Raw genomic sequence first — 144,179 nt, 5'->3', positions numbered from 1 at the left:
CAGGTAATTAGCGACATCCACCTTCTTTGTCTAATTGGCAAGAACATGGCAACCAGTGGCCAGCAAGTAGAGACTTATATCACCACTTCCCCATCATACCTTGTAGTAGCAGTCTTTTTTCCCCCTTAAGTCTATTTATCTATTTTTGAGAGAGAGAGAGAGAGAGAGAGAGAGAGGGAGAGAGAGAGAGAGAACAAGCAGAGGAGGGGCAGAGAGAGAGGGGGCAGGGACAGAGGATCTGAAGCGGGCTCTGAGCTGACCACAGAAAGCCTGATGTGGGACTCGAACTCATGAACCATGAGATCATGACCTGAGCTGAAGACAGCCGCTTAACCAACTGTGCCACCCAGGTACCCCTCTTGTAGTAGCAGTCTTAAGGGAACATAATGATGAGAATCCTCATCAAATGAACCTAAAAGCTGGACACATAGGGGCTAATGTTTGCCATCACATTCTACAACCTCAAAGAAACTATCTCCAATACAACTATTCTCACAACTTATTTAAAAGCCTTGGGAAAATCCATTAGGGAGCTTTTGAGCAAGAATTGCCCATCAGCAATGTCACCTTTTGGGCTGAAATTGCTGGGACCTCATATTCCCATCTCATTCAGTCATTGGGCAGTCCCAGAAAAGGCATGACCTTCGGGAGGCATTTCTCAGCAGCTAAGATAAACTCTGAAGGAGATGATAGTTGGAGGCTCTCTGCTAGCTGCATGCCCCACCCCTGGACAGCAAGTCCTTTCTTGAAGGGGGATCTGGACAGCAAATATTCTTGTCTACCATAATAAGTTATTGTTTTTAAATATACTCTAGTGCTATGTTTTCATTACTATGTCTTTAATATAACATTGCAACATGCATTACTTATTGCTGCATAACACTCCAAAATTTTATTAGCTTAAGTGACAGTGATTTAGTATTTTTCAAAGTTTTGTGTTGGTTGGGATCACCTGGGTGATTTTTCTGCTGGTCTTCTCTGAGGTCACTCATGTAGCTGTAGTCATACTCTCTTTCAGTCATAGGTAGAAGGTCTGAGATGGTCTTACTCACACATCTAGGGCCTTGATGTTGGCTGTTGGCAAGCTATGTCTCTTTCTCCATGTAATCAGTCTCTCATTTGGTAGCTTAGTCTATTTTTTTTTTTTTTAATGGAAGTGGATTGTCCCAAAGGTAAATATTGAAGCTGAAGCCCAGACACCAGAATTGGTTAAATCCTATTGATCAAAGCAAGTCATAAGATAACCCATATCTAAAAAGTAAGAGTAGACTCTACTTGATGGTAAGAGCTGTAACATATTGTGACTCCATTTTTCATCTACCACAGTCTATTCGTTAGCCTTCAAATACAGAACGTGCTTACTCCCCTCAAAGTTATTCCCATTACAGCATCATTATCAAGCTTGGAGACCACAGTCTCCATGTAATTTGGAACAAAACTGGATCATTTTGAAAGCCATAGATATGGTTGTGCTAAAAATAGCTGCATCTAAGAATTGCCATTCCTAAAAGAAAAACTCTTGATATCCTTAGTGACACAGATTATTGCCTAATCTTTGCTTTGAGGTTGGCTGGTTTTCCTGGGTGACTTATGGAAAGATCTTTAGATTTGTCATAAAGAATGCAGACATAACTCAAATCCTACATTATTAAACACCAGGGCTTCTCATTGTAGAAAATCAGTCTTGTTAATGTCAAATCAAATTCTGAACTTGATCAGTTTGTATGGTAAATAGGTATTTCAGTTGGTTCATTCCATAAGTAAGTCTTATTTCAGCCAAAAAGTGGAAAAGGATTGTTTCTCAAATATTACCTTGAAAACTGTTGCTCTTCAAGAAAAAGTTGAGGATGAGGGTTTATCTTTTTTTTTATCTCAAAGCATTCTGAGCCATCTAAAACTTAACCACATCTATTGTGGAAAAGTATGCTTGTGAGAGTGGTATCTCAAAATTTTTCTTGGCTCCATCTAGCTTTTGGGAGTCATGAACTCATTAAAAATCTAATGACAACCATTAGAAATTATCATATGCTCAGGATTTGGGGTTAATGGATCCCTTGGTATCTTTCATGATAATGTTACAGTTCTTAAAATTTAAGAGGCCTATGAATCAGCTCAGGTGCTTGTCAACAAAGGTAGAATCCCAGCAGGCTCCAGCATTTGTAATTGGTGTAGCCTGGATAGGACCAGGAATGCCCACCCCCCCCCTTCTTTTTTCTTTTAACAAAAACAGCAAATGAATCTGATGCAGGTTAATTTTGGCTGCATTTGAGAAACTTAGGGTTCATAAACCCTCCAATTAAAACCTTTGATGTTTCTGGATACACACACGCGAGTGCATGCACACATATAAAAGACTAAAAATAGCAGATGAATTACTTTTTTTCCTTTCCTCCAGTCCCAGTTACTGCACGAGAATTTGAGGGGTGCCTGAGTGGCTCAGTCTGTTAAAGTGCCTGACGTTTGATTATGGCTCAGGTCATGATCCCACAGTTTGTGGGATAAAACCCTATGTTGGGCCCTGTGCTGACAGCACGGAGCCTACTTGGGATTTTCTTTCTTCATCTCATCTCTCTCTACGTCACCTCCCACTCCCACCCCATGCTTAGGTACTCTCTCTCAAAATAAATAAATAAACTTAAAAAAGAAAAAAAAAGAATTTCAGTGAATCAGCTATTACATCTGCATCAATCTAATGATTACACTGGAGTGGACTTAAACTGTATAAATTTGTCTCATTGTATATGTAGAAATATATGGACTTCTTGGTTACTTAGTTGCAGTTTTAAAATCTTGACTCCTTGAGGGGCGCCTTGGTGGGTCAGTCGGTTCAGTGTCTGACCTCTCAGGTCATGATCTCATTGTTCTTGGCTTTAGCCCCACTTCAGGCTCTGTGCTGACAGCTCAGAGCCTGGAGCCTGCTTCAGATTCTGTGTCTCCCTCTCTCTCTCTCTGCCCCTCCCCTGCTCATGCTGTCTGTCTATCTGTCTGTCTGTCTCTCTCTCTCAAAAAGAAACATTAAAAAAAAAATCTTGACTCCTTGAAATTGCTATTGAAGACTAAACACCAACTATATATTTTCCAAATGATGTAATTGCTGTTAATTTATATGTATTTATTTTCACAAAGTTGGAATCAGTGTGGTTATCTGCTGCTTATAACATTTTCCCTACGCAGGGATGCAGTTATTTCCATATATCAACATCATCCATATACTTGCTATTTTATAAAGCCATAATACTCCATTGGGAAAATATGCCAGAATTTATTTCTCATTGGCAGGTTTTGTGTGTGTGTGTGTGTGTGTGTGTGTGTGTGCACGCGCGCAGGTTCTATTTAACATCAGCTGTATGCTGTGGCACCTCTTTTTTAAAATGATTATTGTGACCAGAAATTATCAAGTGAAAGCAAGATGGAAACATCCTAAAAGATACTTGGGTCTTAAATTGGTACATAATTAGGCCCCCAAATACGTAATAAATTTAACCCAATATATTGTCAAGAAGTGAAACACAACTTTCGGCATTAAGAAGTTTGATGTTTTTAGATTCTTGAAAGGAATGTAGCAACTAGGAATAGGTAGAGAGAAGCTCCTCCTGTGGGAAATATCAACTGTATGCAAATTTATGAAGTTTAGTTCATAAGCAGGGTAGAGGGCAGTTGGATGATACAGAAAGAGAACTAAATTGAAATGATAATGGGTGTTGTTTCACAGACTTCCTCAACAGACAAAATAAGCTTCTACAATGGCAGATTCTAAAGATAGATATTGGTGTTTCAGGAGACATCAGCTCTCTTGAAATCTGTTGGAAGTCTAATTTGGCTAAACGGAGGGCATCTGAAAAATTTTTGACTATGAGACCATTACTGAGAAAGTAAAAGATTTAATATAGGCGGGGCGCCTGGGTGGCGCAGTCGGTTAAGCGTCCGACTTCAGCCAGGTCACGATCTCGCGGTCCGTGAGTTCGAGCCCCGCGTCGGGCTCTGGGCTGACGGCTCGGAGCCCGGAGCCTGTTTCCGATTCTGTGTCTCCCTCTCTCTCTGCCCCTCCCCCGTTCATGCTCTGTCTCTCTCTGTCCCAAAAATAAAAATTAAAAACATTAAAAAAAAAAAAAAAAAAAAAAAAAAGATTTAATATAGGCAAATATCATCCTAGACTTGAACCGAAGAAGGAAAAACTGATTTATTAATGTAATAGTAAATGCCTCATGCCAAAGAAAAGGAACACTGGGCTTAGTTATTCATGTGCCATAGACTTTAAAAGCCAATTGTTAAAATGCATCCTTGACATTCTGAAAGGGAAAATAGATGATGAAGGGTGGAAAGCTCTCTAAATGTAATTTGGACTGTACAAAAGTTTTGGAAGGTTCAAAGAGAAAGGCAAAAGGAAAGACATCTAAGGAAAATAATGTGGTTGCATAGGTATTCCATTCTACATCCAAGTGAATAAAAGACTTTTGCAAAAGATATAAATAGACATATAATGAAAGATAAATATAAAAGAATGACAGGAATGTAAGAAAAGCACTAAGAAGCCTAAAACACAGGAGAAGTGAATGGGGTTTAGAGAGAGACAAAAAGAGGAACAAACGTTTATTCTAACTATGTAGAATAAGAAGTTATAGGTCCATGGTATCAATGAGGGGTACAAGAAACCTGAGATTTGCACATGCTATTTCACTTTTTTTTTTCTTAAAGTAGGCTCCATGCCTAGCTTGGAGTCCAGTGCAGGGCTTGAATTCATGACCCTGAGGTTAAGACCTGAGCTAAGATCAAGAGTTGGACCCTTAATTGAGCCACCTATGTGCCCCACTATTTCACTTTTTATTTTTATTATTTATTTTTTAAATGTTTTTATTTTTGAGAAAGAGAGCATGAGAGGGGGAGGGGCATGGAGGAGGACAGAGGATCTGAAGAGGGCTTTGTGCTGACAGCAGCGAGCCTGATGTAGGGCTCAAACGCACAAACCTTGAGATCATGACCTTAGACACTCAACCACCTGAGTCACACAGGCACCGTATTTTACTTTTTAAAGGGAGACACGTTAATGCAAGGAAGTATGACCTAAACAACTGAATTTTAATTTTTATCAGCATTTGGAATTAAATTTTAAGTAGAAGGCTTGTGAACTTTTAAAGAAGAATGTGATGATCACCAGGAACCTATAAGCATTCACCAAGTATGAGGGAAGCATATTGATTTCATATCATTTTAAAGTAGTGATTTTGACTGCTAATTCAGGAAAATATCATTGGCTTAGGGTTTGATTTAAGTGTAGAATTTGATCCTTTTTCCTTCTTGTTATTTAGGATAAGATGGTTAAAACGCTTTGTAGATTGTTAAAAGAATTAATAACTTGTCTAATAGCTATTGTTTAATATTTAAGGAGCGTCTTCGTCTTTTTGTCTAGAATATGGCTCTGTCCTGGAAGTTCAAAATTTACACCAGTGACTTGAGAAAAGGAATATATTCAAACATGAGTTTTAGATAAAAAGAAATCTCACTATGACAATTTTATGTGGGATGTTGCTTACTCAGATTTGACTCTTGGACACCACAAGTGAATCCAAGCCAGCCACAATGGACTATAAGGATAACAAGAAGGATTTGTTGACTTTTTCTAACTATCCCCCAGTCTGTGAAAAGAACTGAGAGTTCACTCCACTGTGGTAGGCTGAATAATGGCCCTGAAAGACATCTAAGTCTTAATCCTTGGAGACTGTGAATATGTTACCTTTGTGGTAAAAAGCACTTTGCACATGTGATTAAGGATCTTGAAATTGGAAGTTTCTCCTACTTTGTCTAAGTGAGTCCAATGTGATCATAAGTATTAGGAGAGGGAATAGGAGGGTCAGAATCACACAAGAAGATGTGAAGATAGAAGCAAAGGTTGGAGTATATGGGCAGCTTCTAGAGCTCTCCCCTAGAGTTTCCAGTTGGAATGCAGCTCCTGACTTCTGACTTCCAGAACTGTTAGGTATAATAAATTTATGGTGTTTTGAGCCATCAAGTTTGTGATAATGTGTTACAACAATGAAAACTAACACACCTACCATAAGAAAACTAAGGGTTGTATGAGGAGATCTGATATAAATTTCTAGTTTTTCCTCAGGGAGGAAGAGATGATAACTGTTTATTAGTGGGACTAAAAGACTCATCCTTATCTAGACCCACCTGTATATATCTTATGTTGTTTTTGTTCCATTTTGTTCGACTATAGTATAACTGCTTACTCAATGCCTTTGTTACTTGGCATCTTGCCAAATTTTAGTTGGTGGAAACAGCCTTTTTTTTTTTTCTTTAGACTGTAATTCTAGCCTTTATTAATAATTTTATCTAAGGGATGTTTCAAACATTTTGTGAAAAATTTCAAACCTACCTTTGGACACTGTTAAGGAGTTAGCTAATCACTTATGTTCTTTTCCCCCAGCTTTATTGAGATGTAATTGATATGACATTTTTTAAGTTACAATGTGATGATTCGAGACATATGTATATTATGAATATTTACCACAGCAAGGTTAGTTAACACATCCTTTGCCTTACATAATTACCATTTGTTGTTATGATGGAGAGAACATTAAGGCTCTACTTTCAAGTATACAGTACAATATTGTTAACTATAGAAACCATGCTACACATTAGATGCCTGGAACTTATTCATCTTATAACTCAAAGTTTGTACTCTGACCAGCATCTCTCCTGTTTAAGCCAACCTTCAGCCCCTGGAAACCACCATTCTACTGTTGGAATACATTCTACCTATGTATTTAGCTTTTTTTTTTCTTTTTCAAGATTCCACATGTAAGTGATACCATGCAGTATTTGTCTTTCTCTATCTGGCTTATTTTACCTAGTACAGGTCCATCATATTGCCCAAATGGCAAGATGTTCTTTCTTTTTGTGGCTGAATAGTATTCCTGTGTGTGTATCTGTATCACATTTCCTTTATCCATTGATGGACACTTAGGTTATTTCCATATTTTGACTATTGTGAATAATGCATCAATGAACATGGGAGCACAGATATCTCTTAAAGGTAGTAATTTTATCTTCTTTGGATATATATCCAGAAGTGAGATTGCTGGGTCATATGTTCTATTCTATTTTTAATTGTTTGAGGAACCTCCATACTGTTGGCTATAGTGGCTGCACCAATTTATATTCCTAGCTATAGTGTACCGGGGTTGCCTTTTCTCCACATCTTCACCAGCATTTGCTATCTCTTGCCTTTTTGAAAATAGCTATTCTAACAGGTATGAGGTAATCTCTCCTTGTGGTTTTGATTTGCATTTCTTTGGTAGTTAGTGATGTTAAGTACCTTTTCATGTACTTGTTCATTTACATGTTTTCTTTGGAAAAATATTCAAGTTCTCTGCCCAATTTTTTAATCAGATTGTTTATTTTTTTTTGCTATTGAGTTGTAGGAGTTCTTTATGTAATTTGGATATTAACCTTTTATCAGATATATGGTTTGGAAATATTTTCTCCCATTCTTTAGGTTGTCCTTTAATTTTGTTGATTGTTTCTTTTGCTATGCAGAAGCATTTCATTGGATGTTGTCACACTTGTTTATTTTTGTTTTTGTTGCCTGTGCTGTAGGTGACATATCCCAAAAATCATTGCCAAGATGTCAAGGGGCTTTTGCCCTGTGTCTTCTTCAAGAGTTTTAGTCTCAAGATTTACATTTAAGTCCTTAATCCATTTCAAGTTAACTTTTTTGAGTGGTATAAGATAGGGTCCAATTTCATTCTTTTGCATGTGTTTATCCAGTTTTCTCAACACCATTTGTTGAAGGGACTATCCTTCCTCGTTTAGTAGTCTAAGCTCCTTTGTCAAATGTTAGTTGACAATAAATGTGCATTTGTTTCTGAGATCTTGATTCTGCTCTACTGGTCTATGTCTTTTTTTTTTTTTTAACTGAAATATAGTTGACGTACAATATTCTATTAGTTTCAGGTATACATCATAGTGATTTGATATTTTCATAGATTATTAAATGATCCCCATAAGTCTATTACCATCTATCATCACACAAAGTTATTGCAGTATTATCGATTATATTCCCTATGCTGTATATTATATCCCCACGACTTTTAGAACTAGAAGTTTGTACCTTGTAATCCCCTTTACCTATTTCATCCTACCCTTCCTAATTCCTCGTACCTCTGATAACCAAATTTGTTTACTCTATGTGAGTCTGTTTGTTCATTTGTTTTGTTTTTAGATTCTGCATGTATGAATGAAATCATATGGTTTCAAACCCTGATTTCAAATTATGTGTCTATTTTTATGCCAGTGCCATACATACTGTTTTGATTATTATAGCTTTGTAATATAGTTTGAAATCAGGAAGTGTGATGCTTTTAGCTTCTTTCTCAAGATTGCTTTCTCAAGATTTGCTTCAGGATCTTTTGTAGGTGCATACAAATTTCAGGATTGTTTTTTCTATTTCTATGAAAAATGCATTAAAATTTTAATATGGATTATGCTGAATCCACAGATAGCTTTGGGTGGTATGGACGTTTTAGCAATATTAACTCTTCTAATTCATGAATGTAGGTATCTTTCCATTTGTTTGTGTTGTCTGCAGTTTGGTTCCTCAATGTTTGATTTTTATGGTATATGGATCTTTCGGTTTCTTGATTAAATATATTCCTACTTATTGTTTTTTGTTTGTTTGTTTGTTTGTTTGTTTGTTTGTTTGTTTGTTTGTTTTAAGTAGGCTCCATGCTGGGTGTGGGCTGGGCTATATGCAGGGTTTGAACTCATGACCCTGAGATTAAGACCTGAGCTGATATCGATACCAACTGAGCTCCCAGGTGGCCCTATTTTATTTTTTTGATGCTATCATATAAGGAATTATTTTCTTGATTTCTTTTATAGATAATTCATTGAGAGTGTATAGGAATGCAACTGATGTTTGCTTTTTTGTTTTTTTATCCTGAAACTTTATTGAATTTATTGATTAGTTCTAATAGGTTTTTTGTAATCTTTAGAATTGTCTCCATTTAAGATCATGTCATCAGCAGAGACAATTTTACTTCTTTCCAATTTGGATGCTTGATTGCTTTGGCTAAGCTTTTCAGTACTATGTTGAATATTATGTTGAATATTAGTGGTGAGAGTGGGCACCTTTTTGTTGTTTCTGATCTTATAAGGATGGTTTTCTTTTCTTTTCTTTTTTTTCTTTTTTTTTCTTTTGAGAGTGAGAGAAAGAGTGAGAGCGAGTGAGCGAGAGAGAGAGAGGGGAAGGGAGGGCAGAGGGAGACGGAGAGAATCTTAAGCAGGCTCCATACCTAGCGTGGAGCCCTACGTGGGCTTGATCTCACAACAATGGGCTCATGACCTGAGCTGAAGTCAAGAGTTGGATACTTAACAGTCTGAGCCACCCAGGTGCCCTGGGATAGTTTTCAACCTTTTACCATTGAGTACAATGTTAGCTGTGGGTTTGCCATATATGGACTTTATTGAGTATACTTCCGTATTCAGTTTGTTAACAGTTTTTATCATAAATGAATATTGAATTGCATCGAATGCTTTTTCTGTATCTATTGACATGATCATAAGATTCTTTTGTTTTTCCTTCTATTAGTATATCACACTAATTGTTTTTCCATGTTGAACAAACTGTGGCTGCATAGTCTTCCCATGAGAGTGTGCACTGCAGTGGATGCCAGTGATATGGGTTGGGCCAGGGTGTGCAGTTGGACAGCTGGAGGGTGATTTTGGCTAGTTGCAGGTGAGCCGACTGGTGCAGTCCAATGGTAGGAGACAGGCCCAAAAGAGGCTGTTGGGGCCTTGGCTATTAGAGTATTTCCATACCTACAAGATCTTGCCATGGGTGTGCACATGGCAATGGGCGTCAGCTACCTGAGTGTAAGCTGTTACCTTGCACTCAGGCATCTGCAGAGGCCTGGGCTGGCTACTTGTGTGGGTCCTAGGCTCCAGTGGTGGGGGTGGGGGGAATGAGAGAGGAATTTAAGTGTCTGGCATCAGTAAACATGAATATCTTTGGGGAAAAAACCCAGTGAAATATGCAGGGGGGTCCACAACAGCTGTTCTGGCTATGGCTTTGTTTCTTCAGTGGTGAAAGCTACTGGGATTGTCTCCAGAGCTGGTCACTGGGAAATGCAGTCACTTCTGCTATATGGATGATATTGGTAGCTTCTGCTTTTCTTCCCTCTTCCTCCCAGCTATTTCATCTTAGTTTTTCCTGTCTCTGGGGTGAAAATGAAGTGCATTCTTTGTGCAGTATCCAAAAAGGCTGGGAAACCTGATGGCTCACCTTACTCTCTCTTTCCCTGTGAAGGGAACTATTTTTCATTGGGAAGTTCTCTTTTGTTGTTGAGCCATGCCAGCTTGGGGAATGTGATGACAGAAGCAAAACAAAGCTGGTACTTCTTTTGTCATGAAGTTATTCTCAACTTTCCCCCACTGTGTTGCTAAAGTTTAAGTGGATTCCAAAGCTCTCACAGTGCAGTTTTGTTCCTGGATAGCTATCTAATTGATCTTGTGAGGGGATAGAAGCTGGAATCTCCTAATTTGCCATCTTGATGACATCACTATGGAAACATAACTTTTCAGTGCTAGCTCTTCATCAGATTATTTTCACTAAAGATTTTGTTTCCTCCAAATGCCTGCACTGTCTGTAGAGTATTGTAGCTCTCTGTCCAATCCAAATGTCCTGCATTGGTGTTCTTTTTTGTGATAAGTGCTCTCTGCTCTGGCACCATAGTTTTTGGTGAATTGTGTCAATAAGGGGAGCTTTAAATCCCAGAATGTACTCAGTTGAAAAAGAAACCTAATCATAGTGATTCAGAGGATGTCTGGATGAAACAAATTATATCAGTAAAATGTGGAGGTGTCAATTCAATTGATAATAAAGGAAAGGTACTGGAAAGAGCATCAAGAACCAGTTCCCATGATAAACACACAACCAAGACCATTCTTAACACTTCAAATGAAGGGATGACAGTCATCTCCACAGAGAGGTAATGGGGAAGAGGATCTTTCTTAAAACCATCCGCTTTACTGAATAGTTTATGGGGTTAGTGATTTATTTCAAGTCTCAGTGCCAACCTTAACTAGCTTAATCTGGACCTTCAAGTTTAAATCAAAGGATGACACTTTTACAAAAGCCAGAGTCATAACAAAGGTGTGTTTTACATTCAGTCAGCAAACCAATGGATAATTACTATCCATGTTCCCATAAAAAAAACCGAGATAATTTTCTCTTTGTGAAGAAGGGAATAAAGCTGTTAGATTTGTACTGACACCACACTCTTGATAATCCTTAGCAGTAACATAAACAGGCCATGAAAGGACATTGGAACCACGTTAGAATCCAGACATAATGCAAGATAAACTTCGATCACATAGAACTTCGTCACTCTACAGACAGCTTTACAATAGTAGCTTTTGCAACATGAGAGATATGTGAGGTCTAAGGTGAAGAATCATAAAATGAGTAAAATGTGTAAAAAAATATGATTGGGGCAATTACACAAAAATAACATTATTCCCAAATAGCCCAATTAGCGGTAGAACCAAGGATACAAGGTCAATTAGCATCCTTCCAAGTAATACAGTGTGAATTGGCTAAATTGGAAATGAAAAATACTTGATTGGTGAATATCGGAATTGCTCTGGTTCCTACCACTACCCAAACCTACAGCTCAATCTATTTACTTTCCTTCAGTATTCTTAGCTCTGCTCCCATTTAGTTTGTTTTGTTTTTGTTTTTGTTTTTTAAGTAGGCTTCTCACCCAATGTGGAGCCCAACACAGGGCTTGAACTCAAGACGCTGAGATCAAGACCTGAGTTGAGATCAAGAGTCAAACACTTATCCACACTTAACCGGCTGAGCCACTCAGATGCCCCCATTCAGCTTCTGTTATTATTCAAGGGAATTATAAGAAACTATTGATCAGTAACTTAGAAGTGTGTTTCAAGACAAATGTCAAAGACCGTTCTGTAGTGAAAAATCTGCCTCAAAAAGGCCTTTCTGACCTGAGAACATTCTGACTCTAGTCCTTCAATTAGAACATAAAGAGGGAATTTAATTAGCATGTCAAATCACGAGGTATTAAATACTGATAAAAATAATTTTAAACTGAGACTGCTAACTACTTTATTATTGGGGAGGATGGAAAGGAGAACCTCTCCCCAAATTTGTAGTGTGTGTTAATTTGACTGCCCTGTAATTGCATAGTCCTGTGCCATAGGTTCTTACCTGCAGCTGCTCAAATGAGCACATGAACCACTTATCCTGACAATTACCTGCCACAATGCCTGTCTGCCCTCTCCCTCACCAATCCTGTTAATCCTTCAAGACCCAGCTTGGACATTATCACCTTTGAGAAGATAAGACATCCTGGCCTAGGCTGAATGCTCCCCCCTTAGGAGCTCCTATATGATACTGCACTCTTTCTTTCTCTTTTTGTAGTAGCATTGACAGTTTATTATTTCACTCACTAGATTAAACCACTTAAGGAAAGGGACTGGTATTTTTATGAATGCATCCAAAGCAAATTCTGACACATTGTAGATGCCCAGTGATCTGTTGAATGAATAAAAAAGGAATGCATATATTATTCCCCATAAACCAGAATAGAACAGACTTCTGAAAGGGCAGTTTCTTAGCAAAAGTCTCTAAAGGGTGGGACATTAGAACTTAATGGTCTTTATTAGAATGTAAGTGCCATGAAGGCAATGACTTGGTTGACTTTATTTACTGTTGTGTCCCTAGTACCAAGAATAATTTCTAATATGCAGTGGACACTCATTGAGTGTTAAATGAATGATTAAGTGCAAATTAATCAATAGAGGATCATTTGAAAAAAAAAATCCGGTTTCAAAGACTTCTATGGGAAGAGTCTCAAAGGTAACCACAATTATAATTTGAATGATATTTTATAGTTCATAAGACATACTTATTTAATTCTCTTAACAACATTGCTCAGTATATTTTATTACGACCACGTCCATTATGAAAATGAGGAAACCTGAGCTGAGAAAATGGCAAGCAGAACTGAAAACCTGGTTCTATGACCACAGATTTTGGGACCTTTGCACTACACTGAACTTTCTCAACCCCTGACATTAAACTTAATGGTTAGTTGGGAAAAAAGGAGCCCTATTTCATGGGTAGCATAACTTTATTTAAAAAATAGACATTTGAAATATCTGACCATCAAGTGACTAGACATAAAAATAAATAACTATGGTTCCCTGAATAACATAAAAGAAAGGTGATATAGGATGCCATGTCTAGGGTATAATTCTCCTTTCTAAAAATAAAAGCAAATTAACAAAAAAGATGCTCTGTGAGACCTTCTGTTGATAAAGAAGACAGATTTGATTTTTAACTCACTGAGAGAAACTGTCAGTATGCTTGCCTTAAGTGACAAGCAACTGACAAGTCTTGGAATAAACCAGAAAGAATAAATTATTTGTAGTAATTAATATAAACACTTATTTACCATTTATTTATTTACGATTGTGCTATAAGTAATGATAAATATGACAGATTGAGAAAAAATTAAAAGGATTATACTCAGCTGTATCTAGGGAAGATTATATCAATTCATCTTATGGATATGCAAAGAGATGATGGAGTGGATTTTGGAATCCAGCCCTAGATCTCTTCACCTAATCAGTGATATGTTTAAAGTCATTGCTTTAGGCTGAAGAATGCCCTCTCCCAAGAGATAATCCATGTCCTAATCTCTAGAACAGGGCAATTTTACATTATACAGAAAAAAGGAGGGTGGTTTACCGATGTGATTATATTAAAAATTTTGAGATGAGGAAATTATTTTGGATTATCCAAGTGGGCCCTAAGTGCAATCACATGTGTCTTTATAAAAGGGCATAGAGAAATCTCCTCACCTAAAGGGAGATTTGACATAGTCAGCAGAAGGGAAGGCAATGTGACCAGAGAGGCAAAGGTTGGAGTTGACGTATCCACAAACTAAAGAATGCTGGCAGTCATGAGGATCTGGAAGATGCAGGGAATAGATTCTTCCCTAGAGCATCTAGAGGGAGGATGGCTGTGCTGACACCTTGAGTTTGGCCCAGTAAAACTGAGTTTAGACTCCTGGCCTCTAGAATTATGAAAGAATAAACTTTTGTTTTTTAAGCCACCAAGATTGGGGTACTTTGTAATAGCTGTCATAGGAAACAAATACACCCACCACACATATAGCATTAGCAGGTAGTTTTGGAAAGTGCTGCTTTGATTTAGATGAGGGGGCCTGATAGAATCAATGGGGGACAAGTATCCTGTTTGAACTTGACTCTGGTCCTGAAAACAGGAAACATTCTGCTTGATACTAGAAAAGCACATTGTTTTTTCTCTTCCCTAAAGAATTCAAATTGGATTTGAACATTTTGGGGGCAGGGGAGCTAACACATGGAAGCAACCACATGGATAGCATGACGGAGATAATAGTCTTATGTTTAATGATCTCCCCTGGAAAATTGAAGAATAACTCTTAGGTTTTTAGCTTGGGCAAGTAGAAGCCATGGAGGAGACTACTAGAAGAACCAATTGGGCTAGTGTGGGCAGAGGTATAAATTGAGAATTTCATTCTCGACGTGTTAAATTTAGGCTCTCTGTTAGGTACCTAAGTACATAGGTCAAGTAGTCAAATGAACATAGGGATTTGAAGCCCAGGAGAGAGGTTAAGGCAGAAGACAAACATTTGAAAGAGTTAAAGAGAAAGTAAATGTTAGAAATCTAACTTAATATTTTATTCTGACTATCTAATATACTGATGCATATTTTATTGATCATGTATTTTAAAATATATTTCTATTCCTTGCCATTTTTGCAGCTCTGTTAGTTAAGATTATATAAAATATCATTGAATCCCTCATTGCATTTATTATTTAGAAAGCATAATGCTCAATGAAGTCATTTCTCTGTACACAAGTAAAATGTGATAAAATCTATATCTATACTAGGTAGCTTTCTCTCATTAAGCATGAGAGATATCTGAACACTGTTTTTAGCAACTTTTTTTTTATCAGAAGTGAGTAGAGACCAACCCCTTGCTAAAGTAATCATAGAAATCAGAAAAAATATCATTATACACATCATAGGACTGCATGTAATTATATATTTTTTAACTTTTTTTAATGTTTGTTGTGAGAGACAGTGAGCACGAGCAGGGGAGTGACAGAGAGAGAGGGAAATAAAGAATCCCAAGTAGGCCATGTGTTATTGGTGCAGATCCTAGTGCAAGGCTTGATCTCACGAACTGTGAGGTCATGACCTGAGCCGAAATCAAGAATTGGACACTCCACCAATTAAGCCACCCAGGCACCCCCTTAGAAACTTAAATATTTTTCAGACCTAACTCTTGTAAGGATAACTTCCCTATTATGTACTACTAGGGACTTTATGGAATTTTTTTAATATAAATTGAATGTCTTTTTTAATTACATGTAAGTACCGTAAAGAAACTTATGACAATCCCACTAAAATACTTAAGTCTGTAGGTGATACGAAGTGTGCTATAGTTGTAGTTCACAAATATAGTCATATTATATTTTGGATTAACCTCTTGAGCCTCCACCTTTGCTTTTATCAGGAAATCAAAATCTTTTGAAGTGTCCAAAAATCATTAGGATTTACTGTTATACTCTACCTGCACAATCCCAAAGAGGAGCTGACACATTGCTGTCATGGAAGAGACTTGGGGTCTGATTAGTCCACTATCATGTAAGTGTTGTTTCTTACCACCAAATGATCCTACAGATGAAGACTGACCTTACACAGCCTGTTTGACTATACTTATCCAGTGCTTATAGAAGGATGCCCCATGCTTGGGGTTCTGAAGCTTCAGCCTTAGCACTCAGGTTAATGTCACTTTTCAGGGATTAGCTCATGCTGAGATTCCTTGTCTGGTATTTATCTTTTGTATCAGAATGCTTTTTTCCTAAACCTTTCAAACAAAATGGTCTTACTACTCATTTTTTATCAAACAGTGGGGTTATTTAATCACCCTCTTAGGAGAGGCTATTCTTAATGACTCCAGAGTTCATAAAACTACCTTTCTTTTTATTTTAATTAAAAAAAATTTTTTTAATGTTTATTTTTGAGAGAGAGAGAGAGAGAGAGAGAGAGAGAGAGAGAGAGAGAGTGTGGCTAGGAGAGGGGAAGAGAGAGAGGGAGACACAGAATCTGAAGCAGGCTCCAGGCTTCAAGCTGTCAGTGCAGAGCCTGACACAGTGCTCAAACTCATGAACTACAAGATCATGACCTGAGCTAAAGTCTGATGCTTAGCCAACTGAGCCACCCAGGTGCCCCACACAACTATCTTTCTAAAGATGGCTATTGTCAGAGTCAAAAGTGTTTGTCCTAAGGAAGATTTTTCAAGTGATTTTGTAGGCATTTGGTTCCTTGTCCACTATAAGAAAAAAAATCATAGTTTAATCCCTTTTTGCACATTCCATTTCATAAAGAATGAAGAATTCCAAATAAATTATCACTTAAATAAAAACGCAAAACACAAATCATTCCTTGAAGGGATTTGCATGATTTTCTAAATATGGCAAAAATTTCAGTGTGCCTGAGTATCATCTGGAAGAGAATGATCTTTAATTAGGAAGTTCCATCTCAGCATAGTACAAACTGTCACAGGTTTATACTGCATTACTCTATAAACATTTAAAACATGATAGCAAGTTGAAAGGACTTCTGTCTTGGCCATGCCAGAGTAACGTGTTCCAACTTGCCCTCTTATTGTAATCCAGCAGATAACTGGAAATTAGTACAGGACTGTGGTTCCTACAGAAGGGAAACAAATGAGGCGAGCCCTATGATAACCCTGGCTTGGACTCTTGAGGTACTTTCCATAGATCATATCGTAGGAAGAGAAAATCAAAGTAAAGCCAGACGTGCTTACTGAATCAAGGAGACAGAGATCAGAGGTTGGAGAGAAGACAATACCCAGAATTTGTGGAGCAGAAAACTGCATAGAGGGAAACTATGCATAAAAGGAGCTTCAGAAATGTACACTGGGTCATTTATGTATGTTGCTAATTATGAAGCTGTGCATAATTTAAGCACAACTCCACGTGGCCAGGCAAGTATTATTGGGAGATCTAAGCTGAACAATTCCAGGAGATATCACAGAACTGGGCCACATTCAAATTCTAATCAGCTGGAGCCTAGACTCTTTGCTGAATACCTGAGGTATTCATATGAATTGCACCTAAAGAGTTTGCATCTTAGCATCAAGGGTAAAAGAGCCCTAGAATAAAGGGTATTTTATTTTATTTTTTAACGTCTTATTTATTTTTGAGACAGAGAGAGACAGAGCATGAACGGGGGAGGGGCAGAGAGAGAGGGAGACACAGAATCGGAAGCAGGCTCCAGGCTCTGAGCCATCAGCCCAGAGCCCGACGCGGGGCTCGAACTCACGGACGGCGAGGTCGTGACCTGAGCTGAAGTCGGACGCCTAACTGACTGAGCCACCCAGGCGACGAATAAAGGGTATTTTAAACCTCCTCATCATTGAAAAGATCAAAAACAGCTCTAAAAAGGATCCACAAGTAAGTTCAATGCTTGAAAGGACAAAATTCAACACTCTTAAAGAAAGGTGATTAAATCCAGGCACTAAACAATGTAAAACGCAGTGTCTAGCATCCAACAAAAATTTGGAAGATATGATAATAAACAGAAAAACTGACCCACTGCCAGGAGAAAAATTAATAGAAACAGAATAGATACATAAAGATAGAATTTGCAGACAAAAACTTTAAAATAGTTATAAACATGCTCATTGATTAAATAAAAACAATAAAAAAGAGACAATGTAATAAATACATAGGTGTATATATCCAGAAAGTTTTCCCTTCTGTGTAAGCTATAGAAAACTGCAAGAAAATGTCACTTCCACCCTATAGGAGGTTGAGTAATATCTCCCTAAAGATGTCCAAGACTCAGTATTGATAAAATGCCAGCTGTCCCCAAATTTATCTATAGATTTAATGGGATCTCAATAAAAATTTCCGCAGACATTTAAAAGAAATTCACACCCTAATTATAATTTCTGCATGGAAATGCAAAGTTTTGGGAACAGCCAAAACATCCAAAAACAGCTTCTTGGAAAGCCCAAGTTTTTACGTAACAATGTAGTGTTTCTTAATTTTAATACTTGCTTACCATCAAGCTATATTAATCAACATTGTGTGGTGTTGTGTGGGGATGAATATATAGATCAGAAGACTAGAAATAGACCCATATACATCTATTCATTAGATTTTCCACGAAGATACCTAGGCAATTCAATGAGGGAAAGTATACTCCTATAAACAAATGGTACTAGGAAAACCAGATGCTTATTTGGAAATAGAACTGACTTTCACCTCACAAAAAAGTTTTTAAGTCTAAATTTATCATAGACCTAAGCATAACCAAATCTATAACACAAATGAAAACAAAACCTTCACAACTTGATACTATACAAAAACTTCTTAGCATACAACCACATGAACTAGGAAAAAAAAAAAAAACCAAAAAACTGATAATTGGACACCAGTAAAATTAAAGCTTCATTCTCTTTATAATAAAATGGAAAGACAAGCCACAGACTGGGAGGAAATAGCTACAATAAATATGCTATATGTACATGGTATATATTTAAAATGAGTAGCAGGTAGTTTTCACAAAAGAGGATATTTGGGTGGCCAATAAATATGTGAAACTGTTTAATATTACTTACCATCATTGATATGCAAATTAACACTACCACCTACACACCAGAATGGCTAAAATTTTAAAAGAGTGACAGTACCAAGGGTTGTGGAAAAAACAGCAATTGGAGCTCTCATACATGTTGGTGAGAAGGTAAAAATGCTACAACCACTTTGTATAAAGAGTTTATTCATTTCTTATAAAGTTATGGATAATACTTATGATGCAGTCTATCAATTCTATTCCCAGATAATTACCCAAGAGAACTAAAATGCAGTCATCACAAAGATTCATGCACAAATATTCATTGCAGCTTTATTTGTAATAGCACAAAGTTAGAAACAACCCAACCATCTATCAGCATGTCAATGGACAAATTTTGGTCTATATTTGTGACATTTATATGACAAATATAGGAATACTGTACAGTAATGGGCAGAGATACATATGCAGTGACATGGGTGTATCTCAAGAACATTCTGTGTGAAAGAAGCCAGACACAAAAAAGTAAATATTATCCCAGTGGTGGGATAATGGAGAACAGGTAAATGTAATTTATAGTGAGATAAAGCAGACCAGTGGTTACCTGGTACCATGAGTATGGTGATTAATGCAAAGGGACACGAGGGAGTTTTTAGGATGAGAGAAATGTTCTATTTCTTGATTGTGATGTGGTTACACAGATGTATACATTTAGCAACATTCATTAAACTGTACATTTAAAATAGATGCATTTTATTATATGTGAATTATATTTTAATGAAGTTGACTTCAAAAAAGGCAGTAGGTCTAGAGAAGGGATGCTAAATTAATAAAAAGGATTTGGAGAAATGATAAATCTTAGACTCTAGCTTGGAAAGATCAAGTCTGAGGGAAAATAAGACTAAAGCTTTAAAATTTTGAAGTAGGCTGAACATAACTTTTCAAAAAAATTCAGTATTTTAAGAGGAAGTGTCCTTTATAAGCCAAATGTTTGTGGTCTCCCAAAATTCCTATGTGGAAGCCCCAACCTCCAGTGTGGCTGTATTATGAGATGGGGACTCCAAGGAAGTAATTATAGTTTTTAAGGAGGTCATAAGGGTGTGTCCCTGATCTGATAGGTTTAGTGTCCTTATTAGAGGGACACACTAGAGCTCACGTACACCATGGAAAGCCAAGTGAAGACAAAGTGCGAAGGTGGCTGTCTGTAATCCAGGAAGGAGGCTTTCACTAGAAATTAAATTTACCAGCACCTTCATTATGAATGTGTAGTCTCCAGAGTATGAGAAAATGAACTTCTATTATTTAAGCCATTAAATCAAAGTATTTTGTTAGACAATTAAGACATATTTTTTCTTTGTACTTTTTTTTAAGTAGGCTCCATGCCCAACATGGAGCTTGAACTCATGACCCTGGGATCAAGAGTCAAACACTTTACTGACTGAGCCAGCTAGGCGCCCCCAGACTAACACTATTTTTTAAACTTAAAATGGCAAGTTTAAGAATATAAAGGTTTGTAACACTTTACAGAAGAGGTAGTGATCTTATAAAGCTCAATAGTCCAAGAAGAGAGAGTTGAGCCTGAAAAAAAGTAGGTTCAATAGTAGATCATGGAAAATAATGGTAGGCAGGACATCAGTGTATTTCAAGGTTTACTGTTGTTTTTATAATGTTGGGTCAAGAATGGAAATCTCCATCCACAAAGAACTTGGTTCTAAGGTACTAGTCTTTTCTCTGTCTTGCAGAGAGAAAGTCTTCCAGTGTATATCCCTTGGCTTATCTTTTATTTCTTAATTACCCTTTCAATATTCTATATATGTTAATATCACTTGTCAGTGGGTACATGGCTTCCATTATAACACATATCAAGGTGCATGAGGAAACATAAGAGCATATTATCACATCTTATTATCTTATTATCACTGTTTTCATAGCACCTGTCACAGAGCCTGACAAGTCATAGGGACTATATACCTTGTACCTGAATATAATTCCCAGGTGGTATTCTCCAACCCTAATGTGCTCAGCACATTTTCCATCCCTTTCGTTTCGCATAGCGCTGCAGCTTAACAATGGAGACATGGCAAGAGCTCCAGAGAAGGAGTCAGTAACCTTGGGTTCTGGTTTTGTGGATGACTTTTTGACCTTGTAAAATTTATACAACCTCCTTGGCTTTAGCTTTTCACATATAGAATGGGGCTAAAACACAACTTCATTACTTTACAACTACATTACTGATATCAGAGGATATTATGAGAATGAAATAAGACAAGGTATGTGAAAGTGACTTCTAAACTTGTCAGTTCAATTTAAGTGTCAATTATCACTGTGTTTACCTTGCTATTATCAGATACTGTAGATTGAGCCTAATATCCAGTATTTACAATGTTTCCTGTCATGGCTTGGTTGTACTCCCACTGCCCATGATGACTTTTGGAAAAGAGGGGGAATTGAAATCTTTTTTATATCTATTTTTTTTTAAATAGTGTATCAATGAATTAGTGGATTCCTGTTTTTAAGACACACCAAGAAAAAATTAGTGTTGTGATTATTCTTTATCTTGATTGCTCCTGGAAAACTAATTGATACTTTATTTTCAGACTACCTAGCTACAAAGAATTGTATTTATATCTTAGAAGACTTTAATGTGAGTCAGTTGTATTAATGGACATATTAAAATTAATATAAGTAAAATGTATTAATATAAATTATCTCATCATTTACCTGAATTTCAAAAACAAAATTATATAAAAATATAAAAATGTGACACAAATACAATGAGTACACTTTATGTGCTGTCATACTAAAAACTCAGGCTTTATGGTGTACATCCTTTTCCTGAAAGATGCAACAAGCATAATGCAGCACTAAAAAAGTATATTACATATCTGTTTACCAGGAAATACCCATTTATTTGAAGGTAAAGTTACAAGGAAATCACATAGGAACAGGATTTGTTGGCACAGCATCTGCAGACACCAAATGAAACCAACCTTTTGAAAATATGTCATTTGCCATTTTTTTGTATTGTAGCTTTCAACGTTCTTACAGTTCATACACAGTTATTTCTGCTCTGTAGCATGTGCATTATACTCTGTGAGGTTTATGACATTTTCGTAACATGAAGTAGTCTCTGACAAATTTATTTCCAGTCTCTCCACTGAAGTCTGTGCTGCCTGTTGTTCTTGTATACGTAAGGCATCATGGCATCAAGTGGTCATTTGTAGTACACTGTCCGCAAAGACTAAACACCATGGAATTTCATTGAATTATGGGCAGGTCATGATTTTCAAATGTTTAGCTTAAAAAAAAATCTTTTTGAACAATCCCATTGTTTGTGTGACCATAGAGTAAAGATTTTCTGACATCCTTAGAAAACACTTATTTAAAAACATTTTTTTAAAAGTTTATTCCTTTTTTGAAAGAGAGTATGAGTGGGGTTAGGACAGAGAGAAAGAGAGAGACACAGAATCCAAAGCAGGCTCCAGGCTCTGAGCTGTCAGCACAGAGCCTGATGTGGGGCTTGAACCCATGAACCATGAGATTGTGACCTGAGCTGAAGTTGGACGCTTACCCAACTGAGCCACCCAAGTGCCCCAAACATTTTCTAGTTAAATAAACTGAATGAATAAATAGAATCAAAGCTAGTCATGAAACACTGTTTCAAGTCCCTCTGTCAAATGTTCTGTCAGAATTTCTGTTTATCACACAATAGGTTTGTATGGACTTACTTTCTGTTACTTAGGATTCTCCTGCATGGTCAGATAAGGAAGGTTCAGTGTTACAGTGATCCTGCAGAAATCACAAATTGAATCCTAGTCCTTTAATAATTGAGAATTAAGTGTATATGCCATTCTTTTGAAGATCAAATATAATATCTCTAAATTTCAAATTGGCTTTTTCCCCTCTGTTCTTTTGCAGTAGTTTGTTAGGGCTTAAAAATATGTACAGTGGGGGTGCACAATGAAGTCCATAACATCTTTGTTATTAAAATTCAGTCATGTGTCATTAATTTAAAATTATACATCTGAGGTGCTTAGGTGGCTCAGTTGGTTGAGTGGCCAACTTCTGCTCAGGTCAACATGGGGCTCAAACTCAGGAACTGTGATATCATGACCTAAGCTGAAATCGGACGCTTAACTGACTGAGCCACCCAGGTGCCCCAGAAAACACTTAGATGTTCAGAAATAGATAAAATTTACAGCATGGGCACAAGTGAAAAAGTAATCAAGTCTGCTGATGGGGGCAGGGGGAACTAAAGAGAAAGTGACCCTAGAACTGGGTATGAAGGAATGTGTATGAATTTCCAGGAAAGATGACAATGTCTACTCTTAAGAAAAAATAGAGGAGTATATTGAAATGATGAGAGAGAAAGTTAGGTAAGCAAAGGCTAGAGGGCCAAATCAAGACCTTGGACTTAAATCTTAAATGCTAAAGAATTTTTTTAATTAACAGTATTGTTGAGATGTAATTCACATACCATAAAATCTACCTTTTCGTATACAAATCAGCACCATTTAGTGTTTTCTCAGAGTTGTACAATGATCACTATAATCTAATTTCTGAATACTTCCATTACCCCAAAAGATACTCTATACCCATTAGTAGTCATGTATCATTCATTTTTCTCCCTAGCCCCTACCAGCCACTAATCTACCTGTCTCTATAGATATTCCTATCCTGTAAATCTTATGTAAATGGAACCACATAATATGTGGTTTTTTTGAGACTGGCTTCTTTTACTGAGCATAATGTTTACAAGGTTCATCCTTGTTGTAGCATGTAGCAGTGCACCCTTACTTTTTATGGTTGAATAATATTCCATTCTATAAATATACTACATTTGGCTTATCCATTTATCAGTTGATGGCCATTTGGATTTCCCCTTTTTCCCTGCTTTGAATGTTTGGGTACAGATATTGTGAATGTTGTCACTTCTCTGAGATATATACGTAAGAGTAGAATTGCTGGGTCATATAGTAACTTTCTGTTTAATTTTTTTTGAGGAACTGCTACAATGATTTCCAAAGCATCTGCACCATTTTACATCCTAACAGCAATATTTGAGGGTTTCAATTTCTTCCCTTGGCAACGTTTGTTTTGTTTTTTTAATTTTAGCCATCCTAGTGAGTGTTAAGCACTATCATTGTGGTTTTGATTTCCTTTTTCCTAATGACTACAGATCTTGAGCTTCATGTACTTATTGGCCATTTCTCTGTGTTTATTTACATCCTTTCCCCATTTGTTATCAGTCTGCTTTGGCTACTTTAACAAGATATCACAAACTTGACAATTTAAATAGCAGAAATTTATCTTCTCACATTTCTGGAGGCTGAAAGCCCAAAAAGGTATTAGAGGTTTGGTTTTTCTTGAGGCCTCTCCCCTTAGCTTGTAGGTAACCATCTTATCACTGTGTCTACAAATGACCTTTATTCTGTGCACACACCTCAAAACTCTTCTTATAAGGATACCAGACGTAATGAATTAAGCTCCCACCCTTAATATTCACTTAACTTTAATTACTTCTATAAAGCCCCCCTCTCCAAACACAGATTGAGAGTTAGATCTTCAACGTATAAATTCTGGGGTGGGGGATGGACACAGTTCAGTCCATTATACCATTTTAAAATTGAGACATAAGTCTTTTAGTTGTTGAGTTGTAGGAGTTCCTTATGTATTCTGAATTTAAATCTCTTATCAGACATTGGGATTTATGAATATTTTCTCCCCTTTAATGGGTTATTTTTTTTTTACTTTCTTGATGGTATCCTTTGTAACAAAAAGACTTACAATTTCAGTGAAGTCTAATTAATCTATTTCTGTCTTCTGTCATTTGTACTTTATTTTTTAATTTTTTTAAATTTTTATTTATTTTGAGACACAGAGACATTATGTGAGTGGGAGAAAGGCAGAGAGAGAGAGGGAGACACAGAATGCAAAGCAGGTTCCAGGTTCTGAGCTGTCAGCACAGAGCCCAATGCGGGGCTCAAACCCATGAACCATGAGATCGTGACCTGAGCCAAAGTTGGACACTTACCTGACAGGCACCCATGTCATTTGTACTTTAGATGCCGTATCTAAAAAAATTATTGCCTAATCCAGGGTCATAAAGATTTGCTTCTATGTTTTCTTCCAGGAATTTTATAGTTTTAGATTTTATATTATTTTCTATATATTTGAGTTAATTTTTATATATGGAATAAGGTAGGGTTCCAACACTGTTCTTTTGCATGTAGATATTCAGTTTTCCCAGTACCAGTTGTTGAAAAATCTTCTTTCCCTATTGAATTATCTTGGCACCCTTGTTGAAGATAAGTTGACTATAATGTAAGGATTTATTTTTAGAATCTGAGTTCTAATTCATTATATATCTCAACTTACACCAATACCACTTTGTCCTGATTATAATAGCTTTATAGAAAGTTTTGAAATTGGAACATTTAAGTCCTGTACCTTTTTTCCTTGCATTTCCATATAAACATTATGACCATGTTATCAATTTCTGCATCAAAGACAGCTGAATTTTTGTATTTTGTTGAATTTGTAGATCAGCTTGTGATGTATTGCTTTCATAACAATATCACATCTTCCAACCCATAAACTTGGGATACCTGTACATTTATTTAATTCTTTTTAAATTTCTTTCAACAGTGTTCTATAGCTTCCAGTATTCAAATATTGCACTTCTTATGTCAAATTTTTTCCTAGGTATTTTATTCTTTTTGGTACTATCATTAAAAATGGCTTCCTTAATTTTACTTTGAGATTGCTGATTGCTAGTATCTAGAAACACAATTGACTTTTATATATTGATATTTTACTAGTTAAAAGATCATTTTAACATTGCTGAAATAATTTATTAGTTCTCATAGTTTTTTTGGTGGATTTTCTGTATGTTAGATCATGTCACCTACATATGGAGAGAGTTTTACTACTTCTCCCATCTAAAAGTATATAACTTTGGTTCCTCATATTAGGCTGAAAACATTCAGTCTTTCACCATTAAGTATAATATTAATTGTGAATTTTTAATAGAAGTCTTTTATCAGATTGAGGAAGTTCCCTTGTATTCCTACTATGTGTTTTTAATCATAAAAGGTTGTTGGATTTTTCAAATGGTTTTGTTGTGTGTCTACTGAGGTGATCATGTGGTTTTTGTTCTTTGTTCTATTAATGTGTGGTATATTGATTTATTTTCATATGTTGTAGCAACCTTGCATTTCTGCCATGATATACCTTGTTCATGGTATACAATCCTATTTATGTTATTGGATTCTGTTTGCTAGTGTTTTAAGGACTTCTGCATCTATATTTATTTGGAATATTGATTTGTATTTTTCTTTCCTAGTGACACCTCTGGTTTTAGTGTTATGGCAATACTTGCCTCATAGAAGATGTTGAAGGATTTTAAGCAAGACATGGTGCTAAAGCTTAACCTGGTCCTGAATAAAAAATTTTTTTCAGAGAGGTCACTACAGAGCATGGTGTGAATGGATTAGAAGATGCGAGGATGGGAAGGATGAGACTTGGAGTCTGGGAGACCAGAGAGGAGATAATGGAATGATGCAAATTGGACACATTGTGGTGCTGAATAGAAGTTATGGTCATAAGGATTGAGAGAAAGTGCTAAATACAAAACACATTGAGGAGCTATGTGAGAAATCACATTTCTGTATTCTCTAACAAGTCTTTTCTTGGTGTTCAGAGGATAGGTATTCAGGCCTTGGGGTTCTTTTCGTTCTGCTGACACTGCTGCTCTCTTTTTCTTCATGTCACTGGGAAAACTATTCTCTGCCTTTATAACAGCTGAGATCAGATGAATTTTAGGAAAAGAACTTTGCTAAAGGACCTAGGGAAAAAATAAAAGGGAAACAAGATCAAGTATTCAAACATACAAAATGTGCCTCAAAACACCATCATACAAACATTGTAGAGATTTCTGACCATCTAGTAGCTAATTCTTAGCAAGTAAGCAAGCCCAGTTCTAATCTGCACCCTGTATGATGACCTAGCCTAAAGAATCCTCTTTTTCTTCCTGCTCATAACCCCTCTACAGGAGCCCATGTTGAAATAGAACAGATTATCTATAAAAATGAATGAGTGTTACAGGTGCTTGAGTCATCCTTGGTAAAACAATCACACTTTCTGTAAGAGTCCATCATCAGAGAAATAAATTGTTTAGGGGGAGAGATTCACATTTTTTGCCTCCCTCAAATGATGAGGTCACTGAGGAAGTTTTTTCTTTCCTCTGTGGTAGAGTTCACCCTAGAAATTCAGCATCTTGGTAGAGATATCAGCTCTCCTTTGTGTCTCCCAAAGGGCATAGAAGGGCATTTACTCATCCATTCACTAAACTAACTTTTTCTGACAGCTCACTATGCATCTATCAGTAACTTGCCAGGCCCTGGGTTCACAGTAATAAAAAAGGCTCATCCGTTATCCCCAAAAGGCAGGAGTTGAGGCAAGCAGGGCAAACACCTCAAGATCCATTGTGGAACAGTGGGTGAGAACACTGATGAAAATTAGCAGAGCACAAAGAGGCAACATCTCAGTTGAAGATGTTGTAAGGGAAGGGTATCTGGGAAGGCTTTTTGGAAGTACTAGTAATTTGTGCTTCAACAATAAGTACTGGTTACCCAGAGGAAGAAAGTGGGGGATATTGGGGAAATAATGGGGGACAATGGGAGAAAATTGGGGATATGTCTGTCAAGGAGAAGCATCAAAATTAAGAAATGAAAAACTACCTGGATTTTTGCATGTGTTTGCTTTCAGGATACGTTAAAATTCTTCCAGAAGTTCCCAAAATAGTAAACCAACTAGTCCTCTGATAGACTACTGGAATGAGGCTCACAGATTGCTTGGCGAATAAATTGGCACAAGTTGATTTCTCTCTCTAAACCTTCATTATTTTAACCTTTAAAAGAAAGGAGCTGGACTGTACGAGCTTTACTGTCTTTACATTGTATACTCTTCCTGAGAGAAATATATATATATATATATATATATATATATATATATATATATACACACACACTATATTTATATACATACTATATATAATATTATATTTATATATACAATATATATAATATTATATTTATATATATTGTATATATAAATATATATAATATATATTTTTCCCCCTATGGAAAGGTAGCTAAGATATCCAGAAAGGAAGTTGCAGAGTGTAACTGGAATTCTGGGATGGCTGGAGAGTCTTTTGGTGTAGGGGAACTGAATGGACTGGAATAGTAGGTAGATTGGAAAGCAGCACTGTGGCTTCAGCACCACTTCATTGGGAGTGGGTCAGAGGAGGGAGAAAAAGTGAAGATGTGTGTAGTGCACTGGGGTTGCAGGAGATTCAGAAATGAATTTGAAAATCCCAGTTATGAAAGATGCTTATTCTGGAATTTCAAAACTGTGGTTCTTAGTTAGCAGCGGTGTGCTGTGCGTATCTACTCAAGGCACTCATGTCCTTATGTCCCGGACATTTTTCTCTTATTCATTCATTTGTTCATTTGTTTTTTTCATTTGTTTATTCATAAGGAATTCTTCATCTTGTCTCTCCTAATAGTTTTTTCAGAAAGAAAATGCAGAAAGCTCTAACTGCAGAGATGTCATTATTGAGGAGATCCCTTTATGAAAGTGTACTAAATACCAGAAACACAAACCACTGTCCTTTGGACTGAATGCTGCACGTTTGGTCCATAAAACATATAAAGATCATGAACCATAATTCAAAACCAAGAATTCAAATCTGAATGGTTACCTTATCAAATCAGATTTGACAGCATAAGATCACTAATCTTAATGGCAACAATTAGGTGGACTTGAGTACTATATACCCCCTTCGTAGAGGTGTATGTACTTGGGTCTCAAATGCTTTGTGTTTCAGTTTTTCTGTGTTTATTTTTTATTTTATTTTATTAAAAATTTTTTTTAATGTTTTATTTATTTTTGAGAGAGATAGCGTGTGAGCCAGGGAGGGGCAGAGAGAGAGGGAGACACAGAATCTGAAGCAGGCTCCAGGCTCTGACCTGTCAGCACAGAGTCCGATGCAGGGCTCAAACTCACCAATTGTGAGATCATGACCTGAGCTGAAGTTGGATGCCTAACCAACTGAGCCACCCAGAACCCCGTTTTTCTGCCTTTAAATTGGCAGATGATAAGGAGACCTAACTCATAGGATGGTCCTAAGGGTTAAATAAATTAATACATTAATACCCTTCATCCCGTGCCTAGTACAAAGTAAGTGCTATGTCAGTGTTTGCTATGATTATTATTATTATTCCTCCCCAATTAAGCTTAATCTTTACTGCTTGCTATTGTCTTACATCCATCTGGAGTTACTCATTTTTGTTTCCTGCATGGCTCCTAGAAACATTTGTGTTTTGATCCCTGCTGTAAGCTCTTAACATTTGTGGATTTGACATTTGTGATTTTACCCACTCTGTGATTTTAAAGCCACCCAAATATCCATGACTCATTCAGATTGTGATTTTATTGAAGCAAAAATTAGAATCACTCATCTTGAAAGCCTGGTCAGCAGAAGCAAACCACTCAGCCAGTGAGTGGGCCCAGCTCAGCCTCCACGTCTCATGTGGTGCTGTTGTTCTGTTCTATACAGTAACTGTCTCAGGGTCTGCCTAGAAGGGAACATCTATTATAGTATTCATTTCATTTGGCTATCAACGCATGCCCTCTATGCACCTCAGGATCTGTGGGCTTTTTGCTGTGACACAATGTTATCCTTGCTTCCATAGTAAACACTCTTAACAAAATATTCTGTAGCTGAAAGGATTGGAACACTTGAAAAATACAATTCTGAATACAACTGTGAATAATTTCTGTAAGAAGGAAAAGAGAGGTTCTACAGATTTTGTGCAGCCTCAGCGTTTTTAATGGACATACACCCAGCATAGCAAGAAGAGCATAAAAAATGAATACAAAAAAGAAGATCTGGCACCTGGAAAAATAGTTGAAGAAAGCAAAAGTCCAGTGGGAGCTCACTTTTGGGGGAAGAAAAAAACAACCAAAACTGAGGAGATAGGGGTGGGGTTGAAGAAAGAAAAGTAAGTACAGGCAAGGCCTGCTGCTGCAGGATAAATGTGATAATAAGAGATAGTAAGGAGAAGGCAGAACTTTTTGGCTCAGGTCCTGTGTAACCCGAGGTGTCTAAAAATGGAATAGGTAGCCTGACCAAGTTCTAATTTTTAGACATTGAAAAGTGTTTAAGCAATGGCTGGGAAATCAAAGGTCCACCTGGCCCTTGTTCCTAACTACCTCTTTGCTCAGGGGGGTTAGAGGCATGAGTTCTATACCCCAAGGCCCTGGTATCCTTAGGATGGACGCCATTCTCTTGGATCTGTTGTTTCCTATCTTGTTTCTGCTGCTTTCCCCAGCTCCTTTGGATTGAGGTTTTATTTGCTTGGTTCTTAGACTTAATGTCACCATGGGATGTGATATTTCAGAAGTCTCTTAGGCATATTTTTACCCACCTGGAGTCCAGCCCAGTCTCCTGCCCCTTTCCTGCATCTTGGAACTGCTCGTCTGGGAGGAGAATTTGGAAATATGTTATCATAAATCTAGTTACCAGATGAAGGAATTCACTTTTTTATTCATTTGTATGGCCTATTTTTCTTTTTTATTTGATGATACTGTAAGTAAGTAGGGTATTCAGCTAAATTACCTTTGCAGATAGGTTCATGTCATTGGAAGACTATGATTTTCCAGTGTTGGGAGAATACAGACATATTTTCCTAATAAGTTCTATGGAGAGGAGAAGATGACTATAGAAATTGCAGACAGAAGGAAAATTATTTTTCTGTTGTCCCTGTCTCCTACTGGAGTTAAGTTTTCTTCCTGTTAGTAAGAAGCTATGCTGCTCTATCTCCACTCCCCTGTGGCAGGTCTTCAAAGGCCAAAAGGACTCTTGCATCTGGCAACAGCATTATGCTGTAGGTACATTGAAGAGTCCTGATGGTGCTGCTGTTACATTCTTCTTTGGCTTTACAGGCTGAACTGGAGTGCATAGTGGAAATTGGCTCTTAACTAAATACAGCTGAAGATACTGCTTGACCAGTTCTTGGCTATCCTAATAGCGGTTGCTTGATCACAGGAGTATAATTAATGTGCCTCTCCACCCAGATGACAGAGTTACCTTTAAAGAATTGGCTAAATATTTCCGTAAATATTGCAAGTTCCAATTCCTCCATCAAAAAGTCATGATATTCATTAAAATTATTGGAGTAGTCATAATAGGTTACTTGTTATATGTGTGCTTTCAAGATCAGAGAAATATTTCTGAAATCTCACAATGGGGAGTAGGGGAGGCAGAATAGATGGAGGGGGAGAAAAAGCAGAGAAAAGTTCATGTCCTGAAAAAAGTGGAAAATATTTCTAGGGCATGGTGCTCCATTGAACATGCTGAACAGACAGTCTTATGAAACTCAGAGGCCAACAGTGGAGTTGTGCCCCACCAAATTGACATTGTGGAAAATCTCTATCTCTCTGTTTTTGAACCTCTGCTGCCATGTACTTCTTGGACTCTACTTCTCTTTCTCTTTCTTCTTCTTTATCCTATAACTTAACATCTGTACATCTGTGCTTCAGTTCATCTCTCTTCTACTATTTCCATATTAGGCCTTCTGCCTCTGTCTTTTCTGTGTGTGTATGGCCACCCCCACCTGTCCTCAGGCATTGACAGGATGGTGTTGACATCCTTTCCCACACACCTCTGCCCACACACTTCCTGCATTTCATGGCTTCCACTGTGCCTTTGTTGGTGTCCTCCTTTGCCAGCACTGACTCAGTGGGGCTTCCTCTGCAATTCAGTGTTGGTGTCTGTTTGTATCAGTGTCATCCTAGTCTGATATGCAAAAAAGCACCACTTAGAGTTGTCCCTACAGAGCAGAAAGCATGGAAAATGGTCTAAGGAAAGAGAAGCAATGCCATCTGACTCTAAATGCAGTAATCAGACTCTTCACCCTCACTGTTCTTAATAAGTACTTGACACATGCAGTCTTCTTAATGAACTCTGGGTTTTCCCCCACATTAAATGTTTCAGTTCAGGAATTTTTAATTTGGGGTTTTTTTGGGGGGAGGGGTTGGCATTATTTGTAAAAATATCCAAATTTTTGATATTTAATTTTAATTGTTTATTCATTTGCTTTTTATTTATTTTTTAAATGCTTGTTTATTCATTTTTGAGAGAAACAGAGAGAGTAAGCATGCACACTCAGGAAGAGCAGAGACAGAGGGAAACCAGGAATCCCAAGCAGGCTCCACACTGTCAGCACAGAGCCCAATGCAAGGGCTCAAACTCACAAACTGTGAGATCATGACCTGACATGAAACCAAGAGTCAGATACATAACCAACTGAGCCACCCAGGTGCCCCTATTCATTTACTTTTTTAAAAAAGACTTTGGAAAGCTGTTTTAGGTTCAAAGAAAAATTGAGAGGAAGATCCAGATATTTCTCAAGTATTCCTCACCCCCCACAAATGCATAGCTTCCTCTATGATCAGTATCCCCCACCAAATGTCTAACTTCTTAAACTTCTTTTGTATGATTTTTCCTATTTGTTTTGGCAGTTATCTTCTAAGCTAAAACCTTCTCTGGGATGGGATGGGTTAGTCCCCTTTGTCTGTTCCACCATAGCAATTTGTTCATATTTCCATTTGTGTCACTTCTCATTTTGTATTATAGGTTTACATGCACCACTTTTTCCTGAAGACAAATTTTTATTTTGGTCAGCTTTGAAAAGATTGTACAGTAACTAAAGAACTGACCCCTCTAAATGTATAGCACAATATAGTCATGCCTATCACCAGAAAGCATCTAATTTGACAGAAATAGAAAATGCCTAGGTCACACAATGCAGAGTTGGGTGAGAGTTGCATAATCTGAGGCAGAGGTTCAGAAATAGAGGGATTACATAAGCAAGAATTTCAGTACCCAAACACTTACAGTAAGTCCGTATAATGCTGCTTGTTAAGGAGCATAACTTTCCCTACCTGGAGCTGTGGTTGTTTCTGAGCACCTTCATGTTTCTTGGTGCCATTCCCACAGGAAGCAGATAAAATCTCGAGAGACTCTTTTCCAGATACTCTGATCTGACTTTTCCTTTCCTCATGCTGACTGCAACAACACTGCTCTGGACACCCCACCCCCAAGAAACAGGAAGGGTTCCCAGGGAACGTTGTTCACTGTGATGTACACAACCTTTTGTCTCTGTTGCTCATTCCATTTTGATGTTTGAGAAAGTTTGGGCATAGAACTGGTCATTATCCATGAGTTTTATTTCTTCAGTTCCTCAAACCTAATCCTTATCTTTTTAGACCTGGATTTAAGACAGAATTTAATGAATAGATTTGTCTATTCATTATAATTTGATGTTTTAATTCCCATTATATTCACAGCTCCTGCCCACACCAAGTAAAGAAGATTATATAGGGAGTGTACACCAGTGGGTAGAAATTCTTCCTCATCAAAGTTTTTAGTTTTTACTCTGAGACTAAAGTTGACCATGATATTATGTGTTGCCTATCAACCAATAAAGACTTAACTGATCTGTATTCAAGGTTATACTGGTGAGCAAAATATGATTCCTTCCTTTAAGGAATTATCTGTAACCATGTTAGGAAAAGAGAACAGTAGATGGGGGGAGGAGATTAAGGTAATCTATGTGATCTGTACAATGTATACAAATACTGTAAAAGATAATGTGTGAGAAGTGTCAGTGCAGGCTAGACCAGTGTAGAACATTTCCTGGGAAAAGTTGTTGTAAATGATGAACAGAAGCAAACATTAACCTGTGTACTGGTCTTATACTTCCATTGGTTTTCTAATTGTAGGTCGTGAGGACAAATAGCATGAAACAGAAAGAATGACAGCGCAACATAATTCATATGCTTGAGGGAACTATATAACTAGATGGTCAAGATGAAGAGCACAGGCTTAGAGGAAGAGATTGGCCAGCAGCACATGGGCTGCTGTCCAATGTTCTGAACCATAGTTGGTTTTTGTTTTGTTTTGTTTGTTTTTTCTCCTAACCCTGGCTGATTGGTCTAACTGTCAGGAATGCTGAACCAAGTGTGGACGAGGTATTGATGGGAGAGACGAAAGAAGGGGAAAGAGAGGGAGCATAAAATAAGAGATTTTTTTCAGTGGTATTGCCATTGAGAACTATGACAGTTTTCAAACAATTTCAGATATAGGAAAAGAAACCACAAGTATACTCAGACAAAATAATGGATAACTGTATTCGTTTTCTATTGCTGTACAACAAATTCCCACAAAGTTAGTGGCTTATAAGCAACACACAGTTATTATCTCACAGTTTTTGTGGGTCAGAATTCTGGGCCTTGGTTAGCTAGGTCTTTTCTCAGTGTCTCATGAGGCAGAAATCAAGGTGTTGACTGGGTTATATTCTTTTCTGGAGCTTGGAGTCTTCATGCTTATGTATCTTTTGGAAGAATATAAACTTGTGCTTTTTTTTGCGGTTTGTAGGACTGAGACCCCTGCATTCCTGCAGGCTCTTACCCAAAGGCCTCTCTCAGATTCTAGAAGCCACTCACACTTCCCTGTCAAATAGCCTCCTCCACAGGTCCTTCAAATCTCTATAACTTTGAAAAGGACCTAGTGTCCTTTAAAAGCTTATCTTATTGGGTCAGGCACATTCAAGTAATTTTTTGATTAAAGTCCACTGATAAGTAACTTAATCATAGGGATGATATCCCATCATATTCACAGGTTCTACCTTCACTCAAGGGGAGAGAATTATACAGGGAGTGCATACAAGGGTGGAGGAATCTTCAGTGGTCATTTTAGAATTCTGCCAACTACAATAAGCAAAGGAAGAATGAACTTGCACAACAATTTCTATATGAGGATTCTTTAATTTTTTTAAACATTTATTTATTTTTGAGAGAGAGAGAGAGAGAGTGCAAGCAGGAGAGAGGCAGACACAGAATATGAAGCAGGCTCCAGGCTCCGAGCTGTCAGCACAGAGCCCGACGTGGGGCTCGAACCCACAAGCCGTGAGATCATGACCTGAGCCAAAGTCGGACGCTTAACCAACTGAGCTACCCAGGCTCCCCTATATTAGGATTCTTTAGATTGTAAGTAACTATGTTAAATTTAAATGATTTAAAGTAAAGAGGAATTCATTGGCCATATATTAGACTATTTTGCAGATTTCAAGCAAAAATTGAATAAGTAGCTATTGGGAGGAGTGGGTTCTAGGGAAGCTCTAGAGACCTTAGTTAATGGACCACTTCTTCAAAGCACCAATACCTGCCCAAGGTAATTCTGCCTCTTCAGCTGAAAAAGTATGAATGCTTGCTAGGTAATTTAGGGATAGATGTTTGCTAGATTAATCAAATACAACTGGAGATCGGATCTCAGAGTATAGATATAGTTTATAGAAACTACTTCTGTATATTGGATATGGTTATCAAAGAAATAGTAATCAATGTCAACTGTGAAGCTACCCCAAAGGGAGTGTTTGCCAGAAGTGAGGCAAAATGATGCAGTGTTGACATATTGACAATTAATGTGTAGATAACACAAAAAATGTCAGCCAGGTAGAAGTGGTGTGATCAAAGTATTGTTGGTTAAGTTATATTAAAATACTCAAAATTTTTCAGTGTTATAAATTTTTCTGTTTTGACTAAACTGTTGCATTTTGGGGAGGACCTAGGTTGCTCAGTCAGTTAAGCATCTGACTCTTGATATTCACTCAGGTCATGAACTCACAGTTTGTGAGTTCAAACCCCTTGTTGGGCTCTGTGCTGGCAGCGTGGAGCCTGCTTGGGATTCTCTGTCTGCCTCTCTCTCTGCCCCTCCCCTGCTTGCTCATGCTCTCTCTCTGTCTCTGTCTCTCTCTCTCACAAAAGTAAATAAATAAAACTTTAGGGAAAAAAACCTGTTGCCTTCTTAAATGATGCAATTTAAAGAATATTTAGCCACAGTCTGTATAGTTTTATTCATTTTCAATAGTTTAAACATGTTTCTAATAATTAGAAAGCATTTCCACCTTGGAAATTTGAAAGTGAGTGAGAAATACTTCTTTTTCCTCAGGATACTTTCACACTATGTCACACTTGTGAGATAGGCTGAAAGGGTTAGACTGGTGGAAGTAATATGAGAGAAGTTTTGGCATTGTGTGCTAATTACAGTTGTCTTTGGAAACACCTCCTCTGCCACCATACTTCAGCTTTTGATATGAGTGGGTTTGATGTTGCAGTTTTTGATGTTCAGAAGCACTACTGGAAAATGACATACATTGTACTTTTGCTGAGATAGGAGTTGGAGATGCGTACTGGGAGATTGAGGTGGAATTGTGAGGTGCTTTGTTAGTGAGTGAGCAGAGCTGACTATATAGATCCTGGAAGTCTTATTTATTTTGTTTCTACTGCTATTATACATTTTTTTTAAGATGGGGGAATTATTTGCAATGGTGGTACTCATCTTAGTTTCATTAAAGTTATAGGGTGTGTTTGTTTTTTAATATAATGATTTTATGTGCAGTTTAATGTTTATATAATATTGAACAGATAAGAAAGCATTTTTCTGTATAGGATCTCTCTTGATTCTCACCATAACCCTTTGAGGCAGCCAGGTAGACCCTATTCAGAGGGAAGAACTCAGAAGGGGTTCAAACAGAATATACCAAATTCTGGAGCAGAATCCCTGGTCTTTTGACTTCTATCCCAATACCTTTTTCCTCAATAAAAAGATGCCTTTGTTTCTGTCTGAAGTTGTGACTGCCAGCAAAAATAAAACCCCAGCATTAGCATACCTGTGAGCTCTCGATAAATATTCACTGTGATGTTTTGACCATTTTTTCTCAATTGGGAGTCCACAGATCTTAGTTAAATGTAGAATCATCCTAGTAATGTTCTTCCTCCATGGGCTTTATTTCTAGAAGCTCTTTGAAGCACAAACAAAATAGACTCATCCATTATAATTATTTTTTAATTTCTTTCCAATATGGGCATCAGGGAGAAAAGACACTGAGCAGTAGAAAAGAAGTGATACAAAGCTAGTGACAGGTTGAGCCTTGGGGAATCCCTGGGAGTCCAACAATGCAAGACACCAGTCTTAATTAACAGAGAAGTGAATTGTACACAGCTATACACAGTTTAGTTGTGTCTTCTATTCCTTTGTTAAAATAAAAAATACTAGACATGAGTGTATGTGTGTGGGGGAGTAATAGTGTTGACAAGTTGGTCTGGAAGGGGCAATGATAGATGATGTTTTATATATATATATATATATATATATATATATATATATATATATATATATTAACCTCAACTGCCTTCTGGGCTCATAGTTAGTCTTTTGATTCACAGCTGTGTTCTGCTAGTTGGTTGATGTGCCAGGTGTCTTTTTTATAATTGAAAAACAATGAAATATCAATGCAGCATCTCCTGTTTGTACTATTTAAAGATGCAGTGATGACTATTTAAATATAATGTTGCTCAAGGGCTCTGAGTGGTCCTGAAAGTCTGTTGTGTTCAGGATGTGTATAAATCCTGAAGGTGATATTGCACAGAGAAAAGATTTTTGCCTGGGCAATAAACATATGCTTTAGTGTCCTTTGCATCATCAGATCCTTTGTATTACTGTCCTTCCCCTCATATCCTCTCTTTACCACATTTGGTGTATATTTCGAAAAAAGGACTCTCCTTTTGAGGTGATTTTTGTGATTTAGAGAAACTGTATCTTTGATACTTTTTTTAATCTCTCTTTTTAATATTCTTTTAATTTTTGAGTCTTCTTTTTTCTACCAAAATAGCCATTCCCCCAGATCTATTGAAGAGAAAGATTATCTTGCAAACTAAATCACAATAAAGGGGTAGTAATTTCAGATAAATTTGCATTTAAAAGGGAAGGTTTAAACAACCAAGTTTTCTTGATCACTAGGTTATCCTTTCACAGATGATGAAATGGTTGCAGGAGAGGTCAGGAACTTACACAATTGATAGAGGATGCAGATGAGATTTGTCTTCCTCCAAAATCTGATCTAATTTCATTGCCTAGAAACGCTTGCCATAAAGGGAAGAATTTCTTATAGAGGGAATTATGGAATTTTAATACATAGGGTTGTGAAATCTTGTGAAGAACTCTCAAACCTCTTTGTGTTTACTTATCCTGCTCAAGGAAAACTCTACTGCCCAGAAAAAAAAATCCTTGGTTAAAAAAGCAAATCTTGCTTCCCTCTCTTCATTAGGGAGGGCTCATTGAGGGGGAAAAAGACGTAGCCTTGAATAGCATCTGTTCTGTGCTGTCCTAGGGTCCTCAGTTTTCTCCTTGCACACATGTCCTCTGGTCCTAAATTTACTGCAGCCTGGAGAGAGTGGCCGTACCTAGCATGGGGGAGTATAAAATAATCTACCACTTACCTTTCTTAGGGAAGCAGAATCACTCTTTACCTGCCCATGAATAGGATTAGGGCTCACTAGGGAGGAATGGTGGGGGATGAAGCTATGTGCACAGTGCTTCAGAGTGTGGCATCTCCTATCAGCCAGACCCAGGTTTGAGCCCTGACTTTGCCATTTATTAGCTATGGGACTTCAGGCAAATTAATTACTGTTTTCACTTATAAGATGAGATAATATCAGAGCCTACCTCATAGGCTTGTTGGGTGGATTAAATGAGATAATGAATATAGTGTGCCTAACACAGCAGAAGTGTTTAATAAATGTTAGCAAATCTAACAATGCTGATTTAAATAACTTCTGTGTTAGTTCCATTTAATTGTTGCTTTCAGCCATATCACTAATGGTGTGGCCTGCTTCTAAATGGCATGCTCTTATGGGAGAGAAAGAAATGAAAAAGGGATGTGTGTGGAAAGGAGAGGGGTATATCTGGCTAGAAAGCACATAGATGCTAATATAACTGGTGGCCTCAGAAAAGCCTGGATATCCTTCTCTTGAACAAAAACCTATTAAAGAAATTCTGCTCAGCTGTGCTCTGGGAAGGTGAACACGCTATTTCCTGCAGCCCTGGCTGCTCACTTCATGTTGTAGGGTTAGCTCAGCCCCACTTTGCCTGTCTCTGCAGGGCTGTCATTGTGTGATTCATAACTCAATATTAACCGCAGACGAGGGAGGAATGGATAGGGGAATTTTCTTTCATGTGACACAAAGTAACCGGGATCAGGGCTTTTCTATAGAAGCATTAATTACCCTTGTCAGTCTAACCAAGAACAAATTTTACTTCAACCAAGGATCATGGTATTTCAATGATATCCAGTGAATGTATGATGAAGGTTTTGCCATTTATCCATGAGTATAATAATATAATAAATGCAGAGTCTCTTGTGATTTATGTTTTCCCCCTTTCTGTTTAAACCAGTATGGTATCTATTAATAATAAATACACAATTCTGGAATGTGAGACAGGAGGAAGGTTATTATTGACAAGACTAGATTATCAGTGTGTAAGTTTTTTTGATATTTCTCAGATCATTGCTTCTCTTACTCTTTTTTCTTCTCATTTCCCTTCATTGATTGTGGGAACTAATTGAAGATAAGAACTGGAAAGAGCCTGAGAGATTATCTAACCAATCCTAAGAACAAATTGTGAAAGACTAAACTTTGGTGGGTGCCTTTATTAGTTCTTGTCTTTGATAAGGATATTTTACAACTTTGCCAAGATAAAAGTTAACTTCTAAAAAGACTGATAGAATGCAAATAATTCCTGACCATAGAAATGTATCTGATAAAGTGCAATTGATTACTACTCTGTGGCTATAGATAAGTTGTACTAGTTTTGCATTTATAAATTCATTTATATATAAATTGCATTTATAAATTCAGCATCTGACTCTGGTTATGTGGCACTTTGAGGTCCCTTTTGAATTAGTTGTAATATCTTACTGGTTCCCTCATTAAAATCTGGGACACATGTTTATTTTGTAACTGTATGAGTAACATGATTTTACCTTTTAAAAAATAATGCTTTAATACTATAGATGACAAAACAAACAAAACATGAATTATACAAATATTTTTTCATAGCTGGCCTCAAATCCATGTCTTCTGACCCCAACTCTAGGAACTATAATTTATTCTCTGGATTCTTCCCCAGTCTACTTGCCTCCATTCTACACTTACTCAAATTTTCTTGGTCCTTCAATATCTGACCATGTCTCCATTGTACAATTACTTGATGGCTTCCATATCCACTTGCAACATAGCATGTTTCCCCCAATCACATGTGTAGCAATCACTTGGTTTAAGGTGGTGAGGGTGACTATGGTGTATGCTCTGAGGAGTTCTTGAGATCCTGCTGCCTCATCCTCCCACGCTCCTTCCCCAGACTACTCAAAATACATTTCTTCATCTGACTCTCACTGACACTTTGGTGAGTACCAATGAGCATCATTTACTTGGCCAGAAGGTACTTACCCTAAATAAAATATAAATACTCTTGGAAAGAGGAAGTATAGTACTGTATACAGATCAGTTTATTGAATTATTTCCTATTTAAACTCTAGATGAAGAAAGGTTGATACAAGAGAAGACTGGCTGAATGGATGTAGGCATTTGATGTTTGGAGAGAGGCTTGTTTTGTTACACTCATGATCTTTTGATATCTATTCTATAGTTGTGGTATTGGAGAGAACTGGATTCTACTCTCATGTCTCTTGATCCCTTAATCTTGGTGCCTCTATGTGTATTTCTTCTTTCACACAGCTATACTTAATGGTGAGAGGTTTCCTAAGACTGAAGGTTATGGTTGTTGGACTCTCTCAGATTTGTATCTGGGAATTTCAATTCAATTTGCAAAGTCATAGTTGCTTTTTTAAATTTTTTTGTTTTTGTTTTTTTACCAGTTCTCAGGGATTATAATATTTAGACCTTTCTCTCTTCTAACCCATTCAGCATTAACACTTTCTTATATTCATCTGTATAACTTTGGTAACTAACCCTCTCCTATAACCTTTCTTAATGGATCTAGCAATGGTATATTATTACTTCCCTAGATTCCAGGTTTATGTCTAGTCATTGAAACAGGTATCTGTCAGGTTATTTAAAATCAGTTATAATCAACCCTAGTCATACATAGACAAATATTGGTGAAGCTTCACATATGGTATTCTACCACACATTTTGGAGGGCCTTAAATTTGTACACACTCTGGCTTTCTGAATATGCTTATACTCTAGTGAATACTTACCTTTCTGTTTTCCAGAGGAATCCTTATATTTTTTAACTAACTTTCTTCCTTCCCTTTTCTTTATGTTCTTTTTTCTTCTCTCCCTCCTTCCTTCCTTCCCTCATTGACTAACTATTTACTAAGTTCCTAATGTGCAGCATTTTGCTGGAGACCATGGAATATGCTGTAATACCTAAATTAAACATTTTTCAGTCTAAGATTTAGAGATTACATATATTTAATGTGTACAAAAAGCCCAATTTTGCCTGTAGATGGTTTTTGTTTTGTTTTTGTTTGTTTGTTTGTTTTGTAGGGAAATGTGGAGAACATGGTTTGATATGCCTATCATTTAGACAATTTAAACTTTTAATTATTTACTTTTTAAAATATTTATTCTTTTTGAGAGGGAAAGAGAGAGAGAAAGAGGGAGGGAGAGAGAGAGTGCATGAGCACGAGGGGCAGAGAGAGAGGCAGACAGAAAATCCAAGCAGGCTCTGTGCTGCAGGGCTCAAACTCATGAACTGTGAGATCATGACCTGAGAAGAAATCAAGAGTCAGATGCTTAACCAGTTGAGCCATCCAGGTGCCCCTATCATTTAGAAAATTTAGATAGAAAGGCTATCTTTAGGTTGGATCATGACAAAATGTAACCTTTGAACATGGTTAATGATCACTAGTTTTGGTATGTTTTTTTAAAAATACTAATGGCTATGATAATGATAATTATATACATTTGGAGGAAGAACCTCTGATATTGATATTTACATATTATGCTCTCCAGAGCAGAACTCAAATTGAGCTATATCAGCTACACTGAACTCTTCCTTTGTAATTGTGGAGAAATTCACAAGCACTACAAGTAAACCTTTGGTAAGTCTTTTCTGTATTTGTGTGTGTGTGTGTGTGTGTGTGTGTGTGTGAAACTACCCCTTATTAAACTGTTTCATGTGGTAAGTTATAAGAATGGGTCTTGCTGGATGTGGAGAAATTGGAACCCTAATACATTGCTGGTCAGAATGTAAAATAGTACATTTGGAAAACCAGTTTGGCAATTCCTCAAAATGCTAAACATAGATTTACCATATGACTCAACAATTTCACTCCTAGCTCTATACCTAAAAGAAATGAAAACATATGTTCACACAAAACTTGAACACAAATGTCCATAGCAGCATTACTTATAGTAGCCAAAAAGTGGAAACAACCCAAATATCCATCAATTGATGAATGGATAAATAAAATGGAGTATGCCCATACAATGGACTATTTATTTTCTGACAATAAAAAGGGATCAATTATTGACATGTGCTACGACATGAATGAACCTTGATAACATTATGCTCAGTGAAAGAAGCAATATACAAGTGACGGCATATTGTAGGATTCCATTTATATGCGAAGTCCAGAATAGGTAAACCCATAGAAAGAGGAAATAGATTAGTGGTTGCTTGTGGCTATGGGTGGGAGGAAATGAAATGACTGCTAATGGATAAATTTATTTTTGGGGTAATGTTCTGGAATTAGATTGTGATGATGGTTGCACAATTCTGTGAATATACTAGAAACCACAGAATTGTGTACTTTAAATGGTAGATTTTCTGGTAGATGAATTATATCTCAAGAATTCTGTTTAAAAAAAAAAGGTTTCAGATTTACAGGAAAGATGGTGGACTAGGAGAACCCTAAGCTCACTTTTTCCCATGAATACAACTAGATAACATTCACATCAGTGTAAATAACCCAGAAAATGACTCAAAGACTGGCAAAACAGAGTTTCCACCACTAAATGTAGAGAGGAGGCCACAGTGAAGAGGGTAGGAAGGGAAGAGATGTGGTCTGGAGCTAAATGGACTCATGGGACTGTCCACTGGAAGGAGGGATGCTGTGGATGTGAAGAGAAGAAACAGACCCCAGGCACTTCAGGCAGAGGAAGGACAAAACCCTCATCCTCTAATATTTGGCTTTGAAAACCAGAGGGACCAAATTTTATAATTTCTTCAGTGGGGCTTAACACCTAGAACTGCAAAAATCACTGGGCTCAGCTCTGGGAGAACTGGGAGGAGAGTCTCTGCCTTTAATGGGACAGCACAACAAATAGCTCCACTGAGATACAGCATAGAAGCAGCAGTTTGAAAACTGCCTGGGGTATACAGAAGGGAGATTTGTTTACTAATCTCAAGAGCATGTACTGGAGGAACAAGGATCATTAGGATACTTCTCCAGGAACAAAAGAGCTGACAGGTGCCATTTCACTCCCCACCCTTCCCACTCCCTCCAGCCTACATACACAGATACCTGCAGGAACCAGCACAGCACCAACACTCTCTGCCAAACTTTCTAACACTGTGCACTCCAACCTCTTGTCCTCCTAAAGACCTGCCCCCTCCAGTATATAAACTTGGCAAGAGCCCATCTAAAGCAGTGCCACAAATCTGGCAGTGTGCAAGCAGCCCCAACAGGGCCTAGCAGGACTCCAACGTGACTCCTACCCAGGTGAGAGGGGAAAACAACCACACATATGAGTCCAATTGGACACCAACAGTGGGCTGGTTCTGAAACCAGCAAGTTTCTCAGGGTACAGTACAGGGAAAGTACCCTGCAGTTTGATGCTACTGCATCTATGGCAAATTCCTGGTCTGATTCAACTCAAACCAAAGGTTGCCCTAGACATGCCCAGTAACAATACAGGAACCACATCCTACCCACAACAGGCAAAAGAGCCACTGAAGACAACTACGCGGAAGACAAAAGTGGCTCAACCACAATAGTAGGGCAAACATAATACACATAGGAGACTTCAGATCCCTGAAGTGCTGGGATCTGGTGAACATGACATTGTTCTGTAGAGCACTATAGGATGTCTTCTTCATAAGACCATTACTTTCAAGAGCAGGAAACATAGCTGACATAGAAAGAGATGCAAAAAGTTAGATAAAATGAGAAGACTATGTCCCAAAGGCACAGAGAATTCGATAAGTGAGGACACTATGTCCCAAATGAAAGAACAGAACAAAATCATAGCAAGATAGCAAAATGAAAAAAATCATATGCCTGATAGAGAATTTAAAGTAATGATCATAGGGGCACCTGTGTGGTTCAGTCAGTTAAGTGTCTGACTTTGGCTCAAGTCACAATCTCCTGAGTCATGAGTTCAAGCACTGTGCAGAGCCTACCTGGGATTCACTCTCTCTCCCTCTGCCCCTCCCCAACTTGTGCTCTATATCAAAATAAATTAAACTTAAAAAAATAAAAAATAATCATAAATATACTCACAGGACTTGAGAAATGAGTGGAGGACCTCAGTGAGACCCTAAACAAAGAGAAAGAAAACATAAAGAACCGATCAGAATGATGAACTCAATAATTAACAATACACTAGATGGAATAAAGAGTAGACTAGAGGAAGCAGAAGAACAGATCAGTGACCTGGAGGACAGAGTAATGTAAAGCAATCAAACTGAATAGGAGAAAATAATAACAAAAAATGAAGGGAAGATGGCAGCATAGGAGGGCACTGGGCTCACCTCGTCCTGATGATCACTTAGATTCCACCCACACCTGCCTAAATAACCCAGAAAACCTCCAGAAGACTAGCAGAATGGACTCTCCAGAGCCAAGCGTAGATAAGAGGCCCATGGAAGAGGGTAGGAAGGGAAGAGAGGCAGTGCACGCTACATGGACTGGTGGGAGGGAGCCGGGGCAGTGGAGGGGCAGCCCGCCTGGCAAGGCAGAACCCCAGAGTCTGGCTTGCAAAAGCGGAGGGGCCAGACTGTGTGAGTTCTGACAGCCAGCGGGACTTAATATCTGGAATGTTAAAAGTCAACAGCTCTGCTCGGAGAGTGGGAGGGCGAGAGGACACTGGGAGGGAGAGGTGTCGAGCCCCGGAAGACGGAGCTCAGATTGGCAGGGAAGCAAGGTGCTGGCCAGCGCCATCTCCCTCTCCCATCCCCCAGCTGTAATCCCAAAGGGAACCAGTTCCCATCACCAAATTTGCTTGTACCACACAAACAGCCAACGCTGTGCTTCTGTGAATCCATCCCTCCAATGGCTCTGCCTCCCTCCCGGTGCTGCAGGGCCCCTCCCACAGGGGACCACCTACTGCAAAGTGAGCTAAGCCTGTCTCTACCACCCCTGTGCATCTTTGTGGATCCACCCTGGCTAATATGCCAGATCCTGTCAAAGCAGCACCACAAGCCTGGCAGTGTGCAAGTAGCCCAGACAGGGGCCACAGCACTCCACAGTGAGTCCTGCCCCTAGGAGAGGAGATGATAAAGTACACACCAGTCTGACTGTGGCCCCAGTGGTGGGCTGGGGGCAGACATCGGGTCTGACTGCAGCCCCGCCCACCAACAAAAGTTACTCCAGACAGCACAGGGGAAGTGCCCTGCAGTTCCACGCCACTCCAGGGACTATCCAAAATGACAAAACAGAAGAATTCTCCTCAAAAGAAACTCCAGGAAGTAGCAACAGCTAACGAATTGATCAAAAATGATTTAAGCAATATAACGGAACATGAATTTAAAATAATTGTCATAAAATTAATTGCTGGGCTTGAAAAAAGTATACAGGACAGCAGAGAATCTATTGCTACAGAGATCAAGGGACTAAGAAATAGTCATAAGGAGCTAAAAAATGCTATAAATGGGTGCAAAATAAAATGAAGGCAACCACAGCTCAGATTGAAAAGGCAGAGGAGAGAATAGGTGAATTTGAAGATAAAATTATGGAAAAAGAGGAAGCTGAGAAAAAGATAAAAAAATTCAGGAGTATGAGGGGGAGAATTAGAGAACTAAGTGATACAATCCAATGGAACAATATCCACATAATAAGAATTCCAGAAGAGGAAGAGAGAGAGAAAGAGGCTGAAGGTGTACTTGAACAAATCATAGTTGAGAACTTTCCTGATCTGGGGAAGGAAAAAGGCATTGAATCCAATAGACACAGAGAACCCCCTTCAGATGTAATTTGAATCAATCTTCTGCACGACATATCATAGTGAAACTGGCAAAATACAAGGATAAAGAGAAAATTCTGAAAGCAGCTAGGGATAAACACGCTCTAACTTATAAAGGGAGACCCATAAAACTAGTGGCAGATCTATCTACTGAAACTTGGCAGGCCAGAAAGGAATGGCAGGAAATCTTCAATGTGATGAACAGAAAAAATATGCAGCTGAGAATCCTTTATCCAGCAAGTCTGTCATTCAGAATAGAAGGAGAGATAAAGGTCTTTCCCAAACAAACAAAAACTGAAGGAATTCATCACCACTAACCCAGCCCTACAAGAGATCCTAAGGGGGATCCTGTGAGACAAAGTACCAGAGACATCTCTACAAGCATGAAACCTACAGACATCACAATGACTCTAAACCCATATCTTTCTATAATAACACTGAATGTAAATGGACTATATGCTCCAACCAAAAGACATAGGGTATCAGAATAGATAAAAAACCAAGACCCGTCTATTTGCTGTCTACAAGAGATTCATTTTAGACCTGAGGACACCTTCAGATTGAAAGTGAGGGGATGGAGAACTATCTATCATGCTACTAGAAATCAAAAGAAAGCTGGAGAAGCCATACTTATACCAGACAAACTAGACTTTAAAGGCTGTAACGAGAGATGAAGAAGGGCATTATATAATAATTACAGGGTCTATCCATCAGGAAGAGCTAACAATTATAAATGTCTGTGCGCCAAATATGGGAGCCCCCAAATATATAAAACAATCACAAGCACAAGCAACCTTATTGATAAGAATGTGGTAATTGCAGGGGACTTTAATACTCTATTTAGAGTAATGGATAGATCATCTAGACACAGGATCAATAAAGAAACAAGGGCCCTGAATGATACATTGGATCAGATGGACTTGACAGATATATTTAGAACTCTGCATCCCAAAGCAACAGAATATACTTTCTTCTCAAGTGCACATGGAATATTCTCCAAGATAGATCACATACTGGGTCACAAAACAGCCCTTCATAAGTATAAAAGAATTGAGATCATACCATGCATACTTTCAGACCACAATGCTATGAAGCTTGAAATCAACCACAGGGGCGCCTGGGTGGCGCAGTCGGTTAAGCGTCCGACTTCAGCCAGGTCACGATCTCGCGGTCCGTGAGTTCGAGCCCCGCGTCAGGCTCTGGGCTGATGGCTCGGAGCCTGGAGCCTGTTTCCCATTCTGTGTCTCCCTCTCTCTCTGCCCCTCCCCCGTTCATGCTCTGTCTCTCTCTGTCCCAAAAAATAAATAAAAAACATTGAAAAAAAAATTTAAAAAAAAAAAAAAAAAAAAAAGAAATCAACCACAGGAAAAAGTCTGGAAAACCTCCAAAAGCATGGAGGTTAAAGAACACCCTACTAACGAATGAATGGGTCAGCCAGGCAATTAGAGAGGAAATTTAAAAAATATATGGAAACAAATGAAGATGAAAATACAACAATCCAAACGCTTTGGGATGCAGCAAAGGCAGTCCTGAGAGGAAACTACATTGCAATCCAGGCCTATCTCAAGAAACAAGAAAAATCCCAAATACAAAATCTAATAGCACACCTAAAGGAAATAGAAGCAGAACAGCAAAGACACCCCAAACCCAGCAGAAGAAGAGAAATAATAAAGATCAGAGCAGAAATAAACAATATAGAATCTAAAAAAAAACTGTAGACCAGATCAATGAAACCAAGAGTTGGTTTTTTGAAAAAAATAAACAAAATCAATAAACCTCTAGCCAGGCTTCTCAAAAAGAAAAGGGAGATGACCCAAATAGATAAAATCATGAATGAAAATGGAATTATTACAACCAATCCTTCAGAAATACAAGCAATTGTCAGGGAATACTATGAAAGATTATATGCAACAAACTGGACAACCTGGAAGAAATGGACAAATTCCTAAGCACCCACACACACACACAAAACTCAATCAGGAGGAAATAGAAAGCTTGAACAGACCCATAACCAGCGAAGAAACTGAATCAGTTATCAAAAATCTCCCAACAAATAAGAGTCCAGGACCAGATGGCCTCCCAGGGGAATTCTAGCAGACATTTAAAGCAGAGATAATACCTATCCTTCTTAAGCTCTTCCAAAAAATAGAAAGGGAAGGAAAACTTCCAGACTCATTCTATGAAGCCAGCATTACTTTGATTCCTAAACCAGAGACCCAGTAAAAAAAGAGAACTACAGACCAATATCCCTGATGAATATGGTTGCAAAAATTCTCAATAAAATACTAGCAAATCAAATTCAACAGCATATAAAAAGAATTATTCACCATGATCAAGTGGGAGTCATTCCTGGGCTGCAGGGCTGGTTCAACATTCTCAAATCAAACAATGCGATACATCAAATTAATAAAAGAAAAGATAAGAACCATATGATCCTGGCAATTGATGCAGGAAAAAGCATTTGAAAAAATTCAACATCCTTTCTTAATAAAAACCCTTGAGAATGTCAGGATAGAAGGAACATACTTGCAAATCATAAAAGCCATTTATGAAAAGCCCACAGCTAATATCATCCTCAATGGGGAAAAACTGAGAGCTTTCTCCCTGAGATCAGGAACACAACAGAGATGTCCACTCTCACCGCTGTTGTTTAACATAGTGTTGGAAGTGCTATTATCAGCAATCAGACAACAAAAGGAAATCAAAGGCATCAAAATTGGCAAAGATGAAGTCAAGCTTTCACTTTTTGCAGATGACATGATATTATACATGGAAAATCCGATAGACTCCCCCAAAAGTCTGCTAGAACTGATACATGAATTCAGCAAAGTCACAGGATACAAAATCAATGTACAGAAATCAGTTGCATTGTTATACACTAACAATGATGCAACAGAAAAACAAATAACGAAACTGATCCCATTCACAATTGCACCAAGAATCCTAAAATACCTAGAAATAAACCTAACCAAAGATGTAAAATATCTGTATGCTGAAAACTATGGAAAGCTTATGAAGGAAATTGAAGATGATATAAAGAAATGGAAAAACATCCCATGCTCATGGATTGGAAGAATAAATATTCTTAATATAAATATAAATATATTTATATTTATATTATATATTTAACAATATAAATATTGTTAAAATGTCAATACCACCCAAAGCTATCTACACATTCAATGCAATCCCAATCAAAATTGCACCAGCATTCTTCTCGAAGCTAGAACAAGCAATCCTAAAATTTGTATGGAACCACAAAAGACCCCAAATAGCCAAAATAATTTTGAAGAAGAAGACCAAAGCAGGAGGCATCACAATCCCAGACTTTAGTCTCTACTACAAAGCTGTAATCACGAAGACAGCATGGTATTGGCACAAAAACAGACACAAAGACCAATGGAATATAATAGAAACCCCATAATTAGACCCACAAAAGTATGGCCAAGTAATCTTTGACAAAGCAGGAAAGAATATCCAATGGAAAACAGTTTCTTTAACAAATGGTGCTGGGAGAACTGGACAGCAACATGCAGAAGAATGTAACTAGACCACTTTCTTACACCATTCACAAAAATGAACTCAAAATGGATAAAGGACCTGAATGTGAGACAGGAAACCATCAAAACTCTAGAGGAGAAAGCAGGAAGAAACCTCTCTGACCTCAGCCGCAGCAATTTCTTTTTTTTTTTAACTTTATTTTTTTTAATTTACATTGAAATTAGTTAGCATATAGTGAAGCAATGATTTCAGTAGTAGATTCCTTAATGCCTCTTACCCATTTAGCCCATCCCTCCTCCCACCACCCCTCCAGCGACCCTCAGTTTGTTCTCCGTTTTTATGAATTTCTTCTGTTTTGTCCCCCTCCCTGTTTTTATGTTATTTTTACTTTCCTTGCTTTATGTTCATCTGTTTTGTCTCTTAAAGTTCTCATATGAGTGAAGTCATATGATTTTTTTCTTTCTCTCACTGACTAATTTCACTTAGCATAATACCCTCCAGTTCCATCCACATAGTTGCAAATGGCAAGATTTCATTCTTTTTGATTGCCGAGTAATACTCCATTGTGTGTGTGTGTGTGTATATATATATATATATATATATATATATATATATACCACATTACAATGGAGTAATACTCCATTGTATATATATATATATATATATATATATATATATATATATATATATCACATCTTCTTTATCCGTTCATCCATCGATGGACATTTGGGCTCTTTCCATACTTTGGCTATTGTTGATAGTGCTGCTATAAACATGGGGGTGCATGTGTCCCTTCGAAACAGCACACCTGTGTCCCGTAGATAAATGCCTAGTAGTGCAATTGCTGGGTCGTAGGGTAGTTCTATTTTTAGTTTTTGAGGAGCCTCCATACTGTTTTCCAGAGTGGCTGCACCAGCTTGCATTGCCACCAACAATGCAAAAGAGATCCTCTTGCTCTGCATCCTCACCAACATCTGTTGTTGCCTGAGTTGTTAATGTTAGCCATTATGACAGGTGTAAGGTGGTATCTCATGGTGGTTTTGATTTGTATTTCCCTGATGATGAGTGATGTTGAGCATTTTTTCCTGTGTTGGTTGGCCATCTGGATGTCTTCTTTGGAGAAGTGTGTATTCATGTCTTTTACCCACTTCTTCACTGGATTATTTGGTTTTTGGATGTTGAGTTTGATAAGTTCTTTGTAGAGTTTGGATACTAACCCTTTATCTGATACATCATTTGCAAATATCTTCTCCCATTCTGTCGGTTGCCTTTTAGTTTTTCAGCTGCAGCAATTTCTCACTTGACACATCCCCAAAGGCAAGGTAATTAAAAGCAAAAATAAACTATTGGGACCTCATGAAGATAAAAAGCTTCTGCACTGCAAAGGAAACAATCAACAAAACTAAAAGGCAACCAATGGAATGGGAAAAGATATTTAAAAATGACATATCGGACAATGGGCTAGTATCCAAAATCTATAAAGAACTCACCAAACTCCACACCTGAAAAACAAATAATCCAGTGAAGAAATGGGCAGAAAACATGAATAGACACTTCTCTAAAGAAGACATCCAGATGGCCAACAGGCACATGAAAAGATGCTCAATGTCGCTCCTCATCAGGGAAATACAAATCAAAACCACACTCAAATACCACCTCACGCCAGTCAGAGTGGCTAAAATGAACAAGTCAGGAGACGATAGATGCTGGCGAGGATGTGGAGAAATGGAAACCCTCTTACACTGTTAGTGGGAATGCAAACTGGTGCAGCCACTCAGGAAAACAGTGTGGAGGTTCCTCAAAAAATTAAGAATAGATCTACCCTATGACCCAGGAATAGCACTGCTAGGAATTTACCCAAGGGATACAGGAGTGCTGATGCATAGGGGCACTTGTACCCCAATGTGTATAGCAGCACTCTCAACAATTGCCAAATTATGGAAAGAGCCTAAATGTTCATCAACTGATGAATGGATAAAGAAATTGTGGTTTATATACACAATGGAATACTACTTGGCAATGAGAAAGACTGAAATATGGCCTTTTGTAGCAACGTGGATGGAACTGGAGAGTGTTATGCTAAGTGAAATAAGTCATACAGAGAATGACAGATACCATATGTTTTCACTCTTAGGTGGATACTGAGAAACTTAACAGAAACCCATGGGGGACAGGAAGGAAAAAAAAAAAACTTAGGGAGGGAGCCAAACCATAAACTGAGTGTTGATATGGGGTGGGAGGGAAGGGAAAGTGGGTGATGGGCATTGAGGGCACCTGTTTGGGATGAGCACTGAGTGTTGTATGGAAACCAATTTGACAATAAAATTCATATTAAAAAAATGGAAAGAAACTTAAGGAACTTAGTGACACCATCAAGCATAATAACATTCACATTATAGTGATCCCAGAAGGAGAAGAGAGAAAAGGGGGCAGAAAACTGTTTTGAAGAAATAATAGCTGTAAACTTTCTGTATCTGAGGAAGGAAACAGAAATCTAGATCCAGTAGGCACAGAGAGCTCCCAACAATATTAGCCCAATGAGGTCCACACTAAGACACATAGCAATTAAAATGGAAAAAAGTAGTGATGAGATGATAATTTCAAAAAGAGCAAGAGAAAACAGTTACATACAAGGGAAATCCCTTAAGTCTATCAGCTGGTTTTTCAGCAGAACCTTTGCAAGCCAGAAAGTGGCATGATATATTCAAAGTGCTGAAAGGAAGAAAACCAGCAGCCAAGAATACTCTATCCAGAAAAGCTATAATTCAGAAAAGAAGAAGAAAGAATTTCTCAGACAAATAAAAGTTAAAGGAATTCATGACCACTAAACCAGCCCTACAAGAAATGTTAAGGAGACTCTTTAAGTGGAAAGGATAGACCATAAGGAGGAGTAGGAAAAGTAGGAAGCACAAAAGCAGTAAAATTAAGTATATCTATAAAAACTAGTGAAGGGATTCACAAATAAAAGGATATAAACTATGACACCATATACCTAAAACATGGAGGGGAGAAGAGTAAGGAATAGTTTCAAACTTAAGGAACCATCAACTTTAAGTATAGATTGCTTTGTGCATAAGATGTTATATGTAGATGTAATGGTAACCACAAATCAAAAATGAGTAATAGATACATGAAAAATGAAGAGAAAGGAATCCAAGTATATCCTTAAGGAAATCAGCAAACTGTGAGAGAAGAGAGCAAGAGAAGAAAGTAACAGAGAACTCCAAAAGTGACCATAAAATAACAAAATGTCAGTACGTACATACCTATCAATAATTACTTTGATTATAAATTGACTAAATGCTTTAATCAAAAGACATAGGGTGACAGAATGAATAAAAAAGCAGGAGCCATCTATATGCTGCCTACTAGAGACTTATTTCAGACCTAAAGACATGTGCAGATTAAAAGTGAAAGGATAGAACAGCATTTATCATGCAAATAGAAGTGAAAGGAAAGCTGGGTAGCAATATTTATATTAGACAAAATAGACTTTAAAATAAGACTGTAACAAGAGACAAATAAGTACACTGTATAGTCATAAAGGGAACAAACCAACAAGAAGATATAACAATTGTAAATGTTTATGCACCAACATGAACACCCAAATGCATAAAGCAGCTAATAACAAGCATAAAGAAAGTAATCAATAGTAATACAGTAATAATAGGGGACTTTAACACCCGACTTATAACAATGGATAGATCATGCAAACAGAAAATCAACAAGGAAACAATAGCTTTGAATGACACATTTGGGCCAGATGGACCTAACAGGTATATTCAGAACATTCCATCCTAAAACAACAGAATGCACATTCTCTTTAAGTGTGCATGGACCACTGTCCAGAGTAGATCACATATTAGGCCACAAAATAAATCTCAACAAATTTAAAAAGAATTAGAGTCATACCATGCATCTTTTCTGACCACAATGCTATGAAATTAAAAATCAACCACAAGAAAAGATACCATGCATCTTTTCTGACCACAATGCAATGAAATTAAAAATCAACCACAAGAAAAAATATCTAGAAAGAACATACATACATGGAGGTTAAATAACATGCTACTAAACAATGAATAGGTCAACCAAGAAATCAGAGTAAATTAAAAAATACATGTAGACAAATGAAAATGAAAACACAATGGTCCAAAATTTTGAGGATGCAGCAAAATCTGTCTTAAGAGGGAAGTGTATAGCAATACAGGCCTACTTCATGAAGCAAGAAAAATCTCAAACAACCTAATGTTACACATAAAGGAGCTAGAAAAAGAAGAACAAACAAATCCCCAGTGGCAGGGGAGGGGGAAATTAAAAAAGATTAGACTAACAGAAATAAATGAAATAGAAACTGAAAAAACAATAGAACATATTGATGAAACCAGGAGCTGGTTCTTTGAAACAATCAACAAAATTGATAAACCTTTAGCTAGACTCATCAAAAAAAAAAAAGTCAAAATCAGAAATAAAGAGGAGAAATAACAAACACCACAGAGATACAAAAGATTATAAGAGAAGATTATGAAAAATTACATGCCACCAAATTGGACAACGTAGAAAAATGGATAAATTCCTAGAAACATAAACCTCCCAAAACTGAATCGGAAGAAATAAAAAATTTGAACAGCCTGATTACCAGCAATGAAATAGAATCAATAATCAAAAATCTCCCTACAATCAAAAGTTCAGGACCACACAGCTTCACAGATGAATTCTACCAAACATTTAAAGAAGAATTAATATCAATTCTTCTGACACCATTCCAAAAAATAGAAGAGGAAGTAAAGCTTCCAAATTCATTCTATGAGGCCAGCATTACCCTAACACCAAAACCAGATAAAGACACTACAGAAAAAGAGAACTACAAGCCACTCTCTCTGATGAACATAGATGTAAAAATCTTCAACAAATAGCAAACCAAAACCAACAATATATTACAAAAATCATTCACCACAATGTGAAAAAGCTCAATGAAGTAGAACATCCATTCATGATAAAAAACCCTTAACAAAGTAGACTTAGAGGGAATATACCTCAATAAAGGCCATACATGAAAAACCCACAGCTAATACAAGCAATGGTGAAAAACTTGAGAGCTTTTCACTTAAGGTCAAAAACAATACAAGAATGTCCACTCTCTCCACTTTTATTCAATATAGTACTCAAAATCATAGCCACAGCAATCAGATAAGAAAAAGAAGTAAAAGGCAAGGAAGAAATAGAACTTCCATATTGGCAAGGAAGAAGTAAAACTTTCACTATTTGAAGATGACATGATACTCTATATAGGAAACCAGTAAGATGACCATAAAACTACTAGAGATAATAAATGAATTCAGTAAGGTCACAGGATACAAAATCAATATGCAGAAATTCATTGCATCTTGATACACTAATAATAAACCAACAGAAAGAGAAATTAAAACAATCCCATTTACAAAGATAATAAAATACCTAAGAATAAACTTAGCCAAGGAAATGGAAGAGCTATACTCTGAGAGCTATAAAACTTTGATGGGAGTGCCTGGGTAGCTCAGTTGGTTGTGGATCTGGCTCTTGATTTCAGCCCAGATCATGATCCCAGGATCATGGGATTGAGCCCAGTGTCAGGCTTGCTGAGCATGGAGCCTGCTTAAGATTCTCTCTCTGTCTCCCTCTGCCTCTCTCCTTAGTGTGGGCTCTCTCTTTCTTTCTCTCTCTCTCTAAAATATAACAAACAAACACTAATGAAAAATTGAAGATAACAAACAAATGGAAAGATATTCCATGCTCATGGTTTGGAAGAAAAAATATTGTTAAAATGTCCATTCTTCCCAAAGCAATTTACAGATTTAATGCAACTTATATCAAAATACCAAGAGCATTTTTCACATAGCTATAATAAACAATCCTAAAATTTGTATGGAAGCAAAAAAGACCCCAAATAGCCAACGCAACCTTGAAAAAGAAGAACAAAATTAGAGATATGACAATCCCAGATTTCAAGATATACTGCAAAGCTATAATAATCAAAACAGTATGGCCACTGGCACAAAAATAGACACATAAATCAATAAAACAGAATAAAGAGCCCAGGAATAAACCCATGATCATATGATCAATTAATTTTTGACCAAGGAGGCAAGAATAGGCAATGGGAAAAAGATAGTCTCTTCAACAAATGGTGTTGGGAAAACGGGACAGCAACATGCAGAAGAATGAAACTGGATGACTTTCTTACCTCATACACAAAAATAAACTCAGAGTGGATTAAGGACCTAAATGTGAGGTTTGAAACCATAAAAATCCTAAAAGAGAACACACGCAGTAATTTCTCTGACATCAGCTGTAGCAGCATTTTTCTAGATTTATCTCCTCAGGCAAGGGAAACAAAAGCAAAAATGAACTATTGGTACTTCATCAAGATAAAAATAGCTTTACAGCAAAGGAAACAATCAACAAAACTAAAAGACAACCTACTGAAGATATTTGCAAATAACATCTGATGAAGGGTTAGTATCCAAAATATGTAAAGCACTTACACAACTCAACACCAATCCTCTCTAAATAATCCAACTTAAAAAGGGCAGAACATGAACAGACATTTTTCTAAGGAAGACATATAGATGGCCAACAGACACATGAAATGATGCTCAACATCACTCATCATTACAGAAATGCAATCAAAGCCATAATGAGATATCACGTCACACCTTTCAGAATGGCTAAAATAAAAAAACACAAGAAACAAGTAGTGTTGGTGAGCATTATTTACAATTTACGATGGAAGCAACTCAAGTGTTTATCAGTAGATGGATGGATAAAGACGTGGTGTATTTATACAATGGAGTATTATATCAATTACAGCTATTAAAAAATGTATGAAATTTTGCCATTTGCAACAACATGGATTGATCTAGAGGGTATCATTCTAAGTTAAATAAACCAGCCGCAGAAAGACAAATGCCATTCCACTCATTTTTGGAATTTAAGAAACAAAAGAAAAAGACGCAAACCAAAAAATAGACTCTTAACTCTAAGGAACAAACTGATGGTTCCCAGAGGGGAGGTGGTTTGGGGAATGGGTGAAATAGGTGAAGAGAATTAGTACACTAAGATGAGCACTGAGTAATGTATTGAATTGTTGGATCACTGTATTGTACACCTGAAACTACTATAACACTGTATGTTAACTACACTGAAATTAAAATTTTACAAAATGGTTAAGGTGATAAAAAAAAAAAGCTTTCAGGAAAATATGCTTAAATGTAAAAAATAAATCTATAATATATGGATTTCTTTATGTACTAGGACTGAGAATAGTACCATATATATAGTATATAGTATATAAAGTATAGTAAATAAATAGTGTATAGTGTGTGTGTGTTTGTGTGTGTGTGTGTGTGTGTGTGTGTGTGTGTGTGTGTGTGTATTAGGAAACCAAATAAATATTGGTCTGACTGGCTGGAAATTTGAATTTGAGGTCCTAAGGAATTCTAGGTGGTTTTTTTTTTTAAGAATTTGAAAAATTCGGTAAGGATTGTGGAGTTAACATCATCAGTTTACTTTTCCTGCTGAGGTGCTTGGGTGGCTCAGTTGGGTGTCTGACTCTTGATTTTGGCTCAGGTCATGATATCATGGTTCGTGACTTCAAGCTCTGTATCTGGCTCTGTGCTGATAGTGCAGAGCCTGCTTGGGATTCAATCTCTCTCCTCTCTCTGCTTCTCCCACACTCTCTCTCAAAATAAATAAATAAGCTCAAAAAAGGAAGTAAGAAAGGAGTTTACTTTTACTGCTCTCAGTTACTAGCTGTGACTCCTGGCTTTTGTTTTCATTTTTCTAGAAATAACTGTAATGATATGTTACAGTTGGGTGTGTGGGGTAGGGGGGAAAGAGAGAATGAGCCTGATATGTAGCAGGTATATTATTATTTTATTACTAGGGTTGTCATTTATGTAGGAGAGCACAGCTTTATTGCCAGGTGTAACATTTAGGATTTGTGTTTAGGGTAAAAAATATATTTAAAAAGCCATGGAGACACTTGGCTTGTAGCTCTGCTGTGTCTAAAAAGAATTCCCTTCTTTGTCTAGGCAAATCATGTCTTTAGTGAAGTCAATTTTTTAATTTTTGCATTTGCAAAGTATGCATTTTTTGCACTACAACACTTTGCTTTGAAAAGACTTTTTAGGAACACTAAAAAAAACATCGAGAGCTACTGAGATGAAATACACAATTGAATGTTAACTAACTTGAATTTAAAATCTTGGAAGAAATATACAAAACAGAGTTATATGATTAAAAAGCAACTGAATTTAGTTATTTTTTGAAAGAAAGAATTATCAGTTTAAAATTAAAGAACAAAGTTCTAATTAAATAATAATAATCAATAGTAATAATAGCAAAAATATCCCTCTGAGATGGAGAGAATTTAGGGACTAGGTGAGGGAACAAGGTGCAAAAAAAAAGCAAGAAAGAGAATTTCAAAGGGATAGAGAGAAAGAGAACAATACTAATGCTTCCAAAGATTCTGATTGCTGAAAACCTAGAACATTTAATAATGTTACTAATCAGTTCAAAGCTTAAAAATCACAAGTCTTTGAAGCATACATGGTTTCGAAGTCTGTACTGTTTTTCAAACATGAATAAAGATCTTTATTCAAGAATGTAGTAGCTGTTGCCACTCATCTCTGGACAGAACTATAGACACAAGTAGAATTATGTTTTCTACATCAGAAGCCTGAATAATTTTCTATTTTAAAATCCGAGGTTATACATATTTTCATATGCATATGATGGAGAGATTTGATGTCTAGGTTGATTAGTTGAGGTCACTAATAAGGCAGGGTTTTGACACCAACCTAGGGTGTTAATTTCATGTAGACTTTTCTTTTCAATAGTCATAGAGATGTTCTTAAGCTTAGCTAGAAGCATCACAAACAGGTGTTTACAGACTCGGAATGGATGAGAAAGTATGAAAGAATCATTCATGCATTCAGCAAATACTTACTGAACACCTACTATGTTTTTAGTACTATATTCACACATGCTGCAAAACACTGTCCTTGACCTGAAGAAACCCTATCAGAACAGATAGAATTAAGTAAGGCTATTCTGGGCTAATACCAGAGGTAGGTTCTGTGAGAACACCGTGAAAGGACCCTACTTTATTTTTTTAATTGTTCTATGTGCCAGGAAGGTGGGTTACTTGGTGGCGGAGGAGAAGTTGCATGAATACTTCTCTTTTATCCCCCACAGAAGTCTAGCATAATCCTAAATTCATAATAGATGGTCAGCATATCAACTGAATAATTTTTGTAAGTATCAATCACTTATTTAGATTTTGGTGGTTTTTTCTTAAAGTAGCTATCTTTTTTAAAAAAAAGATTAAAAAAAAAAAAATCAAAAGAGAACATTGTCAGGGTGACTCCTGGAAGCTGAGGGTGGTTGTGTGAGCAGAAATTAAGCCAAACATAATAATCTTAAATTTTAATGTATGTTAAATTTAATCCTTATTTTAATATCCACCTCATGACCTTATAGAATCCATCTATAAAGGTGCATTTTCTTTCTGCTAATTTTATGATGAACCATAGATAATAGGGAATCAAGTCTGAACACTACCTATCAGGTTGGAAGCAGTCCAGACTTCATAATACTGGGACCCTGATAAGAAAAAAACAAAACAACAACAACAACAACAACAAAAACAAAGATACAATGTAGATTAAGGTAGATTAAGGCAGTTGTAGTGAACTGTAGGGTGGGTATCAACTCTCCCGAACACATTTGGGGATTGAACAATTCCAAACTACCATTTCATTCTCACAGTTGCCACTAGATGGATTGTCCAGTTCCTCCTACTCTGTATTAAACAACATATCTAATAAATATTCAACACTTAGCACATGCAAAATACACTTGTTGAGCCTCCCTAACAGCCACTAATGAGGACATTAGCTTTCAATTAACTATATAAAGCTTTGGGTTTGGACAAGAACATTCACTCAGCACAGGCATCAATTTGTAGATCATTATAGGACATTAGTTGGTTGCTAGACAACCACATGTCCTAGCAGATTTTAGGCTGAGCTCCAGTGATAGGCAGGGATCCGATATTTCATCTCTTAAATTATATCTTATCTTTTTCACCTCAACTATTCCAGCAACTCTGCAAGTCTCTTAGTCAGTCCCCCAGTCATTTGGGGGAAGCAGTTACTAAATTCAAATGATGAGGTAAAATATGAAAGATTAGAATATCTACCTTGAATGTAGAAGTAGAAATGTTAGTGTAGCTTGAGGCTGGTGACAAGCTCAGCCAAACTGCCAAGAAGACTGTCACATGAGGCAGATGAATCTGCTTACCATCAAGTATGATTATACAGCTTAATGTTAGTGTCTTCTTTGGATTTACTAGAGTTTCTTGGTTAATATTTTTAAATAAACATATTATATGAGAAATGTGATTTATATTTTCAGTAGCTGATATTTTGTTTCATTATATATGAGTGTTTTCTATAAATATGCCTGTGATATCACACGGGAACTAATATGACAAATAGATATAATATGAATATTTAATAAAGCAAATTGTTCCACTTCAATGACCTATTTAGTTAAGGGCATCTACAAGTAAAACTTAATAAATAGATCTCTCAGATTGATAACATGGCCACAACAGAGAGTTAGCAAGTTGGAAAGAAGCAAATGACTTGTTCTGTATCACATATACATCTGAGTTGGTTTTGAAAATTTTGAGAGGCTTATCTGTGGAGTTCCAGTAATTGTTACGGTCTCTGGAATTGTTCTATAGCCTATTATATTCATTGCTTGAAGCAGGTTATGAGCCTTGTCTTCCTTGTTGTTATGGCTTGAATCACATCCCCCCCAAAAAAGTTCATATATTGAAGTTTTGATCCTAAGTACCTCAAAACATGACCTCTTTGGGAAATAAGGTTGTGTAGATGTAATTAGTTAAGATGAGATCATATGGGAGAAGGGCAGATCGCTAATACAGTATGACTGGTGTCCTTATAAAATGGGGAAATTTGAACACAGAGCTAACAGGGAGAACACCATGTGAAGATGAAAGCAGAAATCAGGGTGATACTTCTATAAGCTAAGGAACACCAGAGTTTCCTAGCAAATACCAGAAGAGATTTGGAGGCATAGAACATATTCTTTCTCACAGCTCTAGAAAGAAAGCAGACCTACCAACACCTTGGTCTTGGTTTAGCCTCCAGGACTGTGAGACAATCAATTTCTGTCGTTTAAATAACTCAGCTTATGGTACTTCCATGTGGCACCCCAAGAGAATTAATACACCTCTAGTAGTAAAGTGAGCAGATGCCCATTCACTTCTGGGATAGCCAGTTCTGCCAAATCTTCTGCACAGAGATAAGGCCTCAAGCTACTGGCCATATAATATCTTCAAAATGTAGAGGAGATCTAATCAATAGGCTTAAATGCTGCTATGAATTCATTTGTGTCATCCATCAATAATACAGCCCTTGTGGCTGATCCATAGCAAATTCATTCCAGCAAGTGATTTTCAATGATATCAAAAGAAACCACCCCTTCTATTCATTTTCAGAAGCATGTGCCAGCACTCCCTAAAACCTGTACTGATCTCATTCCAATAGCTGCCTTTTCTTTGAGGGAGCAGAGAAGGACCTGATAAAAGCCCAATTAAAGAGGTTTGCCATTGACTGGGGCACTTTTCCAGATAGAACTAAAAGCACCTGATACATCTTCAGTCCATTAGGGTAAGCCACACCTGCCAGAGGCTCATCAGCAATTAAAAGTTACAAGACACTAAATGTCCCCAGTGGGTCCTGTATAGGTGAGAGACAAACACATACTGACCTGGAGAAATGCAGTGCATTATGATGCTCTTTGCATTTGATACCAGGCCCTGGTTGAGCTCCATGGTTATTTATTGCCAGTATTCTTTCTATGTGGTACTGGTCCCCATTCATCATATATAGTAAATGCTTAATAACATGTGTTAATGGAGTCAGTGGATGGATAAATTAATAGAACCAAGTCCCTAGAAGTGGGTTCTGGCTTCACTCCTAAGCTTACCTTTATCTGTTTTGAAGAGCCCATGATTGGGCATTAGCACTATGTCACTGATCCCACTGTCTTACTCACAAAATAAAGTTCCTATATATTCTGGTAAACATACTATTTCTCCTCGCCACAGGCTTGACTTAATGCTAAATTCTTATCTCTTGCTTGGCATCAAGTTGTACCTCATTCCTCAAAATGTGTCAAAATCCATCTTGCTCAGTGGTCCATTTGACAGATATCAGGGACTAGTATGTTTTACTCAATTGTAAACGTAAGTTTTATACATTGGTCAAAATTTGATGGACACATAACCTGTAGCACAGGATCACTAATTTGTTGGGATTCAGATTCATTTGTCTCCCCTAAAGCTGCCTTAGAATGCTTTTTAGTTCATGTTATCAATTAACCACTCTAATCCTTGCCATATGTGTATTCAGATATAAGCATAAACACTCACACTCAGCATCATTCTCTACACTAAAGCAGCAGTTATGGAGACTGGAGTTCAGACTGGATTCACAACTGTGATCCTCAAAGGGCAGAAGTGAACTAGCAGATGTATAATTCCAGCAACTTTTTCTGGTATTCTAAGTAGGATATAATTAGTTAAATTGTATTTAGCTATTTCCTCTCCTGATCTAAAGACCTAGAATTCTTATAATTCCCTCCTTAGTCATGATTAGTGATAGTGCCCTTTATTTGAAGGACAAAGAGTGACATATATGAGAAAACAGAGGTCAGGTTGTGTCAGCCTTTGAACACAACAGAGATGACCCATCATCAGTGTAGGGGTTTACCTTGTCTGTCCAGTGGTCAGGATGGGTTTCTACTCATCTAGTTTACACATTCTCATTTGGTATCTTTTAAAATCGTACTTTGTATCTGTAAGGCTTTAGCCTGAAGTTGGAGAATGGAAGGGCGGTGGGCTATGGCCTGGACTAAAGCCAACGCAAAGTGATGACCCACCTCATGGCTTTGGCCTTATCAGCATGCTGCTCTCATCTGAGACAAGCATGAAAAGTAGAAAAACCATGGGTCTTAGAGTCATGCACACCTGGACTGGAATCCCATTTCTGCTACTCACAAGGTATGCTTTACTGAAAAAACCTATTCAAACTTTGAGTGATTCATGTTTTCTTTTTTTTAATTTATGTTGAGTCAAGTAACAGTACCTCCCTCCCACATTTGTGTGGGTGTATGTATGTAGATCAGGAGACAGCATATATTAAATAGGGTAATATATTGGAAAATACCGGCCATGGTGCCTGGCACCAAGCAGGTGTTCAATTGTTAAGCCATTTTTCTTCTTTCTTTGTAACTGAACCAGGGTGCTGGAAATATTCTGACTCATACAATCATGCTTGCAAAACACTGTCCCTTTAAGTCAGAAACACGCAAACAAATAAAAATCTAATTTGGACAAATCTGTATATTCTTTTTAAATCAGTAAAAATAAACTTCACCTTTAAAGGACCCCTAACTGCTCAACAATGACCCCATTGTTTTTAGCCACTGCATAATTGTTACAATGTGATATGGAAGCAAGGTGGGTATTTTGCTAAAATACAAATGTTATAAATGCTTTGAGTATGTGAATAATACATATCCAGTTACTACCTGTTGGTTACAAAAATGTCATTTTTAAAACCAGGATTTGGAGAATAATCAGAAGACATAGATATACATTAATAGTGAATAAACCTCTTCCCAATTTGATGTATATGATGTATGTCCCCTTGTATTTGAATTATGCATTTCCTTTTTTAACAAAATAGAGATAATTTCTTAGGTTATAAAACATTGACACAGGTGTTTGTTGAGAGGAAGGACTTGCTTATGTCTCTTTTGTCTATATTTAGGTAGAAAGTTCTCAAGCATCTTGTGCTTTTTTGTGATTTTTCCTCTTACCTAACATAGTGCTGGCCACATAGGAAGTAAATTCCACTGATGAGAATTGAATGAGTCAGAACACAGAATTATGACCAAGAATAAAAGAGCAGAATGAGTCATAGAGGAGGCAGGTTTTGAATGGAGAAGTAAGAAGAGAGAGGAAAAAGTAATGTGTGGAGAGATAAGAACTGCTCTAGACGAGACAATCACTTGGAGATGCAGGTGTCCTAAAATCCAACAATCCATATCTGAAACATTAGCCAGAAAACATCCTATTTTAAGCTGTCCTGTGAAAGTAGAGGGAGGGACCTAATTCTATTTGGATACTCAAATTAGCCTCCTTGTCTCCTTCTGGTCATTGCTCAGTTTATGAATAAAGTCTTCTCTGACAACTCTGCTTAAAATCCACCACCACTACCACCCCAATCCTTCCTTGCATTCCCTATACTTTTTATTATTTTAATTTTTCCTCCATAGAACTTATCCTCATCCAACATACTCCATGTTATATATTCCTCCTTTATAATGTTGGCTCTGTAATTACAGGATTTTTTTCACTATTATTCGTCTTGCACACAAAACATCACATGGTACCTACTAGATGCTCAACATGTGTTGAGTAGTGAAAGATGAACTAATGAATGGATAGATGAATTCAATGTCCACTATATCCTTGGTACTATGCTAAGTAGGTATTGGCAATAGACAATTAGGGAGGCTCCCTGATTTCAAAGTACTTAAAAAGGCAGACAAGTAAAATGATAGCCTTCAAAAATTATGATTAGTATCCTGGGCATTATGGTAGAAGGAAGTGAGTGTTTCTGTGGGAACATTGATGTGAGATCTCTAACCTTGTAGGATATGGGAGGCTCAGGGAAGTCTTCCTCAAATTAGTGAAGTCTGAACTGAAGGCCTGGAGAATGGGTAGAAGTTAGATGCTAAAGAAGGAAAAGCCCTTAACTCACCCAATAAATGTTTTGGGTATGAGCAGCCAATTAACCTAAAGTGTAAGTCCAACTGTTTTATGCAAAACTCTGACCCCACAAGCTTTAATGTGCAAGGAGAGACTGGCCATCAGAACTGTGGTAGAATAAAAATTTCTGAAGCTGACAATTAAAAATGAAGCCCTAAAATACAAATCAAAACCACACTGAGATATCACCTCATGCCAGTCAGAGTGGCTAAAATGAACAAATCAGGAGACGATAGATGCTGATGAGGATGTGGAGAAACAGGAACCCTCTTGCCCTGTTAGTGGGAATGCAAACTGGTGCAACCACTCTGGAAAACAGTGTGGAGGTTCCTCAAAAAATTTAAAATAGATCTACCCTATTGCTACCCAGCAATAGCACTACTAGGAATTTGGAGGAATCTGCTAGGAATTTGCAATAGCACTGCTGGCACCAAGGGATACAGGAGTGCTGATGCATAGGGGCACTTGTACCCCAATGTTTATAGCAGCACTTTCAACAATAGCCAAATTATGGAAAGAGCCTAAATGTCCATTAACTGATGAATGGATAAATTGTTGTTTATATACACAATGGAATACTACTTGGCAATGAGAAGGCCTTTTGTAGGAATGTAGATGGAGCTGGAGAGTATTATGCTAAGTGAACTAAGTCATACAGAGAAAGACAGATACCATGTGTTTTCACTCTTATGTGGATCCTGAGAAACTTAACAAAAGACCATGGGGGAGGGGAAGAAAAAAAAACTTAGGGAGGGAGCCAAACCACAAACTGAGGGTTGATGGGGGGTGGGAGGGAGGGGAAAGTGGGTGATGGGCATTGAGGGCATCTGTTGGAATGAGCCCTGGGTGTTGTATAGAAACCAATTTGACAATAAATTTCATATTAAAAAATTTTTAAAAATGAAGCCCTAGACTAGGCACTCAAAAATCTAGTCGATGCCCAATGGCAATGGGAAGAAATCAAAGGTAATAGGAACTCCATTTCCTTTCTTGAAGAATACATTAAGAATTTTTAAACTTAAATGAAGAGATTATCTAGTGTAAAAAAGGAAACCTTACAATTTTTGATGTCCAAGACTGTAAAGATACCAGCTATGTAAAAAAAAAAAAAAAAATCATCTACTTGCAACCTGTGGTATGCTGGAGTTGGCTGTTGTGACTCTTAAGAGCTAATTTTTAATTTTCAGAAATCTTGTGAGCTGGGTGTTAAACATCAATTATTAACATAAGTTATATAAATTTTCAATTAAATAAATTATTTTAAAACAAAAATAAGTACTCCAAGCTTATCAGTTCCTAGTTGCTATACTGTACTTCACTATTAGCTCTGCTCTTGAGGATATTTATATCTACTATATCTGTGTGGAAGTACTTTGGACTGGAGTGCTTCTGCACATCTCTTCCCCAGACCCTGAATTCAGTGATGGCATGTAGGTAGAAGTCAGCCATTTGGGGAGTATTTACAACATGGAAACTGGCAAATGCTAGAAAGCAGGTGTCCCCTAGCCCAGAAAGCTAGCCATTAAATATTTTGTTTCACACTACTGCTTTGAACCCAGAGACCTAATAGTTTAAAGGTCTGAGAGCTTAGTTTGTCAAACTCAGCCCACAGAATAGATCTGTGTCATAACTGTGGTTGCTCAATACCTCTTAAGTGTTTTTCTTACATTTTGGTCATTTCCTGTATTTAAAGTCCTAAATGCCTTTCCTCCTCTCTTTTGACACCTGGTATAAACTATGACCTAAGAAGGGAGTGCTACTTAGAATTTCTGTTGCTGGCAGACTTGGTGGAGAGTGGTGGAGGGCCATGGAGTCAGGGGCATAGTGGAGCTGTGGTGGCCTTCTGGGTTTCCTGGGGTGTGAGAATTGTGCTGTCTGCCTTGCCCTGCGATGGACAGATCACACCTTCAGGGAACTGATGGAGTAATCTGGCTCTAATTCAGGGCTAATCAACCTCATAGCTGAGCCTTAGCCTAATTTTTCTGGCTGCAAGCTTCTGGAGAGCCTGTGATCTTCCTCTTGCATCAATTTATCTTCTGCTTGAAATAACTTGATGGGCTCTGAGGTTGAAACAAAGAACCTGGATTAATGCAGCAGCTTGCTTCTATTTTAACACACCATAAATGAAACTATAATTGTTTAAACTTTGACATTATAGAACAAAAATACAATTACATTGCACATATTAAAATCTTTACTACCAATTTATATTTTTATAAAAAAGTTGGAAAATATAGGGGTCTTTATTACCCCTGACTCATCACTGCTAACACTTAATGTTTCTTCCTTTCTCTTTTTGTATGCAGTATATATTTTAATAAGAGCAAGTTCACACTGTTTATATTGCATTGCATTGTTTTACATTGGTGGCATTCATTATATATAATATATATGTTTATTTTTTTATTTTGAGAGAGAGAGAGAGCGTGCGCACGAATGCATAGAAGGGGCAGAGAAAGAGAATTCCAAGCAGGCTCCACACTATCAGCACACAGCCCGATGCAGGACTTGAACCCACAAACCATGAAACCATGAGCTGAAGTCAAACGCTCAACTGATTGAGCCACCCAGGTGTGCCCATTATATATGTATATATATATATATGTATATATATATATATGTATATATATATATATATATTTAATAAACATTACCTGCATTTGTCTTTCTAAATCAAAATTGTATTCATTTCTGAATTTAGATGTAGTTTATATGAGGGCTTTCTTTTGAATCTATTTCTTCTGAAACTTTGTTAAGTTTTTGATTTTTGGAGAGACAGTGTGAACATGGTTGTCTGGAACAAACATGGCCTTTAGAATTCATTTATTCATTAATTCATTTATTTAATAAATGATTAAGTATCTGTCAGGTGCAAGGCACTGTTGTTAATTGGTGGAGTGAGTACATAAACAAAAATCTTTGTCCCCTAGGGGTCTATATCTTGATGGTGGAGATGGGCAGCATAGCTAATGAGTAAGTAAATTATAGAGCATGGAGAAAAATAAAGTTGGGCAAAGAAGATGGGAAGCACTGGGGGTGGGGAATGTGCTTTCAATTTTAAATAGGGTGGTGGGGTAGAACTCCCAGATAATGCAACAACTGAGCCAAGACTCCAAGACGAAGGAGCTTGCTGGAGAAGGCCTTCCAGGCACAGAGCTGAGCTAGTGGAAAGTTCTGAGGCAGGATCTTGTCTGTAGTATTTGAGGAACACTGAGGAGGCTAGTGTGGCTGAAGGTGAATGAGCAGTGGGGGAGACTAGTAGTATATGGTGAAAAAAGAAGTGTTGTGGAGAGAGGGGGAGTTGGATCATTTAGGCTTGTCGGCCATTGCAAGGAGTATGGCTTTTACACTGAGTGAAATGGGAGGCATTGGATTACTCTGAGCACAGGAGAAACATGATTTTATTTGTGTTAAAGGTATTTCTGTGACTTCTTACATTCAAAATGTTGTCTGTGAACCAGGAATATTAGCATTTCCTGGAGCGTGTTGGAAATGGTCACTCGCAGGCCCCACCCCAGATCTGTTAAATCAATCTGTCTTTAACAAGATCCCCAGGTGATTTGTATGCACAATACAGTTTGAGAAACAGGAATAGAGACTGAGGAGGAGGTTAAGAGAAACCACCAGGGAAGAGTTAATAGGCCTCAGCTATACTCCTGGTAGGAGATGATAGCATGGGTCAGGGTTGTATCCATCAGTAGAGAGAAGGAACTGGATGCAGGGTATAAGAGAAAGGAAAAAACTAAGAATGACTTTACAGTTTTTGGCCCAGGCAAATGGAAGAATGGGTTTCCTGATTAACTAATTAGGGAAAGAAACAGGCAGAACAGATTTGGTCAAATTATATTTGAGATGTGTGATGGTTAATTTTATGTATCAACTTGAGGAGAGTATTTTGAGATGAGATTGACATTTAAATCAATGAACTTTGGGTGAAGCAGATTGCCCTCCATAATGTGAGTGGGCTTCATCCAATCAGTTGAAGGCCTGAACAGAGAGAAAAGACCAGCTTCCCCAGCAAGAGGGAATTCTCCAGCAGACTGCCTTTAGACTTCATCTTCATCTGTACCATTAGCTTTCTTGGGTCTCTGCCTACCGGCCCACACTGCAGATTTGGATTTCCAGTCCCCATAATCATGTGAGCCAATTACTTACAATAAATTATTGGTTCTGTTTCTCTGGAGAAGTCTAATACAAGAATTAAATAGTTATTTATGTAAGTCTACAGTTAGGGAGAGACCCAGTCTCTGGACATAAAAAATTGAGACTCACCGGCATATAATCTAAATTTAAAATCATTGGATTAAGTAAAACCACTAAAGAAGTGAGGTAGACAGAAAAGTGAGGAAGATAAAAGGACTAAGCCCTGGGATCCTCCAACGTTGAGGTCAGAGACAAAAGAAGAAACCAGCAAAGGCTTAAAAGGAGCATCCAGGGAAGAGGAGAAAAACCAAATGAATGTGACACCTTGAAGTCAACAGAAGAAGTGTTTCAATAAGGAAATTATGATTACTGTATCTAACGCTAGTACTAAATTAGGTACACTGAGGACTGAGAATTAGATATATCAATATGGAGGTCTTGGGTCACTATGATTAGGTCACTGTGAGTGGAGAGATGGGACCATGGAAAATCTGATTGGGGTGAGTTTAGAGGATAATGCTTGGACAATTAAATATGTGTGAATCTTTTGTTGTTTCTATTATTTTTTAAATAAATGACTTTAATAGCAGTTTTAGGTTTACAAAATTGAGCAGAAAGTATGGATAGTCCTGTACACTTATTACTTCCCACACAGTTTCTATTATTAACGCCTTGAATTAATGTGGTACATGTATTAAAGCTGATTATAATATCTATACATTATTATCAACTGAAGTCCATAGCTTACATTAGGGTCTGCCCTTTTTATGTATGTTCTATGGGTTTTGATAAATCTGTAATGTCACGTATCTGCCATTACAGTTAAAGTTTTGAATCACAGATCAACCGTTTACTAGCTGTGTGACCTTAAGCAAATTACTTCAAGCTGAATTTTTATCAAATAAGATATGTGAAAATGCCTAGCATAATTACCTGCATCTATTAAATATTAATTCTCTTTTACTGTCTTTTGGATAAAAACCAGGAGCTATAGTCAATACTTAGTTTTAGTAAAATGCAACATTGAAATTTTTTGATAACTTGGATGTTTCCAGCTTAATAGGAAGTTTTTCAGGACATAAGTCTACCCCAAAGGCTCATAGTGATAAAGAGGCCAAGTCATCAGTTGATCTCTATGTGGGTCAGCTAGTTCTCCAATAAGAAAAATGGTTACATTGCCACAGATAACACACCTCACCAACCCTGGCCATCCATCTCTCAGGCTGAAAGAAAACCCAGCCTAAGTGTGCAGATATCCCAGGCAATCTCATCATTTCTCGAAAAACAAGAAATGTTATCAGGCTTTCAATGGTAGAGCATATCTTTAGGTGAAAGCCATTTCCATACATAATTTTTGGTAGAAATTTAAATGTTGTATGAGAAGTTATTTAGATAGCCTTAAAGACTCTTTTGACCTGACCCCTTCACAAAATTTAAGAGCTGGTAAAATAAGTGTGAGATTACAGGGCCAGAGAACTGTATTCTTAAGGGAAAAAAAAAAAACTGTTGAAAGGAATTCTGTTTGAAAACTTGAAGGAGTTTTGATGGACTTTATAAAGCAGGTGAATATTTCTCCAGGCTCTACTAGAAGGAAATTTTTGTTTGGTATGGTTCTGGAAGCTGTAATGATCTTTTATTTCATGGAATCAAAATCTTTTTGATAAGATAGCATTTGGGGAAAATATCTAGTTTGTGAAATGATGCAGTTAATGACTAGACTAAACTGGTTTGGTTCAATAAGAATATAGAATATAGAAATGTTTTTTCCCTGCTTTTCTGAAAAAATTAGTAATTATAACCTGTCCTCTTAAGTTTCCAGTGGAAGTTCAATAGTACTTGTTAGGTCTCAGATCGACAGTAAATTCTGGCATGAGGGGAAGTTAACTAAAATGAACGAAGATGTTAGTACAGGTGTTTAGAAGAACTCAAAATGGGGCACAATCCATCTACCAGGTATAATAAATCGAGTCAGCAGCAGTTTTGGTAGCAGCCCAGGATTGGAAAAGGGAGGATTAGAATGGGCACAGGTTGGGGGTGCCTGGGTGGCTTAGTTGGTTAAGCATCTGACTTTGGCTCAGGTCACGATCTCACAGTTTGTGCGTCTGTGCACAGTTTGTGCGCAGGATTCCAGTCCTGCGTCTGTCTGTGGAGCCTGCTTGGGATTCTGTCTCCCTCTTTCTCTGCCCATCCCCTGCTAATGCTCGCTATCTCAAAAAAATGAACATGTGAAGGAAAAAAGAAAAAAAAAAAAAAAGAATGGGCACAGGTTTCACAACAATACAGAGCTTCAGATAAAGACCAGGCAATATTTAGGGTCAAATTAACCAGATGAAGGCACTGGGAATTGAATGAGAACTCAAAGGTGAGACAAGATCTTCTGGCTGAGCCAGTTTGTTTCATTTCGATTGGTTATCCAGGTTTCCATGCTGGAGCCATCTACCAGGTAACTCTTTGTGGCCCTCACATGATTAAATTTCCATTTGCTCAATAATTCATGTAACATCTTCATGAGTTTTTATCACTAGGTTTTGTTTGTTTTGTTTTTTACATTCATTTATTTATTTTAAGAAAGAGAGAGTGGGACAGGGCAGAGAGAGAGGAAGACAGAATCCCAAGCAGGCTCCATGCTGTCAGTGCAGAGCCCAACACAGGGCTGGAACACATGAACTGTGAGATCATGACCTGAGCTGAAGTTGGACATTTAACTGACTGAGCCACCCAGGTGCCCCCACTAGTTTTGTTTTTTGTTTTGTTTTGTTTTTTTACTGTTTACTTAGTTATTTTGAGAGAGAGAATGAGAGCACACAGAAGCAGGGGAGGGGCAGTGAGAGAGGCAGACAGAAAATCCCAAGCAGGCACCATGCTGTCAGCACAGAACCCCACATGGGGCTCAATCTCAGGAACCTTGAGATTATACATAATCTGAGCCGAATCAAGAGTCCACCGCTTAACTGATTGAGCCACTCAGGCGCCCCTTATCCCTAGTTTAAATGGAAACATTTTACTAGAAAAATAAAGTGACTAATATAAATATAATGGAAACAAAGCAATGCTAATAAAATTGTAACTATTCTATTGATACCCACTTCTTAATGAAATGGGAGGTTACCTTAGTGTTGGATCCCTGATTAACTAGTACCAAATCAAGTCTCCCTCCCCAATCAGAAGAGCTGACAGAAGACAGAAAAAGACAGAATAAGTTTATTCACTATGTGATTCAATGTTATGTTTTCGCCCAGGTGATATAAAGTGTACTGTGAAAGCTTATATGCCACTCCAATTATTAAATTATCCGGCATCTATTAAATGTTAATTCTCTTCCAGTCAAAATCATTTTAAATGTCATATTTGGGGAAATACTACTCTGGAATTAAATTTCCAAAATCTGAGGGGCGCCTGGGTGGCTCAGTCAGTTGAGTGTCTAACTTCAGCTGGGCTCATGATCTCATATTTCTTGAGTCTGAGCCCCGCATTGGGCTCACTGCTGTCAGTTCAGGGCCTGCTTTAGATCCTCTGTCTCCCCACCCCCACCCCCACCCCCACCACCTCTCCCCTGCTTGCACTCTCTCTCTCAAAAATAAATAAACATTAAAAAAAAAATCCAAAATCTGAGGGAAATTTTGCAAACCTCTACAGACTTCTGCAGCTCTCTAAAAGCATTGTTGCTGGTCCATACTTAACTAAAAAATAAGGTAAATATGTGAATTTTTCTTAATGTTAAGTTCATTCAACTTATGGTTATTATGGGATTATATCTTATTTTTTAATGTCAAAATGTTTTTCTCATGAAATCATAATGGAGGATGAATTTTTTCCAACTTTATATTTAAAACACATAAAAGCTTGTCCTCCCCTATTTTGTAAATTTTTTTAATGATTGGTCAACATTACAGTTTTGGAACCCAGATATCTAAACTTTTTTTTTAATGTTTATTTATTTTTGAGAGAGAGAGAGAGAGCAGGGGGTGAGCGGAAAGAGAGGGAGACACAGAATCCAAAGCAATTCCAGGCTCCAAGCTGTCAGCACAGAGCCCCACGTGGGTCTCAAACTCATGGACTGCGAGATCATGACCTGAGCCAAAGTTGGATGCTTAACCAACTGAACCACCCAGGCAACCCCTGATATCTTAACTTTTGACCTTGAAAAAATGTAGATTCTGGGGCATCTGGCTGGCTTAGGTGGAGCATACGATTCTTGATCTCAGGATCCTGAGTTCCAGCCCCACATTGGGTGTACAGAATAAATAAAAATAGAACTTTAAAAAAAAAAAGAAAAAGAAAAAGAAATACTGCAGATTCTCTACTTATGCTTTTATCCCTTTTGCTTTGCCATTCTAGATTGTGATTTCTATCTTCTGGTTTAATATGGCTGCTATAGCTCAGCCATAATATTAAAGTTTCAGGTCAAAGAATGAAAATATAAAAATATAAAAACTGGTGCCCCTGCCTGCTGATTCATGTCATTTTAGGCAGCCATTCTAGTTGTCTAACCCACTTTGCTTGGATCTCATGGGTCAGAACCTAATCACATGGCTACAACTAAGTATATAGTATTCTGGGAAATGTCTCTTGATTTGGTTTCCACAAATAGATTTATATTCCTAAGTACAAAGAGGGAAATGGATAGTAAGTGGCAACTGGTGTCCTTGCCACACCATATTTCAATTGTCGCTCAAATCCTATGGTTCTTTTCCTGAACTACACAATCTCTTATAGATTCCATCTCACCTACAATAACCTTATTGATCTTGATCACGTTCCACTTTGCTTGCTTTCTTGTCTTTTCTATCCAACTATACAATAACTCCTTTATTTTTATACTACTTTAGATCTATATATAGTGTCTACCACAACATTTTGCATATAGTTGATGCTTAATAAACTTTTGTCAATTATTAGTGTATCAAGAATTAGTAAAGATGTATAATGGAGAACTAGTAGGATATCAAGGTAAACTTCAACTCTTCCTGCACCACCGTACCAGTTTGTTTTTTCCAAAGTTTTTCTAGGGTTGATCCAATTTGTACTTCTCAAATCATCTGATAGTCCATCTTTTCTATTTATACCATTGGTAGCTTTTAGTAGTACTACTTTCCCTCATGCGAACTTCCTTTCAAATTTCATTTTGTGTGCTTCATGACAAAGAGAAAACTTCTCAGGAGCATAGATGGTTCTCTGTGTATCAGGAGTTGGTAGCTATCCAGCTTCCCTGGGCAGAAATCCACGCTACAAAGTGTGACTGTCCAAATTGGCAAGAATTCTCTGGATTCAGCAGAAAGGACACTACCTGGATGGACAACAGAATCTGAGGTTCAAATTGCCTTTTTTGGCTTGAGTAACTCCCTAAAACTTTGTTGACAGTCTGGATTAGCTCTGTGTGCCTCTCTAACGCTAGACACTTAATAGCCTGGGTCTCCATTCTAAGAAGAATTAGCCTGGATCCTTCTCCCAGGGCTGTATTTTGAAAAGACTTAATTCCAAGATTAAGAAGAGGGCTTTTGTTTCTCAGTTACCTACAAGTATATCATTATAGCGTAAGAGAAAAATATGGTTGAGATTATTTTTAATAGCTATATCATTGATTTCTGACACCAACATATTTTCTTCAGAAATTTTAACAGTCTATTAGAAGTTCTGGAAAAGGTGTTATTGAGTTATCCTAGATGCTTTATTCCATTACTTTATTTCTGGACCTTCACAGATAAGACAAACTTCATAGATAAGACAAACTTTTTAGCTGTTAATTCCAAGTACCAAAGGTTAACCAGGTTAAAGCATTTAGAGGTAAAGATGCACTCAAAGACAAGAATTTATAATAAATTTTATATACTAATTTGTACACACACACACACACACACACAGTCTCACTGTTTAGTCTTACATTAATCTTTAGTATATGTAAATCTATTATGATAATACAGGAAAGTGGCAGCTTGGAAATGTAGCCATTGTGATGTGAGCAGAGAAATCACGTGAGAGATTTTGTAAACTGTGCTGCCTAACCATCTGAACTAAGATTAGGGCATTTGACATGCAAGATAATTTCACCAATCTGGACTGTAGAGCAAGGGCATGCAAAGTAATTTTCAAGTAAAAATCTTCTTAACATCTTTAGGCTTTGGTTTCTTCACCTTTAAAATGAGAGAACTGGTATAAAGAACTTATCAAACTCAACACCCAAAAAACAAATAATCCAGTGAAGAAATGGGCAAAAGACATGAATAGATACTTCTCCAAAGAAGACATCCAGATGGCAAACCGACACATGAAAAAATGCTCAACATCACTCAGCATCAGGGAAATACAAATCAAAACCACAGTAAGATACCACCTCACACCTGTCAGAATGGCTAACATTAACAACTCAGGCAACAACAGGTGTTGGTGAGGATGCAGAGAAAGAGGCTCTTTTTTGCACTGCTGGTGGGAATGCAAACTGGTGGAGCTACTCTGGAGAACGGTATGGAGGTTTCTCAAAAAATTAAAAATAGAACTACCCTATGACCCAGCAATTGCACTATTAGGTATTTCACCAAGGGATACAGGTGTGCTGTTTCAAAGGGGCACATGCACCCCAATGTTTATAGCAGCACTATCAACAATAGCCAAAGTATGGAAAGAGCCCAAATGTCCATCAATGGATGAATGGATAAAGAAGATGTGGTGTATATATATACAATGGAGTCTCACTCAGCAATCAAAAAGAATGAAATCTTGCCATTTGCAACTACGTGGATGGAACTGGAGGGTATTAAGCTCCAGTGAAATTAGTGAAATTAGAGAAAGACAAATATCATATGACTTCACTCCTATAAGGATTTCAAGACACAGAACAGATGAACATAAGGGAAGGGAAACAAAAATAATATAAAAACAGGGAGAGGAACAAAACATAAAAGACTCTTAAATATAGAGAATAAACAGAGGGTTGCTGGAGGGGTTGTGGGAGGGGAGATGGTCTAAATGGGTAAGGGGTTTAAGGAATCTACTCCTGAAATCATTGTTGCACCATATGCCAACCAACTTGTATGTAAATTAAACAATAAATAAATTAAAATAAACAAAATAATTAAATAAATTAAAGTAAATAAATATATACATACATAAAATGAGAGAATTGGACTAGGATATCTCAGAGGCTTGCTTGTTGCAGCTCCATGTTATATGGTTCTGCAGAATCAGCTGATGAGAATGAAGATGGCAAATCTACTTCATGCCAAGTTTGATGAAATTTCTGACACATTTACCAAGACTTTCCTATCTGAACCAACACAATCACATTGAACACTGATTATATTATGCTTCCTACCCCTCCCCATTTCTTCATAAATATGGGTTGTTGCAAACAATTTTCCTAAGGTTTAGACTGTGGTTTGGTTGAATTCTTACTGACTCATTTAGATGCTGTATCATTATCTAATTTTGTTCATTGCTCACTTAATCAGGTGCTTCTATCGAATGGCAGTCTCTAGAATGCAAAAAGCAAATTGTTAGGGCAAGAAGTGGAAAACAGGTGCACTGTGCTCAGCACTGCTAACTTAATATAGCAAAAAACTATAATCAGGTTTCTGGGGGGCACCCAGCCCTACCTATCATAACCTGGGTAAAGTTATTGCTTCTCCCTCATAACTTAATCACTTGCCTTCATTCTCAATATATATGAAACAATAACAACATCAATACCATCTCCCTTCAGGCTATTACAACACCCATAGCTTGCATTTTCTGATTGCTTCAGACTTCTGTAAAAATAGGGCACAAATTACTTTCTTAATGCCTCTCCTTCTCTCTTCCACCTCTTTCACAAGAAAGTTGTGACTTTCTTTTTAATTAAAATAGATAAGTGATCTTAAATGGCTTCACTTCCTTCATCTATTTTTTGCTTGTTTTTCCCACTGATCTCAAAGTATCCCTGAAAGTAGTATATTTCCTTTTAAACAGTGAATATATGTTCACGATGTCATCTCATAGACATCTTTCCAACTATCCAAAAATTCAATGAAAAATATTTATTAAGTACCTACCATGTGCTAAATATCAGGGAAGCTAAAATAAGGCATGTTCTCATAAAGAGCTCAATGTCTAGGGGGATTGGTAGACACGTAAACTGACAAATACAAATGGTGTGTGCTATCTTAGAGGTAAGTACAAATGTAGGGAGCAAGTAGGAGAGAAGCACCTAAGTCAGGTAGGCCAGTAGTACAGGGTCAAAGCAAGTTTCTCAGAGGAGAAAGCACCAGCAGTATGTTTTGAAGGACAAGTGTGAGTTAAGCATTGAAGTGGAGGAAATGAGCATTTGGGACAGAGAGAGAAGCTAGAACCCATGCCAGGAGGTGAGCATGGAGCAGTGGAGGAGTTGCAAATGGCTGAATATCACTGGAAAATAAAATGGGAATGGGATTAAGGGACAATGACAGGAAATGACAATGACAAGGTAGACTGAGGTCATGACATGGAGACCCCAGTAAGCTATACTATGGAGCTTGGGTTTTTTTCTAAGCACCTTAGACAGTGGAAAATCAAAGAATTTGAAACAAAATAATCACATTACCAAATTCACATTTTAGTAGTATCACACTGCATGCAAGGTAAAGTCCAGAACGAAGAGAAGAGCTAGGCACATAGTAGGCCCCTAGAAGTTTTTGATGAGTGAAGAATAGTATCCGGATGAGAATGGATCAAACACAGACAAGTCTGGGCAGGAAGTCCCAGTGAGAGAAAATTGCAATAATGATTTAAAGTAATAATGCTGAGGATGGGGAGAAGAGAATGTATTTGAAAACAATTAAGGAAGTATAATTGGAAAGAACTTGGTTTTCTTTTATATAGGTGGGCAAAAGGCAAATAAGGAATGCAAAATGACTACCAAGTTTATGAATTAAAGAACTGGATAGAGGACCCTGTGACATTCACTTAGGTAGAAAACACAGAAGGAAGAACAAATGATGGAGGAGAGGGTGAACATGAATCATCCAAATTTGAACAAATTGAATTTGAGATATAGAAAGACAAGTTGAAATATTCTGTTGGATGTTTCAATCAGGAACTCAGGAGATAAATATAAATGGAAGGATATAGATTTGAGAGTTATCTGTGAATAAGTGGTAATTAAAGATCAGTCATGGAGCCTAAGTAGAATAACATGAGGGCTGTAAATAAAGTTGGGCCAAAGATGGAGACATGTGAATGCCAACCACATTGATAGACTTTGCTACTTCCCCATTAGTTGTGAATTAGTTGTGCTTTAGTTGTGCTCTCCCATCCACTGAGCTATCTAAAACATATTAATTATGGAAAGAGCCTAAATGTCCATCAACTGATGAATGGATAAAGAAATTGTGGTTTGGGGCGCCTGGGTGGCGCAGTCGGTTAAGCGTCCGACTTCAGCCAGGTCACAATCTCGAGGTCTGTGAGTTCGAGCCCCGCGTCAGGCTCTGGGCTGATGGCTCGGAGCCTGGAGCCTGTTTCCGATTCTGTGTCTCCCTCTCTCTCTGCCCCTCCCCCGTTCATGCTCTGTCTCTCTCTGTCCCAAAAATAAATAAAAAACGTTGAAAAAAAAATTAAAAAAAAAAAAAAAGAAATTGTGGTTTATATACACAATGGAATACTACGTGGCAATGAGAAAGAATGAAATATGGCCTTTTGTAGCAACGTGGATGGAACTGGAGAGTGTGATGCTAAGTGAAATAAGCCATACAGAGAAAGACAGATACCATATGGTTTCACTCTTATGTGGAGCCTGAGAAACTTAACAGAAACCCATGGGGGAGGGGAAGGAAAAAAAAAAAAAAGAGGCTAGAGTGGAAGACAGCCAAAGCATAAGAGACTCTTAAAAACTGAGAACAAACTGAGGGTTGATGGGGGGTGGGAGGGAGGGTAGGGTGGGTGATGGGTATTGAGGAGGGCACCTTTTGGGATGAGCACTGGGTGTTGTATGGAAACCAATTTGACAATAAATATCATATATTAATAAATAAATAAATAAATAAATAAATAAATAAATAAAAATAAAACATATTGATGAAAATTTGGGCTTCTACATTTTCTTTAAGATCTAAAATCTTAGCTCCTTTAGGACTTCATACTGGTACTCATTCCACTACTCTGGAACCATCTTTGTTTCTATCATCTTGAATTTCTTCAAAGGCCCTGTATCACATTTCACCTGTGGCACCAAAATTTGAATAGGTCTTCCAAATACTGGAATATTGACATTTAAAAGTAGACATTATTGGGGCGCCTGGGTGGCGCAGTCGGTTAAGCGTCCGACTTCAGCCAGGTCACGATCTCGCAGTCCCGTGAGTTCGAGCCCCGCGTCAGGCTCTGGGCTGATGGCTCGGAGCCTGGAGCCTGTTTCCGATTCTGTGTCTCCCTCTCTCTCTGCCCCTCCCCCGTTCATGCTCTGTCTCTCTCTGTCCCAAAAATAAATAAAAACGTTGAAAAAAAAAATTAAAAAAAAAAATAAATAAATAAATAAAATAAAAGTAGACATTATTAAAAGTAAAAAGGAGAATCCAATCCAATCCAATCCAATCCAATCCAATATACTATGCTTCAGTCTTCTAAAGCCTAGTATTTTTCTTTACAGCATTCCATTGCTGAATCATATTTAGCCTGTGCTGAAGATAGCATTTTGATCTAGTCAGTCAGGCTTGGGAAATAAAACCTTGTTTTCCATGGCACCTAAGCCAACCTATTTGATACCAGGTTTGTGCTAATAATATGAAAAATAAGGAAATTAGAAGATCAAGATCTTAAAATTTAAAGAATAAAATTATTTGACTTTTTTTAGATAAAAGCTCATAATTGGGAAATTTTAAAAAATGAGTGTGAAGGGGGATAGGGAAGCTTGAAGATGTTGAGAAGCTGTAGACATGGAATGAGGTAGCATCATTCAATCCACTAGCTGAAGATTGTCAAGAGAGCTATTTTAAACAGCCGTAGTCCATTCTCTCCTATCCCCAGTTCTTCCTCAAGGTCCCTGTTCAAAGCTTCAATTCCCATTCTCTTCCTTCACCATTCTCCTTTCCCTTTCTTTCTCCCCTCCATCTCTCACCTCTCCACCTTTATCCTTCCTCTTCCTTTTCTTCTTTCTCTTCTCCCTCATTACTGAGGTCTGCAACAGGGAATTCAGAAAACTTGCCAGTCTACACACAAGTATAAGGTATAAATAAAGGCAAGAGTAAATATGGAATAGAATGACTGGGAAGCATGCCAAATAAATTCCACTATTCAATACAGTTTAATTCACTTCAGTAATAATTTATAAAGCACCTCCTACATGCAAAGCATCATAGTAAGCACTGAGGACAAAAAGATGGAATTTAATATGTCATTGTATTGAAGGATATTCCAGTGTATTTACTTCAGAAATTCATTGACTACTTTCTTTTTGCTGAAGACAATTGTTATCTTTTTCATTTTTCATCTACTGTTTACTAAAGAGTTTATGTAGCAGCATTTGAAGACTAAATAAGATCTGGCAATGATGATTGTTGGCTGTTTTGTTGCCAGGGACAGTAAGTGTTTATCAGAGGAGTTCTTTATGTGCCTTGATATTTAAGACTCTAGCATTATACCATAATTTAATTTCATCCACATGGAATTAAAAACAAAAAGATAAAACTAAGTCAGCCCAAGACTTCCCTTCTTGTCTTTATTATAACAAAAATATTGTATAGCAAAGTCCCTAAACTGAAAGCTCCAGGCTGGTTTTGCTGTGCATGGATACCTTTCCACTGCATCAAAAGAGTGAGGTGGTGATTCTGGTACTTTTCTCCCCCAGTCCTCCATTCTTTCCTTCCATCTTTCCATTTCTTTCTTAAGCATCTTTGACTCTCTACTACAAGCTAAGCACTATAGTGTATTCTCTTTCTAAGGCTATTTTAAGGGCTGCCAATGGTTTTTGAAGGTATAAAGTATGTGAATTATAAGTTACACAGTGTCTGTAACTTACACAGTAAGTTACACAGTGTCTGTTAGTTCCCACATACAATTTTTAAATTTAATTTCTTTAATCAAAGTTAAACATGAACTTTAAGGAGTCAAAGACTATAAGATGTGAAAAATTACATTATTCTGCATTCCCATTTTCTTCTCTGAAGAGGCAAATTCTTTCAGCACTTTTAACTGTTTCTTTTGTAATATACTCTATTTTTTTAACGTTGTTTGTTTGTTTGCTTGTTTTTTGAGACAGAGACAGAGCATGAGCAGGGAAGGGGGCAGAGAGAGAGGAAGACATAGAATCCAAAGCAGGCTCCGGGTTCTGAGCTGTTAGCACAGAGCCCAATGTGGGTCTTGAACCGATGAACTGTGAGATCATGACCTGAGCTAAAGTCAGATGCTTAACTGACAAAGCCACCCAGGCACCCCAATACCCCTCTATATTTTGAATATGCCTAAGTTGCTGCTACTTTTTTTTTTTTTTTTTTTTTTTTTGGTTCAGGCATTATCTGTTGATGGAACACTCTGGAAGCTAAGTCTGCAGCTCTCTTTGTCACTGTTCTCTACCCTCCTTTGTAGTTTTGGGATTGGCCATGGTGTGATCCTTACCAGTGGAGACTGAGAAAAAGTCCACTGGGAGGTGTTCCAGACCTCATAGGTCCTGCCTCACATTCTCTCAGCCCACCTCTTTGCCCTGGCCATTGCTATAACGAGCAGATATGCATCCAAGTGTAGTTCCTAGCACTTTGTCTCTTGCTTTCTGCCTTGGACTATCTCTGTACTTCCCTATGGGACACTTTGGGAATATGCTCAGCCATATTCATATGTTCATAGAGCTGGAAGTGCAATAGAGTTCAACCTTTGTCTAATAGGGTACAGGAGCTGCTAGACAGATGTTCCCTTCTGTCTTGGAGTGAAAACCCTGAAGGGCCATCTACATGGTTCTTCAGAGGACTTCAGTGGGACCAACCCACAACTGCTTATGGTGGTAGCCAGCTTAATCACCTTTGTGTTGGCTTGTCTTCTCCCTTGTTCCACTTATCCCAGTCCCTCTCCCCAAAATAACTGCATCCATCCAGGCTCTTACTCCAGACTCTATTTGTTTGTTTGTTTTAGGGGGAAACTCAGACTCTACAAAGGCTTTGGGAAGGAGATTTCTCCCTCAGTAAATAGATGCATAAAGAGAAAGGTCTGTCTTTTCTTTTCACTTTTGGACATTGTGTTGAGGATATGATGCATCTAGCTATGAAAAGAGAAGTCAGAGAATCACAAAAGAGGGAATTCATAAAGAATCGTAAAGGAGGAGGCTTGATATTGTTAAGTTGCCTCATTAACCAATTCTAGAACTGCTTTTTTTGGATTTCTTGTTATGTAAAGTAATAGTCCTTTAAAAATATTGCTATCTAGGTGATCCTGGGTGGCTTAATTGGTTAAGCGTCTGACTTCAGCTGAGGTCATGATCCCACAGTTCGTGAGTTAGAGCCCTGCATCAGACTCGCTACTGTCATCACAGAGCCTGCTTCAGATTCTCTGTCCCCCTCTCTCTGCCCCTCCCTCACTCATGCTCTCTCTCTCTCTCTCTCTCTCTCTCTCTCTCAAAAAATAAATAAACATTAAAAAGTTAAATATTGGGGCGCCTGGGTGGCGCAGTCGGTTAAGCATCCGACTTCAGCCAGGTCACGATCTCGCGGTCCGTGAGTTCGAGCCCCGCGTCAGGCTCTGGGCTGATGGCTCGGAGCCTGGAGCCTGTTTCCGATTCTGTGTCTCCCTCTCTCTCTGCCCCTCCCCCGTTCATGCTCTGTCTCTCTCTGTCCCAAAAATAAATAAAAAAAATAAAAAAATAAAAAAAAAAAAAAACGTTGAAAAAATTAAAAAATAAAAAAAATAAAAAAAAGTTAAATATTGCTATCTAGGGGTATGTGGGTGACTCGCTTGGTTAAGTTTCTGACTCTTGATCTCAGCTGCTTAGGTCATGATCTCCCAGTTTGTGAGATCAAGCCCCACATTGGGCTCTGTGCTGACAGCTGGATGTCTGCTTGGGATTTTCTCTCTCCCTCGCTCTCTGCCCCTACCCCTACTCATGTTCTCTCTCTCTCTCAAAATAAATAAACTTTTAAAAAATAATTTAAAAAATACTGCTGTCTGGGAATCTCTTAATTGTAGCTAAAACCACTGACACACATTGTGATCTGTCTTGGCTTCATGCCCTGGTGGGAACTGAAAACAACTTCTTCTCATATCCTAATTTTTGCACATACTGTTCCTGCTACCTGGAATGGCTTCCTGTTTCTTTCCTACTTATTCTTCTCTTTTCAGAAAATTCTCATTCTTCCTTCAAACTTCATCTCGAGCTCCACATTTAGTTTGGAATAAGTCCTCCTACTCCATTAGTTTGCCTAATGCTCTGTGCATACATCTGTCAGAATAGCTAAAACACTCATAATCTGCTACTTGTCTTTCCATTTCCTCCATAGATTGTAGTACTCCTGAAGACAGGAACTCCATTTTCAGGGCTTAGCACACTGCCTAATGTTTAGTTACATATTTATTGAATGATTGGGTGTGGTTGGTGGGAGGAATGTTGGCAGAGTGGTGAGATGGACAAACCACATTTTGGTCATTTGTTCTGGTACTCCTATTTCATAGAAGAACAAAACAGGTTGCATATAGATAGTAAATAATTCCTCCTCTATCAAATTATTAAAATATTGTATAAAGCAAGTAGACAAGATTAGATGATTTTTGATTCCTTCCCAAACAACATAGCATTTATTTATTTATTTTCTTAGTTTTTTTTTTTTTTTTTTTTTTTTTTTTTTTTTTAATATCATCCTGGCAGAGCAGGTTCTAGTCAAGGTTTCTTGACTTTTATTTAGTCTTTTTAAAAATTTTTTTTTCTTTTTTCACTTTTTTTCAATGGGTACCTAAAAACATCATTATCGAAGCTGGGTCCAAGACAATAGTGAGCAGAATTATGGGCAAATAACAGAGTATTACAAACAAAATAGTGTGCTGGCTATTAAGCTGTTATTTTTCAGATTCAAATGTACTGTTCTATACTCTGATCTTTGATGATGTGGCTGGGACCCCACACACCATGTTGCTGCTTTGCAGGCTGGCTCCCATGAGGCTCTGCCAATAGAGAACACTAGAGGGAGACCAGAAAGCAGGAGGAGGGAAAGGAAAGGGTTGGGCTTCTTCCTGTCAGCTTCCTGTTCATCTCACTGTCACATCAGCATGGTTCTTTGCCCCAGCAATAATGCCTAGCTCCAGTAGCAGGTTGTTCCATACTCCCGTATCCAACCTTCTTCTTCACACAATGTCTATACCAGCTGAGTCCCAGCTCCACAGGGACCCTTCTGAACACCTGAGTCATCAGCCCCAGCTGAGCAGTGCCTTTCCCACAGAATGCTGGTCTCAGCTATGTGGGCCATCCTCCAAACTTCTTTGTTCCTTTTTTCAAAAATGTTTATTTATTTTGAGAGATAAAAGAGAGTGTGTGTGTGAGTACACACAAGTGGGAGGGGGCAGAGAGAGAGGGAGAGAATCCCAAGCAGGCTCTACACTGTCAGTACAGAGCCCAATGTAGGGCACAATCTCACAAACTGTGAGATCACAATCTGAGCCAAAATCAAGAGCTGGATGCTTAACCAAGTGAGCCACCCAGTCAACCCCAAACTTCTTTGTTCTAATAACCTGTTTCCCTTTGTTACCCCAGCCCTAAGGGTGGTAGCTGCCTTCTGCAGTCACTACTTCTATGTTATCTCAGTGTCCTCTTTTGCCTTTTTCTAGTCTTCCAAAGCCTGTTTAGGCAAATCCCTATATTAAATTCTGTCTGTTAAAATCACGGGCATGGTTTCTATTTTACTAACTAGACCCATGTATGAGACATAAATGAATTTACTATAAAACATATATATGTCTAATTCTATAATAGAAAATAAATGTCTTAACATCTGTAAACTTTTTTTATGTTCAGTCATTAGGAGCTCTTATCAGCTCCTTGAAAATAGTGATGATCTTATTAATTTGTGTATTTCCTGAGCTAGTGCAGTGCCTGAGCCATAATAGATAAGGTTGTCAAATGGCTGAATTAATGAATGAGAATCTCTGGTTAAAATGCTGCCAGTACAAAAGAAGGACTGACACCCGAAGCCATGACTAACTCAGCAGGAATTTAGCCTTACCTGTTGAAAGCAGAGGATCATCTCTGAGGGAAAGGACCTGTGGCATTGTCTGACATAACTCTTTGAATTTTATATTAACTTGGAAAACAGGTTTATTTATGACCTAAAAAAGCTAAACTTGGAGATAAATGTGTGGCCCCACGGAGCTGGAATGTGCCAAGATCATAAAAGTCATAACCATTCACTATGTCTCTACATATGCCTACAGGGCGCTAATCATTTTTCATATATTATTTGCATATATTCCGCCACTAAATATTATTGATTAGTAATATACTATTCATTTTATTTATGTTTTTTTTTCTTTATTTAAGTAATCTCTACACCCAAAGTGGGGCTTGAACTCACAACTCCAAGAGCACATGTTTGGAGTCATGTCGAACAAGAGTCACATGTTCATCTGATGGAGCCAGCCCGGTGCCCCTTAAATTGCTTATTTTATAAATTAAGAAATAGACTCTTGTGGTCTAGGTAAATTGCCCAGGATTACATGGCTTATTAATAGTTAAGCTATGAATTAAACCAGGTTTTTTACTCTAAAGACCATTTTCTTTTGCCTTGTCTTCTCCGTACCTAAGATTTGGGCTTGTTAAATTGAGATAGAGACAGACATGCCATTTAGTATCTTCATATCAAGGGCAATGTGCTCTAATAAGCTCTTGAACTTACTGTTGGCCAGGATGAAAGATAACAGTTTTAAAACAACTTGAAGTTTGCAGTTTTTTTCTGTGGGAATAAAAGCCAGTGGAAGAAAATAATACTTTTCTTACGCTCTCCTAATGATTGTTAGGCTTAGCTGAATCTACTCCTGACCCAGTGATAGGCTTTGCACAGATTGTTCCCTTGAATCTGAATCTAATTTCCTATTGAAATTTGAGATTTAGCTTTGATTGTTTTGGTGTCAAAGATCATTGGGGCTATTTCTTTTAGGGTTTTACCTTCTCTGTTTCTCTAATGACGATGAACTCTTTGCAGCATGAGAGCATTGCTTCTATTGGCCATTAGTCTTTTTGTTCAGTCACCGATCTTGGTTTTTTATTTTTCTAGTTTTGTCCAAAGGCCAGTTCCCTTTGTGAGATGAATCAGGCACAACTGCTGATTTTGTCTGGACTAAATCCCCGATCTGGCCAACACTAGGGGTATTTCCCAGTATGTATTTCTGCTGAATTCATTTCTTATCCCTTCTCACCCTTTAACAGAGCAGAACAACAGTCTCTTTTTACCAGAACATGTATAAATTGATTACCAAATAATGGAAGGGCCATTAACCTCCCAGATTGTTACTACCAACAGCTGTTTTCACATTTGCACTGTTTCACATCAAGGGCCCTTCATGTCTTACACAGAATATTTTGAACAAGAAAATTAAACAATTTTTGAAATAAGATTTCTACAGACAGGAGAGAAGTAATGCAGGTAGGGAAATACATGTTGAGCACGGACCAAGAACTGGTTTGAGTGAATTGACATTAAAAGGATTCTAGGAAGCCAAAGGAAACTGCAACCCCTCACTCAGGAATTCCTTGGGGGTAGGTATTGGGAAGGGAAATGTGGTTGGAGCTCAAATCAAATTTTATTTGCCTCTCAATTTTTCTTAGGTCTAGTCCTGTCAGTAATCAGTTTTTCCTAGAACAGCACTAAGCATATAAAGGTTTATTGGTGGGTGCTTGGGTGGCTCAGTCAGTTAAGTGTCCAACTCTTGATTTCAGCTCAGGTCATGATCTCATAGTTTGTGGGATCGAGCCCCACATTGGACTCTGCACTGACAGCAAGAGCCTGCTTGGGATTCTCTTTCTCTCTCTCTCCCTGACTTTCCCCTGCTCTTTCTGTCTCTCAAAATAAATTAATAAACATTAAAAAAATAAAGGTTTACTTGTTTTAAAAATACAGATAAAAAGCTACATGGGACCCACACATGTAGTCTTTCTTAGAGTTTGGGTAGAAAAAGGAGTACTATTGGTTTGTAGAGAAATTGCAAAGTGAGAAAAAAGGTTAAAGATAGGAATTGCTACAAAGATTAAAAGAACCCTACTTGAAGAAGATCCCATGATCCAGTAGCCAGTTACTTTGATTTGGTGCCTATTCCCTTCTTAATTGCTATAGCTATTTTTTAACCAGATCACTCTCCTAGAGATGTGGGAGTATAACACCATTTTTATAGTTTAGCTCAAAGCTAACTGAATTTGCCTTAGAGACATATTTATGAATGCCTACCCAGAAACTAAAGAATACATTTAAGAAATTGTGTTGAAGGGATATGGGGAATGAGGCAGGAAAGTCACATGTAGAGCATGTATTATGTATCAGACATTGCACTAGTTGAAAATAAAAGCTTCAGGTTTGAGGTAATTATAGATTCACCTGCAGCTCTAAGAAAAAATGCAGAGAGAACCCATGTATCTTTTACCCAGTTTCTTCCACTACTGCACCCCACCCCAGCCCACATTGGTAACATCTTGTAAAGCTACAATATAATAGGGAAAGCATGTTTACTCTAGGAATCCAACTCTATCATTTGAAATAGTAAAATTTGGAGAGAACTTGAAATAATACTGACTTTAATCTGGAAAAATAAATCAAAGGTAAAATTGAATTAGTTTCAGATTCACATTTTCACTAGTCACCCAAAAGCAAAAGTTATCTGTGGAAAAGAATGTAAATCAATAATGTTGGTAATAAATATGAGTGACTAGCCAGAGAGATCCTAAAGAAAGAATTTAAGAAGAGTTTAAAAACTATGTCACCAGCTAGACCCCAAGACCTGACCTTTACTGCCCACCTGCTCCTACTCACTGATCTTTGTCCCATATTCTTCCTTAAGCTCTTCTTTCCAGTTTATCTCTTAACTCCAGTGAATGGAAAGTGAAACTGTCCTCGAGCAAGACCTGGTCAAGACCTCCAGCCTGCCCAGACCATTCAGACCAGTTTGAATGTAACCTGTGACTCTTGCCTATGCAGATGGACCAGGGAGTGACCTCTAGAATGAGGACAACTACCTATACCTCATTATAATACTAAACTGTCCACCCAAGGAGGAGCATAAGCCTCATTTACATAATATAGAATGTGTGTATGCATGTTTCCTTAAGGTTCACTTGTGACCAGGGGCGCCTGGGTGGCGCAGTCGGTTAAGCGTCCGACTTCAGCCAGGTCACAATCTCGCGGTCCGTGAGTTCAAGCCCCGCGTCAGGCTCTGGGCTGATGGCTCAGAGCCTGGAGCCTGTTTTCCGATTCTGTGTCTCCCTCTCTCTGCCCCTCCCCTGTTCATGCTCTGTCTCTCTCTGTCCCAAAAATAAATAAAAAACGTTGAAAAAAAATTTTTTTTAAAAAGGTTCACTTGTGACCTTATGCCTGCCTCTACATGTGATGACAAGGTGTCCCTATCTAAATATTCATCCTAACCCTAAATGAAAAGAATCCATTCACTCTTGCTGGGAAGTCATGGCTTTGAAAGCCATTTCCCACGATCTCCTTATTTGCTGCAAATAGTTTTCTTTGCATGACAATTCCACCTGGTACAGTTTCTGACTCACCAAGGAGCAAGCTCACATTTCTTTAGGTACAGTTAGAGGGTTTAGTTCCTATTAGCTATTAAAAGATTATAAATCAATAATAATAAACAGTTTTGGGGATGTCTACATGGCTCAGTCAGTTAAGTGTCCAACTCTTGATTTTAGCTCAGGTCATGATCTTATGGTTGGTGGGATTGAGCCCTGCATCAGGCTCCATGCTGACAGTACCAAGCCTGCTTGGGATTCCCTCTTCTTCTCTCTCTGCTCCCCCACCCCAGCTCGTGCTTGTGCATTCTTCCTCTCTCTCAAAATAAATAAATAGACTTAAGAAAAAAACCACAACAGTTTTGGTGTCAGTGAAGAATACAAAAATAGGTCAGTAGATTAGAATATAAAGGCCAGAAATAAAGCCAAATAAATATATGTGGTTTTAGTTTATTATAAAAGAGGAACCTAGAATTAGTGTAAAAGAGATGGAATATTCAGAAATGATGAGGATAATTTCATGAGGAAAAAAAAAGCTGAAATCCTACCTCATTACTTATGTCAAAATAAATTGTAGACAAAACCCAAATTTTAAAGGGGAAAAAAATCTAAAAATATTAGATAAAGACCTATTCTGAAAATATTATTACAGCTGAGAAGAACTTTATAATCATGACACAAAACCCAGAAGCTATATTGGAAAAAAAGATGTTAGACTACATGCAAATTAAAACTATTGAATAGGGGGAAAATGTCATCAAAAATTTAAAAACCAAACAACAAACAGGGACAAATATTTGCAACATTTGTGGAAACGAGTTCACTTCTGTTACAAAACACTCCAACAAATCAGTAAGAAAAAGATCAACAACTTGGTAGAAAAAGGGCAAAGAACACAAAGAGAATGGTGAGTTGATGATATAAAATAATTCTGACCTACTACTCATAATTAGGAAATTGCAAATTAAAATGTTAGTGAAGTGCCATTTTTCTTTTATCTGATTGACAGGGATTAAAAATTAGAAATTGAACAGTAATAGAGGGTAGAGAAAACCAGGCACTCACTCATGCCTGAAGATACATGTTTAAAGATGCTAATTGCTGCATTGTTTTTAATAACAAAACAAAGCAGAGCAAAAACAGAAGTATTTTAAATGTGCCTTATTAGAGAAGTCTCACTTGGGTAGAAGTGGCTTGGCTTTTTTCCCCCATAGTCTGGCTCAGTCAGTGGCAGGACCACTACTGGCTCATTAGCTGAAGCAGACCTTAAAAGCTGGAGGCGATCAGCTTATCAAGTCTCTTGCAACTGGGCTAGGAGTTCTTTCTTGAAGGGGGATCTGAGTGCTTCTAAGCTATGGAGTAAGAGTAAGCTAAGGAGATTCTATTTGCATATAAAGGCCATTCATATACATGCATTTATATAGTAGTCCACCCTTATTTTGGGGGGATACAGCCCCCATCCCAGCAGATGATAAAAACCTGCAGATAATGCTGAATCCTATATATACTGTCTTTTCCTATACATACACACCTATGATACAGTTTAATTTATGAGTAGGCACAAACACAGATTAACAACAATAAATAATAATAGAATAATGATAATGATATACTGTAATAAAAGTTATGTGAATCTCTCCCTCTTTCTTAAAATATTTCACTGTACTATAGTCACTCTTGTTGTGATGTGAGAGGATAAAATGCCTACATGATGGATGAGGCCTTGTGATATAGTGTTAGGCTACTACTATTTATTCACCTTCTGATGATGCGTCAGGAGGAGGATCATCTGCTTCTGGACCAGGTTGGACCTTGGGTAACTGAAACCTTGGAAAGCAAAACCATGGTGGGGGGAGGAGGGGCTGGAAGGACACTCCTGTATATACATAGATAGAAAATATTTATAAAAATACACAAGAAAATAGTTACTAGTATTGCATTGAGTAGTAGGGTTTGGAGAGAATATTCCTTATTTATATTCTTCCATGCTGTAGAAATGTTTTAGCAAGTGCACATTTTGCTTTTATAACTATTATTGAAAGTTCTTGATGAATTTAGAAATAATGTCAAGTTTTTCTGAGCCCTTCCTTAGAGGCCATGTCCAACATGCTCAGAATTCCTTAATCTTTCATCTGCTCATAGGCCTTCCCAGATACTTGTAAGGTACTTTCTCTTACATAGCTCAATCATTTTCTGTCCAGTTATCCTGTTTTATTTTTCTTTAGGTTTCCTGGTTCCAATTCTAATGTAGCGGGGTGCGTTTCCCCCACTACCAACAAACAGTACTCCCAAGCTATCTTAATACTTTAAGCTCAGTATCTTAAAATTCAACAGAATTCTGACACTATCTACCTGGACATAGCATCAGATCCCACAGGTTAAGGGTTCAGTCCCACAAGACTGCCCCCACCTCCACATCAGATGCCACTTGCAAGCCCATGTTGTCACCCAGGCTCTGGCCAACTGGCTACAGATTGGAGGTTCCCATGACCACCTCCTTGAGTTCCATTAATTTACTAGAGTGGCTCATAGAACTCAGAAAAACATTTTATTTGCTAGTTCACTGGTTTATTATAAAAAGATATAACTCGGGGCGCCTGGATGGCGCAGTCGGTTAAGCGTCCGACTTCAGCCAGGTCACGATCTCGCAGTCCGTGAGTTCGAGCCCCGCGTCAGGCTCTGGGCTGATGGCTCGGAGCCTGGAGCCTGTTTCCGATGCTGTGTCTCCCTCTCTCTCTGCCCCTCCCCCGTTCATGCTCTGTCTCTCTCTGTCCCAAAAATAAATAAAAAACGTTGAAAAAAAAAATTTAAAAAAAAAAAAAAAAAAAAAAAAAAAAGATATAACTCAGGAATAGCCAGATGGAAGAGATGTGTAGGGCAAGGCAGGGGGAAAGGGCATAGAGCTTCTGTTCTCTCTCAGAGTATACTACTTTCCCTAAATCTCCATGTGTTCACTAACCTGGAATCTCCTCAAATCCCATCCTTTTGAGTTTTTATGGAGACCTCATTATATAAGCAGGATTGATTAAATCATTGGCCATTAGTGATTGATTCAACCTTCAGCCCCTCTCCCTGCTGCCCAGAGGTCAGGGAGTAGGGACTAAAAGTTCCAACTTTCTAATCACATGGTTGGCTCCAATGGGAACCAGTTCCCATCCTTAGATACTTTTCCTAAAGCCACCTCATTAACATAATGAAAGACACCTTTATCATTCAACACTTAAGAAATTGATCCAGGAACCTTGGAGGAAGACAAAATATATATATGAGAAACATATTTTGATCATGTGAATGACCAAATCCATATTTTTTCTTATAAGTCACAATATCATGATCTTATTCATAACAATTTACATTTGAAATTCCTATTTGTTTGCAGGTAATCAACTCCAAGAGGGCAGGAATTAATACCTATATTGTTTACCTCTGTAGCCTCAATTTTTCTAGTAAAGTGCCTGGTACATAGTAAGTGCTCAATAAATATTTGTTGCATGATTGAATGAATTACAAGCAATGTTTAAAAGAATTAGATAGGTCTACATGTTGACTCATTTCACCTGGAATATAAATTGGGTTTCTCAGGGTGCCTGGGTGGCTCAGTCAGTTAAGCGTTCAACTCTTGATCTCAGCTCAGGTCTTGATCTCAGGGTCATGAGTTTGTGAGTTATTCTTCCTTTAATATGACATACAGTTAATACCTGCTATGTAGAAGAGCTTTGAGCTGTGAAGGATAACAAAATAATGTCTGTCTTGTCCTCATGAAACTTAAAATTGGTGGACAGAAACACAGGTCATTTCTAGTCAGCTAATCATCCACTGAGGGGTTCCTGAACCAGGAGAAACCACACAGGGGTGAGGCCAAGAGAAGCAGTTCTTGTCTCATTAGCGAGTGGGGTACAGAGGAGTTCCTGCTCCCCCACACTGGAAGACAAGTGTTCTGGAAACCACCATCATATCACATCTCCTGGGATTTACCCCCATGTGGAGACAGTTCTGATATGCTATCCCTCTTCTGCCAGTGTTTCTCACACATATGGTTTCTATGGTTCCTCTGAATCTCTGATGCCTGGGAGGGACCCCTGCCATCTATGCCAGCTGGCTTGTGGGCCCTGTTTTCTCACCTCTTTTCTGCCAACTCTTTCAGATTGCTGTGCCTGGTTCCCATTTTATCCAGCCTTATCTCAGAGTATTTCCTGAACACAATCATCCTCAGAATGGGGAAAAAAAGTGTAATCAGGATACAACAGCTTTCCAATACTCATTGGATTCTCTGCCTGGAAATTTCCACTATTAGAGACTCATTTTTTAGAGTTAATACATTAGCCTCTTCTGGAATTCAAATGCCTTTGGGAATAAAGAGGGGAACATTAAAATATTAAAACACTAAAGAGGAAGAAAACAAAACTATTAAAACCTTAGAGTGAAAATGTGAATCCGAATTTGGCATTTGGATTATCGGCTAACAGAAGTGAAAGGGAAAATTATTATTTTTAAAATTTTTACCCATCGTTCTTGTTTTGATGGAATGAAGACACTGAACCCAAGGAAAGCATAGTGGCTTGGCTAAGAGTACAACACAGTTTCCTAAATCGTTGCCTCCTTGGAATTTGAGGGGTAGATCTGGTCAAGTGTTAACTAGAGATCTTCACACAGGCAGTCAACAGGATGAGACACTGAGCACCTAGGTTAGTATCCTAAAAATGTATGTTTCTGAAGGCCCTTTTCAGTTGTGTGGCAGTGCAGGGCTTGGTTCTGGTTATAGCAACATAGATATAGCTCTTGCTTCACTATGTGAATTGGGCAAGTAAGAACATCTTTAATTTGCAGTTTATTCACCTGGAAGAGACAGATGGTGGTAGTATCTGCCTCATGGAACTGTTATAAAGACTAAATGAGCTAAAGTAGATAAAACACATAGCAAAGCTCTTGGCTCATAGTAGGTACTTGATAAACACTGGCTATTAAGACTGAGTTATTAAAGACCTGATTTACTACTTGACGATGTTGCGAAGGGCTCTCCCCATGACAGGAAGTTGCTCCAGCCAGTCATCCTCTCATCTCTACTGTCTCTCTGCCTCTCAATTTTTCACAGCTTCAAAATGAAATAGATGATTCATTTCCCCTACCTTCCCCCAAAGAATTTCTCATATCTTTTATAAAACAGCTAATTTTAGATGGGACAGTGTGTCCTTATTGTATCTTCAAATCATACTATTTTTGGATAATATGAAAGGAGTAGGGAAGGTGGGAGAAGCAATGGAAGTGATAGGGTTTTGTGATACTTAAAGCTATTTACCCACTTGTTTCTCCCTGTTTCCATTGGCTGAAATGTAGCAGAGACGGGGACCTGGACATTTGGAAGGTCACTGTGTTCCCTGGAAATTCTACCCTGAGACTTTGTAGGTGAGGGAAAGGAGCAATGTGGCTCCAGTATGCTCCATCTAGCTGCCTAGTGTCTCAAAGATCCAAGAGGGATACAGTCTTTGTCTGCTGTCCCCCTGGCTGACCCCCACAGAGGACATGAGCTCAGAGCTTACTCCAAAAGAAACCTAACTTCTCATTTAAATAATAAATAAATTAATAAATTAATTTAAAAAAATCCATGCTCTTAGAGGAAAAACAGCCTTAAACACTCAAGTGAAAAGGCTTTGTCATGATATAAGTCATATTTGTGGCTTTCCCTGTCACTTATTCCACTCATAACAGCCTATGTTTTTCTGAAGATCCATGGAATTATCCAGGAGTTTTAAAATTCAGATTCCTGAGCTTTACCCTGTGGAGAGTTTGATTTAGTAGGGCCTTGGAATAAGAATTTTTAATGAGAACCCTTACCTAATACCTCAGGGGGTAATTTTATACACACTTAGAATTATCTTAAGTTATCATATATACATGAACATAAAATTGTTTCAGTTAGAAAGTTAACACAGACTCACTCTCTTTCATATTCATACTTCCTTTTTGCAGGAACCACTCATTTTACCTAGAGCTGAGATATGATTTAATTGCCCAAGACGTTGAAGAGAACAGAATCAGAGGATTTCAAAAAGCAGCATTAATTTTAAAATATATTGAGTGAAAAAAGCAAGGCAGAAAATAGTATGCTACCATTTTTGTAAGAAAGAAACGGAAATAAGAATATACATACATATATACAAATATCTTGAAAAGGAAACAGAGAAGCTAGAGAAATTGGTTGGCTATTGGAGATGGGTGGAAATAAAGTGGAAGCAATAATAAAGTAAATGATACCTGTCTAAATTTACCTTTCAATCTAGTTTTGACTTTTAACCCACATTAATTCATCAATTATATAGTAAAATCCTAAAACTTAATATAAATAGAAACACATGAATTAAACTATATACCAAATTGATACGAACATAAAAAAGTAAAGCCAGAATTAATTCCGGTAAAATTTGAACACTATACTCTGACTACATACCACCTTCAATGTTTTGTTTTGTTTTGTTTTTCTATAGATAAACTGTCATTGGTAGTTTGAAACTATTTTGTGTATATTGTAGAACTGAGTAAATGAACAAATGCTTTCATGTTTTGGGGGGAACAGAGTTCTCATGGTAGGAGAGTAGAGAAAAAAATGTGGAAAGGGGGAAGGACATCTCTGTGTTGGATTAGAATTGGAGGTATCAGTATAGACTCATGACTTTAGCAGCATACATATTTTCTTTCTGGTTCAAAGAAAGGGCTTAGAAGTAATTATACCTCAGGAGCAGTGAATGTACCTATCATCCTGATATTGGCTTCCCTACCATTTCCCATGCAAAGAAATCAAGACTCCCTGGAAAACTGCGTGATACTGAGACAGTGGAGTGCAAGGTGAGCCTGTAGCACTGAGTTGCACTAAAAAGTGAGGAAGTACTCAATCAATGCTTACTGATAGTAAGATGTCAAAGCATATGAAAGTCAGATTGATCAAATTTGAGACAACTAGAATATGAAAATAAATAATGGCAGGAATGGATTACAATAGATTTACTTACAAAACATCATGAGGCCATAATGGTATCTAAAAAATGGGAATGGGTAGAGAGAAAAAGGAAGGTTTATTTCTAGAGAAGAATAGCAATTCATAAATGTAGGAAGAATATAAAATGATGATTTTTCTATCACCATTGTAATAATTGATTCAAGCAAAACTCATCAAAGCATGCTAAAACTATTGTGTAAAATGTTGGCCTTCATGATCATCCAGTTTCAGAACTGTTTATTAATTATGGAGGGAACATGTTATATTTACATTGGAGAAATCCGACAGCATCACCTGAAACAAATGATCAAACTTATAATCGCCAAGTTTGACAAACTGACAACCTATTTCTCTTGGAAGAACATTCCTGCCAAACATGTTTAACCTTATTCTAATCGTGAGGAAGCAATAAAAAAAAAAAAATCTAAATCAAGAAACAGTCTGCAAAACAAGTGGTCTGGACTCTTCAAAACCATCAGCATCTTAAAAGTTAAAAAAGGGGGATCAGGCATGGTTCTAGAATACAAATTACTAAGGAGATATGACTAAACAATGTATAATTCTGGATTTTTAAAGAAGTTATAGAAAACATTGGGACAGGGCTGCCTGGGTGGCTCCGTCGGTTTAAGTGTCTGACTTCGGCTCAGGTCATGATCTCACTGTTTCCGAGTTCGAGCCCCGCATTGGGCTCTGTGCTGACAACTCAGAGCCTGGAGCCTGTTTCAGATTCTGTGTCTCTCTCTTTCTGTCTCCTCCCCTCCCCCACTCGTGCTCTATCTCTCAAAAATAAATAAACATTAAAGAAAATTTTTAAAAAGACATTGAGACAATGTGGGGATTTTGGACATAGATTCTATATTATATATTCCATATCAAGAGTAAATTTTTTTGAAAATGGTAAATTCCATTATGGAGATGTAGAATGACCTTGCTCTCAGGAGATACATAGTATAGCATTTAGGGGTTAAACATTTTTGATGTCTGCCACTTAATAATTCACCAAAAAGAGGGAAGGAAAATGAAAAAGAAAGCAAGCACAGCAAAATATTAACAATTGGTGAATCTTATAGTAGTATCAGGTGCTCATTACTGGTACAATTTTTCTGTAGGTTTGAAGTTTTTCAAAATAAAAATATGGAAGGGAAGGAGGTGACAAAAATAAAAAAGGAGGCAGTATTGGTTGCAACCAGAATTGGTTGCCAGAAAGGAGTGAAACGTACCCCCACTTATCACTAACTGGGCAGGGCATGCATCTGCTAATAGCCACATTCATTTATTAATTTCTTTCTGCATTCTGGCTTTCTCCATTCCTCTTACCCTCACCAGGATGTGCTTAAGTACAATAGTGAGACGAGGAGGAGAAGTATGGAGAATGTTCTCTGTATTACCATCTCAGAAGGATATTCCCACTTCAAGCACCTCTCCAGAGGGCTAATGGCCTTCAGAGCCTTATTACCATCCTGGGATAAGTTAAAAAAAATTTTTTTTTTTTTTACGATAGTAATTTGTTACACCAGTTTGCCACTTGCCTGCTGCTTCCTTGTTAATCCAATAATCTATATGAGAAAAGCAATTTGATGTACCTCCATTCCATCTGCCAGCCATCATCCAATCTATATCTTAACTACCAGTGATTTATTAACGGTGCCTGCAGTAAGCACATCTCCGCCCCATTGGCGCCCTCCTCCTCAGCCTTCTTGGATACATTCTCTGGGTGTATTAGAAGACAAACTCAGCATGGAGATTAAAAGCCACAAAGCCTCATTTCTAGGGGTTGCTTCTTTCAAACATTAGCATTTATGCACGTTCATGCTGTATGCAGATTGATTTCAGAGCTAGTCTTAAAAAAATGTGAGAAACCAGGATGTTTCTTATGCTTTTTACTTAGTCCCCAACCTTGATTTATAGCTGGTTAAAGTTAGTTATTGGAAACAGCAAATAGACAGTGATGGCATTACCCTGTGCCTCAGATGAAAGTTGCATTCCTCATCCCCAACCTTTGGGATGTCCATTCACTTGAACTAAGGGCATGTGTGAACTCTAGACCTGAACTGTTTCCTACAGAGACCAAAGGGGTAGGTCACTACTGGCGGGATATACTGAAGCCGCTCTGAAGAAGAGACTTTGTTCTTGAAGATGTGAGCTGGGTCTGTGTGCATCAGGGCATTATTTGTGATTGTTAAGATTTATTTTTCTCAAGTCACTCTGGCCTACCCAGAAGAAGGCTCTAGGATGACAATCCCAGAGGAGGGAAATGATGGAATTAGGTGAGCAGAGAATGATGGCACTTAGCAATGTCTGCCATCTCCTGTGGACTAAACATGCCATTTACTTAGACTCTGTGCTCCTCTGTGCCTATAGAAGCTTGACACACGTGGCCCAACCTATGGTAAGAGAAGAAACATGGGCACAGAATGAAAATCTCAGGAATCCATTGCTACCAATATCTACTTGCAGTGGGAGTCCATATGGCCATAGTTGTTGGTTCATTGGCTATTAAGTGAATTCTGATTCTGCAACTTCCTGCCTCTCTGCTTATGAACCTGTTCAAGTCTCTCTTCTATAAAATGGGACTCCTATCACTGCTTTATAAGGTGATGATCGAGAATAATTTGATTAATCAGTAAATTGCTTTTATTCTCCATTTCTCATGAAATGTGATCTGATTCTGTAATGACTCTCCCTTTTTTTATTGACATTTTTTTTTTCCTAGTAGGTGCTCCAGGAGCCCTCGTTGCATTTGCCTTGCTTTCCTAGATTTTGTTTGCTTTGGAGTGACTTTTACTTGGCTTGCTTTGCCTAATGTTCTTACTATTACCATTCTAGACACTAGCTTTGAACTCTCTTGGGCAAATGACCTATAGCTTGTGGTGTGAATCAACTGCCAATAAAGAGAAGGGCATTTTTTTCTGAGCTGATTTGTTTTAAGCAAAGGACAATGAAAAAAGATGACATGACTACAGTCTACATTTAACATTCCTTTCAGAGTCAAGGGTAGCATCTTAAGTTGTCATCCTTTTGGGCTCACCCAGAAGCGTGCCTTATAAGGCAAAAGTTCTGAACAGCTAGTATGTTCCATTTCACAAGTGACTGAAACTCATGATTTTGCATAGTAGTTGTTGGTTACAAATATTTTATCCCGGCAATTAAGTGCCAATTGTTAAAGGGTTGGAATGGTCTGATGTCTTTTCTCCACAAAGAACTCAGCATGGTGCATTGTACTTAGTAGGTACTTAATGAATGCCTGAGCAAAAAGTGACTATTGTTTCAACATCATGAGCAGAATGACAAGTGAATTTTACTGTGACTTCTCTTCCTGTGAGTCTTCTCTCGAAACTGTGTTACTAAACTTTTTCTTCTGTTTAAGAGTTGCCTTTCTTTCTGAACACCCCCCTCCATCTTTTCTTAATTAACAGCCTTTTTCAGTATACTTTTTTCTTTCTCTGTGACAGTTTCCCACTATTGTCGGTTTGCAGCTGTTACGCAGTTGAGAAGCTGAGTAGACATGCTAATGAGTGCCTGGTGTGTGGGAAGAGCACCCCTAAATTCTCCTGGACTGGCCAGGCAGCCTGTTCCTACTTACTCTTGCTAAAATAAGCCTCTAGTTGGCAGCCAGGGGATGGGTTATTTGCAGTTTCTGTGGAGGAAGTTCTTGCTTGGACTAGCTATGTTTCTATTTAAGCACAAATAAACATTTGGTGCTCCCTAACTCCTTAGGTGTATACCACACTTCAAACTGCCTGATCTAGCCAAGCTCACAAATTCATCCAAATGACTGAAAATCAGCTGTGGTTTGTGCTTTAATTAGTTAATTTAGAAAATGATCTTGCTTTTTTTTTTTTTTTCTTTTCTTTTCCCCATATCCAGTCTCTTCCCACATTGATCTCAGATGTATTCTCTAGGAAATTAAGAGACATTGTGTCACTGAATGAATTTTGATCCCTATAATTGTCTTTAGAGCTTTTGTGGCTGAAACTGAACATCTCCATCAGGGAATTTTGAGCACTTTCATTGTTTATTCTTCCCAGGGGTTTTGAGAAAATGATATTGATAACATGTTTTCCAAGAGAGGTTACACAGGTGTCTGAATTTCCTAGCATCTGAGATGATGATCTGTAGTACTAATCTGAGATTCTTATTCTGAGTCATGTATTTCAGCCAGTGGGCTGGAATCAAGCTAGTTAATCCCCCTTCAGTATGTTTTACAGCTGTTAGGATTCCATGACCTTTACACAAAGACACAGAGAATCTCACTGATCAGAGAGCAAGCTGGCAGGGGCGGGGGCAGGTTGGAGGCCTGGAGAGATAGCAGGCTTTGAACAAGGCACAGGGTGGTTGCTGGTCACCTTGTTAATGCAGGCATGTTCTCAGTGATAAAAATATTTTTAGCTTTCCAAACTATCCGAAGACTACTCTTTTCCCACGGAGCTTCTAAGCTGCCTTTTTTGGAAGAAAATAAAAGCCTGAAGTGGTCATGCCTAGAGAAGTGGCCCTTTTTAAAGACTTAAGACATCAGGTTAAGTTTTTTCTATCTGGGGGGCTCTTTGGAGCGTAACCACTTTGTCCATTAAAAACCAGGAAACCACGTACAAGAATCTGGAACTGCTTTGACAGATCTTCAACCCTACTGTCCACTCTGAGCATAGAAGGGAACTATGGAAAATGCCTCATCTGTATCATTGTCTTTCCCTGAGGAGGTAGAAATAAGGGATAGACGATATCAATTTATATATATGCTTGTGAAGGGGGCTGGTCTTATTCATCTTTGTATCCTACTTCTTTGCCAGCTTGTTCTTCTCATTCTCCTCCTCCAGGACATACACAAACAAATATAATAACATTTGACATTTTCCCAGAGTAATCCTCTCAGTATATCGTGTAATAATAATGAGATTCAATTTGAAATTAGTACCACTTTCATTTACATGTGCCAGGAACTGTGGACTTCTTCAGAGCTTTAGAATACAGCACAGCAATTCATTTCCTGAATTCTATCCCATGGCTCAGTTGTACCACTCTGCTACTCTCAAGTATTCAGGTTAAATTGCTGGTGGGTGTTTATCACTTTACTCATCATTTGTTTCTGCTTGGGGAGCTCTTTATTGAAAGAGTCAATATAAAAAGTAACTCACAGCTGGAGAAGTTGAAAATATGTGATGAGATAATTAGACTAATTGGCCAGGTCTGGTAATCAGTAGGTAACCCAATAATTTTGACACGGAAAACAAACAAGAGATTGAGTGGAGTACATTTGTTTTTGTTTTTGTTTTTCTCCCTAACTAAGAAGAAAACATCCCTTTATGATAGGGAGACTATCTTGGCTAGGGATACTAGGATATTTTAATTTCTTTGTATTACATATTGATTTTACTTACAGACTGTGAAACTAGGTGCAGATGGTTGGCTGAATAAGAATTGCAGTATGTCTGCGATTCAGGCTAATGTGGAGAAAATAGAGAAAACTTGAGAATATGTATCAAACCAGCCTATGGTGGACATTTGTGTTTCATATAATGGGAGTGTGAATATATTGGCACTGCTATCCCCAACAATAAAATGAAGGCAAAAATTTCAACAAACTCCCTGCCGTCCCACTTTCTAAGCCTACTGAATCAGACACTCTGGAGGTGGGGGGGGGGGGTGTCAAGGAATCTCTTACAGCAAGTCTACAGGTGATCTTGATGCACAGGGTGTTTGAGAGCCACTGGTCCATAACCTTACTACTCCAAGTGTGGTTTGCTGACCAGCAGTCTGGGAATCATCAAAAACTTGTAAGAAATGGAGACTCTGGAACTCCTCCTCACTGTTTACATTTTTAACCAAATCCCCAGGTGAGTAGGATGCACAGTAAAGTTTGTGAAGCTCTGGTCATCATCCATACTTCCTGAAGTCTGACTTATACTTCATCTAGTTCTACTCCTTCCACCACCATGAAATTGCTCTCATTAGTGTTATCGATGACTTCTAATTGTGGCATTCAATGGCTTGTTGTTGTTGTTTTTTAAGTTTGTTTACTCTGAAAGAGAGAGAGAGGGAGAGCAGGTGTGTGTTGGGGGAGGGGCAGAGAGTGAGAGCAAGAGAATCCCAAGCAGGCTCCGTGCTGTTAGAGCAGAGCCACTAGCCATGAGATCATGACCTGACCCTAAATCGAGAATCGAAGGCTTAATTGACTGAGCCACCCAGGTGCCTCTCCAGCTTATAATGCCCAGACATAAATTTCTTTTGTTTTCTTAAATGATTGATATTTTTTTAATTTTATTTTTTATTTTTTAAAATTTACATCCAAATTAGCATATAGTGCAACAATGATTTCAGGAGTAGATTCCTTATTGCCCCTTACCCATTAGCCCATCCCCCCTCCCACAACCCCTCCAGTAACCCTCAGTTTGTTCTCCATATTTATACGTCTCTTCTGTTTTGTCCCCCTCCCTGTTTTTATATTATTTTTGTTTCCCTTCCCTTATGTTCATCTGTTTTGTCTCTTAAAGTCCTCATATGAGTGAAGTCATATGATTTTCCAGACATAAATTTCTTACAGTTCTCAGAAGAACTTTTGATTTTTCATACATCTATGCTGTTACTTTCATTCTGGAATGCCCTGTCTCACTTCTGATTAGAAGGCACATTTTTAGTTTTCTTTCAAGGTATAGCTCAAGGTTCTAATCCCCTAGTCTATGGATGACATTTTAGTTGTGCACCCCATGAGCCAAAAATTAAGAGCAGGCAACCAAAATTCAGGTGTGCTAATTTACATATTCAAAATTATGTACTTGTATATATATTCTATATATCAAAACCTACATAGGAGAGCCTGGGTAGCTCAGTTGGTTGGTTGGGTGTCCAACTCTTGATTTGGGATCAGTTCAAGGTCCCAGGGTCATGGAATCGAGCCCCACATCAGGCTCTGTGCTGAGCATGGAGCCTACTTAAGATTCTCCCTCTCTCTCTCTCTCTCTTTCCCCCCTCTGGATCTCCCCTCTCTTTCTCTTCCCTTTCTGTTTCTCTCTCCCCCTCCCCCTTGTCCGTGCTCTCTTTCTTAAAAAAATCTACATAAAAATATAAACAACAAAAATAGTTAGAAATTTTCAAGTTTTATTTTCACCCCCATGGACTGGCTTGTTTCTCCAGGGTAAGAGCACTGAATTTGGGAGACCAGTTTCTTTACCCTGCCATCTTTTGTATGATGACCACAACCAAAACAGAATTGATCACATTCTCTTTTGTTTTTCTATAGTCTTGGATTATTTATTGATCTGTTTCTATTTCATGAGATCCCTTAAGCAGAGACTGTATATATTAAACATTTTTATATGACTACCACCTATTGTTTAGCCAGCATTTTATTTTTTTAATTCATTCAATCAAATGCCAGTCAATATTTATTGAATATAAACCATATACTAAACATTGTTCTAGGTGCTGGGGACTCAGCAGGGAGTTATAGTTCCTGACCCATTTAGCCTATAATTTAGTGGGGGATGGGTATTGATAATGAAAAAACAAATAAATATAAATAAAATGCTAAGTGTGATAAATTCAGTGAAGAAAAATAGTAATTGTGACATCATTTGGAAATAGACCTGAGCTGAGGTCCTGAACAACTGCCCTGTTTCTGTTAACCTTCTGAGACATCAAACAGCTATGTGGGTTTTTTTTGTTTGTTTTTTTTTTTATTTATTTTTGGGACAGAGAGAGACAGAGCATGAACGGGGGAGGGTCAGAGAGAGAGGGAGACACAGAATCGGAAACAGGCTCCAGGCTCCGAGCCATCAGCCCAGAGCCTGACGCGGGGCTCGAACTCACGGACCGCGAGATCGTGACCTGGCTGAAGTCGGACGCTTAACCGACTGCGCCATCCAGGCGCCCCTATGTGGTTTTCTTTATATGGTTCCTTTATCCCCCTTTACATCCCAGCAGGAAGTGTGAATCCTCATCAGTATGATAAAGTGCTTGGGCAGGAAAGATTGTAAAGCACCAGGTTCTCCTTCCCCAATTGCTTTGCCTCTTCTATTAGAAAACTGGGGCTATTTATACTTCGTTCCACAATTGCCTCCATGAATCACTATTTACTTGGACTTACCTGCTTTACTGCTAATAAGTCTCTTTAGCTTACCTCCTTACCCTGCTCCTCTAATATTTGTCCTGGATCTAGCTCTGCATGTGAATTCTCCTCTCTAATACCTGCATCTATTTAGTTCACCTGTGGCACCCAAAAGGCTCTCTTATGTTCTATCCATTCCTCAACTAGTTCCTATCCCTGTGTCCTTTGATTGTTGATAAATTCCCCTAGTCTTTAAACCTGCCCTCAGAGATTTGGCCAACCTTATGACATTTTCCTCAGGGACATCATTTCTCTCCTAATGGAGCCAGGTGCATCTCATGACCAGGAGAAGAAATCAGTATGTCCTTGCTTCCTTGTGGTTACTTTTAGTCCGCTCTCCCATGGCAACATTTTCATTAAGGTTCTTCTGTTTGATTATGCTATCCTACCTCTTTCCTTCCTTGTTACAGAAATCTCATATTCTGGAAACTTTCTATCTCCAAATTCAATATGTGAATCACAGTTATCATATTTTTACTTCTTTGCATTTTTTCAACTAGCACATTTCTTGTGATTTAGCACTCTATAAGACTTAGCCATTGTGGTTCGGACTTTATACTAAATACCTTGGTGCCTTACTTCTTTGATTTTTTCAACTCTTGCTACGTCACTCAAAATGGCCCCATATTCTTGATCTTGAACTCCAAATCTCCTACTCTGATTTCAGCTCTGTGTGCTTCCTTTCCTTGTGTTTCATTCCTGTGACCTGCAGGCCCTCAACTCCTCCTCCCCAAGGTCTGCTATAGCTTCTAGCTTCTTCTCCAGCCTATAACACATGGTAGGTTGTTTCAGTTATGCAACTGCTACCATTATGGAATCTCTTGCTTCATTTTTCAAATATTGGATTACTTTTTCTTCTGTTTTCCAGTCAGTCACTTGCAGCAGATGACTTCTTCAATATGTATTTTATCATCCCCCTCTTTTGTTCTCATTTCTGAGGAGGAGGTCCTTGTCTTCTTCCCTGTTGAAACCAGTGAACCTAGTTTTAGGCCCTCCTGTCTTAGAGCAGTGTCATGGAGAAGGTATGGCCTTGAGCCTTAGCCTCACAAGGGCCAGAATTTCAGGTCTGTTGCGGACATAGATATATGTCTTGAGGCAAATTGTTTAACCTCTTTGCACCTTAGATTTGCATCTATATGGACAATAATAATAACATGTTTTTACAGTGTTGATGTAAGAACTAAATAATAAAACATAAATTAATGTACCCTGCATAGTGTTGGGCCAAAGTAGGCATGGGATAAATGTTTGTTTATTCCTCTCCCCTGAGACCATGTTAAGAATCCTTACTCTGCTTTCACTTTTCACATAAGCTCTCTATTTCCTTTTCCTTTGTGGACACATGTGCTTATACTCACCATACTCTAAACCAGCTTTCCTCTGTTATTGAGTAGGAAATCCCACAACTTCATCTAGTTCTATGCCTCCTTGATCTCAAAGTTACATTTGATACTACTAACTATGCTTTTTTTCTTGAAAATGTCATTTCCCTTCGTTTCTATAAGTTGCTCTCCTACCTTTAGCTGCTCCTTATTTCTTCCCTTCTCTGGTTCTTTCTCCTGTTGTACCTAACAAAAAATATCTCCCTAAGGTCAGACACCTGCTAGGTGTAAAAAGTAAAAGATAACCCTTTGCTTTCTACAGGTTTTTTTTTCACATATTCCCTCTTGTGGCCACAATTCTCACCTCTGAAATGATTTTTTCTGCCAAATCTCCCCCAAGATCCAATCCCAGATTTCCACCTGTTTTCTCTTTACCTGAATGGCCTTTAGGTACCTTAATATTTATAAAACTGAAACTATTTCCTCTTTCTCTTCCCCACAAGTGGCCATTATTTTCTCAGTTGTCTTTTTTTTTTTTTTTTTTAAAGTAAACTCGAAGTCCAACATGGGGCTCAAACTCACAATCCTGAGATCAAGAGTAGCATGCTCTACTGACTGAGCCAGCCAGGTGCCCCTTCTCTGTTATCTTTTGCACTTTCTTTATCTCACCTCATATCTAATCAGTTGCCAAGACCCATATAGTGACAAGTTTATGTTTCTCTTCAAAAAGTATTGTTCCTAATGCTATCGCTCTACTTGAGACTTTCATCACCTCTCCTCTGTACCTTAGAAGTACATTCCTTGCCAGTCTCATGTCTTTCATCTACTTCCTCCCAATCTGTGCTAGATCTACTTAGAAACATTTCCCAATTCAAACTCTATGGTGGTTCCCATTGCCTTTCAGCATCCTAGGTTCTTCATAGAGTTGTCCTAGCCTGTTACCACTATTTAACCTACTTATCACTAATTTCCTGCTAATGACCTTCATTTCAACCAGACTGGAATATTTGCCCTTCTTGGAACATACCCTGCCTCTGTCTGCCTTCATTAATATATTTATGGTGCCACTTTGCTCTGAAATGCCTCCTGGTTCTCCTTTCACAGTTTGAAATCCTATCCTGCTTTCAAGGCTCATCTCACATCTTTTCTCCTCCCCAAAATCATTTATGTTCCTCATCAATACTTCTTTCAACTAAAAAAAAAAAATTCTTTGAGAGAGAAACATAACTCTTCCCCATTTTGTAGTAATTTGTGTACTTACCTACTATACTGTGTTGTATCTTGTCTAACAGTAAAGACTGTTTTATTCACCTTTTTCTCCCATTTTGTGTTTAACACATTGTCCTCCTAGTAGTATTTACACCACAAATATTTGTTGAATTGACATAAATTGGTAGTACAAACTGGTTTATTATGTGCAAATCAAAATTCTGACTTAGCCAAAAAAAATGACAGAATAGATTATTGATTGGGCTCTTTTTTTCCTATCTGAACTATGTGGACACTCACAAAAATAGTCTGTAAACACAAAGAGGTAAGTAGCTGCCCAAGAGTAGACAATAAGGTACATACAGCAGAATAAGAAGAGGGAGACTATTTAGGACTTGGTTTCTAAAAGGCTGTCACAGAAGAAGAAAAAAATCACTTGATATGATAAACTGCCTCCATTTTTGTAGAGGATTCAGTTTAGCTCTTAAGACAACAATTTTTTGTTTGGCCTCTTGTCATTTCTAGGGTAGATGACAGTCACAGAAAGAGTAACCTTTAAAATCTGTTCTAGTAAAACACATAAACAAAGGTTAAACAATTAAATGTTATTACTGTTTGGACATCAATATATTTGGTAGTGTATGTTACATGTTTGGGGCTCAGTTCATTTGTTTTTCAAATGTCACCTTCTCAGAGAGGCCCTTCTTAACCCCTCTCTACCTGAACAGCTTGTCTCTGTCATGAGACTGCCAACCCTTTTACCTTCCTTTGTTTTTCCTTCAGAGCACCTACATCAGTCATCCGTCTCCATTGGAATCTAATCACCTTGGGGGCAGGGACTTGGTTCTGCAGTATCTGCACTCCATGCTGGACCTGCCTGCTATGGGGTGTGAGCTCAATGCAGAAACAGTTTTCAATCAATTAAAATACCAAAAATAACGGACTCTTCTAGGACATGTTTGTTACAACACCCAGTTGTTTGATAGCATGTTATTTTATTTAGTACCCCTTAGGTTTTGCTCACATTGGGCAATACAATTGTAAAGCTTTTTAATCCTTTCCAGAAATCCTCTTTTGTAAATTGACCAACCTACTCTTTCCTTTCTCTTTCCATGATTTACTCTGTTTAGTCGATGAGAGAAGCTGGCTTAAATTTTCCTAGTAAGTGAAAATGGGTTTCTAATTCAGGCTTTCGCTCTTTATCCTTTCCTTTTAATTCATGGTCATTCTTGTTCCTAGCTGGTCTCTGTTGACCTACTCAGAATCATTACTGGGAACCAGAAGATGGTATGTAATTGAATTGGTATCGCTGCTGTCACCATCAATTTGTGTAGGAAAAAAGGCTGAGGAAACACAAAGGCAGAAACTATAATTGAATTTGGTTACTCCAAAGGTAAAACATAGTTGCAATTTTCAGAGAGCATGGCAGGTCAGATGGTGAATGGGTAAGGGTTGAGTGAGATGGATTATCCCTAGGGGATATGAAAACCAAAAAAGATGGATTTCGGCCAAAAGGGATGGTCAGAAGTCACAAAACCCACAGCTTTCTCAAGGTCAGCTCTTTTCTAGGCATCATGTACAATGAACACTGGATTGTGAGGTGAATGGAGGATCAGGAGATGTGGGTTCTAGTTCTGGTTTCTCCAGTAAAAGCAAAACAATCAGCACATTATTTAATTGCCCTGGGCCACAGTCATCTCACTTATAAAATTGGGACAACAATATAATTCCTCCCTCTCAAAGCTGCTAAGAGGATGAAATGACATGGTATCTTTGATTGCTTTTGAATAGCGCTTCATGCTGTTTGGAAGCTAAGTCTTATTGTTATTACATGATCAATGCCTTATTTCTACAATGACTAATCATTTCAGTTAGCTTTTTATCCATTACAGAAAGCATACCACAGAGAATTGGCTTGCTCAAATTATATTTATTTAACTTCCAACCTCCCATTAATATGTATTATCATGGCTGGGAATTTAACAGCCTGTAAGCCACAAAATATGAAAGTGATATCAGCATGGCATCCTTACATTTCAGCACTCCCCTTGTCATGGTGATGAGTGATGTTTACTGTGACAATATTTTGTCAATGTCATCCACTTATCCTGTTGCCTAAACTATTATTTCTGTGATTTTGTTATTAAATACTACCTCTGAGGGGATCATGTGACTAGACTCATTATGAATCACCAGTTTTCTATCCTTTTTCTTCTGCCCAGAATTCCCCCCCCCGCCACTGTTTTTACTTCTTCAAACCCTACTGCAATTAGCCATAGCCTAGAACTCATTTAATGTTTTACTCTAATTCTGACCTCAGTTAACAGAAAGAGTATAAACCACCCAAGTTTTGTTCCCCTATTTCATGTCTCCAAAAGTGTTGAAAAGGTACTAACAGGCTAAAGTTTATTTCCTTTTGTGTCACCTATTGCTCTCAGAAATATTGGCAGCTGAACATAAACATTTTGAAATCCTAATGAAGGGCTGCAAATGGATTGTGTATTGACAGGGTCACCATACAACCCAGTATGCCCAGAAGGTTCTGGTTTATCCCTGGTATCTAGGAATAATTATTAATAGTACTCCCTGTCACTCACAAACATGTCTTGAGATAACCTGACCACCTTATTGAGGACAATATTTTCAAATTACCTTCCAATTCCTAGAACCATGGGTTGTTACACCAAGAACAGTCTTTAGAGTAATCTGCCATTCTGTAACCACATGGACACTGACAAAAAGCTTCAATAGCTCTGGTAAACCAGATGAGTTAGTTTTGTTGCAAACTAGCTATATAACTCTTGGCAAACCGAATTATCTCTCTTGACTTTGAGGTGATAGCAGTGGCCTAGAACCTAGGCCAATCCACTGTGTATGTGTGTCTTTCTGTCTCTGTCTAGACTTTACTAATATTTTCTGATGAATACATAGTATTTTAAAATTGAAATATTATTAACCATGTAATAATTAGAAAGGAAAAGGGCTCCCAAAACTTCATTTTCCAGATATAGCCAATATTAAATATATTTCACATATATTTATAAACTTTCTGAACTTTTTTTTTCCTTGTGCTAAAGAGCTTTCTTCTGTTAGAAAACTAGAAGAGTTTTAGAAATCTTTCTAAAGGCGACAGGAGTCATACTGAGTGTCTTGAGGCTCATGACTCTTTAAATTGATTTTTCTAGAAACCACTTCTATCTAGGTTTCATGAAATAGAAGGGGGGGGGGGGTGTAAGGGTAGCTTTTTATCTCCCCTTTGTGCCTCCCTGGCTTTGCATCAGGACCTGTCATTTGTGCAAAAGCCCACACTGATGAAGTGTAGTGTGCTCTATTTTGGCTGATTCAACATGGTATGAATTACCTGCTGGTTATATTGTAACTCGTGGACTGGAACACTAATGGTCCTCTTTGGCTCCTCTAGCTGTATTTAGTTGCAGTGATTTGCCTGAATTGATCAGTGGTGACAGGGGCAGATGTCCTGAGAGTCCTCATTTCCCAGGATGAACTGTCATGGTGGACAGATTCTCCACTGTGCATAGAGCATGGTTTGGATACCAAAACCACATATCTAAAATTAAATTCTGGACTTTGTGTTATAAAGAAACAAATGCCATAGAACTAATGAGCAAATCTGGGCCCTACACTTACCTGTGTATTTTTGCCATTAATTAATGTGACAGTAAGGGGAAAAGATCAAATGGAAAAATGAATATAATAATGCTGTCATATTTGTTGCAGATACTGCAAGAAACTAAGAGGGCCACAAAAGCATTTTTAAAAATGTCAAGTGTTACTCAAATGTTAGGCATAAATAAGTTTATTATACTTGCTTTGTGGTCTTCAGGTGGATATTCTGGATATTTCTGGTATCCTATTCTGCCTAAGTAAAGTAAGATTATTGCAGTTTATGCCATTTTGGTTCCACTGAGTGGATACATTCAAGGTGCACCTTCGAGCTCTAGGGTATCCCAGGCAAAGGAATTTTACTACTGGTCCCTTCAGTTTTATGATCAGACATACATTTGGTCTGGTGTAGAAAATGTTTCATCTCTTGGGTTTAATAATCAGGTAATCAAGGTATGCCACTTAATTCTTTATCAAATGGCAATTTGGATAAATATCCCTAAATTATTTCTCAAATTAAATTAGGGCAAAAGAAAGCTTCTTGCCACTTCTCTACTACTTCCTTTTCTCTTGCAGTTTAATTCCTCAGTTTCTATTGCTGAGGGCTCCCACCTCCCTGGGGTGCCTGGCCTCTACTCTGACTCTGTTGTAAGCCCACCTGTATTCTGAGCTTTACTGTCAGGAACCTGCTGCTAATTCTTTGCTGGTACTATCTATTGAGCTCCTCAAAGGTATGTTATTAACGCTAGCAATAAAAAATACTTTGATGCAAAGCACATTTTTGGAAACTGGTAACACTACAAAAACAACACAACAGGTGGGTAATATTTCTATGATTATCCAGTTCCACCTGCCTTGACTTTGATAATCCCCAGTGACAATAATAGTAGAAGCTGGAGGTGTTTGAGAAAATCACAGTGCATAGGATTACCTCAGCTAGTTTCAACCCAGCTTCTTCTGCTAATCAAACCAGCGATGCAATCTTCTCCATTTTCCAGGAGGCACCTCTCTCTCCAGAGTGACAGAGAATATATTTGGTGCTTCTTACCCTGCTCTAAGTCAATGACTCCCTACCCCTCTGAATAGTCACTGCTGCTAAGAAACCCAGTGACCCTCTGGCATTCAGCCTCAAGACAGTAGCCTATTCCATCTTTTTTTGTTTTTGTTTTTCCTCTCTTTCGCTGAATTGAATTGCAAATCTAGGCATGCCTCAGTGAAAGCACTTATATTTCTGATCTGCATCCTGACTCCCCTCCTCCACAGGGGCAGCAAAAACCCTGAGGAAATGTAGTCAGTCTCAGTTAAGCCAAACCTCTGATCAGATTAGCTCCCTGTTTAATAAGACAGAGGTAGGCGTCCCAGCTGCGCTCCATCCCATTTCACACAAGCGAAAGGATCAATGGCAGAAGACCCTTATTCCATGAATGTAACTTTGGGCCCTGGTTCTCTAGTTTTATCATGAGGTTCAGACCACAAGGCATATTGCAGGTTTCAGTGGGGAGATTTAAAACATAAGAAGAAAGAACTAAAAATCTTTATCTAGGGAAGGTGACAAAAGTATGGACTAATCAAATGTGGGTCCTATTTACTCTTTTTAAGCATTTAACCCAAACAAAACATGGTTCTTTTGATAGCATAGGACCACAATCCTTCCACCTCTTCAGCCCTCTGGCTTCTTTTCCTTAATATATAAAATATATTGGGATAAGACAAGATAATTCTCAAAATCCCTCTCTGGGCCAAACTCATCAAATCCTCAAGCCCTAAAAGGCTTTTATGGGCAAGGTATTTTGAGGAATGAATGAGGAGGCCATAGGCAGACATTTCATTCAGTGCTAATCACAGGCCGGCACTCGGGTGGGTAAGCATGGTGCTTCACTGCAAAGAACTTAGGTTAGTGGGGGCAATATGGCCATAAAGGGGAATCATAACCCAATGTGGTCAGTACAAAATCAAGACTGTATAGGGTATTATGGGTGTACAGAGGAGAGGCTGTAACCCCTATTACACAGAGAAAAGTTACCATGCCCTATTTTTAAGCTAAAAGGAACCATAGGTGACTCCACGTTTCTTAGCTCCCTTTTGGAGCCCTCACTGTTCATTCTTCAGGCTTGCTCTGTGCCTTAACCTAAGGTCTACATTATGATCATTTTGCCTTATATAGGATGATAATTCACAGAAGTGATTTCCGACACCTTAAAGTTTGCGTTTAACTACAGCAGGCCCAATGGACTCTCAGAACAGAGCCTGTTGAATCTGTCCTGGGTTACCTTCCACCTCAAATACATCATCAAAAAACAGAGGTTGGCCCAGCCAAACCAAAGTGATATATCTAGTTACCTATCTTGAGAAAGAACAGGAAACCAGCAATATTTTAAAAAATTTAATGTATCTGTTTTTATAAACATGCCAAAAACTATGGCAGGAGGTTTGTTATTGAATGCTTTGTTCTTCAATTTTGTAAGTTAATGCAGAGTACTACATTATTCCTCAGGTGTAGTGATAGGCCTCTTCTCTTTCAAGAACAATGATAGAAAAAAAAAATACTGGATCATTAGGAGACCTGAAGTTTAGTTTTGGCTCAGCCATTAACTAGTAAGATGGCCTTAGTCAAAGTATGTAAACTCAATCTTTTCTGTTAAATGATGTGTTTGGGTAAAATGATCCCCAAGTTTTCTTTCAACTTTGAAACAATAGTCTCTGTTATACTGTGAATTTCTGACAGTCTCTGATCCCAAGGCTGTTCAGTGAATGTGTGTGGTCCACAAGATAGTCTCAAAGCCTAAGAAATTAGTGGGAGGATGTGTCACACAGGTTGGGTTCTCTGAGAAGCAAGTTCTGAGGTGGAGATTATCAAGCAGGTAGTTTATTAGGGAGTTTTCTTGTGATAGATCCCTAGAGAAGGGAAAGGAAGGAAGTAGGACTGAGCAGAAGGACAAGTGGAGCTTTGATTTAGTCTCAGTGGAAAACACAAATGAGATGACCCTTTAGAGCAATCTGGAGTTGGAGAAGAGACCTGGGCCCTTGATACCCTTGTGTTGAGCAGTTGTTGGATGCAGCCTGGGGTGAAGCAACTCTCTTTACCCAAAGTAATCCTCCAAAGTGGGATGGTGATTGAGCGCTTTCTGCCAACAGCACTCCTGATAACTGGAAGAATTATTCCTTCATTCCTAAAGGGGAGGGTACATCACAACATCCACCCCAGGATGTCTGTGTGCTCTTGCTCCTGTGAGCATCTGTGGAATATATGCAAAAACATCTAACACAGTACCGATGCTCAACAAATGTTCATCCATCCATCCATCCTTTTATTGTTCTTTTTTTTTTCTTTTTCAGAGGTTATAGGAGAGAATCAGTTGGTGATTTCTCCTCCTAGCAAGAAAGGGATTCCTGCATAAGGAAGGAGATTGGATCTATTAATTTTCTCCCAATCTGAAGCTACCTCAGTTCTGTGATTCTATACTAATTAGCAATAATAAATAATAATTAAATACTGCTTCATGGTTTACAGTGTTTTCAAATATGTTATTTCATGTGATCCTCACAATTAACTTGTGTGGCAGGCTAAGCTGGTATTAATGTAATAGTCTCACTGTAGAGATGAAGAAACTGAGGATATGTAGTAACCTGTCCAAAACCAGGATGAGATGAAAGGAGACTTTGAATCTAGGTTTGCTGATTTCTGGTCCAGAGTTGTTTCCCTGATGCCAGGGTCAGCAGGGGCTCACAGGCTATGGAGCAGCTGATAAGACCTGGCTTGGGGCAACCTGTCTTCCTGGTGAGTCTTCTTAGCCAAAGCTGAGCTACCAGGCAGCACTGGCTTCCAGAGTAATTGAGTCTATTGGCCCCTTCCTGTGCTTCATTTCCTGACATGTGAGCTCCCTATAGCTCACTGAGCTTGTACAAGATCCTATGTATATACTGTCAGCAGAGCCACTGAACTTGGTAATTTTACACACAGAGCAGCAGACACTGTTACCAATGACTGAGTGTGGTTTTATGGTAAGGGAAAAGTCCTGGAAGGTGAGTGTGATGTGTCACCATCCCATAGACCAGTGCTTCTCAAACCTTAACTTGCATTTTAATCACCTGGAGATCTTGTTAAAGTGCAGACTGTTTGAGTTGGTCTGGGATAGTGCCTGAGATTCTTCTTGTCAAGCCTGTGCCCAGGTGCTGCTGCTCCTGCTGCTGCTGGACCATAGTGTCCCTCTTTCCAGTGACAGAAACTCAAAATCTTTCATAAAAAGCTTAAGATTGGTCTTTGCTTTAAAGGCTAGTTGGAGCCAATGATTTGAAAGAAACAGGTCATAATTTTACTGTCGTTACAGTTTGTCATCTTTTTCACCTCTTTCTAAGAAAGGAAGGAAGGAGGGTAGCTGAGAAGGGAGGAAGGGAAAAAAAAGAAAATCAAATTGGCAATGTAATATGTGGTCAGAATCAATCAAGCTGTAAATTTACGTGATGCTAGTAGCAGGTGCCACCCCAGTGGATTGGAGACTCTTCTTATTTAACAGAGTCAACATCATCCATTTTGTGAAAGAGAAATGGAAACCATATGGATGAAATCTGCAGACACCAGAGGGAATGATGCTGTGGACAGCCACTCAGGAGTAAAGGGAGCCCTTGGGCTTAGAAGCCCAGAGGAAAGCCCTGTGATTTGGTTAAACCAGGCCCATTTAATGGGCTGTGGCTGGGTGTTTATGCAACAGAATGGCCCTCACTGCAGTCCCTGGGGTGTTGATTTACTCTTTGATGGTGTCTGTACTGTAGAATCTGCCTTCATTTCCTGGCTTCTCAGGCTGCTGGAGGGAGTGGGTGGAAGCAAATGCTTTTGAAGTGATTTCCTTGCTAAAACATTCAAATTGCTTTTTCCTAAGGGGATGAAATATTTTCTGAATTTTCACTGTATAGTTTCTCCAAGCAATAGAAGGGAGGGGGCAGGGAATGCAGGCTGGAAACAGCCTTAGTCAGGAATGTTCTCAGGGGTAATACCGGGCAGGGATGGGGGGAAGGGAGCTTTTTCCTACAAGGCAAGCTCTCTGAAAGCAAGGGGAAGAAATATGAAAATCAGGGCCTGCTCACCAGGGAAAAACTGTCAAAGCACTGGTGGAATATACATGTGAATAGAATATTTAAAACAGGCTTGGTCAAAGCCCCAAGAGCTATTCTGTGCAGAGCAGTGCCTCTGGTCACCCACTGTATTCCTGACTCTCTCCATCCTGGTCTCAGGGTGGTGGTATTGGGTGGGGTTGGACTGGTGCTGACAGCCATTGTCTGTCCGTGTTCTGGGGAGGTGGGGGGCTGCGTGAGCCTGTATGCTCAGGCAGGGTGGGGGAAGGGCGGTGGCTGAGGCTTTCCAGGAGCCTGTGTCTCTGGAGATTTGAGGGAGAGCTGAGTTCAGGCCCTGGCGCCAGCCTTCCAGAGGGAAATCAGAAGCACAGTACATAATTAGGCATCTCTCCCCTCAGGCAAATGGGGAAGGAGTTTGCTTTCCCTGAGCGTCAGCCTGCAGAGAAGAAAACCAGGAGCCAACAGCAGGATTCCCTGCCACCCGGCTCAGGATTCCTGAGGCCCATGGTGAGAAGAAGGTGCTGCCCTGAGCAGCTGTCACAGATGCCACTAGCTGTCGATCTGAGCACCCTGGTCTCTTTTTCATGGAACTTTTTCTACCCACTTGTTTGAATGATTGATCATAAAGAAATCACATTCTATCCCTGAACATTGAAATCTGTGGCTTTCTGAGAAAATGGCATAGTGAGAGGCAGGGAGATAGACAGAAAAGGGATGTAGAACATAAAGGAAATCTCCGTGGAAGTGGAAGTAACTTAAAACTTAAAATAGCCAATTTTGCAAGAGCACTGGTAGTTTTTTAATTGATTTGTGTGTGTTATTCTGTTGAGTGCCACAGCAGGCCTGGGGCAGGCACTGTGACACAGTCATTTCACAGATGAGGAGACTAAGACTCTGAGAAGCTGTGACATGTCCAAAGTCATACAATTAGTAAGTGGCAGATTTGGGACTCAATAAGAGGTGTTCTGCTGTCTTCTAGTGCACCGTGAAAATGAATTGTTCCATACCATCTCCATATGGCAACGCTACCTGCCTTAGGGATCTATTTTATTATTGCTTGCAGAAAATTGACTGACCTCCACCCACTTTCTAATTCTGGGCCATATCCTTGATTGTTATCATCTCATTAGATTTATTAAAAAGACCAGATTTTTCCCCTAGTCGAATATATGGGGTGGTTGCCTCACCTGTCCTTCTACCCACCATGATTTCAGGGATCTGTGGTATAAATGTGATCCCAGACACCCATTCTGGTATAACGCAAGTGAGGGGCAGTAGGGTAAATATTAGCATTGGCTTTGGAGTCAGACTTCCTTGAATATTCCAGCTTGGTCACTGATTAACCTTTCTAGACCTCAATTTCTCATCTATAAAACAGGGATAATAATACCTCTCCCAGAGGGTCTCTGTGAGGATTAAAGAATGCCTATGAAGTAGTCAGTAGAGTTACATGGTCGCAGAATGTTAGTGACTGCTGTTTTTAGGTTCATAGACTTTGCAGTGGGACCCTTGAAAAAAAAAGGTTCGACTTTGAAAGACTTACAAGAATTTAAAGTGATTTAAATGCAGTTCTAGTGAAAAGCCCTTACTTTCAGCTGTGTGATTCTCTGGGTCTAGGAAATACCACAGACCCAAGGCTATGTTTCATTCATCTTTGTATTTCTCAGTTACCAAACCCAAGGTCTTCCATGGAAAAAGTGCTCCATGAATTCCAGTTCACTGGGATGGATGGAGAAAGGGAGTGTGTGTGTCGGGAAGTAGGTAGTTTGTTGGATGCAAAGTTTTGGCAAGTAGGGGGGTGTGGGCATGTGCCCTTTGACAGCCACAACCCAATGTCTTTGGACTCCTCCTTTTTAGCTTTGCCTTGGGGGCTTACATAATATTCTTCTTTGTCATTCCAGTACTATGTCAACAGAGATACTCCCATGATTACTGTCTTAGGTATAATGAACTCTGCTTTCCTAGGGATGTGAGAGTCTTTGTTCATAAAAAAAAAAACAGAAAAGTAGTTACCTAAATGGAACTTGCAACTTTTCTCAGCTTTGGAGATTACTTGAAGACGAATCGTTTCTGAATTTAGTGCCCTTCTATTCTTGGCCCACATCTTTCTCGTCTTGATTACTCACCAAGTCTACCTTTTTACAGGTCTCATCCTATTTCTCTTCATAGACCAAACTGTGTTTTCTTGGGTTCCCTGGCTATCGCCATGGTCACAGAGGGGTGTAGGTTTAGCTCAACAGGCTTGATCCTCAGCTTTAATGGAGTTCTGTCTTTCAACTGACTTCTCAATCCTTTATGAACTGTCCTGTGAGATCCCCATTTCTAACCTGGAGAAAGCAGAGAAGCTCTATATTCAAGATCGACAGGGATTTGAGATCAAGAGAGCTCTTTAGATCTGTTTACCTTGGGATTGATGACCAGTAAAATGTTTAGTTTAGATCAAGATTGTCTTGATGGGAAGAGCTGCCTACAATGAGGTGTGATATAAAAGTTATTGAGGACACTATTCACCCCCAAGTTACTTTACTATTATGGCATTGAAAGTGCTTTGTGATTATTGTTTATTACCTAAAGTCCTGCATTAGAGATGCTCAGTCAGATCAACCCAGATAGACCCAGAATCATTTTCTAGCCTTGTCCATTACTGGATCTGTGACCTCATGCAAATTGTTTCAGTTTCCTCCTTATGTAAAATGGCAAATATATGCCCTATGCAATTGAGGCACAAAATAGAAATAATGGATGTAAAGTGATTCTTGGTGCCTGATGTGTATTAGATGCACAATAAATGAGAGCTATTTATTATTTTAGTATTTATAGGCTATTCCTCTATAAGCCACTCACTAAAATATGAATATGCCCTCTGGAAAGAGTAATACATTCCATTTATCAGTTTAACTAGCTTTCACCTTGGAAAACAGATAGGTTCTAAGGTATGAGACAAAGAGAGAAGTGTATGTGGGAAGTGGCCAAGGGAAATGGGCAGGTGTAGCAGGAGGGTAGAGTCCCACTGGACATCTGTGGTTGGGACTCTTGGGTAGCCAGGGGATAGCAGAAGAGTGATGGAAGCCTAGGAAGGGGAGGTGACAAAACTGGGTGTTGCCCACGGACTACACTGGACACAGTCACCTATCACTAAGAGTGGACTAGTTGTACCTATGGGGATGATGCTAGAGACTGAGGTAGATCAGGTCACAGAACTTCTGGCTTTGGGAAAGGTCCTTCATCACAGCTGTGGCTCAGGAAAGCTTACAAAAACTATTCTCTGCTGTCTTCAGCTGTAGCAGAAGGGAGTTTGGTCAGAGACAAATTGGACATTTCTTAAAACATTGTATGAAGACCAAATAAAAACCAGACAGCACATGTATTCTTTTAGCTGGTCATTTGACCAATTGTTTGCTCAGGGGAGACTGACTTTGGAAAATTGATCAAAGACAGAATCTAAAGGACTCTTTCCCATTTCATCTGTATCAACTCTCATTTTTGTGCTTTATTTATAGAGTAGTTAGATTTTGTGAAATAATAGAAAAAATATATATTGGTCTCTATCTCCAGTTCCTGGCACAAAGCTCCTAAAATCCTTGTAATTTCCCAAATGATAAGAGTAGTAGGAACATTTGTTCTAATATTTGGTCTTTGACCCAAGTTCCTGACACAGAGCTCCTAAATCTCTTGGAATATAGAAATGTCTATTGCTCTAATGAGGTGACTCTTGGTGGGCTTCTAGACAGCTTCAGAATGACGGTTGGTTGCCAGACTGACCAAGCTATGATTAGAAGGTTGGAATTTTCAGGTCTACCCCTCATCCTCCAGGAAGAAGAGGGGAGCTGGAGATTGAGTTAATGATCCATTCTTCCTACATGATGAAGCCTCCATAAAAATCCCCAAGTACCAGGTTTAGAGAGCTTCTGGGGTGGTGAACAGGTGTATATGCCAGGAGGGTGGCACACCTTAACTTCACAGGGACCGAGAAGCTCCTGAGCTCAGCACTTTTCTAGACCTCACTCTATGTATCTGTTCACCTGGCTATTTATTCATATTCTTTATTATATCTTTTTTTAAAAAAATTTAATGTTTATTTATTTTTGAAAGAGAGAGAGACAGACACAGCATGAGCAGGAGAGGGGCAGAGAGAGAGTGAGACACAAAATCTGAAGTTTCTCCAGGCTCTGAGCTGTCAGCACAGAGCCTGACATGGGGTTCAAACTCACAGACAATGAGATCATGACCTGAGCTGAAGTCAGACACGTAAACAACTGAGCCACCCAGGTACCCCTTATTATATCCTTGATAATAAACCATTAAATGTAAATGAGAGTTTCTCTGAGCTCTATAAGCCTTTCTGGCAAATTATTGAACCCAAGGAGGGGTCATGGGAATCCCTATTTAAAGCCAGTTGGTCAAAAGTACAGGTGACAGGGGTGCCTGGGTGGCTCAGTTGGTGGAGCATCTGACCCTTGGTCTCAGGGTCATGAGTTTGAGTCCCACCTTGGGCATGAGCCTACTTAAAAAACAAAATTAAAAATATAGGTGATAACTTGGGAACTTACAGTTGGTGTTTGAAGTTGGGGCAATCTTGTAAGGCTGAGCCCTTCACCTGTGGGATACACACTAACTCCAGGTTAGTGTCAGAATTGTATTGAATTGTAGGACACCTCACTGGTGTCAGAGAATTGACTGATGTGTGGAAAGCCCACACATCTGGTGTCAGAAGTATTGTGCGGTAATTGTGTGAGAGTAAAGAAGAAACAGAGGAGTGTTTTTCATAGATTCCCTTTGCCCTGTACCTGGGACACTAGTTTTGTGTGTACTTCAACCTTTTTTTTTTTTTAAGTAATCTCTACATCCCACAGGAGGCTTGAACCCACAATCCCAAGATCAAGGGTCACATGCTCTACCAACTGAGCCAGCCAGGCATCCCCTGTGTGGTGTTTCAAAACTGAAGACAATGATTTCTTTTTACCATACTGTGGTACAAAAAAGACATGTCACTGGAAAGGTTGCCCATCATCGGTATGTGATTATTTTTTATGAGCTATACTCTTAAGTCCAGCCTACTAGAAGCTCTCCATCCATCCCTCCCTCCCTCACCTTTCCCAAACCCTGAATTTTCCATCTAGTAGCCCATCAGAAATTCTCTGAAATTGACCTAGAATTAAGAAGTGGGTGATTTGATCATTATATGGAGCATTCATCATGGAAGGTGGGGGTGGCAATACTTTGCTGCCTTCCTAAGTCAAGCGAAAAATATCTGGAGGATTAAGAGTTTGCTGGGCCTAGTGAGCAACTTAACGGGTGAATTATCTGTGCTATCACTCTAGTTTCTTCCTGAGTTGGATCCACAAACAGATTTATTTTCTTCCTATGCATTTTTTAACTGAGTGATAAATTTAAAAAGCATTTTAAAGAACACCTGCCATGTTTTATCAAGGGTCTTTGATGCCTCTTAAGAACAAACTCAATCCCAGAAAAACCTCACAAGCAAAGGAACAGCCAAGGGAATGCAGCAGCCATCTGGAATGCCTGACCAAAGCAGGAGATATGCCTAGTTGTAGTACAGTAAGTGTGAAGTCTTGTTTTTTTAAAACTTGGCCTAGAATGTTGATTTAATTACATTTAAAATAAGAGAAAGAAAAATAGTTTAAGATGCAGTGTTCTCCAGTTGTAATTGAGGGAAACAGGCCATTTTAAGGAAGCATCTGATCAAGGCCATTCAGCGAGGTAACTTGGTTAACCAGAGGGAAACAAACAGAACTACCTAGAATATAACTTAATACATTAAAATTCTACTAATAATTATAATTTATAGCAGTTCTGGGCATTGTTACACTTAATCCTCACCACAGATATGCCAAGTGGGCATTGAACTTCCTATTATTTAGATGAAAAAAAGATAAAATCTATCAAGTATTGACCTAAGTTTATAAAACCAATGAATGGAAGAACTTGGATTTGAACCTAAAAATTCTTCTCTTACAATATCACACTGCCTTCTTACTTGCTTATTTATTTCACACAAAGTAAATGTTGTTTTGTTATTAACCATATATTCCAATTATTCATTCAATATTCATTTAACCAACATTTGTCGGAAACCTATTTTCCAGAGATTATAGGAGATACAATAATTCATAAGGCAAAGCTCTCATCTCAGAGTTTATAATCTTGATAGGGAAATAATTGCAACACAAGGCAGAATGTAAAATATGCCAAGAGAGAAGTATGTGTCTCTGCTTTCCTATTTCTCCTTCCCTCAAATAATCAATAATTAATCCTACTTTGTATTTTGCTCCTACCTGTCTTTCAAGCAAACCAAATGCTTTGCATATATTATCTTGTCAACACTCTGAATAGTAGAACAGCTTCATAGTTCAATTCCAAACACCTACCAGTTTGTAAAACTGTGTGTAGCCAATCTCACCCTTTCTCATGTCAGAGCAGTGACACAGTGTCTTACAATAGCATCAGTGATCTCAAGTACACAGCACCTGCACTTGGAGGGGGCACACACCTCAGTTTTACTTATATCTGCATGGGGACACAGCCCAATTTTTCTTTTATAGATTATGGACTGATAATCCAGGCAACAAGGCAGTAGTGGGGGAGAAAATGAAAATGATGAAGCAATTTTATTCCATTTGGCCGGCAGCAGAAAGCAAACCCCAAAGAGAAGGGGCACTGAATGCTGAGTTATAATAAAGGCTACCATTTATGGTGCTGTGTGCCTTACTTTCATTATCTCACTTAACCCCTACACTCCCCACCCCAATTCAAAAAAATTTGTACTTAATTTGGGGGGCAAGCACTCTTATTATTTCCATTTCCCTACAGGTGAGGGAACTGGAACTCAGATCAGTTAAACTTGACTTAGGCCAGGTAGTTAGTCTAACATGAGCTGGAGTTCAGTCACAAATCTGTATCTTTAAAGCTCAGGTTCTAACAACTATGTTATACCCCTTTCCAAATAGGGAGAATCAAGGAAAGCTGCATATAAACAGAGGTTGGGTGCCTGGGGAGGCTGTGACAAGACCAGGCAGACAGGAATTGGGAAACACCCAGGTTCAAGGTGAAGTCATGAATAGCGTAACAGCTCAGTTGAAATGATGGAAGCTCTACTCAAGCTATCTTAAAACCATAGAGGAATTTTTTGCTCAGAGAACCAAACTGTGGCAATAGTGGGGGAAGTATAGGTCCTGTGGTCTTCATCTAGGCAAATGAGGACCTCAGATTTCCATATCTGTCTCCCCATACTTCAACTCTACTTCTCTCTTTTCACTCATTAACACCAGCTCTCCCCATGAGGCTGCAACCGTGTCTATAAGCTGCCTCAGGTTTTTATCTTTAAAGCTTCATAACTTGTGAGGAAGAAGAGCTATTCCCATTAATTTTAGTTAGAAAAATCCCAAGAAAATTTCTGATTGGTTTTGCCTATGCTATTTACATCCCTGTGGCTAGGGTAACACTCTGATTGGAATCTTACCCCAACCAACCAAACTGTAGGAATAGGAGAACTGCTGACTTTTTTAGAAAAAGAGGAAAAAGAAAAGTTTGATTGACAATAGCATATGCCTCCTACAAGCCGAAACCAGATTAGCCATCAGAATAACGGACATAAAAAACTAACCATGTATGGGATATATACCTTAAAATCAGTTGTTGTTTTTTTTTCCACCTAATAAAGCTTCCTGCTGCCAAAGATAATCCATGGCAGTCCAGGATCTACAACATCATAGAATCACAGAATCCTTCCATGTCCTGTCTCTCCCCATTGTGCACTATGATCCATTCACATTGTTCTTCTTTTGGCCACTTCTTGTATGTACCAAGCTCATTCCTTCTTAGTTTATTCTAGCTATTCCTCTGATTGCAATGATTTTCCCAGTTATTCAGATCTCAACTCAAATACCACCTTCTTATAGAGGACATCCAGAACTACCTTTTTATTATAAGGCAATCCCTGGCCAGTTTTATCTTGTCATAATACATGAGACCACTGACATTCTCATTCACCTCTTTTCTCCTCTGTTTTTGCATGCTGTTTAGCTTCCCTAAAACATGAGTTCTGTGGGAGAAGAGATCTTTTCTGTCTTCTTGCCCATTGTAATGTCAGCACCTACAATAGTGTCTGGCCACACTATGTAGGCCCTTAATACATATTTGTTGAATAATTGATGAACCCTACACTTGGAAGGGACTACAACATTTAACTTGGGTATTTGTACATAAGAGTTGTTTCAAACATGTTTTTGAATGAATGAAAAATAGGAGAATCCTGGAAATCAGTATTTTTGAATTTGTGGTGGGAATATTCCTGAATTTGAATAGTATAACCAAGACTTCAGATATTCACACCAAAGTTCAATGGCAAATACCCACCTCCCCATTCCACATTCTCATTAGGTGTGTGAGCTGTGTGAGTGATAATTTGGAAAAGACTGGCTTCTTATGTGACTATCGTGTATTGAGCAGTGTCATATGACAGACACCATGCCAGGTGCTTTACATGGGTTAGCTCCTATTCAGAGAGTCAGAGTAGTAGGTCACTTGCCCAGGGGCCAAAGTTTATCAAAGACAGAAATGAAAGTCTTTCACATGTGCTCTAGCAGATCAAGAAGATTCAGACTTGTGTGTTTGATCAGCTCTAACAGTTGATACCTGCCCACAAATCCATCTCATTTTTATCTATGCCTGGCACATGGGCAGATGAAACTCTATTCATGGTTGCCCCAGAGGTTTTTGTCTCTTAGGACAGTGGTTTAAAAGTATAGGCCTCAGAAGGACATCATTACGTACTGAGGAGATGTTAGAAATGCAAATTCTCATGCTTCATTCTTGATCTACTGAATCAGAAACTCTGGGGGTAGGCCTAGCAATCTGGTTTAACAAGCCCTCCAGGTGATTCTGATTCACACTAATGTTTGAGAATTGTTGCTTTAGGGCATCTTTTGAGAAGCCAGATAATTTCATTGGAGGGTACCTAAGTATCCGTGGAGAATTCTACAGCCCAACCCTGGGAATGAGAAATGAGGGTAGAGTGAACAACAGTCCTGGTTTGTCCAGGACTGAAGGAATTCCAGGATGTGGGATTTTTAGTTTTAAAACTGAACAGTCCTGGGCAAACCAGGATGAGGTGGTTACTGCATTAGTGTTTTTACTGCTACCAAAACAAATTACCACAGACTTACAGCTTCAAACAACACATTTATTCTCTTTGCAGTTCTATAGATCAGAATTCCAGTGTGGGTCTCACTGGGCTAAAATCAAAGTATAGCAGCAGGGCTGTTTCTTTCTGAAGGCTTAACGAGAGTTCATTTCATTGCTTGTTCCAGTTTCTAGAAGCTTCCTCTGTCTTCAAAACCAGTAATGTTGCATTTCTGTGACCATTCTTCTGTAGTCACATGTCTCTCTGACTACAGCCAGAAAAAACTCTGATTTTAAGGACAATGTGATTAGGTAGGGCCCAACTGGATAATCCAAGCTAATCTTTTCACTTCACAATTCTTACTCATATTTGTAAAGTCCTTTTGCCATGTAAGGTAACATAGTCACAGATTCCAGGGAATAGGATTCAGATATCTTTGGGAAGCCGTTATTCTGCCTACCACAGTTACCATAACTGGAAGCCAAATTTAAGTAATAAATACAGAATTTTCTGTACTAAAACCAGTGAAGTCCTAGGCAGAACCTATATAAGCTGGTCCCTTCATTGGGGTGAGAGAGAAGGCAGAGAAGAGCCATCTTGCCATTGTGGTGGCCACATCATGCTGTGGTCAAGGAGGTTCTGACCTAAGCAGAAGTCAAAAGGAGACAGATCTGTTTTTTCAAGTTGCCTGTTCCGTGATTTTGTGTAACCTGATTCCGACTTTCTCTTTTTCATGCTTGTGACATTAGCTCCCATCTGTAGACATTTTTTGTCTGTGTTGAGTATAATCATACTAATTTATTATTAGTCACTAACCATGGGTAATTCACTGTTGCTTATAAAATGCTACATTAACTACTGCTACCATTTAGTTATCAAGTTTTGATGGGAGCAAAAACAAATCATGACTTTAATTGTCTGAATCTGGCTCTCTGTGTGTGATCAGCATGTGATCAGGGCCTTGCTGAGTCCTAAAGAGAACCAGTGAAATACATTCACAGGAATTCAGGCAGTAGTAGTAGCTCTTGCAGGGAAGTAATGTTCCATGGGTGTTTTATTGTGTATAGTATATAGTAAGGATTTATTTGTCCTGTGTAAATATCTGTCTATTGCTCCACCATCTCTTTAGATGAAATGCCACCAAACAAAATGTCATCTAAAGTGGCTAGAAATAGATGCACATATACAGTATTTATAGCGCCTTTCATGAATGTGTGAAACCACTGAGTGTCCCTCTTCTTCATGGTGACCTGGATGCTGGGAATAGAAGTGGAGTGAGGGCTTTGCCCAGTTCTTCTTTACATTATGACATGGATGCTTCTCTGTAAAGGAGAGAACACAGTCCTGGGAATGAAGATAGACACGGAAGGACTCAAATCCCAAGTCCACCCCTTATTAGCTGTGTGACCTAAGGAACATTTCTTATCTTTCTGAGCTTTATTGTCCTCATCTTAAAAAAGAAAAACAAATAACAATACCTTATATTTGTTGTGAAGATTAAATAATAATATTATACATTAAGTGGTACAGAGTGGGCAGAAGTAAGTGGCAATTATTAACATTACTGGTTCACTTTTCAAAGATATCTTCAATGATAATTGAGGGTTTGCAAAGGTGTTGTAGTGCAGTAGTAGCTATTTTCACTCCTTGAAAGACCAGTCATTCAACATGCTTTCTATTCTGTGTCAAGATGAAACTGATAGCCTACAAATTAATAAATGAATCATCTCTGTCTTGAAGCAACCACACTCTTCCTGGAGAGATGACACTGGCTTGAACTAGGGAATCAATTAATGATGTTTGGAGGAGAGGAGAGCATGCTACACTATGAGGGAAGCATGAGTTGAACCAAACCACAGAGGTAAGATGCAACCCTGATCTGTGTTGGGAATTATATGTAGTTTGGTATTGCTGCAATGTAAGTAGATTAGGAAGGAAGTGGTCAGCGTTGTGGCTGAAGATGTCAGCTGAAGCATGAAAGAGTTCCTATATGATGGCAGGGAATGTGAACATTATCTGTGCATGGTGGGGATCCATTAATGGTTTTAAGTGGGGAATGATATGATCTAATGATGTGATTTAAAATATCCTCTAGCCAGTCTATGGAGAATGGATTGAAGGAGAGAAGGGAGTGAAAGAGAAGTTGGGGAGATCAGTTAAGAGGCTCTAACAGTTATGGTATATGCATTAAACAGAAACAAACTAAGGTACCTCATGAGACTTCAATTATAGAACTAAAGAGTGAGTGTGAGCAGAGTTAATGGAACCACCAAGACTGTTAAAACACCCTGGGGCTAGCAACAATGGGAATCATTCCCCACTCCCAAGGGCCAAGGGAAGGGAATAGTGAGAGCTGGAGCCATGGATGGGGAAAGCACTCTGTTAAGAGTTGCAGGAGTTGGGTTCCCCAACCAGAAGTTGATTCCAGAGGAGGATTCGTGTGCAAGTGATTTATGCAGGAAATATTTCCAGGACAAACTAGTAGGGGAAGAGGTCATGCATAGGTTCTATATCATCCACATATGGTGGAAGACAAGTGCTATACAATGACTTACAAATCAGAAGTCTTCATGCCAGGTCTTCTGCCACTTAACTCACTCAAACTCCCTGGCTTTTAGTTTGATCATCTGTAAAATGGGGAAAGTGCATCCTCACATAGCCACTGTGGGAATGAAATAAGGAAGTATGAGGGTTTTGTAAGGGGTATGCCTCTATAAGGTTCTATGACAAAGAAAACTCATAGATATTTTAGCCTGACTCATCTGGGCAATGTGAGTTCAGAACTGGGGCCACACCTGGAGGTTGGTCTTGGGTCTTCTGGGCCTTATGCTTTGGGCCTGATGTAAATAATCTTTGAAATAGTTCCTGGACACTAATGGCTATCATTTTATGACAAATAAAAAAGGTCCTACTGAATGAATTTTTAATTTTTTATGATGGTGGTTAATTTGGAGAAATTTTTAAAAAGATTTTTATCTTTTAAGTGGATATAGCACCTAAATGACGGTATATTGGTACAAATTACCATGATTATTATATTTTTAAAGGGCACATGTATCTGATATTGAGTCATTATCATAAAATGGGCTCTACTGGCCAACAATATTGTTATCTTGTTTTTGGAAATCTGACAGTATGTCTCAGATGAATAGAATTGCTGCCCTCTAAAATGATGTCAAAATGATGTCTAAAATGACTATTGTCATTTTACCATTTTATATTTCCCTACACTTTTCTATAAACATCTAGGTTATAGAATAATTTATCACTAAATGAAAACATCCATGACACTGTGAGACAGTTTAGTAAAACTTTTTGATATGGAAGACTCTCTCATTCAAGAGACAGGCAGCATAGCAAGAAAGGTGTCAGGGTATCTGATTCCATTGTGATCGACACACAGGTTACTTCCTCCAATGACAGCAGGAAATACTGGTAACCTTGGCAACACCGGTGGCCCTTCCCATCCTTTCTAAATTGAAATAGCTGTTGCTAGGATACATCCTAAAGCAAAAAGAGGGGAGAAGAGAGGAGCAAGAGAATGAGAGAAATGAAAATGGGAGGGGGAGAGAGGATAAAAGAGGAGAGAAAATATGAAAAGAGAGGATGAGGAAGGAAGATAAAAGGAAAATATAGAGTGATATTTTAAAGGTAGGCTTCTGGACCTGAAAGAGACTGTTGAATTAGTGCCAAAATTAGAGAACATGGAGTGGGGGTAAAAGTAGAATGTTAGTTCCTGACTTACTGAAAATCAATAATTCGTACTTCATTTTGACTTTGACTTTTCTCAGGCAAGCTACTTATCCTTAATGTGGGTGTTTTCATATTACTTCAGAAGGGAAATGTTTATCAGCTCTCTTTTCTTTACCCAGACCTCCATCAGCATTCTCCCTTCTGATGCCTCACTTTTCCACTAGCCTGAAAATGAAATATCTGTGGAGAATAGCATTATATTAAAATGCAGTGAATGCCTCTCTGTCAGGAGGGCACAGACAAAATTTCTCCAGTGTCTAGAGGAAGCCATAACCCCATCATCCGTGCTTCTGCTCTCGAAGTCTCCTTTCCATCCATGCATATGCTTGGATAGTGGGTAAAGCAAATAGTTGCAGCAGCTGACAGCCTCTGAATTCAGGGGAAAGGTTGTGGTTGCCCCGGGTGAGTGTGGCTCTGTGTAGCAGGCGAGTCACATCATGCAAGACTTACAAATGAGGAGAACTGACAGCCGAAGGGTTCCTTCATCTTTCCTTTAGTGTGGAAGAGTCACCCTGGGTACAACCCCCATTTCCAGAAAATGAGTGGATTACCCAAGATAGAGCCATAAGTAAGTGTCTTTGAAATCTTGGGCATTTTGCTATAATTTAAGGGATTTTGAATGCTGTTCCCCATGCCATATTTAGCACCTAGATGAGTGCCAGGAACATGGTAGGTGCTCAATAAGTGCTGAAGAATGAATGAGTGAAAAGAAATCACTTGCCACAGTCATCTCTCTGTTCCCAATCTTAGTTCAGGGGGTGTCCATCTCCTTTGATTGAGTCAAAGCTGAGGAGATAGAGTGATATTTTTTTCCTAGAACTCATAGCAATGAACTTTCACAGTCTTCCTGAGGACATGAATGAGAGGCTATGTAGTGTCTGGTTCTGCTATAGCCATTTATAAGCATGGTGGCCTAAGATAAGAGCTAATTCTAAGGAAGCAGAATCAAGAAGGAAGGACTCTGACTTTCTGCCCAGAGGACTGTTTCCAAGGTCTCCCAAAACTACACACTCTTGAAATGCCATGGAGATCAGTGTTTTCCACAGTACACTGGGTGCCACAAGTGAAAAGAGATGCTGAGATACCCTTTTCCCAATGCAGTGTCCCACTTTGCTACCTGGACATTGAATCAACATTGTTTGTGTTTTCCTGCTTTACCATATTTCTAAAAACAAAGCAAAACAAAACAAAAACAAAACCAACCAGCTCTCTTTGCTTCTTCTGGTAACTCCCTTCCACATAGACTTGGTCCCTAGTGCTTTAGATTTGGCTGAGAAATAGTCTTCCCTCTTTCACCTCATTACTCCCACTCTATAGCTGCTCCTGAATTCTTTGGATTTTCTTACCAACTTTCTTTTTAAAGATATTTTCCATTAGTGAAAATCAATGAAACAGACACCAAGAAGCTTCCCACCCAGTAATTTATGATAGTCCTTCAGATAATCTGAGTTTTAGGTAGGGCTCAACCAGGATGCACTACCACATGAAAATAAAAGAAATTCTAAAGGGCGCATTCATTGCCAACATTGTACAGCTTTGAATATAATTCATGATTTATATAATCATTATAAAATTTAAAACTCAATATTTTTTATGTCCCTGTTATCTCCCAGGCACTAACCAAAACACTGGTTACTGCTGTCATGGAACTTACCATCTAGTGGGCATGAGAGATAGGTCATCAACAAATGAACAGGATTTCAGGTCATGATATGTGCTACACAAAAGACAAAACAAGGTGATGTGATAGTGTATCTGACTGTAAAACCTCCATCTTACCTGGGGTGGCCAGAATGCCTCTTGGAGGAAATGACAATTGAACCAAGATCCAAATGATGAGAACTAGTTGATCACATGAAGAGACAGGGGGAGGTTGGTCTAGACAGAGGAAGCCAAGGTTGAAAACCCTATGGTGGAAATGAGCTTGAAGTTTCAAAGAAAGTTAATAAAAGATTAATGTGGCTGAAGCAGGAGAAAGAGAGCGTTCTGGAAAGGACAGAATCACATAGGGTCTTGAGACCATGAGGAGGAGGTCGGAAGCCAGTTCAAAGCAAGGGAGCATTATGTGATTTTAAAACAACCACTCTGATGCTTTGTACAGAGTTGATTATTGGGAGGCAAGGACACCAGCAAAGTGATGTCTAGGAGATAATGCAGCAGTGTAGTTGAACGGTGCTGGTAGTGTGCAGTAAGGTGAGGCAGTGCAGTTAGAGATTGGATACAGGCAGTGACAAAAGGAGAAAGAATCAAAGATAACAACTAGGGTTTGGGCCGTGCAACTGGGTGAGTGGGGATAATGTACTACAGGAAGATTTGGGATATAATATTTGGAGGGAATGAGAGTTTCATTGGATCTAATATGTTTATGTAGGAAGTTGAATACATTAGGTTGTAATGCAGAGAAGGGGTCAGAACTGGAAATGTAAATTGTGGATTAATTGGGCTGTAGATGGTGTTTTAATTATACAGCTGGATGAGATCACCTGGGAGAATGGAGATAGACCAGAGGGCCAAAGAATTCCTATATTTAGAGGAGGCCAGGCAAGCCGAGGAGGAAATGCTAACAAATACGAATCTAATAAAGAAATGCCATAAAGTTGGATAAAACCAAGAGGATGGTGTCAGAGAGGATAACAGTAACTGTGTTGACTGTTGTTGAGAAGTCAAGTTAGATATGTAAGAGATGTAACTGTTGGATTTGAAAGCATTGGTGACCTTAGCAAGAAGGGTTTCAGAGCAGAGGTGGGTTGAAAATTTGGCTGCACTGAGTTGACAACTAAATAGATGGCAATAAGGGGAGACAGCAAGTAAGGGGAATTTTTTTAAAAGAAGTTGCTTATAAAAGAAAGAAAAGAAATGGTGTAGCATTTGGAAGGGGATTTGCATTCAAGACAAAGTTTCTTCCACTTACAAAGATCAAAGATACTGGAGCCCTTTTGAATATGAAATGGAATGATTTGACATGAGCCTTCCAATGCCTGTCCCAGATTCAAAGGGCCTGGATGCACAAAGATAGATGGGTACTCTCTGAGAACCTCTCAGAACTGAAGATCGCAGTCTCAGTAGTGTGCCCCAGGAGGCATTTCTATTTTCATTTGTTATTGCCTAACCCTTACAACTCTTGAGTTATTAAAAGGTCAACTCTGAATCAAGCTTTCCTTATCAAACTACTAATGCAGTATTAGTCTTCCCTGGATGGTTATAAACTAAGACAGAAATTAAATTTGGCCTAATATTATTATTTAAAAATAAAACTGAATAGAAAAAGAAAAATTATGAGAAAAAAATAATCCCTGATGAAGCAATCCTGTCCATTTTCTGTTTCCATTCCCCATTATTTGGGGAGAAAAATAATTTACCCTTTTTGTTAAGGGATCTGGTAGTTCCCAGTGCTTTTGGGAAATGAGGAAAGTGATCTTGGTCTAGGATCTGACACTATCCCTGTAACAGAGTATAGACTAAGTTTTAGTATTTTTTGAAAGTAAGAATAAAGCTTCTGCCTTAAAAAGTTACCTTCTAAGAATGAAATGGGAATTGATTTGGAGGGAGACTACCCTTTCTTCTGGAAAGAGCTATCCTTTATAGATACCTAGTTTATAATTTTCTTTAATATTTATTTATTTTAGAGAGAGATAGAGAGAGGTGTGGGAAGGACAGAGAGAGAGGGAGACACAGAATCTGAAGCAGGCTCCAGGCTCTGAGCTGTCAGCACAGAGCCCAGCTTGGGGCTCAAACCCACAGATCACAAGATCATGAACTGAGCCAAAGTCAGACACTTAATCGACTGAGCCACCCAGGCGCCCCTATAGATTCCTAATTTAGAAGAAACCCTTCAAGGAAAAGAAGTGTTTATACTGATAATACTGTTCTTATCCAGATTTATTTGGATTGGCCATGTAAACATATATTTTTTTGCTCTAGATGCCCCTGAGTGTTGGGTTAAGTTTGGGGTGGGCACTGACCATGTAGAATAATGTTTTTCATAGTATGATCATTGGACCCCTCACATCAGCATCACTAGGGAGTTTGCTAAAAATGCATAGTCCTGGATGCTACTGCAGACCCATTAGATTAGAATCTTTGTAGATGCGTCCACAGAAATGAATATTCAACAAACTTCCTGTATGATTCTTATCAGTTGTGTTCTCCTAAATGTTTAACTCTTGGCTTTTGGGGTAGGATGGAGGGAGAAGCCCTGATTTCTATTATTTACAAATTTCTCATTCTCTACCTCAAAAAGAGAAGGTACAATAATAATTAAAAAGAAAACCTCATGGCTATAAAGGGGAGTTTGGTGAGTGTTTTTCTTTTCTATCAAGGACTATTTTCACTACTTTGCAGTTCAGGCTTGCAGCTGACATTTATATTTAGCAAGCTCTGCTTTCACCTTGCCTCCTCTTTTCTCAGAAAACAGATATAAGTCTTTCTGTTTGATAGTTGCTGCCAGTCATGTCTCTCCTCCTCTTCTCCCTCCAGCCAATCCATCTCTTTTCAGTGCATCTGTCCCTTCTCCCCATAGTACGTTTTGGATGCCTATGTTATATCTGTAGCTTTGTCTTGAAACATGACAAAGCTGGGATTTCCAGGGCTGCTTCTCCACCCTCCCTCCTTAAAATATTTATGTTAAAAAAGGGACCATAGAAAGGCGGGAACCTAGAAACCGATTAGACCCAGGAGAGGGAGGCTGCTGCCTTAAACTGGAAGCCCATCAGCTCATCTCTTCAGTGCAAAGAGAAGTCACTAAAAATTCTTCACATCCACCAGGGTGTCACACACATTGCCTCCTTCAACCTGAGGCTGACCTCAGAGCTGACTTGCAATCTTATCACCCACCTCATCACCCTGTCACCTGATAATGCATCCCTGTCACATTCTTCTCAATAAACCTTATAATATCTGCTCTTCTCAACACCTGGGGCCCAACCCCTGGGCAATCATCTCAGAAAGATGACCCTGAAGTTCCTTTCATCTGTTACAGAATTAACATGATACATCAGTGTCCTTTTCTTTTCCCAGTAGGTTATGAGTTTGTTGGTTACAGAGCCCAATGGCATGAGGAGTTTAAGGATCTGAATTGTTTATCCTGACTCATCCTGCAGTGGGACTTCAACCAAAGAGCTTAACAGTTCAGACCTCAGTGTTTCTAGCTATGAAAGACAAATAGTGCATAATAAAGCTCCCTTCAACCATGCTCACACACTTATAGATATTTTTAAAGCATAAATAGTGACAGAAGTTTTGTCAGTTCAGGATCAATCCTTTGGTTGACTAGAGAGAGAACAAAGCTGGAAATGGTTTAGTATGCCATGTACAGGTTTCATGTTTTCAGAGCTCTGTTTAAGTGCTCTGTATGAATCATTCCACTCATTCTTCCTAACAACCCTGTGAAGATTTTATAGACGAGAAAACTAAGGTTCAGAAGACTTGATGTAATATAGATAGAGCTGGAATTCAAACTCAAATAACTGGCTTTCCCTAATAACCCTCAACTTCAATGTCTCAGACATAAGTAACTCTTCTATATCAAGATCTTTCTCTTGAACTTCAGATTTTATGTCCAAGTACCCATTGGGCATTGCTATTCTTTGGAGGCTGCATTGCAAGACAAAGGCTCTGATCTGGTAACTGCTTTCACATTTGGCCTTATCATATGCCCCTCTCCCTCTCATACTTTGTCTTGAGCCCTACTGAACTACTTACAGTTTGGCAAAAACACATGCTCTGATAGATCCTGTGTACCCCCCCACCCCCCTAACATCTTTCCTTTGAGATCAAGGCATATTCACAACTACCAGAAGTGCTGACTGTTGTCCACTGATAGCTGAGAATTTCTGAAGGAATTGCCTATTGCCTTCTACCAAAGGGAGATGCCATGCAGAAAGTCACAACTCACTCCAGAAGCAGCCTGCATATCATGACTGGTCAGTGCAGGGGTATAAAGCCCAATCCTCAAAATGGACAACTGTGGAGGCCATTCCAAATCAGAACTTCTCCCATAGGATTGGCTGAGTCCTTGTTGGAACTGCATTGCTGTTCAAACATTTCCGTCTGCCTAACCCTGCTCCTCTTCCTCCTTTCCATTTTTTTTTCCCTAAGAGCCCTCTCCATAAATCTTTATTCACATCTTTGCTACACAGTCTGTTTCCTGGGAAGTCTGACCTAAAACAGTTGTTACCAGAATTGTCTTAGCAGCTTTTTTTTTTTTTTTTTTTTTTTTAATGTTTTTTATTTATTTTTGGGACAGAGAGAGACAGAGCATGAACGGGGGAGGGGCAGAGAGAGAGGGAGACACAGAATCGGAAACAGGCTCCAGGCTCCGAGCCATCAGCCCAGAACCTGACGCGGGGCTCGAACTCACGGACCGCGAGATCGTGACCTGGCTGAAGTCGGACGCTTAACCGACTGCGCCACCCAGGCGCCCCTGTCTTAGCAGCTTTAAAGTGGGATTTTTGAACTATATTATCCTTTGCCTAGCTGGAAGTAAGGACTCCATTACTGGTAGAAAGTGGAATTTTGATAACTCCCAGAATGCTAGAACAATGAAAAAGTTACATCTTTCATCAGTGGTAAACTGGGATGGAAACTGAAAGAATGTACTGGCAGGTATACTGTCTCAGGCAATTGAGACTACTTTCCTAGAACCTCTACTCTACTCCTTAAAACTCCTAGAACCTCAGTTTGAAAAACATTGATTAAAGACATAAATCAAACCTCTGAATTTATGGCTCAGAGATTTATGTCTTTAATCAATGTTTTTCAAACAGAGGTTCTAGGAGTTTTAAGGAGTAGAGTAGAGGTTCTAGGAAAGTAGTAAATATAGAGACCATGGAATCACATGGCTTTGTCTGGATGTTATCAGGCATTAGAGAAAGGCAATGAAGGACTAAGAGTGATTAATCTCAAATGTAGGGCAAAGTGACAGGGCCAGAAGGCCTGAGGGTAGAAAATCTGAGGACCAAACCTAGAATGTGATTTTAAGTATCTGTATCCAGAAAAGATTAATTTGTCAACCTGGCAAATCTGCTTCACCAGGTTCAGGGCCTTAACTGCAAAGAGGCTCTGAGGCTCTGAGGCTCTGAGATTTGGAATAGCGTTATTTGGGTTGATGCCTTTGGAAATCTTGAAACCTCAACTTCCTCTGAACCCACAGAAGCACCCTATTCCTTCATGCTAAAAGCTATCACATCATTTTGCTTGCAAGATTGCAAAATAACATAACATATACTCCCACAGCTCCCTTCCTCCCCTCTACCTCCATCTATCTCCACTTTCCCTCTTGACAACCAGACCAATAGCTAGCTTCAAGATACAACATAACAGGCTGGGGAAGTGTTTGGTCTGTCTACTAGCAAAAGAAAGGAACTATACACTAAAGAGCTGCAGGACCTGGCCAGCACATATCAATAAGACCAGGAGAGAAAGTATGATCTTGACCCTGAGTCAAGGTGGAAGGTGTGGTGGAATGAGGGCAAAACATAAATTTGGATGAGGGAGAATTTATATGGAACTTTCTCCATTGATGGAGGACTTAATGCCCAGTCAAAGACCCAGGAGACAGTGCTAACATGTAGCTAGAATGGTTCTTAGAAGCTTGATAAAGGCTTTGGTACGCACTAAGAATACCAGAACTTCTCTGGCACATATTGAAAGAAGAGATCAAAGGTTTTAGAGAAATGGGTGTGCTAGAGTAGATGTACTATGTAAACCAGAAGATCCATCTGTTAACCATGTTTCACATAAGGGTTCACTGGACACTTCATTTACCAGAGGGATGAGAAGGGCATCAGCATAAATGAAATTCTCAGTAGTGGCTGTCCTCTGTAGGCTAAGGCTGAGGCTTAGGAATGGAATGAGGCTAAGGCTAAGGCCTTGCCCCAGGCTATGTTAGCTTTCTTGTCCTCTGTTAGAATACAATGCAAAGGGACCTAGACTCTTTATTCTTCAGAACATTATCAGTCCACTGTATCATTGACATGTCACTTGGACTGCATGAAGAAGAAGTGGCAAGTACACTGGAGGCCTTGGTAAGACACCTACACTCTAAAGGATTAAAGAGAAATCTAATGAAAAGTCAGGGCTCTGCATTTATGTTTTTAAGGAGTAGAGTCATCTAGGACAGGCCAGAATATTCCTTCCAAAGAAAAGGAAAGTCTAGTGCATCTTGTATTAAGATTAACTCATCTTCTTCCACCCTTAAGAAAGAAGCACAACACTTTTAAGGCCTTTTTTGGATGCTGGGGATGGCATATTTCATACTTGGAAATACTGTTTCAACCCTTTCACCAAGTGACACAGAAAGACTACTTGCTTTGATTCAGGCCCAAAGCAGGAAAGGGCTTTGCAGCAAGTCTGGCACAGATGGTCCTACAGAACTAATCGTAGGTATCTGCGGTGGGAAAAGATGTTGTTTGGGGTTTGTGGTCAGCCCCAACTGACAAATTGCAAGATGCACTCTTAAGATTCTAGAGCGAACCCATGCCATCTGTAGTAAACAGCTAGAGACCAAAATATCATTTGCAAAATAATTCTTGCCATGCACCTGGGAACTAGTAGGAAAAAAATCATGGGATATCAATTTACCATGCAGCCAGGACGGCCTATCATGAGCTGGGTCTTTTAGACCCAGCAAATCATAAAGCCACTGTAAGATGGAAGTGACATATTGGATTGGGAAAAAAGAAAGTCAGAAGGCACAAGTAAACTGCAGGTAGCACAGACCTCTATATCGATTACTGTTACAGTGACACCTCTCTCTCAGCTCATACCTATGGCCACATGTGGCATGGAGGTGGGGAGGTGTGTGGAAAGGGTTGGTTGGCCAACTGGCATAGGAGGAAAAAGACAAACTGGGTTCATTGGTGAATTGGCTTTGTATGTGGGTCCAAGCTGAAAATGTATTGCTGCTAACTATAGCTCCATTCAGGGGTGCCCTGAGAGTCAGCAATATGGGCCAATCCTCCTAATGAGTAGAGCTTCAGATGGTCACAGCTGTTTATCCACCTTTTTGAGTGGGATGGGGGTAAAGAAAGAAATGGCTGGAGGTAAGAATAAATAGGAACTTATAGGAAGTGACCTGCTTGATTGATTGGGGAATTGGAAGGAGAAAAATAAACCATAGAAAAGGAGGTCTGGCAAAGAGGCAGAAGAGATGAAATTTGAATATCTTTGCATGTCATGATAATCCCCGGTAAAGAGCAATCACCAAGGAAGAGGCACTAAGAAGCCAAGTACACAAAATGACTCAGCCAGTTGATGTTATCCAGCTTCTGTTATAAGGCACTCCAGTGCATAATGGATGCATAAATGGACGGACTAGTCATTGTCAAGGAATTGACTCAGTGGCATTGGTCATCATTAACTAAGGTTGATCAAGCTACTGCCACTGCTAATTCTCCAACCTGCCAGCAACAGAGACCAATGTTGAGTCTCTATGAGCATCATACCCAGAGTACACCAACCAGCTACTTGGTGGTTAGTTGATTACAATGTAATCTTTCTATCCTGGAAATTAGTGATTCCTCTTGACTGGGAAGACACATATTCTGGGATAACTTTCTTGTCCTTCCTGCCGGGTCTCTTCCAGTACCACCTTAAGAAGGTTTGCAGAAATATTTGATCTACCCACAGTATATACTGTATAGCATAGGCTCAGACCAAACACTGTTGCAGCAATGGGGACATGATCATGTATCCATTGGGCCTATTACATTCTGCACTAATTGGAAGTTGTAGGTCTGAGAGATGATGGAATTTTTTTAAAGAGCAGCTGAGGTGCTAGCTTGCAGATGATAGTCTATATGAGAATGAGGCACCATCTTTCAGGATACAGTGTCAAAGACCAGTATATGGTTCTGTTCCCCAGTGAGTCCAGGATAAGTAATCCACTTATCAGTCCCAGTGACTCAGCTGAGAAATGTATTATTCTCAACTATGAACATTTAGGCTCTGTGCATCCTAGAATGTCTCATTGCTCCTTTAAGAATCCCACTATAAGCTCTGACTACTACATGGTAACTTAAGTCTCCTTATGCCAAGAGTCTAGCAAGAAAGGAAGGGAAGCACAATATTGGCAGGGGTAATTGACCTGATCATTAGGAGGAGGTAAGGCTACTATTAAACAATAGGGTCCAGAAAGAATAAAGTTGGTACTTGTAATCTACTCTACTGACTTTAGTTGAGAAATGAACAAGTATAGCAGCTGCAGCATGGAATGGTTACCAGGCGCCAAGGGACTCAGGGATGAATGTCCAAGTCACCTCACTAGGTAAGCCACCTAGACCAACAGAAGTGCCAGACTAGGGTGAGAGGAATCTAGAATGGACTGTAGAAGAAGGAGACAATGAGTGTCAGTTTCAACCTTGAGACCAACTGTGTTGGAAAAGCCTGTCATTGGCCTTACTTTCATCTTGTAAATTTCTCCAAAAAGAGATACTACCCAGACACTTGAAGGAGCTCCTTTCAGATGGGGTGACTTACTATATGAATCATGTGACTCCAAGTGGTTTGAGGGTGGCCTATATTGGATATAACACTTAAATCCCCTTTTCAGAAGCAATGTATTCACCCCCACAGTTGCTGCTGATAACCTATAGCTTATATGCTCTCTTGAAATTGTCCTAGGTTGAAGGGACCTGCCTTGTCAAGGCCACAGCCCATCTTAGGAGCCATCCAATCTAATCATTTGATGATGCAAGGGTGCAAAGTTTCAGCCTTCTTGTCATGATGTGAACAAATCTTGAAATATCCCAGCTCCAAACCTCCTATGGCTCTGAACTCTAGGGCTCCCATAGGTTTCTGTGAATTTCTCCTTTTACCCAGTCCTCTTCTCTCATTCTTTTATTGGTGGTGTTCTGTAAAGTACTCCCTAATAAATAACCTGCATGCAAATATATACCTCAGAGTCTATTTTCCAGGCAACTGGACTGGGTAAGTGCTCTTACTGCTTTCAGGGTTTTCAGTATGCTAATACCTCTGCTTGAAGTGCACTTGACTATCCTCAGCTTTACCTAAACCAGTGATTTTCAACTCTTCCTCCCCATTAAAATTATTTAATTGCTTAAAAAAAATAACAATGCCAAAAACCTATCCTCCGAGCAATGAAATCAGAATCTCTGGGCATGAAGCCCTAACATCTATATTTTTCAGAGACTCCCTTGGTGTTTCTGATGCATAATAATGGTTTAAAACTAATGATCTTAAAAATGCCTGCTTACCTTTTGGATATCAACTAGCTATCACTTCTTCTGAGAAGTTCTCATGATCCAATTCCTTAAGGTTTGGACACTTACAGTTCTCTGTGCTTGCCTCTATTTGGGGTCTTATCACACTGTAATTTCTTGCTTACTGGTCATTTTTGCCCACCTGACTATGAACTCTTTGAGAGAGAGGAGAGAGAGAGAGAGAGAGAGAGAGAGAGAGAGAGAGAGAGAGATTGATTATGTCTTAATCATTATAGTAACCCTAATGAATAGCCCTGTGTCTGGCATATACATGTTTCTCTCTACATATGTTTAATAAGTAGATTTGGGAGTCACTAGCATTCAGATGGTAACAAAATGTGGGAATGAGGATGAGATTACTATGGAAAGGTGTATAACTGTCAATCTCTTTTACATATGGGAACTCCCTTTTAACATTAAAGTTTTAATTATAACAGAAATTCCAACATATGTTTTAAACAATTAAAACACATATGTGAGAAACTTAGTACACTTATTTTTTTCAGACTGTTCACATTTGGTTTCAAGGGCTTCTTTTGATTATACAGAAGTCTGCTCAAGAATTTCTCTATAGGAGAGCAGGAACCAGGACAGAATACTTGGAACACTGATGCGTAAGAGTGAATGGAAAAAGAAGTGGTTGCAAAGGACAGAGAGAAGGATGGACCTGAGATTAGTAAAGACCACTCAAAATGTTGCAGGAGCAAGGGAAGAGGGAATGTTAGCTGCTAACGCCCAGAAAGGTTAGATAACAATAGGTTTGGCTATGGATTTCACCTTTTAGCTCTCTTTCTTCCCTTACCCCAACCACACCCTTTTTGAGCAGAGTAGGTTACCAAACACCCTGTGTTGGCCCTTTAACCTTTAATAAACAACTTTTTGCATATTGGGACAATCAGATTCCCTTTCTTGCCTCTCTTGAGAATTTGAATAAGAAGATGTAAGAATGGGATAGTTAACTGTAGAAACAAAGCTGAAAGAAACTGCATAGTAGACTATGAAGTAGAACCTGGTAATAAAAGCAGAGGCTGTAATTCGAAGACAAATTCATAGACCAGAGGAATAAATAAGCAAGAGGCTGGGAAAGGAGGTTGAAGTTGATGGGCAAAGAAGCCGAGGCCCAATTAGAGAGAATGATTCATACAGTACATTAGAGAGGCAGCTGGTATAAAGTGGGGCTCCCTGATGCTGCCCCTCCCTCTCCCAGTCCCAGTTCCGGTCAATATCCTGGGTATTACAGCCAACTCTCCTCTTCTTCAGATAATCTGAAGGAGACCCCTATCCTTGTGATCAAAATAACCTAATTAAAATAGCAAGCCAGAGTAAGAGCGCAAGTTTTGTGCTCCCAGTCCAGCAATCTCTCCATTACATCTATTTGCTTTCACACCTGCCTGGGCCTTGCTTCTCTGCCTCCTAACCAATTTTCCCTATATAATCTACTGTGAGTAGGGGAGGAGGCAAGCAGTCCTAAGTTACAATTCATAAAATCTATACTATGAATTATGCCTTCTATTATTAAGATGACTCAAAAACAATCAGACATTGTCAACTGGTTGCTAGTTTAAAAAATTTTACTATTGGTGTGCCTGGGTGGCTCAGTTGGTTAAGCATCCGATTTTGGCTCAGGTCACAATCTCATGTCTCTTGGATTCCAGCCCCGCATAGGGCTCTATGCTGATAGCTAGGAGCCTGGAGCCTGCTTCATATTCTGTGTCTGCCTCTCTCTCTCTGCCCCTCCCCTGCTCATGGTCTGTCTCTCTCTCAAAATTAAACAAACATTAAAAAATTTTTTTTTTACTTTACTTTTATCCCATGTTGACTGCTATTGCATAAACAAGTTATCAATCATCTTATTTGTGTGAGTATGGCTGGATTTTCCTTACAACTGTGTGTTTTATACATGTGCAAACTAGTACAGTGACCCACAAGAGTTAGTGTTAGCTCTAATAATTAATAACTTATACAGAGATCTACCCAAGAATCTCTCTAGAAGGAAAGTAGGAACCAGGACAGAACTTTTGGAACACTGATACATAAAAGTAGGTAGAAAACGAAGTGGCTATAAAGGACAGAGAGAGGCATGAGCCAGAGATATGGATAAGTATAAAAGTATAAGCATAAGTGTAAAAGTATTACTTATAATTTAAGTCACCCAGAGAAGTAGAACCTGTAGGAAATTACATCAAGAGATTTATTGTAGGAAATTGGCTTGTGCAATTTTGGGGGCTAGCTAAGCAATTCTACAGTCTAGAGGACAGGCTGAGAACCCCTAGGCATGGGCTGAAGGTGATGTTGACAGGCAAAATTCCTTCTTAATTAGGGAGTCTCAGCTCTGCTCCTAAGACATTTCAACTGTTAGTCAATTCTACCCAGATTATCTGGGATAATCTCCCTTATATAAATTTGATTTATTCGTTCCACTGAGGGAGCCACTGAGGAGCAGCAGCAATGGTTCTGCACTACCCTATGGTCATGGGCCTCAACAAGGGCCACAAGGTTACTAAGAATGTGAGCAAGCTGGGGTGCCTGGGTGGCTCAGTTGGTTAAATGACTGACTTTGGCTCGGATCATGATCTTACAGTTCGTGGGACTGAGTCCCCCTGTGTCTCCCCCTCTCTGCCCCTCCCCTGCTTTGCTTGCATGTTTGCATTCTCTCTCTCTCTCTCTCTCTCTCTCTCTCAAATACATACATACATACATACATACATACATACATACATTAAAAAAAAAAAAAGAATGTAAGCAAGCTAAGGCACAGTTGCAGTCGCAGGCGCCTTACCAAACACATCAAGTTTGTGTGGGACATGAAAAGCTTCGCCTCATACAAGTGGTATGTGTGCCATGGAGCTGTTCAAGGTCTCCAAGGCCAAATACTTCTTCAAGTTCGTCAAGAAAAGGGTGGGACATATGTGACAAGAGGAAGAAAGAGTTGCTGAGCAATGTTCCTGGCAGCCATGAGGAAAGCTGCAGCTAAGAAGGACCGAACCCCTCCCCTGTGTATGTAATAAAGACTTTTTGGAACTTAAAATAATAAAATAAAAGAAAATAAACTTCTGGGGTGGCTGGGTGGCTCAGTCGGTTAAGCGTCTGACTTTGGCTCAGGTCATGATCTCGTGGTCTGTGAGTTTGAGAGCCTGGAGCCTGCTTTGGATTCTGTGTGCCCCTCTCTCTCTCTGCCCCTCCCCCACTTGCATTCTGTCTGTCTCTCTCTCAAAATAATAAATAAACATTAAAAAAAATAAACTTCTTCTGGGCTTTAATACATCTACAAGATAAGATACCTTCGCAGTTTTATTGAATAACTGGGGACTGTAGTCTAGACAAGTTGATATATCAAAGGATCATCATAAGCATTGTAGACAAGGCCTTTATGTAAATGTAAAATCTTTTGTTATGAGAAAGGTAGTAATTTTACTTCTCTAAGTTTTAATTTTCTCTGGGGGGAAAAAGTGAGCATATTTGATGTGATTGATTTTTTAAATTTGATCAAAATTTATTTATTCATTCATGTGCCTGTAATGCACTGGACTAGACACACTCATTCATTTCATCAGCAAATTGATTCTGTCAGTTCTTCCTTCAAAGTATATTAGGATCCTACTACTGCCTTTTTTACTGTTACCATCCTGTGCCAAGTCACTATCTCCTCTTTTCTGGATTATTGTAATCACATTCTTAATTGGTCTTCCTGCCTCTCACCAATCCCCACTGTAATTTAGCCTCCATATAGCACCTAGTGTAATTCTTTAAAAATCAAGACAGATCTTATTATTTCTATGGTTAAATCCTCCAAACAGTCCCTTCATCACTCAAAGAAAAGCCCAAGTCCTTTCTATGGCCTGTGCATTCCTTCCTGATCAGAGCCCACTGCCGTATTCTTGTCACCCAACTGGTTCACCTTCTTTTATTCCAGTATCATAAGACTCCTTACTTTTGCTCCAACACCCAAAAAGTATTACCACTGCAGGACCTTTGTACATACTTTTCTCTCTAGCCAGAATGAGAAACCTTCTTTGTTTGCTTCCTTCCTTCAGGCATCAGCATAATTGTCAACTTTGCATAGTGGTTTTTCTTGGTTACCCCTTAATAAATATCATCCTCTTGCAATGTCATAATATCTCTTTTCTCTGGGTTATTTTCTGCATCTATCACTCAGTCAGCTTTGTTTACTGCAGTGCCTAGAACAGTGCCTGGGATGTGTCTGGCATTCAAAAATATATTTGTTGAATGAATGAAGTGAAAAAAAATGTCTGCTTGTGAGAGTCAGGAAAAAAAAAATCAGAATTCTATCTGAGCACTTGACAGTGGTTTTGTGTTGAAAAAAGTCCTCTCTATATCAAATTTGGCAGGGAATTCTCTGCTTTTTCTCTTTATTGAATGGTATTGTGATGTCATTTCTCCCATGACCATTCATTGAATAGGTGTTTCTATGGTTACAGTGTTATTTCTAGTCAGAATCCTGCTGAGGAGAAACCTGAATTTGGTATCCCAAATTCAGTAAGTCAAGATTCCCTTGACATACTATTAAGATACAGATGGATTTTCACAAATCAACTTCCTGTGTCATTCACCAAATTATTGGAACAGTAGAGTGGAAGACATATTTGGGGGTTAACTCCAGAGTTCTGGAAAACAGCATTGTAGGAGGTAGACAAAATGAGTTACTAATACATTTGCTCATTAGTGAGGGTCCCAATGAAATCAATCCAATTTCACCTTGCTTCCCACCACTAGAGCCCTGGTATACCAGTTGCCTTTATACCTATCAAGCTGTGGATTCCTTAAGCTGCTTATTCTTTCTGTTCTATTCTGGGGATAGGAATAAAAGTACAGATGGGTATACCTCTAGAGCCTAATTTGTAAGTTTACCCCAGAAAACAAGTGAAGTATGGCTAATGTTGACATTCACTGAGTACATGGGAGCTGGCTGTGTTAGAACATCACAGAGAAGCTAACCATGCAATTTAGACCAAGTCTTAGCTCCTTAAACTCAATTTCTACATAGCCAGCATAGAGAACCATGGAGAAGATAACAAATTTTATGTTTAGCTTTGTCTCATTTTTCTTTTTGGTGCCCTTTCTTCTATCCTGGCTGCCCTTCTTCCCACCCATCTCCAGTCTAGCTCCTATTACTCACAAACTGCCAAGGGGTGAACCATATACAGTTCTGTTGTTAATGAATTATGAAAATGTGAAAACGTTTAATTTTAGTCAACACAAAATGCGAAAACATTTCTGTAGCTATACCGATATCTTCATGAAATCTTTAAGGAACGTTGCTAAATGCAAATTAATTTGCATATGTATGACCCAAATGAAATGACAATCATGTCCAACCCAGCTTTATAAGGAGCTGAAAGCCAGTATCAATGTAATCGCTGAAAAACCGTTTATGTTTTTATTGAAATCTCTCCAAAATATGGCAAGAGATATTGTATTTTAAATCCTAGTGCGATGTGTTCTCACCCTGTGCCTTGCTGGGGCTCTGTTTGCTAGTTTCCTCTCCCTAGACTATCTAGCTCTGCTTACTCAATCCTGTTCCCTTACCACATTTAAAAACAACAACAACAACAACACCAAAAACTTTCTCAGGATTTATCATCTCTCCTAGAGTATATGTAATCCTTGAAAGAACTAAGCTTCCATTCATTTATTCTTTCAATAAGCATTTACTGAGCACATACTACATACCACGTACTCTGATAGGAATAAGAACTGATCTCTGTGTTTAAGAAAATCAATATATTATG

The 144,179-nt window shown here is 38.5% G+C and overlaps 1 long non-coding RNA gene across 2 annotated transcripts; it reads right to left on the bottom strand.

Moving 5' to 3' along the window:
* Positions 1–26,393: 26,393 nt before the first annotated feature.
* LOC131513063 (uncharacterized) lies at positions 26,394–142,768 on the bottom strand. Of its 2 annotated transcripts, XR_009262448.1 has the most exons (5): positions 142,412–142,768; positions 126,013–126,119; positions 44,133–44,169; positions 30,184–30,235; positions 26,394–26,534 (listed from the first exon to the last, which is right to left on the bottom strand). It is a non-coding gene; the product is annotated as an uncharacterized LOC131513063 (long non-coding RNA). The 2 variants fall into 2 exon arrangements; XR_009262449.1 differs by lacking the exons at positions 26,394–26,534; positions 30,184–30,235; positions 44,133–44,169 and adding an exon at positions 123,526–123,743.
* Positions 142,769–144,179: the final 1,411 nt, after the last annotated feature.

Source organism: Neofelis nebulosa, chromosome 5 (assembly GCF_028018385.1).
Source record: "Neofelis nebulosa isolate mNeoNeb1 chromosome 5, mNeoNeb1.pri, whole genome shotgun sequence".
NCBI classification, from domain to species: Eukaryota; Metazoa; Chordata; class Mammalia; order Carnivora; family Felidae; genus Neofelis; species Neofelis nebulosa.
Note: the sequence above shows the minus strand (reverse complement) of the source record. Positions and strands in the feature narration are given on the sequence as shown.